Below are 144,179 nucleotides of genomic sequence, written 5' to 3'. Positions count from 1 at the left end.
ATTCACGGGTTGCTTAACTGCTTTTGAAATTGACATGAAAGGGTGAGCAAGAATTTTTTTTTTCTCTAAGATTTCTTTAACCATAATTAAAGAGGCATCAATAGTGTGAAACATTAGGCGTTTTCACATCAGCCCGATTTTTCGAAATAGCGCGCTATTTTCTGACTTGGAAAGTTAAAAAATATCTCGAGCTTGGATTTTTTTCGGGCTGATGTGAAAACGCCTATTGTTCAAAAAGCCCGGAGCCGACAAAAGATTGTGATTCAGCGTGATTCCTGGTTGGCATTCTGAATGATAAGCAGGATGGAGCAGTGTACTCAGGACATCCGAACGGCAAAGAGTCGCTGCAATCAGATATTGGTACCATCTGAGGTGGCAAAACCTTTTTGGTGTCATTTTGTTTATCGGGCATAGATATGCTTATCAAGCTATGATAGCATTTCCAAATGAGTAGCTTAGTCATAGTAAATGAATTTTTAACCAATTTGGTCTCGTTGTTATATCCCTATACTTCTGAATCGAAACTAACCGCCATACAAAGAAGAGCACTGTCTTCTGTATGTTCCATAGAGCTGTAAAATGCAGCTCTATGGTATGTTCACAGGTGTTCTGTTGTAAACGCGGTGCGCTTAGTCTTTATTCAAGGCAGCGAAGGGAATATCCAAAGGTTACGATGTCCACAGCGCTTAGTCTTTATTCTAGACGGCGAAGGGAATATCCAAAGCGTATGATACAGTGTATATCCTTTTATCTAAAAGCAACAACAACAACAAAAGCAATTCTTAGTGAATTTTACCGTATTTTTCAATCATTTATCATTTTCCGGTGAAAACGCTACGGTGAAAACGCTGATACCACGCCAATGTCGCTTTATTTCCCTCCAACAATATAAGATAATGCAAAAACAATGTACCGGTACACTACGATACATTATAATGAATGATATTGTAAATGAACAGAGTGATTTTTGTTTAAAACTGATGTATTTGTTGATAGGGTAGTATAAAACAGTATAGATAATCCCTTTTATGAGGAACTTTAGATATGATAACGGTACATTGGTCTAGATAAAGAACTAAGCGCACCGCGTGACAGCTGTGGACGTCATAACCCTTTGGATATTCCCTTCGCTGCCTTGAATAAAGACTAAGCGCACCGCGTTTACAACAGAACACCTGTGGACATACAGAAGGCAGTGCTCTTCTTTGTATAGCGGTTTAGTTTCGATTCAGAAGTATAGGGATATAAATACGAGACCAAATTGGTTAAAAATTCATTTATTATGACTAAGCTACTCATTTGGAAATGCTATCATAGCTTGATAAGCATATCTATGCCCGACAAACAAAATGTTGCGCAATGTGATGTAGAATGTACACCTCTGTACCTTACACTTCGTTATATCAAAGCTAGATCACCGAATGTTGCTTTACATACTATAGTCTATATCAAAATGCCTTGCATTGCCAATAATAAGACTTGACCTGGGCTATTTCCCAACTTTTCCATTTATAAAACACACACACACACAAGCACGAACAATTAGGGGATGCTCTAAAGTGCAGATTTTGGACATCCTTCCCCCGCTTGGCCACTTCGACGCCCCCTCGGTGGTCATTCCTCCCCCAATCATGAACATAGACCGACATCCTTGACTACAAGTGGCGCACCGGCCCCCCTTAATTTCCAAAGCGAAAAAACATAGCTACAAACGGCAGTTTTTGGACTGTAAAACGTCAAAATTTTCACGCTCGCTCGATCCGTTCGCTCGTATGTAATCGCTATGCCATTCTTCTGATGTTGCTGCCAGTATTAAATTGCCAGCAGTTGCGCCCGGTGCGACCCCCCCTCCTTACACCAAAGCGAAAAGGAATAGCTACAAACGGCAGTTTTTAGACGGTAAAATGTCAAAATTTTCAAGCTCGCTCGCATTTTAATCAATTCAATTCAATTCAATTCAATTTTTCGAAAAGAACATAAACATTTCACTTTCTTTGGTAACATAGAATAAGGTTGCACAACCAAAACAAAGTAAATTGAGAAAACATAATTGTGGAACTCTGGGGTAACAAAAACGTTGTAAGGGAAATAGATTGACTGAAGTGATACAGACGATGATAATCGTTATGCCATTCTCCTGCTCGCTCGCATTTAATTTTCATGCCATTCTCCTCATGTTACTACCAGTAATTGCCAGCAGTTGCGCCCGGTGCGCCACCCCTCCTTTATTTCCAAAGTAAAGAAATATAGCTACAAACGGAAGTGTTTTTTTTTACTGTAAAATGTCAAGATTTTCAAGGTCGCTCGCTCCGCTCGCTCCCATTTAATCGTAATTATCCCATTCTCCTGATGCGTTGCCAGTAATTGCCAGCAGCTGCTCCCGGTGCGCCCTGCTTAATTTCCAAAGCGAAAAAATATAGCTACAAACGGTAATTTGTTGTAAAATGTTCAAGCTCGTTCGCATTTAATCGCTTTGCCATTCTCCTGATGTTACTGCCAGTAATTGCCGGCAGTTGCGCCCGGTGCGCCACCCCCCCCCCCCATTTAATCTCCAAAGCAAAAAGATAGAGCTAAAAACGGCAGTTTTTGGACTGTAAAATGTCAAAATTTTCAAGCTCGCTCGCTCCGCTCGCTCGCATTTAATCGTTATGCCATTATCCTCATGTTGCTGCCAGTAATTGCCAGCAGTTGCGCCCGGTGCGCCCCCTTCATTTCCAAAGCGAAAAAATATAGCTACAAAGCGCAGTTTGGGATTGTAAAATATCAAAATTTTTCAAACTCGCTCGCTCCGCTCGCTCGCATTTAATCGTTATGCCATTATCCTCATGTTGCTGCCAGTAATTGCCAGCAGTTGCGCCCGGTGCGCCCCCTTCATTTCCAAAAAAAAAATATAGCTACAAACCGCAGTTTGGGATTGTAAAATATCAAAATTTTCAAGCTCGCTCGCTCCGCTCGCTCGCATTTAATCGTTATGCCATTATCCTCATGTTGCTGCCAGTAATTGCCAGCAGTTGCGCCCGGTGCGCCCCCTTCATTTCCAAAGCGAAAATATATAGCTACAAACCGCAGTTTGGGATTGTAAAATATCAAAATTTTCAAGCTCGCTCGCTCCGCTCGCTCGCATTTAATAATGTTATGCAATTCTCTTTTTTTTCTTTTTACAAAAAGTCCCTCCGTGGGAGGGGTATCCCCCTCCTACACCTTCTCCCGCTCGGTTGCTTCGCTCCCTCGCCGAGGATCTCACACCGTCACATAATGTACCCCCGTAATAGTCCTTCATAGTATTTCTATTTTCACTATGCTCTGTAAAGGCCACTTTTACACTCTTGTTTTTACACAAAATTCCTACAGTGGGAGGGGTATCCCCCTCCCACACCCTCCGCACTGAAGGAGCGGAATGGATCCTCGCCGAGGATCTCACACCGTCACATAATGTACTTCCGTATAGTCCTTCATAGCGAAAGATTCGGTATACAATCACATGTAATATGTACAATATATGTGTAAATGTACATGATGACACAGGAGCCAATAAATCAAATCAAAAAAAAAAATCTCACAGTTTACATTTACTGTGAAAACGCACCCCCCTTGAAAAAAAAGCTGGTGACGCCCCTGTAAACCCCATCTGTCCCAGATCCTACCATCAATTTACACTGAGCTCAAAATGAACCCACATCTTTGGCTGAATATACATGGGCTCATGTGTGTGTTCCACACTGTCAAACATTCATGCACGTCTTTTATGCATGCTTGGTCAAAGATGTACTAATACAGTTGAAAATCAATACAACAAGGTATCAAGGTAGCTTATGTACATGTAACTTATCTGCATTTGTATACTTGTGCTGTGATCTACTCATACAAACATGCCTTTATTAAGTTTATGGTAACCAAACGTTACACCGAAAAATAGTTCCAACATGCAGAACTGTTGATTTTGCTCAAAAGTGTATGCAAAAATTAATGCCCTTGAAATGTGTACAATTATGCTACAATATCACAATGTCAATTGCGAAACAACATATTAACAAAAATGGATTGGCCATTGTGTTCATTATATAGCTTTGTACAACTGATTAGTAATCTTATCTGCAGTTTGGTCCACAGCAGTATGTCTACTGATCCTTTATGCTAGTGTGAAACAGACGCAGCTTGTTGGAAAATATGGTTTATTACGTATCTCGTAACTACCTGAAGGAACCACCCCTGGGCCCATGAATGCAATACATCATCATAATTTTAACCAGTACTTATTTAAGAACTTTGTTTTACCACCGAGAAACATGAAATGTCTCGCAATATACCTTCGCAGTTTTGAGTAGAACGATGTTCATTATTAAAAAGTACAACAGTGAAAGGATAATGATGTGTCTCATTATCCGTGCTAATACTGCAGAATAAATGAGTTTCGTCAGGGGCAAAATATCCAGAGGACTCTTCAATATCTGTGAAAAGCACAATGTGCTATCATTGTAATTATTACACTTGGATGCATTTGATGTAGCCGAGATTATTACTGCCCATGCACTTGCTAAAGCTCTGAAACACTGCTTGCTTGGTGTTTCCCTTGCTTTTTAAGGATGATGACCTCAGCCTGATGAAACGTGTTTAAAAAAATCAGTGCCTTGTTCTGTTTGCACTTTTCCTCATTGTTGACAGCGAGCTGCTCATCCTTTGCAGTGTATACCATCTCCTGACATCAAGTTTGGCCTGTCTGCCCTCAGCTGCCATTCCCCTTCATTCACAGAAGTTATACCTATACCTGATATAAGAAATATTGAAGAAATAAATGTGTGCATGTATGTGTGTATTACTCTGTCTGTCTTTTTTTTTTTTTGCTACCGCTTAGGAAAATTTGTTGTTGTTGTTGTTTTTCTGCATTTTTTTCTCTACGAGGGGACTGCATTCTACAAGCTCTGCTTTTTAGCATTCCCCTCCATTTCCAGCAATATCGTTTATGCATTTACCACAGTGACGTTACAGTTATTTGTATCTCTGTTGATAATTTACCTATATTTTTCTTACAATGTTATTCTGTTCATCGCATTGTGGTACTGATTTCATGACGTCTGTGTATATTTCTTTGTATTTCTTATTTGTTTGTCGGAAGTGAAATAAATCAACTTGAACTTGAACTTGAATAAGAAATAGAAAATAAAAATGGCAACATTGCACTCAAAAAGACATTTTGTGGAGATCTAGAAGGTGTTTTGTATAAAGGAATGGTGCCAACATCTTCATTTAAAAATGAGAGAAATTTCACATAACAATCAGTAAGATACTGATGAGTATTACATGCAACTTCATGCGCCAAAATTACACAATGTACCTGAATCATGAAGGCCTGTACTTCAGGTTATCTGACATGAAATAAAATATATTAAATCGTGCTTATTTTATGTGCGCAGTAATGGTAAGGCACATCGTGTACATACATGTACATACTTGTACCTACCCATAGGCCTATCCTATACATACACATATATACCCATATTCATAAAACATATATGGATATATAAATAAATCGATATATGTATGCACACATACATGCATCATGTATCACGTACATGATCATATACATTTGATTATAATACCATAAAGAAATCAGAATGTTATCCTGGGGAATACTACTTAAGGAGGTGAAATTTTAGAGCCTTCTTAAATGAATACATAGTGGTCATGTTTTTAATTTCGGTGGGAAGGGAATTCCAAATGTCAAGGCCGGAGTGTCTGATAGAATGATGCGCGAGTGCGGTTTTGAGATTAAATAAATGCAGATTTGTGGATTGTCTGGTAGGATAAGAGTGAATCTCTGAATTTGACCGAAATATTCTGTTCAATATTGGAGGCAGTTAGAGGTTTGACTTGAGGCAAAACATAAATGTTTGGGATTCTTTCACAGAAGGGACTTCCACTTTTTGTATCCAAGTGATGAGGTGCAAAGTGTTGTGCCTCTACTAGAAGGGACAGGGACGGAACGCAAGTCTTTAGACTGCAAGCCATACGCTACCGACTGAACCATATTGCACCTCGTCACCTTTCATGGTCAATTATATAACTTTCCAGCTGGCAAGCGATATGATTCTCCTTCTGCTGAAATTGATGTATGCCTGCTCTTCCTTGACAAGACAGCGTCTGCTTCTTCAGTGAAGGCAGCAATGGTCGAAGCTTCCAGGGAATCGAGTTCCTCAATCCAGGTCAGACCAGTATTTTAGGGGCAGTTAACTAAATTCGATCATTAAAGTCCTTTAAAGGGGATGGCTATTAACCGATCAGTGGGAATCAGTGGGAATGCAGACACGGCTGAGGAATGATTGTTCTAATCCTTGTGGGATTCGTTTAAGAGTACATCATATATCTACTGTTGTGTGAAAATTATTTGCTTCAGAACGGTCTCATATTCAAGTAATGTGCAGATTAATGCCCCGTCACTGACCAGGCACGCTAACCTGGAAACATTAAACTGCACATTGCTTGAATATGAGACCATTCTGAAGCAAATAATTTTCACATAACAATCACTATATAATGTACTCTTAAATGAATCCCACAATGATTGGAACAATCATCCTCCAGCATTCCCACTGATTCCCACTGATCAGTTACTAGCTTTCCCCTTTAATGGCAGTATCTTATCAGAGTAGGTGAAGACAATTCAGCTGAAGGTTTTTTTCTTATCTTTTTTTACTCTCTTTTTATCAAACGAAACCGTTTCTTTACTGAAAGCACAAAATGACTAGGGAAACTGACATCTATTGATGTTGTATGGGATACTGATCCTGAAGAAAATAATCTTAACATTTTTGCGCAGCAACACTGTGCAGTCGTCTGACAAGAGATGGTGATGGCACCACTCCAATTTCAAATCATGATTGGAAGAGCGTAGTGGTTTCCTGAAAATTAAGATTGAAAAATAAAGAACTGCCCTCATTTATCAGCGCATAGATATCCAAGAATAAATGGGACGGACAACTCATCCTGAGCTCCTGATTCGAGACGGAAATGTCCAACAGAAATTGTGATCTCACAACCCTTCAGCTTTCCAACAACTTAGATGTGATCTACGCAAAGATATCCTTACAAAGGATGACATGTTTTCTGAAAGCATTTTCTGAAAACAGTACACAATCGCACGGATGAGCATGACATCACATTTTCGGCAAGGACTGATGAGTAACAAGGTTTATGGAGCAGCCAGCGTCAACGAGGGTAGGCATCATCTCGTCATAACGTGGGAGCAGATCATCAGAAACCACCCTATCTGCTCAAGCGGCGCTGTATCAACACAGAGACCCCAACTCTCCCGCTTTCGACCGGAGATCTCCTGCCGGAAGCCCATTTTTGCAAAAATCCCCTCCTCTCCCGCTTGAGATTTAATTTCTCCCGCCCCGGCTCTGTGTCTCCCGCTTGAAATGATTTCTTACTTATTGTCAACGTATGTTGAAAAATAAACCTTAGATAGCACGGAGAGAGAATCTATTTTAGAACCTTAGAACTTCGCGCTTCGCGCACATCAAGTTAGAGTCTCCCGTTCGCTAGGGGTTTCAGGCGGGAGAATCTCCAGATCAGAAGGGGCTTGTTGTTGGAGTCTCTGTCAACATTTCGAAGATGAGTGCTGCTGCAAGTGAGTTTCTACTGGAATCATGACAGCATGGGTCATGATGTGATCCCTGACTTCAGGGAGTGGAGTTGGAGGAAAGATGGCACAGGTACATGGCAATTACTAGTACTATCAGCGACTCTCCGCAATGTTTCACTACCAAATTTCGTTCTTCTGCACCACAGCTGTTTCAAGGCATGCATTGGGAGGTGGAAAACATGTAAATGGAAAAAAATAATGAAATTAATGAATGAATAAATCTTCTTGCTTATGAGGCATCAGCAGCTAAATAATGCCCTAAATTGTTGTAGCCAAGTTACAGTCTCTGGAGTAGGGTGTGTTAGGTCCATGTTGTCAGGAGGGCTGAGATCAGGGCACTCACTCAAGATGTGTTGAGCAGTCTGTTCTGGTGCACCACACTGGCAAGCTGCTGACGGACGTAGTCCCCAACGATGCATGGCTGCATTGAAACGCCCAACTCCCGTTCGAATCCGATTTAGAGACACCCACTCACTCCTTGAGAGGTTTGCTCCTGGGGGACAGATGTATTGGGCGTGACAACGAGTTGGGCAGGTCGTTGGGTGTCTTCCCAGCTTGTTCTCCATGTCTGGCAGATGTTAAAGTCTGATCCTCTCAGCGTTGCTACATGGCGGGAGAAAGGGCAGCGAGACTTCAGTCGCTGATGCCGCTGACCCACAGTTACAGAGCCCTCAACTACGTCATGGAGGAGGTCGTCCGGGTTACTGAAGGCCTTGGTGACCAACCTATGTGTGTGATGTTCTCGGCGCATGGGGCGGGAGCGATGCCTGAGAGAAGAGGTAGAATTCTGTTGGTGTAGGCCGGAGACATCCTGTAATTAATCACATGGTGTCATTTAGAACTGAGTCAAATTTCTTGGTGTGAGAGCTCCTACACCACGCAGGGGAGGCGTATTCCGCGGCACTGTATACCAGTGCTAGCGCACTAGTGCGGAGAGTGGTTGCCGCGCACCCCATTTTGAGCCTGCAACTTGGCGAAGGAGGTTGTTCCTTGAAGACACTTTTGCACTTATGGCCCTGAGTTGTTCCTTGTAGGTCAGCTGCCTATCCAACCTCACTCCAAGGTAGGTTGGTGTGGCATTGTATGGAAGAGGTGTTCCATCAAGAATGACACTGAGCTGCCGATTAGCCTCCTTGGTGTTCAGGTGGAAGGCTGTTACCGTTGTCTTGGACATGCTAATCTTGAGTCTCCAGATCCTGAAATACTTCGTGATTTGCGACATATCTGCAGTGAGTGTATTCTCTACATTTGACCAGGCTCTGTCAGAGTGAAGAAGGGCAAGGTCATCTGCATAGCCATATTGTCGTGAGGTTGTGAGGGGGGGGGGGGGGTGTCACTGATGTATATGTTGAAGAGCAAGGGGGATAGTACAGAGCCTTGAGGAACTCCATTCCGCAGTTGGCGTGGTCTGCTGGACAGTCCATCACTCGTCTTCAGAACGAACCTCCTATTGGCTAGAATGTTGCAGAGGAACCTCATCATGTGGCCAGGTCTGCTGGACTGTCTATCACTAGTCTTCAGAACGAACCTCCTGTTGGCTAGAATGTTGCAGAGGAACCTCACCATGTGGCGATCAGGGATTGTCTTTAATTCAGAGTCAGACCCTGGTGCCACACAGTGTCATAGGCTGCAGTGAGGTCGACAAAGATGGCGCCGGCTTTGTGATTCTTCTCAAAGCTGTCTTCGATGTCATTGGTCAGCTTGACAATTTGGTGGACTGTACTCCGACCATGGCGGAAGCCCGCTTGTTCATCTGGTAATTGTGGGTCAACCACAGGTTCTATCCTCGCCAGAAGGAGACGTTCCAGAAGCTTGTAAGGGACACAGAGAAGGGAGATTGGTCTGTAGCTCTTGGGGTCATCAACTGGTTTGTTTGGTTTTGGGAGAGCAATGACAGTGGCTTTTCTCCATATCTTAGGGATGACTTGGTTGGTGAAACAGCAGGAATAGAAATCTGTAAACCACTTCTGACATTTTCCGGACCTTGGGCCTTTCCACTCCTAAGTAGGGCTAAAGCATTAGCTAACTCCTCCTGAGAGAAGGGGCCGACAACCATCCATCCACTCCCGGGGCCTGCCATAGGTTGGAAGTCTCCTGTTTCACAGATCGAGTGTGGGTCATGTCACAGTCCTTGAACCGCCCATTGCTAACAAGTTGTTCCGCGATGGAATAGGCTGACTCGGGACATGTTCTAGATTTGGTACTGTTTCCAGTGAGGCGTTTGAGAGTCTTCCAAGCAACTCTGCTAGAGTGAGTGAGAGTGAAGTCTATCCCTTGCACAGTTTCTTCCAAACGTTTACGACGCTTCCTGTCTAGACAATCAGTCAGTTCTGAGGCTTTGGTGGAAGCCATGTCTCCAGGTTCAGATCGCAAGAATTGGTTGTAGATAGCATCACATTCTTCGTCCCAGGTGGGGATGTAGTGTCGGCGAAAGCCGCGCGGGATGGAATTCGTTGCTGCCTTGATGAGCATATTGCAGAAGTCTGAGTAAAATTCCAACGCTTAACAGGGTCGGTTGTGACTGGTCGGACTGGGTTTACCGGTATGAGTAGTGATGGCCTGTGTTGTGACTTGGGAAAGGGGTCTAAGATAATCCGGTGAGGTGATGGGCCTTGAAAGTTGACAAAGGCTAAGTCAGGATTTGACGTTGTATTACATCTGTAAGAGTGGAAGCTGTCTGGCTGTTTTGGGTCAAATAGTAATTGGACACCAGCTGTTGAGGACCAATCTTCTAGTGCAAAACCATCTGGATTAGAGGATGAGTAGCCCCATGAAGTAATGTGACAGTTGAAATCTCCAGCGTAGATGCAAGGAGCACTGAAGATAGGAAGGGTATTTGGCTGGAGTGGAAATGAGGGTGGCTTGTAGATATTTATAATGGTAACCTCTTCAACTAACGTTGCCGTCCACTTCACTGGTGAGTCTGATGGACATGAAACCAATGCTTTCCAACTGTGAGTACTCTTGACAAAAGTTGCAATCCCATGAATTTCGCTTACTGTATGTGCGGCCAGTGTGAAGCCAGGGATCTTGAGATAAGAGCTGTCCTTAGCATGAGTTTCCTGTATAAGAACTACTGTGGCTTTATGTGTCTGAAGTAACTGTTCAATAACATTGATCTTGGCTTTGGTTAGGCCTTCTACGTTTAGTTGCAGCACGGAGACGCCTTCCTGTATGACATCAAAAGATGCTTGCTCTGATAACTTTGTGTCCGCTTCAGGCTGTGAACATGTAGGATTCATCTTGTTTAGAGCTTTACTGTTGCTGCTGCTGTCTCAGATTGTTGTCATTCGCCTGATAAATCAGTCACCTGATCGATCAGTTGCCCCGGGCCACCACAAGGAGGTTGACAACACGGACCCACAAACACTATTCGGTGCTACTCGATATTCGTGTGTATCGACTCGAAGGCTATTTATAGCTCAGAGTTCAAAAGGAGAAAAAAGTGGACGTGTCCTTTAGCTCTTGTGACGTCACAATAATGAATTGCGTCAAATCTGGCTGATTACCGGTGCTTTGTGTGCGTTCCTAAAAGTCCGACTTATTGGCCCGAATTCACGAAGGTGGTACAAATGAAACCATGGTTTAAACCATGGACAAAAACCATGGAGCGCCAAGTGTCGCACGAAATATTTCGTTACAAAATTGGTCATTTTGTTGACAAAATGACCGTTTCGTTAACGAAATTATCATTTCGTGGACGAAATGTTCATTTAGTTACAAAATGTCATTTCGTTACAAAATAATCATTTCATCGACGAAATGACTGATTTCGTAACGAAATATTCCATGCGACACTTGGCGCTCCATGGTTTTTGTCTATGGTTTAAACCATGGTTTCATTTGTACCACCTTCGTGAATTCGGGCCATTAGGAGTTAGCTGCGATGACTGTAGGGGATGACGTCTCAATGAGGTTTGTTGACTGTGCGCACTTGTTGCATGTTTATAGCGTATTCGCCTCAACCAACAATATGGAGTTGCCCTCTCCAAAGGTCAAAGTACTGTTCCTTAGTTTAAAGTTTGAAGTTTGAAGTTTGAAGTTTGATTTATTACTCAACGACCCTCATGGGGTATGGGAGTACAATGTCAATTGAAAATACACAAAATAGAAAAATTTCAAATAAGAATTAACATAATATACATGTATAATACAAATATATACAAGATATCAACATACTTTTCAAATAAAATTTGCATAAAAGTATGTTATAAATAATATACTATACAAATGTAAATCTGTCACATGAATTACTAACAATGCAGGCACTGCCTGATCCAAATAATCACGCAAAGGGTATATAAAATAAACTAAATCAAACGAAATAATAAAGTACAGTAACTAAATAAAAAAGGACATTATTACCTTACAAAACCTCGAAATGTTTGACAAAGTCTTTTTCTTAGTGGAATTGAACAATTGATTATATTTAAATGTGTCAGGATACTTCCTATAATACTTTTCGAGAAATATTTTACGTTCTGTCTTTAAGAAGGGACATACACACAAATAATGGAATTCATCACCAATAGTTTTAGAACAACAAGTACACAAACGTTCAATTCTTGGAATGTCTTTGTAACGCCCAGACACTATTGGAGGCTTATGATTAAGGCAACGAAAACGTGTTAAAGATTTCCTATTATTTTCATTAAGACGAATAAGATACTTTTCAAAGCATAATTGCTGCCTTAAAATTCTATAAACAGTGCCTTGATTGTTTAACTCAATATCACTGTGCCACTCCTGTTGACTCATATCTTTAATTTTTGTATCTATTATTCTTTTGAATGAAGATAAAGATAGATTACTTGCTTGACTCTTCCACACGTCAGAAAGGCCTAAACTATCAAGAATATTCTTTACTTTGAGAATCCAACCCATCTGATTTTTCCCCTTCAAAGAGGAGAAAAATTCAAAGCTATAAATGATGCTTGATAATTTAGCTGATTTCCCATATACGAGACGATACCAGAACATTAGCATTCGACTAGTGATATTTTTTTTTCTAATTTGTAGTGCCCAAGTTCACCGTATGTCATACAATTGGGAGTTCTCTTGTTCAGACCAAGCAATTCTTTACAGAACTTCAAATAAAACGTTTCAATTTGAATTACATTTTCAAAACCCAAAACCTCACATCCATGTAACAGAATTGGCAATATCAATTGATTAAATAGCTCAACTTGAATATCAACAGGTAGACAAAGAGATGCGATTTTGCTCTTCATGGAGTACATATCTCTTTGTGCTTGAGTTACTTGTTTATTATAGCTTTTTTAAAGCTATTGTTATAGTTGAAATTTGTTCCTAAATACACATACTCATCACTTACACTTAGAGGTTCATTGGCAAAATAAAACTTCGGAATATTTCTGACTTTTCCTCTAGAAAAAATAACCTTCGTCTTCGTGGTATTAACAGTAAGATGCCACAATTGGCAGTAATCAGAAAGAGCGTTAAGAGCATTTTGTAAGTCATTCGCACTTTCAGCAAGTACAACAGTATCGTCAGCGTACAAAAGAGTGAATGAATTTATATTAACATCCATTTCTTTCTCATAAAAGCAATCGTGAATTGATGTAGATAGAGAGCTCAGACCATTGTATCTCTCTTGTAAAAAAGATTCAAAATCATTCAGATACAGTGCAAATAAGATTGGACACAAATTTTCACCTTACCTTACTCTTACGTTACTCTGAAAAAAGTCTGATTTTTGTTTAAACAATTTAGTTTATTTCCACAAGTTCAGGTGGAAATAAACTAAACTGTTAAATAAAAAAAAAAACTTACCACCATATGAAATGCAAGATTTATTTGCACTGTATCTGAATCGCTTGAAATTTTGCACTGTATCTGAATCGCTTGAATTTTTTTTTTTTGCATATACTCAAATGATGCCTCGCTCGGATGACCTCATCAGTTTGATCAACTTGCTATCTTTCTTAGCATTTATACCATAAGTTAATCATAAACATTATATACTATACTTTGTACATCCCGTAAACATTGTAATATTCTCGATATCTTGAATTCTGCATGTTACGTCACTTCTGACTTTGATATGCTGTACTAAAACCCTATGTTATATTTTTGGAGCCCACATCCTACAAGCTTTGCTTTTTAATGGGTTCCTCATATTACACGTTAATTATATGTCCTTACACATTTGTGCATTATTGGTTCAAACTGACCATTGTGTGAAAAATCATTTCTGCTTCAAATCAAATGGAATATAAAACTTGTACGAAATGTGGAATATGGAACATGAATAAAAAAAAAATTAGCGTTGTCGTATATTTTGACTACACGCAATAATTTTCCATCAATCCCGTCCTTCAATAATTTAATCCAAAGCGAACTTCGATCAACTAAATCAAAAGCTTTTTTTATAATCCACAAAAGCACAATACAATTTTTTTCTTTTTTTCTAAATGCCAATCAACAATTGCGTGCAATGAAAAAATATGATCCATCGTAGAATAACCTGACCGGAAACCGGCTTGAACTTTACCAAGTAGATCATAAGAGTCAATGAACAAAGTAATGCGTTCATTTAGAATAGCAGTGAATAGCTTACCAACACAACTTAAGAAGGTGATACCCATGTAGTTGTCAGCAGCATCAGGTGAGCCTTTACCTTTAAACAAAGTTTAATCAAGCCTACCACCCAGCTCGAGGGTGTAATACCTGTATCAAGCACTACATTAAACAGTTTGGTAACAAGTTTCAAAAGAGATTTAGAACTATTCTTTAACAATTCGTTTAGAATCATATCATCCCCAGGAGCCTTGTCATTTTTAAGACGTTTAAGCTGCTGTATCACTTCAGACTCATCAATTCTTCGATTTAATTCATAATTCATACCAATGCCATAATCAAGTTCGACGACATCAGTATTTGAAGCTTGATTTTTAAGCTTTTAAAGTGTTCAAAGAAATCTTCTATTGAAATGTTCGAAGGCGCTGTAGTTCCTTTTTTGTTTCTACTTATAATATTCCAGTAATCTTTGGGATTTTTACTTTTCAAACTCCTTATGTAACTTATAGTATGTAAGTCAGTAAAGTATTTTCTTCTCTTTGATCGTACAAAGTTTTTATAACTCTTGCCAATCTGTACCCTGTTAATGGTGTCACTGTGGCACCTGTGAAATATAGTATATTATGCTTGTTCCCTACGTACATGGCGTCACCAGGACCGTCATGTTCTCTGAACGGCATATTTAGCTGTGGAGGCACGAGGACATTAGAATCGAACTTTCGAAAATAGCAAATTGATGCCAACCTGATGTACTAAAAACTCTCTTAAACACGACAGATTTTTTCTTTTTTCATCCAGATTAGGAGTGATCTTCATAATTATTATTCCATTGAATTTAAATCTGAATTATGAATATCTATTGTGATTGAGGATCCCTGAACTGCAACAGAAAAATAAAAAACACTTCTCTTTTTAGTGGCAACGTCATAAGGACGCTGGTAATATAGAGAGTAGCCCCCCCCCCCTTATTGCTAAACTATTAATATACTAGGTGGCAATAGGATTCTATTTCTCATATATGTATGTTTTTATTGCATTCCTTGCAGATGAAGATGAAAGTAATAATCCAATAATCAAATCTTGAAAACTCTTTGAAAGGGCATTATACCCATAATTCTAACTAGGCTCTTTTGGCTGTCATTAAAGCAAATACAAATATATTGAATTCCGCAAATCGATGACAAGTCGCTGAGGACATTTCCTCTTAGCGCCTGTAATGTGAAAATACTTAATGGAATGATTGTGACATGAACTATGATATTCCATAGCTTTGAACGCAACCTCACTTAAAAGCTCGTGTAGCCATATTATAACAGGCCATAATTGAAATGATGCAGAAAAAAATTACCGTAAGTAATCATTAAAATGAAATTGAAGGGTTACCAAGTCTTCAAATTTTATTGTGAAATAAGGATCTCTTAAACCTAATTACTTTTAGAAAGGGGTTCTTATTCATGAGTGTATACCTATAGTGTTTGAAATCTTAACACGAAAGCACATATATTGATGTTACTCGTGAGACAGCCTACCTCTCCCTCTCCCACAGCCCTCAACAACTGCAATTCTATTAGCAGGGCTGGCATTCCTTCTACATTGACTATAGGCAAGCCATTTTCTAAATTACCTATTGTGAATATAATGGTTTGACCCCAAATGACCTTTAGGGAGACCTTATAGGGAAAGTGACATCAGACCATAAAAACAACTTCAGAATCGAATTCCTTGACCCATAAAACCTTTATGGGCTCTTGGTCAATGTCCACCGACGAAAACTCATAGACATCGCGACCACCAGGAGCATTCAAGGCATCACCTTTCCGACAGCCATGTCGCCACGCCCTGCTATCGCTCGTCTGCTAACACAATCGCGATTCACCGCCTTTATTAGCGAACTATCCCTGCCTCACTCGAACGACATTCACAGACTCGTCGCCCACGCATTCGACCACCCACCATATCGTTAATTGCCGACCACGCCGTCTGTCCCCCGACAAATTCCTGCTACGCCTACATCGATGATCTCCTAGTCGCGAGCGTGGACCATGACGAACATGAGCGACATCTTCGGCAGCTGTTCCACCGCCTAGCCCACCAAGCTGTTGTAATCAACCCCAGGAAATGCGAATTCGGCTACGAAGCGCTCGAATTCCTGGGTCACCACGTCGATTACCAAAGCGTCCACCTGCTCGACAGTAAAGTCGCCGTCATTCGCGAATTTCCAGTCCCGACATCAGTGAGGAAACTTCGCGAATCCCTCGGATTGGTCAACTTTTATCGCCCATTCATTTGTAGGTATTATGGTACGGGCCTACAATCATGTAATACCTAACAACTCACCGAATGGCGAACAGGACAACAGGGCTGAAGGTACCACCAGCAGGAATGGTAGGCGACCATATGACAGTAGTGTGGAAAGCACCAGGGCACCAGTAGAGGTGAACAGTGTCCTTGTAATGGGTATTGCGCTTCCTGAACTAATATGAAATAATATGGACTAACTCCGAATACACTTAGGGTGTCCGAAGACGACAGTGTCCCATAGAAATATGTACAAAAGATCCAGCGGCAGCGTGGAGTATCCTCCGAGTGCCGCGGCTAGCACAAGCGAGGGTAGAGTCGATCCACTGCTGGAGCGCTGGATAGAAGAACTGCGCGGTCCCTGGCTGTGGTAGAGTCTGCACACCACGGACAGCTCGCAAGCAGGACCGAAGCAGCGATGTGATGGGACGCAGATCGCGTTGAATGCAGCGATGTAACGAGGCGCCGATCGCGTTGAATGTAGCGATGTAAAGATCCCCAGGTTGGAGTGTAGCCTGAAGAAAGGGCGAGCCGCGATGTGAGAAGCAGCGAATGCCGCGAAGTACGAAATCCGGGAAAGTGTATCCGTATCGAGTATAATCCGTATGAAATGACAGTCCACGGCGCGAGGTATCGTCAGCGCGAGAAGACGTGGGAAGTACATACGGACGTAGTATGCGGACGTGAGTGACTCCAACGATTAGGACGTGCTCTCGGGATGAAAGCTAATCGTGAAGTCAGGAAGCGTGGAAAATGAAACAGCGTGGTCAGAGAAAAGTCGTCACGGACAGGAGCTTTGAGAGTGGTAATCGGCTGGTGAGACTGCACAGCTCGCCACTAATTGGTAGCTTGTTTCCGTGACAGCAAAACAAAGGGTGTGTTTATGAGAATCCGACTACTGTTGGAATGTGAAATACGCGTACCTCGGCACGATGACAAAGGCGGAGAATGTAGCGCGCACCTGTCTCGTGCCGGCGTACAAAGAAAGTTCACGTGGTTGTTGACAGAATGCTGGGTTGTCAGACAGTATGATTGACAGCAGGCAGACAATTAAATACAGAGATATTGGAAACCGCTACACATTCCTCGCTGCGCACAAATCGTGCACCCCTTGACCTCGCTCCTCTCAACGAAAAACAAACGCTCATTTGAACTCGACCAACATGCGCTTAGAGCCTTCGAGGAGGTTAAATCCGCTCTCGCCAATGTCACCATGCTCGCTCATCCTCAAATCGATGCGCCACTGAACATCATGGTAGACGCCTCCGATGTTGCCGTCGGTGGTATTTTGCAACAGCAAATCGATGACCACTGGCAACCAGTCGCCTTCTTCTCGCAAAAACTGAAACCAGCTGAGACACGATGCAGCACCTTTGGTAGAGAGTTTCTCGCTATCTACCTCGCCATCCGTCACTTTCGCCACGCCCTCGAGGGACGTTCCTTTCATGTGCTGACCGACCACAAGCCTCTCCCGCACGCCCTACGCGCCATGTCCAATCGATACTCTCCACGCGAAATACGCCACCTCGATTTCATTTCACAGTTTACCTCTGACATCCGGCACGTAAAGGGCGAGGCGAATACCGTGGCTGATGCGCTGTTCCGAATCGGCATCAACGCACTCAACTCTTCCCGCGGATCCCTCCCTGTCGATTTTGCGGCAGTCGCTAGGCAACAGCGCGACTGTGAGGAGCTGGCTGCCATATTGTCGAGAGATCCCGGGAGTACATCGCTGAAGCTGGAATCAGTCGAAATCGCCGATTCAAACGAAACGATATGCGACACATCGTCCGGACGCCCCCGCCCCTTCATCCCTAGCGAGTACAGGCGAGCGGTATTCAACGCCGTGCCACGACCTCGCCCACCCCGGGACACGAGCTACACAGCGCTTGATCGTGTGCGTTTTGTGTGGCCCAGTATGAACAAGGATGTGCGTATATGGGCCCAATCATGCATCGCATGCCAGCGTTCAAAAGTTCACCGTCATACCGTGAGCCCCATCGGCACCTTCGCCGCACCGGACGCTCGATTCAGTCACATACACATCGACATCGTCGGTCCGCTGCCTCCATCCGAGGGGTATTCATACCTCTTAACGTGCGTCGATCGCTTCACACGGTGGCCCATGGCGGTCCCCATGACGAACATGACCGTAGACACGGTCGCGAAAACTTTCGTCACGCACTGGGTTTCGAACTTTGGCACCCCGTCAACAATCACAACTGATCGCGGTCGGCAATTCGAATCCGGACTATTCGCGCGTCGCTCACGCATCTTCTCGGGACTAAACACATACGCACGACAGCCTATCATCCCAGTGCAAATAACGGCCTCGTTGAGCGCTTTCATCGCCAGCTTAAAGCCTCACTCATTGCCCGCGCGTGATCATACCAGATGGACCGAGACCTTGCCAATGGTTCTGCTTTCCATTCGCACGACTATGAAAGCCGACATGAATCTTTCTCCCGCTCAACTGGTCTATGGCACCACGCTCCCCTTGCCAGGACAATTCGTCGACCCGACGCCGCCGGCAGCCGACGACGATCCCGCTAATTACGCCCATCGACTACAACGAGCGATGTAATCCATTCGGCTTACGACCCCGCGACCACGGCAATCTTCGTCGCACCTCCCGCAGGACTTAGCGACATGCACGCACACCTTCGTTCGCCACGACGCGGTTCGCCGACCTCTGCAGCCACCATACGACGGTCCCTTCCCCGTAATCAGCAGAACTAATAAATACTCGCGCACCTCGAAGTCGAAACTGCCTTCCCCGGTCTCGCGCAAACGACATCGAGCCCGACCCATCCCCGCAGGCCTTACTTCCATCTGCCGGCCCTCCCCCGCCGGACCGTTCCCGAGAGCCCCATACCCGCACTCGCTCGGATAGGAACGTTCGTTGGCCGACGCGCGACTAGCCGACTTTGTCACAATATAATTAGTCACGGACACTCTGTTAATTGTAGCCCCAAAGCGTTTCACGTTGAACTTCTATGTTGAACAATGGATATTGAATATTGAACAATGAACATTGCCTTTATTATGGAACATTGAACATTTTCCTGTTTATGCGTTATCCTCCTTGCTTTATTTCTTTCGCCACTTCGCATTATTGTTGGTTTACATTTCATTATCGTCCATTGTGATTATCGCCCATATAATTCTGATTCTCTTCGCTTTTTCTTCCTCACTCTTTTGCGTTTTCTTTCTCCATACACTTTTTACGATTTTCCATCTAAAACTTCACTCCTTCCTGCAATTCAATCATTCTGCCGTAAGCTATAATATGTCATCTCATTTTTGTTTCCATGATTGCCGCCGATTGATAGGCGGCAATTTTCATGTATATAATTATGTATCATATATGTCTATGTTAATAGATTTTGTCACCAACGCGTTATTGGCAGTGTCTATTACGTGAGATATCAAATTATTCGTGTAGCTATAGACTCTAAATATTTGTCATCAACGTTCGTGCACTTACTGCGTTCCTCAATTTCCATCGCCATTCGTTTTCGTTACTTTCGCACTCAGATCGTCCTTAATTGTGTGCAGGTGCATTAAAAAAAGGGCAAAGTTTCGTCAATCTGTAATCTATTTCGCCATTGATGAATTTCATTTCGTACATCCCTAACGTACATGTATTACATGATACAGGGATAAAGTTCAATCGATTTCGCCTTGTTTTATGCTTTACATAGTTTCATGTACTGTGTATGACTCAGTTCTCAAATATTTGATACAAATTTGTACTGAAGGTAGTGTTATGTTCTCGCTCACTTGTATTGCATGGAATTGTTTTCTTTTCTTCTCGTTCGCCTCATCCTACTTTGTTTCTGACGCTCACTAGGGGGGGGGGGGAGCTACTGTAGCAGCTCAACTTTCTCTGCTTCTCTCTCCTCTACAATCTCTCTCTCTCCGCTCCGATCTCTTTGCCTTTCCCCTCTCTCTGTGGGTCATCTCCGCTGCCTTGTGCTCCTAAACATAAACAGCTGACCATAACTTCATAGACTCGCCCGCGATAATTCACTCACCGAAGACCATTAATAGCACTCCTCTCCTCCACCGTTCCCCTCGAACATCATTATGCGGCATAAACATGAGGGTCAGACATGAAAACATGAGGCATGGTCAGCTGTGGTCATAACGACCTTTTCGGGTCTGACCGAGCTGTTTACATAATTATATGCTCTCTTTTTTCCCTCTTCGACTCACTTCTCATTTCGTCATTCCAGCTTCCAACTGCTCATTTTTCTGTCTCTCTCGACAACCAATGCGTCCAACTTTTCAGCTAAATGTGCTGAGAGAAATTTAATAAAGAAACGGATACTTTTGCTTACATCACGGTGTCGTCGGCTGAGATCATTACGTGTTCGGCTCCTTCCCGTAAATAAGTGCAGAGTGTGAATCACTAAACATCTACAAACACATTCTCACACATGCATGTACCGTTGAAATACATGTAGGTCCTACGTGATCTTTACATTTCCCGGCAGCGTTTTTACAATTCCCGGCAAAATTGAACGTTTTTACATTTCCCGGCGAGACGTTTTTACAAATCCCGTTGATGTAATATTCGAGATTTTTACATTTCCCGGCGGGACGTTTTTACAATTCCCGGCATTTTTACAAATCCCGGCGAGACGTTTTTACGAATCCCGGCGTTTTTACAAATCCCAGCTCCACAGCCCTCCGTTTGGGGGTTGATCCGTAGCCATCAAAGAGATTACAATCTCTTTGTAGTAGAGCAGATAAGCCGAAGAATTGTGCAAAATTTGACTAAAGCATGAAACTTTCACCATTGTTAGTACATGCTATAAGATTAATTTTAAAATCGGGAGGTAAGTCTGAATTGACCTCTGATGACCTCTAGAGGTCAATAACCTCAAAATCTAAGAAAATTGATATTTTACGTCATTGGTTATGTTGTAATAGTGGACCGGATTCAATGATGAACAGAGGACATAGTTGTTTAACGATAAAATGAACAACTTTAATCCACTATCACAAACTAGCGTCATGTAATGACTGCTGCTCTGACCGTATCACTCAAATATAGAATACATGGAATATGCGTACACTTGTGATAAATGTAGTGCGCTCATATAACACAACAGGTTAATGATAAACACAGTAATGATGTACTAAAACTTAATTTTTGTCACAGTGAAATTGTCTTTACGTTCAACAGAGCCCTGACAGGTTTCTACCTTTGGCCTCTGATGACCTCCAGAGGTCAATGACCTCAAAATGTCAGAAAATTGATATTTTGCGTCATTGGTTAATGATAAACACAATAATGATGTACTAAAACTTAATTTTTGTCACAGTGAAATTGTCTTTGTTCCACAGAGCCCTGACAGGTTTCTACCTTTGACCTCTGATGACCTCCAGAAGTCAATGACCTCAAAATGTCAGAAAATAGATATTTTAATGCGTCACTCATAACTGAAACACGATAAGTATGTACTAAAAACTAATTTTTGTAAGAGGAATTGCCTCAATGTTCCACTGAGCCTTTCGAGTCAGATTTCTACCTTTGACCTCTGATGACCTCAGATGACCTATGATGAGGTCAATGACCTAAAAATGTCAGAACATCGATATTTGGTGCAATTGGTTGATGATAAACATGATTTAGATGTTATATTTATTTGTATTACAATTAAATTGTTTTCCTATTCCACAGAGCAAGAGAAATTACTCACGTGTCTCTACCTTTGACCTCTGAGGAAGGTGACAGGTCAATGACCTCAAACTATCAGAATATTGATATTCTACGCATAGTCAATGGTCAACTTACACCCGATGTACAATCATTTATGCTATAATATACGAATAATTTATGAGTTGTGAGTGCATTAGGGCACGAATATCGCACGAAGCGCGAGATAAGCCGCTGGTCTATTCAACAAGGCGCGTAGCTCCGCGTTGAATAGACCAGTGGCGAATCTCGCGCCGAGTGCGATATTACGTGCCCCAATGCACGAACAAAATCATAAATTATTCGTTTTATACAACACCTTGTCCACAATCACAGTACTAAATAAGTGACCGCCAACTCAGGAAGGCCCAAAAATAAATGTAACAATTAGGCCGAGAATTGTAAACCACCCAGTGTACTGCTTTCAAACACTCGTCATGATTCGACCACACAGTCACAGGAATCACAAACTCTGCATGGTCTATTATTGTACCCATTCTACACTAACGTTAGATCGAGTTAGGCCTGACTGGTAGGCCGATCTGAGATGTCAGTAGATCTACTAGTAGCGTTAGGTCTAGACTTTGTCTATTTTCGAAAATGATTTTGTATAAAAACACAGAAAAATAATCAAAGTACGGTTTCTCAACTTGAAATGAAGTCTTGATTTTGGGATCACTGTGGTCCATGTAGCAGATGGAGTCAAAAGTAAAAACACAGCCGTAGGTAAGGCCGCAATACATGCAACTAGCTGCGCGTATTACACACGTTAACGTTGCAGTACTCCGCCGCGCCTGGTCTGTGAGACTTACCGGCAGCGCAGCACGTAGTTTGCTGGCGCTTTGCTAGTGTGAGCGGCCGTGCATTAGTAGCCCCCCGCGAAGCCTTGCTATAGTACCTTCGAGCCGTGCAATAGGCCCTTGCCATGGGCCTATTGCACGGCTGTCACTCTCAATGAGTTTGATAGGTATTTTCTATTGAATGCCATGTGACATGTTCTTGGCCAATCACAATTCGACATCATTCTAAGGTGTTGTATAATAGAAGAATCTTGTCATTCCATGTATGTATAGCCTGTGCATTATATCCAACTTTGACCTCTCAGGACAATGAGAGGTCACCGAGCTTTTAGAATATCAGAATATGTGTAGGCTTACCTGTATTGATGTTCGGCTTCATTGGTTTAATCGTAAATGCTTAATCATGCACAAATCACGCATTGACGTTTTGATCAAACTATGTATGCAATTCCACAGAGCATTGGTTTATAGTAACAGGTCTCTGAAATGTCAGAGGTCGATTACTTCAGAAATAAAGCTTAAGTTTCTTGAGTGATGGCAGTGACCTCAAGTATAACTGTTATGTTTGGGTTAGTTATGGAGACTAGCAAATATAGGTAAATATGACCATTATCTCGACACTCGAGGAAAACAAGGCCCACGAGACTGATATACAGAGTGTTTAATCTATTCAGTGTAAGTCTCATAGATCTTTTCCCCCATTTGTCGGACTCATTATGGGACTGGTTTGCCTAAGTGTCAAGCTCATGGGCAATATTTGCATAGTTTCCAGCTGGTGGGTGTAATGTACGGTTGTGTACACTTGACAAACTCAGACCGTATTCAGGAATTATAGAACTCAACTTTATTGTCAGGCATCTTAGAGTGAGGCTGGCGGTTGCACTTTCGCCATGATAACAACAACTTATTGCCGTAGGTGGCGGCATACATGTGTATACATATAACTGCGGGATATTACATCCCTCCCTTTCTTTAGATTTGTTTTGTTCACAAAACACAATCAATTTGCTATGACTGTATGATTTGCTATTTCTTGAGTATTTCAATAAAACCAGAAAACATTTACAAACGTTTTTAAGTTGTTTCATTCGCATACATGTCTGCTTCTAACCATATTGTAACTGCTAAATAATAATGGGTAACTGAGTATACTTCAGAACTGAATTAGTCAAATGGTGGTTTGTGTTACAAACTGACAATATCACAAAACAGACTTAAATTGTCCTATATAACATTATGTGGAGTATAAAACCACTTGGTAAAACCATATTTACATGAAATGGAACTTTCACAATGCAAAACTTAAAACAGAACTTTCACGATTACATGACATGGGACTTTCATAATATGAACTGTCTCAATATACTTCACAGACCTACGTACATGTGTAAACCATCAAAACATCCTCTGTACATTGTATAATGTTTTATAAAAAAAAAAAACCACACAGCTTGAGTGAGTAATTTATTGGACCGAAAACACAGTAACATTCATTTCACATATTTTAAACAACAATCATGTATAAAGACAAAATTGTCTGGTTTCATATTCCTCAAACACTTCCAGTTTAACATATTGTATACTGCTACAGTAAAGCTACTGTATGAACATTTATCTCTTCATTTTCACTTTTTGTAACTTCTCATTTTCCAAAGTTTCCTACCTAATTACAACAAAATTTCTTGTATGTGTGATACAAATAAAACCTTTGAGTACTTCTCCTGTTTTCTTTAATGTGAGAGTTTAAAAAAATGTTACACAGTATACATTATCAACATGTATACATGTATGTGTTTAAAACCCCAATACATGATTATTATAATCAAACAATTATCTTCTGAACAATAAAACGTATAAACTTCTTATCTTCTGTCATCAGTACACCTCTTCACAATTTTGAGGAGTCATTGTAGTTTATACATAAGCCTGTTTGAATTTTGCTTTGAAATCACTTTACATAATCCTTCAAGTAAGAAGGTGGATTTCTGGTGCGGCGTGTAACCGCAGGTTCCACATGCTCTTCATGCTGGTTAGAGATGTTAGAGTTTTGAGCGAGCTGTGACTGAGAGGGTGATCGCTTAAAGAAGGATACATTGCGTGTGATCCTCCTGGATGTGGACTGACATTCGGCTGTAACCATATTTCCCTTTCTCGCGATAATCACCAATGGCGTAGGATCATATGGAGAGTCGAATTTGTCGCGTTGTGCATTTTTGTGCACAATGACGGTATCACCAACTTTGAAGTCACATTTTGCTGTGCGGAGTCGCTTGTCGGCATCGGATTTCTGCTTTGCTTTCGCGTCACGATCATTTACTCTCGCTTTTGTATGGCTAGCCGCGTTTTCGTCGTTCGAGTTGTCGCGAGTACCTGCGTCTACGTCAGGGAGGCGCGTTACTGGTTCGCGATTGAACATCAAACAAAATGGGCTAACACCTGTTGAGGAATGTGGCGTGGCGCGATACTGGCGGAGGTACGTGTAGAGTTCCTGCTTCCAGTTTTTCCTTTGAAGATGAGCAGCACGAATAGCTGTGATGAGTGGCTTGTTGAATGCTTCCGCTTGGGCATTCGCTCGAGGCCAGTGTGGAGTAATGCGGCGGTGCTTGAATCCACAGTGAGACGCGTATTCTGCGAATGAACTAGAGTTGAATGGGCTTCCATTGTCGCTCTTGATGACTTTTGGAAATCCAAACACAGACAAGACTTTGTCAAGAACTGGTATCACAGCTCTTGCGGACACTGAACTCACAATTTTCACAACTGGGTATACTCATCGATCAATACCATCAGATATTCCCCTGTGGGAAATGGCCCGCAGAAGTCGATACTCAGATTCTGCCATGGCCCACTTGGCATTTCTGACATTTTCAGCGGTTCCAATGGTGTGCGATTTTCACAGGTTGTTTGACATGTTGGACACTCGCTAACAAGAGCTTCTACTTTTCTATCCATTGACGCAAACCACACCTTTGAGCGGAGCAATGCTTTTGTACGCGTCATTCCTGGATGACTCTTATGTGCGATATCTATGACACGCGAATGGAGGGATTCTGGTATGACGATACGCTTATCCCTCAGGACAACACCATCGCTAGTGACTGCGATCTCTTTTCGGACATTCCACATTGCGCGATCAGTGCTTTTGATTTTTTCCCACGTTCCATCGCGATACGCTTTGATAGTGGCTTGGAGTGCAGGATCACGAGCTGTTTCCTTGCGAATATCATCGAGACTGACAGCTTTAGGTGTTGCGTGATGGGCCACAAAGTTGACGTAAGCTTCGACGTCAGGCAGTGATGCAGAAGGGTTGTCGTTACATGGATGCCGCGAAATGTAGTCCGCTGGGTTTTCCTTTCCAGGGGCGTGAATAACATCCATGTCGTAGTGCTGGAGTTTCAACATCCAGTCGGCAATGCATGCTGATGGTACAATCTTTGGCTTCCCAAAGATAGGGATCAGTGGTTTGTGATCCGTAACCACTGTGAAGTTGCGACCAAAAAGGTACGTATGAAAGCGGTGAACACCCCATTGCTATGGCCAGGGCTTCTCTTTCGATTTGGCCTGTACCGCTGTTCTGTAGGGGTGAGGGAACGGCTGGCATAGATGATTGTTTGTCCCTCTTGTGTCTAGCATAGCACCTAGTCCCACTGGACTGGCATCGACATGTATGGTCGTGTGCTTCGCTGTGTCAAAATATGCTGAGACTGTGCTCTTCGATATGGGAACCTTTCAATGCGTTCCAGGCTGCTTCATGCTCCTGGTTCCATTCAAATTTTGCTCCCTTTGTCATGAGGCTACGTAGCGGTGCAGTGATCGTCGAGAGATTTGGAATGAAACGCGAGCTGTAGCTTGCCATGCCCAGAAGACTTCTCACTTCCTGAGCATTCGTCTAGGACGTGCAGCTTTGTGGATAGCATCGACTTTGTCGGGATCAGGCGATACCCCTTCCGCTGAAAAGACAAGGCCAAAGAAGGAGATCGTGGACTTGCAGAATTGGCATTTCTGCTTGTTCAATGTAAGTTCCTCGTTCCTGTAGTACGCTTGAAGAGCGCGTTCAGCCTCTCGTCATGTGACGCTTGATCAGGTGCATGGACAAGGATGTCATCCGAGACATTGAGGACTCCTGGCATGCCCTCTATTGTCTGACGAATTGTATTTTGGAACACTTCACTCGCTGATGAGATACCAAAATTCAGTCTTTTGTATCGTTTCAGGCCGACATGTGTTGCAAACGTGGTGATGTATCTGCTCTCAGTTTCAAGTTCCAGCTGATGATAACCCACATTTTAAATCAAGCTTTGAGAATACTTGCGATCCATTGAGCTCAGCAATGATTTCATCCATTGTGGGTGTAGGATGACGTTCCTGATGATGTGGCTTTGTTAGCCGCTCTCATGTCCACACAAATGCGAACATTGTCAGGATCATTTGGTTTGGGGACTGCTACAATAGGTGATACCCATGGGGTAGGACCCACAGCATCCTCTATGATGTCAGCTTCTTGAAGCTCTGCAAGCTGCTTTTCGATTTGTTTTCGCAAATGAAACGGTGTGTTGCAATAACGCTGTGCAACTGGAGGAACCGATGTGTCAATGTGAAGTTTCACCTTCTTGTCTTTCAACTTCCCCACACCTGACCACAGGTTTGGGTACTCAGCTTCGTAGTCATTGGTGACAGCATTGGCAGTGTCATGATGAAGTGTGATCAGGTTCAGCTCCTGTGCAGTGCCGAGTCCTAGAAGACATCCTGCTGAGTCTTGAACCACACATATGTCTGCTACGGTGGTTTTCCTGTGCGTTTCAATGAGACCAGTAAAAGTGCCAAGCACTTTCAGTGGTTTGCTTGCACCATATGGAAATAGTTTGATGGAAGTCTTCCTGAGTTTCATGTTCAGTTTCTTGAACGTGTTCTCGTCGATAATGTTTCGCGAACACCCAGTGTCGATGATCATGGAACATGGTATGCCATTTATATCCACGTGTGTCAATGGCTTGTTCATGGATACAGAGAACACATAGTCCTGCACGAAATCAACAGAACTCCGTGGGTTAGAGCTGTCAGCATTGTGAGGTTCAGCATTGTCATCACCGTCTATATACTGAACTGGTTTTCCACTACGGCACACTGAAGCAAAATGGTTGAGTTTATTGCATGCGTTACAGCGTTTTCCCTTGGCAGGACATTCTCCTGAATGAGGATAAGCATATCCACAGTGTCCACACTGTTCTGATTTTTTCTTTCTCGTTGCCTTGTCACCCTGCTTCTGCTTCTGGCGTGCTGGTGTCTTACCACTACCAGACTGGGTACCTGTGTGATTTGAGCGCTTCTTTTTGTGTTGTGTAGAAACACGATGAACCTGTGATGACGTATCACGTTCGACGCCATCTGCACGCTCCTGTGACAGTTCAATGGATCGAGCAAGGTCAAGAAGTTCTTTTAGAGAAATCTGCTTCTCTAGAGCTCGTCTTCGCAGCTGTCCAGATCGGCAACCAGTGATGATCTGCGTCAGCAGTTCACGCTCGACGTCAGCAAACTGACATTTCTCTGTCTCTTTCCGAAGTCGTGTGCAGAACTGTGCTACATTTTCATCCGGCTGTCGGGCAAGGCGGCGAAACAAAATCGTCTCGTAGACAATGTTCTTTTGTGGTACGAAATGGGCTTTCAGAGCGTCCCGTGCCTTTTCGTAATCATTTTCAGTTCCAGTGTCGGGCAGTGTGTCGAGCACATTCTGCAGAAGTTCATTTCCGTAGTGCAGGAGTAAAGCTCTCTTCCGTTTCGGTGTGGTGATATTAAACCCAACCATAGCCCCCTCGAATCTTTTGATGTATTGCTCCCATCTCGACTCAGGGACGCACTGTCACCGTGTGGATCAAACGGCGGAAGAACTGGCATAGACATATTGACGATACGTAAATGGCAATGTGTGGGGCTAATCTTGGTACTCACTCACAACCGTGGGCAGACATGACGCTGGTAGAAGTCAGATATCTCACATACTGCAATATGGATGAAGTTAAAACTTGAACTGAGGCTCCACTACTCGTCGCCATTGTAATGTACGGTTGTGTACACTTGACAAACTCAGACCGTATTCAAGAATTATAGAACTCAACTTTATTGTCAGGCATCTTAGAGTGAGGCTGGCGGTTGCACTTTCGCCATGATAACAACAACTTATTGCCGTAGGTGGCGGCATACATGTGTATACATATAACTGCGGGATACTACAGTGGGCCAGTATTGGTTAGTATAAAGCTGATGGGTTGTTACAGTATGACTGCGATGAATGACTCATGGTCCTGGAGTATACAGTCCACAGCTGCGACATCATGGATCATCGTGAAAACTTCGACACACTGTGAGGCCCCAACATGCATTCCACATGAAGCAATCCTGTGTATTGCAACTAGCTATTGCCATCCGAGACCTACCCAGGGAATAGATAAGCATTCATGGCAAACCATGGAGAAAGCGGATTGTGCAAAATATTTTGGAGTCTACTCCAATAGGAGGCTCAGCTGAAATCACATCGCCACAGCAGCTTAAAAAAGTTATACTTCTTCAACCAAAGACTCTCTCCAGACGAAGATATGAGTATCATAAAGTTCAGGCGTTTTGCTACTCCATGCCGCTCAGGACTGTCCTGGAATATGCATGCATCATCTGGGATCCATTCACCCAGGTGAAACATCATGAAGTTTGGAATGATCCAGAGAAGATATGCACTCTTTAGCTGCAATGACCATCATATGCAAAACAAGCAGTGTTACAGCCACACTTGAAAAAGAAAAAGAAAACAAAACAATACAAAACTATAATGGCAATCCCTGTAAGAAAGTACAGCACAGGCAAATTCAGCGATGATGTTCTGCATCAAGAACCCCACAACATCCACTCCGCAGGAAGTTGTGGCTCCATTGCTGCATTCATCAAAAAGGGCCAATGACCAAATATGTCAGGCATCATTTGCAAGAACACAAAGTAGGCCTACTCCAAAAAAAGGTGGCGGCTACTCTAGGCCACTGTCTCTTGTATCTCTTTGAAACACTTCAGGAGAGAGATGCTCAATATTCAGCTCTGTTATTAAAGATACATAAATCTCTCTTTTTGTTTTTGCGTTTGTTGTTTTTTGCTTCATATAGCTCTTTGGATACCTTTTTTAACCAATTAAGGAAAGGCTCCATGGCAGAATATTACAAGATTACACAGTATAATGAAGAAGAAGAAGAAGAAGAAGAAGAAGAAGAAGAAGAAGGAGAATAGGAAACGAGATCTGCTGTCAGTGATGCAGAGCCAATACAAATCAGTTCCATGGCAGATCTTAGTCGGCACTGCAAAGGTTTGGATGTCTCTCTCTCTGTTGACAAACGATATTCTAAAGCTCCAAGTAAGTCCATGGGGTGGTTTACATTGTCTGGGCATAGAGGGTTGGATTGGGTATATGAGGATATGATGCTTTGTTATAACAATTAGGTCTGAGATATCCGTTTGTTATGTTTGTTTAAAACACATTGTTTTGACTATCCGGCATGGATCTCCAACGAAAAGGAATGATAATGTGTTAGACCCAGCCGCCACCGTGTTTTTTCAATAGATTTTGATATTACAGTGTAGTTGAGAAAAAAGTAACCGCTCATTGTCCTAGATGGAAGTCAAAATTGAACTGTGTGTGGAATACTCTGCATACAATTTTGGACACACACACACACACACACACGATGCATTTTTTATACAATTATTATTTCATAAGCAGCTGGCCATTACAAACCAATGAGACCAGACATCAATATTCTTACACTTTGATGCATATCTTTCAATATCCTCCAGAGGTCAGAGGATCATCGCCAATGTTCATGTGAAATGAGTACACGCCTTTTGAATTGCTCACTTTTATTGCTATAGAAATACACAATATGTGCATCATGTCAATCATTAAATATTGTATCAGTTTTATTTTCAGTCTTGGATTATTTCTTCTATGTGCAAATAAAATCGTGGCAAAGTAAACAACTTTCACATCAAAATATAAACGAGAATACTAAAAAAGAAATAGATGTAATAACGTGCAAGGCAAATACCAGGCCTACATCATCTTAAGGTGTACAGGTGATGGAAATCACCTTATTGATAAACAGTTTACTTGACTGGGATAGCGACCACTGAACAATGTAAATATTGTTTCTTAAAACTCTCTTTTCTTTTCAACAAGTGGAATAAAACACATGCACATACCGGGGCATCAGTTTGGAGGAGGGGTGGGGTGGTGGCAGGGATAGTTGACCCCCACCCCATTAAATTCCGAAATGTGGACTATGTTTTGTTGTTAGTTTTTGTTGTTGTTTTTTGCTTTTTAGACAGAAAACTGCCAAAATTTTTCATTTTAAGTGTGCATCGGATTGTTGAAATTTAATTCTGAAATGCAAAATCTCCGTTCTGTGAGAGGGGATATCTCTTTTCAATAGACTCCTTCCCCCTGCTTGGTTCCTTCCAGAGATATAACATACTTTGGGGAATTATAATTTCCCTGATTCTATGAAAAACGTTCTTAAGAGATATTTTTATTTGAATTCCAAAGATGAAAAGGCTTTCCTATGTATGCACGAGTGTTCATTTTGGAGGGCAAGAGGCATTTGCCCCGCCTCCCGAGAAAATAAGGGAGGGGGAATGGTGGGGACATACAACTTTGCCTCCAAGTATTTCCTGAGATAGAGATTTTTTTCCCTCACTTTTTTGACAGAAAATGAATTGTCACTGAACATTTCAGCTATAGTATGCACCAGATTAAAAGGCAGAATCTCCTTTGCATACCCCCTCCCCCACACTATCTTTCGTTATGTCCCCTTCCATATACGCTCAGAGCTTTTGTCCCATTTTTGTTCGATATCATCAAAAAGTATGTACTAGATCTTTAATTTCAGTTCCGACATATTAAAGAAAATCCCTCTTGTTAGAGGGGGTAGTGTATCTTTCAATTAACAATCCCTCCTCGGTTTCTACCCTTAGATTTGGTACACTCCTTTTACTGATAATTTCCCAAATATTCCATCATAAATGTGTATACAAGATTTTTTTTTAAACATTTCTATTCTTACTGCAAAGGCTCCCTCGCATGGGAATGGTTGGGGGACAGCCCCTTTCACACCCTCCTCTCGATCGCTGTATCAACCTCTCCTCCATGCATTGATTATGGCTACACATTTGGGTATAGACTTTTTTTTTTTTTCAAAATGGTAGTTCAACCAAGAGTGGCACGAGATCATTGAATTGCAAACAAAAAAAATGCAAAAACTCCATAATTTTGGAGTGGGATATCTCCACCCACATCCTTCTGTCAATTGGTCTCCTTCCATAGATGGCTGACTTACTACACCTTTCTGATACAAATTTTGAGATATTCCTTCAAAAGTGCATGTGTGCCGGATCGTTGAATCTCATTTCTCAAAAGACAAGAGCTCTCTCGAATGGGAGTGGAATATCCTACTCTCGCCAACGCTGCCCTTGCTAGGTTTCCATCCATATAGACTTGGTACACTTTGGCGATCCATAATTTTCCAAATATTCCCTAAAACGTATGCATCAGATTCTAAAAAAAAAAAATCAAAAACTTCGTCTTTGGGAGGGGGGTAGGTGAGATGCGCCCACACCCCATCAACTTCCGTATAAGTGATGACGCACACATGCTAAACAAGAGCTACACTGAATCACTGATTTCAGGTCTAAGCCTGCAAAAATCCAATCCCCCACCCACACCCTCCCCCTCCCCCTCCACTTCATTCCTTTGCACCATGAACTTATGCTTTTACATATTTTCCAAGTCCCCCCCCCCACGTGAAAACAGATCGATACCCCTTGCTCTGTGCACATATCCGACTGAGATAATTACCTGAAAAGTTCTGCAGAATGAGTAGCCAGTTTTTTGGTAACAGAAATGCATGGTTTGTAAGCCCTACATTATAAACAATTATTAACTATTAATTATCGCAATATCAATATTAACATCCTCACATTTCATTAGAGGTATTTGACCTTGTGTGATTTTCATAGGTAAAAGGTAATGGCTCGTTAATAACAGGGAGGTGAGCTCTCACCTCCCTGTTAATAATAGTCAGGGTGCCAAAGCCACTTTTTGGGCCTAACCTTGTTTTACCGTCCACCCAATGTTTTTTGATGGTTTCGCCCTATTTCGAGGGTGCTGAATCCGAATCTGGATGATGCAACTCTTGCATCCTTGAGGGTTTTAAGATATTCAAGATGGCCGCCAAAATGGCCGCCCAAACCGGAAATTCCCATGTATTTCCTTCTAAATGGTGAGAAATTGAGAACAATTGATGGTTTTGCCCTATTTCGAGGACGCTGAATCCAAATCTAGATGATGCAAGTCTTGCATCCTTGAGGATTTTGAGATATTCAAGATGGCCGCCAAAATGGCCGCCCAAACCGGAAATTCCTATATATTCCCTTTTAAATGGTGAGAAATTGAAAACAATTGATGGTTTTACCCTATTTCGATGGTGCTGAATCCGAATCTGGATGATGCAACTCTTGCATCCTTGAGGGTTTTGAGATATTCAAGATGGCAGCCAAAGTGGCCGCCGAAATGACCGCCAATTAAAACCAGAAATTCCGATGTATTTCCTTCTAAATGGTGAGAAATTGAAAACAGTTGATGGTTTTACCCTGTTTGGAGGGTGCTGAATCCGAATCTTGATGATGCAACTCCTTCATCCTTGAGGATTTTGAGATATTCAAGATGGCCACCAAAATGGCCGCCAAAACCGGAAATTCTCACGTATTTCATTCTAAATGGTGAGAAATTGAAAACAATTGATGGTTTTACTCTATTTTGAGGGTGCTGAATCCAAATCTGGATGATGCAACTCTTGCATCGTTGAGGATTTTGAGATATTCAAGATGGCCGCCAAAATGGCCTCCCAAACCGGAAATTCCTATGTATTTCCTTTTAAATGGTGAGAAATTGAAAGCAATTGATGATTTTACCCTATTTCGATGGTTTTGAATCCGAATCTGGATGATGCAAATCTTGCAACCTTGAGGGTTTTGAGATATTCAAGATGGCCGCCAAAGTGGCCGCCGAAATGACCGCCGATTAAAACCAGAAATTCCGATGTATTTCCTTTTAAATGGTAAGAAATTGAAAACAATTGATGGTTTTACCCTGTTTGGAGGGTGCTGAATCCGAATCTTGATGATGCAACTCCTTCATCCTTGAGGATTTTGAGATATTCAAGATGGCCACCGAAATGGCCGCCCAAACCGGAAATTCCTATGTATTTCCTTTTAAATGGTGAGAAATTGAAAATAATTGATGGTTTTACTCTATTTTGAGGGTGCTTAATCCAAATCTGGATGATGCAACTCTTGCATCGTTGAGGATTTTGAGATATTCAAGATGGCCGCCAAAATGGCCGCCCAAACCGGAAATTCCTATGTATTTCCTTTTAAATGGTGAGAAATTGAAAGCAATTGATGATTTTACCCTATTTCGATGGTGTTGAATCCGAATCTGGATGATGCAAATCTTGCAGCCTTCAGGGTTTTGAGATATTCAAGATGGCCGCCAAAGTGGCCGCCGAAATGACCGCCGATTAAAACCAGAAATTCCGATGTATTTCCTTTTAAATGGTAAGAAATTGAAAACAATTGATGGTTTTACCCTGTTTGGAGGGTGCTGAATCCGAATCTTGATGATGCATCTCCTGCATCCTTGAGGATTTGGAGATATTTAAAATGGCCGCCAAAATGGCCGCCAAAACCGGAAATTCTCACGTATTTCATTCTCAATGGTTTAAAATTGAGAACAATTGATGGTTCTATCCTATTCCGATTTCAAAATGGCCGCCAAAACCGGAAGTTTCCACGTATTCCAATTCTAATGTTTCGCAATTGAGAACAATTTTATTTATGATTCTACCCTATTTCGATCACTGTGCTGAATGCGAATCTGGACGATACCACCCTTGCATCATTGAGAGTTTGGAGATATTCAAGATAGCCGCCAAAATGCTCGCCAGAATGGTGAGAAATTGATAACAATTGATGGTTTTACCCTATTTCAGGTTTTCGTCAATGGCAAAATCTAAACCCAACCATACTCTGCTGATAAACGAACGCATATTGTACATCCCAGTTTGAACTTGCTGTACTGTGAAACCAGCTTTACCGGATATCTTGGAGTTTGTAAGATACAGCTGTGCCAGGAATGAATCCTGCAAGACTACAGATGCGGTTGAATGTTTGAAAGATTACACTGTTTCATCTACATATCATGGATACGTTTTGAACACTAACAATCAGTGGACAAGACATACCCATCTCGATCAAATAGTGATAGTGATGTAGAGAAGTATACCGAGATTCCCAACATTACCTGTTTTAATCCATGAACAGTTTTAATCGTTTCATCCATGAACACTCACATTGGTTAATTGGCTTATATTGGTGGTCTTGATGACATTGTTGAAGACAAGAGTTGGACATTTTTATAGTTCTGCTTCAAAATTTTCTTCAATATGATGTAATATCATATATAATAAATGTGGCGACAAACCTCGTATCTACAAAATGTCACATGTTCAGGAGAGAAAAACAAAAACAAAAACAAAAAGCAAACAAACATGGCAGCCAAAGCACTATAACAAATGAAAGAACTTTTCCTTTGACATGCCATGGTAGCTTCATTTTTGGGGTAAGACAGCTAACGTTTGGACAGGACATCATTAACTGATTATCTGACTGTTTATTCAAAAAAGTCATTTTCACTAAAATTTCAGATACAGGGTCTTGTCGACCAAGCGACGATATCATATATACACACGAGGGGATGGAAAAATCACAGGTAACTCGCAGTTAAAACAAACGACAACATGTAAGGTAATAGTTGATAGTCCAGTACTTACGAATATCATAATCACGCAGAGTGCTTTTGAAATTACCCTTATATTGATATCTACTATAGTGGTCATGGATGCAACCATTTCTAGTGACGTAATCAGAATATGCCACAAGTTTTATAAGAGTACGCGGCGAGACTCATAAAAATACAAAAAAAATTTCGACACCAAATACCAGCAGGCCATAATTAGGTGATCCGAGCATCCTCTCGGATCACCTTCTGTTTCTGTACGGATTCTTTCTTCTTCTTTTTCTTATTTCTCCCCAAAAGTTGTGTATCGATTAGCTCAGAAAGTCGTCCTCCTATCAATTTCAAACTTATACCATATATGTATCGTCTCCCAAAGACGGCAATCGAACTAAAATCAAAGTGATCAGTCGACCGTGACGTCACTATGACGTCATTATATGAAAACACATTCTCAATCATATCTCATTAATGGAATGGAATTTTTCAATGAAATTTACTTCACATATATTTCAGGTCAAGCGCATTCTACTCATATTCTCAAAATTCATCTATACCTTAAGACGTGCGCGTACGCGCGCGTTGAAATATTTGTATACTCAAATCGAGCTCAAATTTCTTTTGCACACGTTTCAGACCATTTGGAGCATTTTTTGAAAAATTGAAAAAATTGGACGGACGCGTACGCGCGCGCACATATTCGCACACACAGCTCATATGCAATGGAAATTTCCCGTATTTTACTCTTATCGGATGCCTAAAATGTCAAGGAATATTTCTACCAAGTTTCAAGTCAACCCGACTCAATATGACGTCATACGGGCCCGTCAAAGTTGAAATTCCGCGCGCGCGTCAATGGCGATAGACAGTGCAACGATGCCAAAAAACCGCCAATTTTAAATCCGATTTTACTCGTCAGGATGGACGGTAACCCCCCATTTTCTTTACATATTATGAAAGCTGATGGGTTGGACATGTTATTTCATGGGTTGGCGATGCTGACAAAATGATTAAAAGATATCAAATTTCTTAATAAAATAAAAAAAGTAAATTTTCAAAATGACGTCATCAAATTTCAAGTTCACTCGAGTGTATCTCACTTATCCTTTGTCAATTTACAACCAGATTTCAGTATGTTGTAGCTTATGAAATGATCTTTCATTAATGTTCGTAAAGCATTTTGATTGGATGACGGTATCACCTCGTAAAAATGGATTGAAAGTAATTTTGTCAAATTTGACCAGTTTACGTGTTATCTCTATGGGAGAGCAGTTTTTCTGGCAGTGAAAATTGACATGACTCTCTTTTTCGAGCACTAGCTCACTTATGCTTCAGTGAATTTCTCCCAGATTGAAGTATGTTGTAGCTGAGACTTTGGGCTATCGTTAGTGTGCCCTCCATTTTTTCATACGACGTCGGCATCACGTCGAAAAACTTGGTTGAAAATGGCACGAGGCTTCGATGCAGGGTCATTTTGCTTAATACACAGGGCCTATGGAGAATGAAATAGGTCATTGCATAGCGCATCCGACTCGTAATCCTAAGGTCCCTGGTTCGAGGCTCACCCCTGCCAATATTTTTTTAAATTTTTTAAACACTTTTTTTCTTCTTTTTCTTTAGTTAATCTTAACCTCCCTTTCCTTACTTTATCTTTTTCTGATTTTTTAATGCTTCTCCTTCAAATTTCTATAAAATAACATAATTTTTTTCTTTATTTTTCTTTCTTTCTACTACTTTCTGTGCAATAGATGAACAACAACAATGGCTACCAATCCCATATTTTGCACATGTTTAGTACATGTCACGTACATTATTTCATAAAATAACAACTACTTGATCGGACACCATCTTGGGTATGTAAATTAGGGTCAAAGGTCATAAATGTTTCATCCTGTATCTTGGTGAATACATGTCCTATCTTTCCCATATTTTGCACACGCAAAGACCATGTTAAAAGAATCATTTCATGAGATAATTACTTTTTGCTGAGACGCCATCTTGGGTGTGCAAAGTGCGGTCAAAGGTCAAATATACTTCATTCTGTATTTCCGTTAGTGTATACGGAATTCGGTACCAAAGATGGCAGGTCTCACTCCCTTTTCTAAATGAGAATCCAAACATCACACGGCCAATGTCCCGTCAACACAGATGAAACCTCTATGGTCATGAATATTTGGATCAGGACTCAAATCATTGATTTTCGAAGAGATCGGATCACCTAATTTGTCAGTGTTGACAAATTCCGGTTCTAGTTTGATATTACTCTTATAGCCAAAAAGGATTAACTTCACATCAGTCTGCAGAGCTCTTATTGGCTACCACAGACATTACTTTATAACAACTGTGCATAAAAAATTCAGTCTTATCTTTGTGTTTGTACGTTTCAATATGATGTCAATATCATTTTGCTTTCCATTGCGTGTTAAAGTTCCGTTTGAGACATATCGGAATATCTCAGTATATTACAATACCATTGTGACAGTCATTTTGGATGCCATTAATTGTTGGCTGATTTGACAAATTTGCTCAACCGAGTTGAATTCAAGAATACGGATTATTGCTTTTAATCCCTCGTTTCACGTTATAGCACAATATTTTACAATTTATAAGAAAATATCAAGGAATTTTCGTTTATACAGGACATTTGTAAATATCTCAAAGCCTTTAGCATCCTCGAAATGGGGTGAGACCATCAATTTATTTTCAAATTTTCACCATTTAGAAAAAAAAATATTAACATTGGAATTTCAATTTCTGCCAATCATTTTGGCGGTCATCGTGGACATCTGATAACCCTATAAGGAATGCAAAAATGGCAACAACAAAATGTCGAGGGTGCTGAATGGGGTCTCAAAAATTTCAATATTGACAGTTATTTTGGCGGTCATCTTGGAATTCTCAAAAACCCCAAAACACAGGAGTTGCATCAACCAGGTTCGGATTCAGCACCCTCAAAATAGGGTAAAACCACCAATTGTTTTCAATTTTACACCATTTAGAACGGATTAGGGGGCCTACATGGGAATTTCCGTTTTTGACGGCCATTTGGGGCCATTTTGGCGGCCATCTTTATCATCTCAAAACCATCAAGGATGCAAGAGCTGTATCCTGCAGCTTCAAATTCAGCAAACTCAAAATAGGGTAAAACCATCAATTTGTTTTCAATTTTACACCATTTAGAAGGAAAAAGGGGGTCTACATCTGAGTTTCCATTTTGGGCGGTCATTTTGGTTTCCATCTTTATTATCTCAATTAGAAACCCTTAAGGATATAAGAGTTTTATCAAGATTCTGATCCAGCACCCTCGAACTAGGGTAGAACCATCAACAGTTTTTCAATCTCTCACCATTTAGAAGGAAATACAGGGGAATTTTCGGTTTTGGCGGCCATTTTGGCGGCCATTTTGAATATCTCAAAATCCTCAAGGATGCAAGAGTCGCATCAACCAGATTCGGATTCAGCACCCTTGAAATAGCTTAGAACTACCAATTGTTTTGAACTTCTTACCATTAAGAAGGAAATACATAGGAATTTCCGGGTTTTGGCGGCCATTTTGGCGGCCATCTTGAATATCTCAATATCCTCAAGGATGCAAGAGTCGCATCAGCCAGATTCGGATTCAGCACCCTCGATATAGGGTAAAACCATCAATTGTTTTCAATTTCCTCACCATTTAGAAGAAAATACATGGGAATTTCCGGTTTGGGCGGCCATTTTGGTGGCCATCTTGAATATCTCAAAACCCTCAAGGATGCAAAAGTTGCATCATGCAGATTCGGATTCAGCGTCCCCGATATAGGGTAAAACCGTCAAAAAAAGATTGGGTGGACGGTAAAACAAGGTTCAGCCTTTGGCACCCAGACTATAAGCAGGACCTACGAGTGCTCTCCTGAACATCATCATGTTTACCATTGATGATGCCAAACTATTCTGATACTTTGAGGTCATTGACCTCTCGAGATCATCAGAGGTCAAAGGCAGAAACTCGTCTGGGTGCCTTGGAATATGAAGACAATGTCATTGTACACAGATATGCTTGTTTTGTATATCTTTACCATGTTTGACCTTTCACCAATGATGTCATAGTTCAATATTCTGATATTCTGAGGTTATTGACCTCTCAAGGTCATCAGAGGTCAAAGGTAGAAACCTGTACCTGCTCTTTAGAATATGAAGACAATTTCATTGGACAGATATGCTTGTTTTGTACATCTTAACAATGGTTACCATTAACCAATGATATCACAGATCAATATAATATCTTGAGGTCATTGACCTCCAAAGGTTATCAGAGGTCAAAGGTTAAAACCTGTCAATGCTCTGTGGAATGGTTTCCCTGAAGTATGTTTAGTGAATCATAACCACATATATCATTCACAAATGTCTAAAAACATCGATATTTTGATATTAAAGTTCATTGACCTCTGGAGGTCATCAGAGGTCAAAGGTAAAAACCTGTCAGTGCTCTGTTGAATCTGGAAATGAGTTCTCTGTGGTATAAATGCATGTTTAGTGCAACATAACCACAAATATCATTCATAAATCTAAAAACATCGATTTTCTGATATCTAAAGTACATTGACCTCTGGAGGTCATCAGAGTTCAAATCAGACTTACCTCCCGATCTTTATTCTTAGTGTACTAACACTGGTGAAAGTCTCATGCTTTAGTCAAATTTTGCACAATTCACGTGATTTTGAGGGCTTAACCGCTCTACTATTGGTAGCCATACAGACACCGTGCGTACGATCCGTCCGCGGCCGGCCGCGCCTCCGGGCTGCGATTTTTTTTTTCCGTAACCCTAACGCGTCGAAAGTGCCAATTGTGTCACTTGAGCAAAGACTATCAGTGTACAAGTTGGTTTTTGTACGCATGTGCGTGGACTTCGCATGACTTGGGCAGTTAGGCGTTGAGTTTGTACTGTATATACACAGTACCATTGGCATGGTCGTCTGCTAACTACAGAATCCGATTACAATGTGAGAATGGGACGCCGTCCTTCAAACAGAAACATAACAACGGGTTTATGTGTATATGGGTATGTGTATGCGTGTGTTTGTGTGTGTGTGTGTGTGCGTGTGTGTGTGTGTGTGTGTGTGTGTGTGGTTTACACTTCACATGTCATCGGCATCGCGTTCGCCTTTGCCTTAGCTTATAGGTGGTATTTCTGTGGTTTTGTTCGCCGTCTGCTGACACTTTTCCTGTGTCTCGCAAGACTTTCGTTTCTAGGATGCATGCAAACTCGACGTCGTCATCAATATCTTGCAAAAAGTAAATTGGAAATCTAATTGAAGCTTGGAATAAATTATAATCAGAGTATTATATATTTAGGCTAACAGCTGCAGCGATTGCTATTGTTATTAACATTGATCATGTTTATTAAGCCCCACAAAATCAGATTCGAAGTGGGCATTGGGTCTTGGGTAACATGGATGAACTACTGGGTTAACTTGGGTTTATCCTCCAACTTCACGATGATTCAGAAAGGCGTAGTATAGGCTCCTTAGTTCAGGTTCATGTATATCAAGATATATGATTACATTCTCAAGGAATAACATCCAAGATGAAGATGGGGGAGGGAAGAGAAACTGTGGGGGGGGGGGGGAGAGCTATAGTAATCATCGATTTTGATCGATAATCTCTCTATAAATAGTTTAATTTAAGCAGCTTTTGAGGGCATTTTGGATCGGCCAAAAATCAAAAGATGTGCTATTTCCAACAAATTCTATTCATTTTCCCAGTCCATACATGTACAAAATTGCTCTAATATCACGGTTTGAATTGCTCTATCAATATTTTTTTTTTAATTTTCACTTTATCATTGCCAACCCTATAGTACTTTTCATCACGTACCATCGTAATCTCTACCACCACGACCATCATTGAAGGAAACCAAAACCCAAAAAGAAATGTGGATTGAGTGAAAGCAGCAACATTGGTAGAAAACATCAGTGAAAGTTTAAGGAAAATTGGGCAATCGATGCAAAAGTTATGAATTTTTAACGTTTTGATGTTGGAACCACTGGCTGCATGACATCATGTGTGGGCAACAACATAAAGAAAATATAAAGAAAACAAACATGTTTTCACTTTTCTTGAGTAATGGAAGAGCATTTGATTAACCACTTTCAGAAAGTAGGGGGAATGATTACTACCCTTAACATAAATTATGTCAGTATCAATTAAGTTGAGGGAATGTGTAATTTTACTGATTTTTTTTTTTTGTGGAATTCTTTTCATATTTTCTTTACATTGTTGTCCACTAAAGACTTCATGGTCTCTATAGTAGTCTCTTTATCAAGTGATTACAACACCAAAATATAAAAACGAATAACTTTTGATTGTCCGATTTTTCCTCAAACTTTCACTGATGTGTACTGCTAATGTTGCTGCGTTCACTCAAATCATATTGTTCTTTGGGTTTTGGTTTCCTTTCCCAGGTAAAAAAAAACCAGTAGAAACCAGTAGAAACCAGTAAGCATTTTTCACTGGTCGTTACTGGTTTTAACTGGTCTTAACTGGTCTTAACAGGTTTCAACTGGTTCCAGTTGAAACCAGCAAGGTAACTCCAACTTTCCAGTAACAAAATGAGCAATTCTAATTGAAACCAGTTGAAGACGTACTGGTACCAGCTGATACCAGTTTAAACATACTGGTACGAGTTTATACCAGTTGAAGTTGCACTGCTTACCAGTTGAAACCAGTAAAAGTCTACTGATGGCCAGTTGTAATAACAGTTCAAGTATCACTGTACCAGTTGGTAACAGTTTCTGTCGGTTGAAGTCTTACTGGTACTAGTTGATACCAGTTCAAGTGTCATTTTGTACCATTTGATACCAATTGAAGGCTACTGGTCTATAAGTTGATACGAGTTGAAGTTCCCAGTTGATACCAGTTCAAGTCTCAATGTGTACAACGGTGCCACTTGATATATCAACCAATCATTACTACCATCATTGCTTTTATTAGATTACCATGCACGACCATAAACATCATTACTATCATTTCACAACTGGATATCATCTTATCATCATCACCACGATTATCACTTGTATTACCATCGTATACATATCACCACAAGCAATAAATCTTACACCACTATCAATACTTTTTTGTTCATGTCATCAATCCATCAACAACAACTTCACGAAATCTCTTTCAAAGTTTTCAGCATCATCATCATTATTCTCAGTCTGAATAAGCATTGCGATTGGCAATATATTCCTACTCGATCCCTCCATCCAATGCCCACATGGCCTAGCACCCTTAATTGAATTGATGAAGAGAAACGATTGAATATTAAAACACTGATTTTTGTTTGTTTGTTTGTTTGTTTGTTTGTTTGTTTTTTGTTTGTTTGTAAGAACACTAGCCGCATTCACACGTACAAAATAGCTGGTTACCGAGCGCGCTCCAAAAGTCGAGTTCTTGTTATACTCGCAACTTTTTATAAACTTCATGATCGATATATTATAGAAACAAACACCTGGCTTTAACTGGTATCAGATTCCCAGGTGGGTTCATGACTTTAAATGTGTATAAACCATTTGTTGTCGACCGACACCCAAAAAAGGGAAGCCATGAGTGATTTGTTGTTTCGAAGTCGTGCAGTATCGTACACATAAAAAGTGATGAGATATTAGAGCTGTGATAGAAGTTTACCAGTATGAAGTTTATCAATATCAGCATAACCATTTATGTCTACCATGTGAGAGAGAGAGAGAAATAATCCAACCCACCACCTCCGATTCTCAATTAAAACACATTTGTAGAAGAGATTTGAAACGATCGTTTTGTAATGTGTTATTTGGCACAAAATAATTGCACTTATTTTTAATAATGGTAATCGATAACCAAATGAAAATCAATTTGCCAGATATTAGCCAGATTTAAGATCTTTTCATTAAGTTGGAGCAACGAGTATCAGTTCAGAGTCACAGAGGCTACTTTCGAGTTTTTATAAAATGCATTCATAGGAAACTGATAACTACAAGTTTAATTGAACGATGATAGCACCCATTATTATGGTTACAGATCGTTATTGAGAAGGTTCGTTATTCAGAAGGTGAGTATTCCGAAGGTTCGTTGTTCCGAAGATTCGTTATTCCGAAGGTTCGTTATTCCGAAGATTCGTTATTCCGAAGGTTCGTTAATCCGAAAATAAAACAAAGCTCGTTATTCCGAAGGTTCGTTACAGACCCTTTTTCATTGTCGGATCAACGAACCTTTGGAATAACGAACCCTATTTTATTTCCGGATTAGCGAACCTCCGGAATAACGAACCCTATTTCAGTTTCGAATAAACGAGCCTTCGGAAAGCGAACCCTATATTTTTTCGGATGAACGAACCTTCAGAATAACGAACCTGCGGAATAGCGCCACAAATGTTCGGATTAACCTAGGCCTACCGTTTTTGATTTTAGAATTTTAGGAACCTTCGGAATAACGAATATCCGAAACACACAAATTCCCTATACCTATTATAGAGGTTTGTTAACCCGAAAATCAAGAGAGGTTCGTTAATCCGGACATTTGTGACGTTATTCCGAAGGTTGGTTAGTCCGAAAATAAAATAGGGTTTGCTATTCCAAAGGCTCGTTTATTCGAAAATGAAATAGGGTTCGTTATTCCGAAGGTTCGTTAATCCAAAAATCAAACCCATTATTCCGAAGGTTCGTTAATCCAAAAATCAAACAGGGTTCTGGAACGGGTCACAAGACTGTTTGAACGTTCTTAAAACGTTTTTAAACGTTCTAGAGGGCTTTCAAAAGTTGTCTAAATGTCTATAACGTCCAAACGTTTTTCTGTCGTCCTTAAAAATCATGTACAGAAAGGTTTTTAATTGTTATTTTAACGTTTATGAAACGTTTTTATAACGTCCAATTGAAACGTTTTAAATACGTCGAAAAACCTTCCAGAAAAATGACGTTCTGAAAACGTTTTGACAAAACGTCCAAATAACGAACTTGGAACGTTTCAAGAACGTTTAGAAAACGTCCAAATGTTAGCTAGGAACCAGATTTGTATCATGGTTGTATCTTAAGGTGCTCACATGCACTTTATTAGACCTTAACCGGCCAAGATCTAAACATGACGTCAAAATCACGTCCATTTTCCTTGTTTAGTTTTCGTGAAAAAGGCGTCTTTCAGACATTTTTCTTGTTTTCTTTACCAATATACATCAAAAAGGCATGAATTGACGTGAGACGACGTGCTCATGACGTTATTCTGACGTACATCTTGTCTTTAGAATTGTATTTTACACGTCATTAAGACGACTCTAATGACCACCAATGACATCTTTGGGACAACTTCCATTTGAGCAAAAATACGACATATTGACGTCAGTTTGAAAAATACGACATATTCACGTCAGTTTGACACGTTTATATGATGCAAGTATCTGCCTGTTATTTTCGTTTATAAGACATTAAATTAGTAATTTCACACGTCTTTACGACATCTTTGTATAACCAACAAGGCGTCAGAAAGACGTCACAAATATGACGTCTTTTAGATGTCTTCAAACACCAATACGACTTTTTGGCGTCAGGTTGAGACGTCTAAATAGCGTCTGTTTTCTTTGCTTATTTACGTCAAACAAACGACAATCATTACGCCTTTCTGAAGTCTAGATAATGAATTCTCTCTATGTGTTCCATTTGAGCAAAAAACAATCTTATTTTTGACAGTTGACTGACGTGAAACTGTCGTCGTTCTGACAACAGTATGTCGCAAACTGATATAACTCTATAAATCTATAATTCGTAGGCCTTAATTATATGAAGTCACAAAGACGTCGCAAAACTGACGTAAATCTAACGTCACGTCATTAATATGACGTGGTAAATAGGTTGCAAAGCAATGTATTTTTTTTCACTAATACGTCGTAAATACGAAGTGGATAATACGTCACAAAACTGACTTGAATTTTACGTCTTTACCCAGCTAACACAAAGACGTTTTCTAAACGTTCTTGAAACATTCCAAGTTCGTTATTTGGACGTTTTATCAAAACTTTTTCAGAACGTCTTCTTGTGGAAGGTTTTCGACGTATTTAAAACGTTTCAATTGGACGTTATAAATACTTCTTTTAAACGTTAAAATAACACTAAAAAACCTTTCTAAATTTTTAAGGACCGACAGAAAAACGTTTGGACGTTATGGACATCCAGAAAACTTTTATAAACCCTCTACAACGTTTAAAAACGTTTTAACAACGTTCACAAAGTCTTATGACCCGTTCCAGAACCCTGTTTGATTTTTGGATTAACGAACCCTCGGAATAACGAACCCTAGTTCATTTTCGAATAAACGAGCCTTCGGAATAGCGAACCCTATTTCATTGTCAGACTAACGAACCTTGGGAATAACGAACTTTCGGAATAACGTCACAAATGTCCGGATTAACGAACCTTTCTTGATTTTCGGGTTAACAAACCTCTAGGTATAGGGGATCTGTGTGTTTCGGATATTCGTTATTCCGAAGGTTCGTTAATCCGAAAATCAAGAAGGGTACTTTAGTCCGAATATTTGTGGCGTTATTCCGCAGGTTAGTTATTCCGAAGGTTCGTTTATCCGAAAAAACTAGGGTTCGCTTTCCGATAAGGCTCGTTTATTCGAAAATGAAATACGGTTCGTTATTCGGAAGGTTCGCTAATCCGAAAATAAAATAGGGTTCGTTATTCCAAAGGTTCGTTGATCCGACAATGAAATAGGGTCCGTAACGAACCTTCGGAATAACGAGCTTTGTTTCATTTTCGGATTAACGAACCTTTGGAAAGCGAAACTTCGGAATAACGAACCTTCGGAATAACGAATCTTCGGAATAACGAACTTTCGGAATAAAGAATCTTCTGAATAACGAACCTTCTAAATAACGAACTGTAACCATAATAATGGGTGCTATCATTGTTCAAACTTGTAGTTATCGGTGTGGAGCCCCACAGAATTGCCCCCCCCCTATTTTTTTGTTGTTACTATTGTTTGTCCCCCTGTGTCCTAATGGCAATTGACCATGAAGGTAAAAAGCTATTTGTCCCTCAAAGTGAGATGCTGCCCCTCCCCATTTGGAGAGTGGCCCAGCCCCTTTCTTGGAAGAGAGATAAGAAAAGCCCAACCAGCTTGGATGTTGGCTTGGTTCTTCACTCTGTTGTACCACGCATCCAAGCTTGACACAGTGTCTTATCTTCTCTTGTCTATTCAGGTAAGAAATACCTTCTTCATACTTTTAATAGTTATTCTCTCAGAATGATTATTGAACCAAACATGTTTCGAGAAATATAATGAGAACTATAACTGTATGAGATGCTTTTGTGAACAGAAATGCAATGATTTTATGTTCTGTAAGAAACTTGAGTGAATGAAGGCTCCATGTCACTCTCCATCTAAGTTTTCTACATGCTGGTGAAACAAGAACGTTCCATCTTAACCAGGATCATTTATCATAAATTCACCTGGCAAGAAAACTATGATAAGACTGAATGTGTTATAATATATACCTTTGCTATCTATTTATTAATTGTGTATGTGTGACATGATAGATAATTGTATGATGTCAGACACAACATCATGTGAGTTGATGAATGAGTCGAGAATGTGTAAGGCAATGTACTATGTATATGGTGCGTGATCAAAAATAGTTTGACACACGTTGGGTCAGAAGCAGTGCTGTTACGCATGCAGCACTATAGAATTGTATATACCTTCCTTGAGTAGGAACACACCCAGCACAGTGTAGTACATAGAGTATTGAAGGAGTGTAATGAAAAGAGTGCCAGCGCACCCCATGATTCACACTAGAACAAAGAACTGGCCAGAAAGCTTCAGGGGTGAGAAACAATGCTGGTAAGAAACTTTATGAGAACTTCTCCGAGTAAGAGAGTAGTCTCACAATCTAGACCCACTTGGAGTATTTCTATATGTGCAAAAGGTATGGTGATATAACATTGATGTGACTTACAGTTTTGAGGATGCATTTGGGGTTACCGTATGTTACCTTTTCATCTTTAAATTATTAGAAATGTAAATATAGTGTGTCATAGGGTGAACTCAATGCTTGGTGAATTTTCCGCAAAAAGGGTCTGAACATAGACTAGTGTAACTGCCTGCTTTAATTCTCTCTCCCCTCTTTTGCTTTCTCTCTCTCTCTCTCTCTCTCTCTCTCTCTCTCTCCCTAACTCTGTCCCTCTACTCTATTCATTGAGAAAACGGTGCTGAACAGTCAGCCAGTCTCTTTGTTTTAGTTTGAGCTTTATGAGGAGATTTCCTCACTCTTCTCCTCACCTGAAAGAGAAGAGACTGCTTGATGTAGAGTATTACCAAGCCTTGAATAAAAGAAGCTGTTAGAGATGCTGTGTACAGTGCTGGGGCAGGAAGTTTGGGCAGTCTATGATTTGTTTAGTTCTAGGATTAAGCCCCCTACCAGAGTGTGGGAACGCTGTAGTGCTGTAGTTGGTTACATTGTGTATGTCTAGTTTATTGTCACCCTGTAGTGCTTGTATATATAAATGCTAGTGAATAGTGTATGTCTGGCCTCAGAAGGGCAAGGTTGATATAGATTTCATTTAAAGTTATGAGAGTTAAGAGTAATGGCAAGGTATATACCTTCGACCATGTTATGTGAAGTTATCAGTGTTTCAAGAAAAATATTATGAAGAAATGCATTTGCAGAGCAAATGATTATTTGTTGATCAAGTGAAGACTGAGGGTGGAATATTATTATTTCAAGGGTCTTGTGCGCACTAATGACCTGCAGTCTTAGAGATTAAAGATAGTGAATCATTGAGTAGAAATTATAGGGATGATTATGCTAACATCCTTGTAGTTATATTCATTGGATTGCTATAAGTAAAAAGAGAGTTAAAGATTGAAAGGAGAATATGTTTTAGTATATTATTTCATGACATCAGTTATGGTAAAATAGTATATGTTATAGACATCAGGTTTACTCATGTAAGATAACAAGGTTATTTTGAAGGCATGAATATAATGGTTGATTAGTTAAGATGTTATAGTTTTTACATTCGTATTTAGTGAATCTAATATTAATGGGGTTATGTTTGTTTTTAAAGGCAAAAGGATTACAACGGTAATCTGAGAGTTTTGGTTGAATTAGTTTCAAGAATTATGAAAAGCTCATTCCAAGGAATGATAGACTGACATATCGAAGGATTTTTAGATATGTTAATAGTGTTTTAAAGTATGAAGTGTTTCGGGTTATAAGGAGTGGTTATTGTTGCTGTTGTCGTTATTATGGTATAATCGATACAATTCGTATCATGAAGCGTTACAAGTTATGATGAGACGTTCATCAGTACATGTAGTTTCCTATGAATGTATTTCATAAAAACTCGAAAGTAGCCCCTGTGACTCTGAACTGATGCTCGTTGCGCCAACTTAATGAAAAGATCTTAAATTTGGCTAATATCTGCATGACAAATTGATTTTCATTTGGATATCGATTACCATTATTAAAAATAAGGGAAATTATTTTGTGCCAAATAACACATTATAAAACGATCGTTTCAAATCTCTTCTACAAATGTGTTTTACTTGAGAATCGGGGCTGGTGGATTGGATTTTTTTTTCTCTCTCTCTCACATAGTAGACATATGGTTATATATTGATAAACTTTATACTGGTAAACTTCTATCACAGCTCTAATATCTCATCACTTTTTATATGTACGATACTGCACGACTTCGAGACAACAAATCACGCATGGCTTCCCTTTTTGGGTGTCAGTCGACAACAAATGGTTTATACACATTCAAAGTCATGAACCCATCTGGGAATCTGATACCAGTTAAAGCCAGGTATTTGTTTCTATAATATATCGATCATGAAGTTTATAAAAAGTTGCGAGTATAACAAGAACTCGACTTTTGGAGCGCGCTCGGTAACCACTTTGTACGTGTGAATGCGGCTAGTGTTCTTACAAACAAACAAAAAAAACAAACAAACAAACAAACAAACAAACAAAAATCAGTGTTTTAATATTCAATCGTTTCTCTTCATCAATTCAATTAAGGGTGCTAGGCCATGTGGGCATTGGAGGGAGGGATCGAGTAGGAATATATTGCCAGTCGCAATGCTTATTTAGACTGAGGATAATGATGATGATGATGAAAACTTTGAAAGAGATTTCGTGAAGTTGTTGTTGATGGATTGATGACATGAAAAAAAAAGTATTGATAGTGGTGTAAGATTTATTGCTTGTGGTGATATGTATACGATGGTAATACGAGTGATAATCGTGGTGATGATGATAAGATGATATCCAGTTGTGAAATGATAGTAATGATGTTTATGGTCGTGCATGGTAATCTAATGAAAGCAATGATGGTATAAGTGATGATGGTTGATATTAAAGGAAACCAAAACCCAAAGAACAATATGGATTGAGTGACAGCAGCAATATTAGCATTACACATCGGTGAAAGTTTGAGGAAAAATCGGACAATCAATGCAAAGGTTATTCGATTTTATATTTTTGGTGTTGTAATCACTGAAAAACAGAGATTACTAGAGACCATGACGTCTTCAGTGGACAACAATGTAAAGAAAATATAAAGAGAATTCCACAAAAAAATCAATAAAATTACACATTCCCGCAACTTAATTGATACTGACATAATTTATGCTAAGGGTAGTAATCATTCCCCCTACTTTCTGAAAGTGGTTAATCAAATGCTCTTCCATTACTCAAGAAAAGTGAAAAAATGTTTGTTTTCTTTTATTTTCTTTATGTTGTTGCCCGCACATGATGTCATGCAACCAGTGGTTCCAACATCAAAACGTTAAAAATTCATAACTTTTGCGTTGATTGCCCGATTTTCCTTAAACTTTCAGTGATGTGTTCTACTAATGTTGCTGCTTTCACTCAATCCATATTTCTTTGTGGATTTTGGTTTCCTTCAATGATGGTCGTGGTGGTAGAGGCGACGATGGTACGTGACGAGAACTTCGGACTATAGGGTTGGCAATGATAAAGTGAACATCAAAAAATTGTTGATAGAGCAATTCAAACCGTAATACTAGAGCAATTTTGTACATGTATGGACTGGGAAAATGATTTGATTTTGTCGGACATAGCACATCTTTTGATTTTTGAATGCCGATCCAAAATGCCTTTTTAAAGCTGATTGAATTAAACTATTTATAGAGAGATTTTATCGATCAAAATCGATGATTACTAGCTCTACCCCAGTTTCTCTTCCCTCCCCCATCTTCATCTTGGATGTTATTCCTTGAGAATGTAATCATATATCTTGATATGTATGTATACATGAACCTGAACTAAGGAGCCTATACTAGGCCTACGCCTTTCTGAATCATCGTGAAGTTGGAGGATAAACCCAAGTTAAAGGGTGTGTACAGTTCTGGTCGAGGTGAGGATTTAGCTTTTAACATTTTGTGAGATATTCAGAACCCACTCTATGAAATGCCAAAGAGCATGCAATTCTAAAGGGTATCAAAAGTTTATTTGATGAAAATCGGTTTTGAAATGGCTGAGATATCCAAAAACAAGGTGAAACAAAGAGATCCTAATAAAGTTGTGGCATGTCGCCTTTTATTATTTTCACTTTTTGGGATATTTCAGCCATTTCAAAACCAATTTTCATCAAATAAACGTTGAATCCTTCTTAAAATAACATGGTCTTTCATATTTCATAAGAGGTTTCTTATTATCTCACTTAGAAATGTTCAAAACATGAATCCCTTACCTCAACCAGTACTGTACAGTCCCTTTAACCCAGTAGTTCATCCATGTTACCCAAGACCCAATGCCCATTTCGAATCTGATTTTGTGGGGGTTAATAAACATGATCAATGTTGATAACAATAGCAATCGCTGCAACTGTAGACCTAAATATATAATACTTTGATTATAATTTATTCCAAGCTTCTATTAGATTTCCAATTTACTTTTTGCAAGATATTGATGACGACGTCGAGTTTGCATGCATCCTAGTAGGGCTCACACCTGTACAAATAAAATGGAATGTCCCAGACCCCTTCACAAATTCGTACCAAAGATACCAAAATAAATGAAGAAAAAAATTAATTTAGAATCAATGATGTAGTTTGGCAAAAACTGAATAGCTGTAAATATTGAGTATGAATTCTTCTACAAACTGCATTTTGGTTGGAAGATGAAAGCTTTTCTGATTGAATTTGAGGGGACTTTATTTCATTGGCTGCATGTAAAGAAAAGAGGTGATTTTTTGAGTGAAGAGAACTCGTAGTTTGGCTTTGCGGACCCTTGGACAGAATTTGAGCCGAAGAACCCACCTGGGAAATTTGATGGATGAAAGGGTATATCTCACTTATCCAGGTTAGTGAAGATGAAACATCTCATTTCTCCCAGCTATTTACGGAATTTTTTGAAATTTGAATTTTAACACACGTTTCTAAGGGGAATTATTTACCCGTGTGAGCCCAGTAACGCAAGTCTTGCGAGACATAGGAAAAGTGTCACCAGACGGCGAACAAAACCACACCTATAAGGCAAAGGCGAACGCGATGCCGATGACATGTGAAGTGGAAACACACACACACACACACACACACATACACACACACACACACACGCTTACACACACGCATACACATACCCATACACACAAACCCGTTATGTTTCTGTTTGAAGGACGGCGTCTCATTCTCACATTTATGTAATCTGATTCTGTGGTTAGCAGACGACCATGCCAATGGTACTGTGTATAACAGTACAAACTCAACGCCTAACTGCCCAAGTCATGCAGAGTCCACGCACATGCGTACAAAAACCGTTGTTGTTGTTGTTGTTGTTGTTTTTGTATTTGAGGCGCGTCATTCAAATATGAATATTTACGCCTTTATCTTTATAATATAATTATTTTACATATAATAAATCAATAAAAATTATAACTTTTTACTATCATTTTTATGCGCGCTATGTGTCTGCTGTTATACGGTTGGGACAAATAAGTTCTGGTGCATGCTGATCGATGGCAAACTCTGATCAGCCCGGCTCGTTACATTGAGCAGGCTTCTCGGTCGCGCACACAGACCTAGATCCCTCATTTGCCGCACTCAGGACCCTCTGCCCAACGCATATATGGTGCACAAGCAGACTCCCGAATACGATATATAAACATCAAAATTATAATATTATTTCATATATACTTTCCATGAAATAAACATATAATTTACAATAATTCATTTTTTTTTCATTATGTAATAAGCAAACATCCGGTTGTGCAGTGTGCAAATCTAAATTAAATAAAACTCAAAAGATAATTATCTGTATAACTCTAGAAGACTTATATAAGTCTTTTAGAAAACCTTCTTGTTCTCTTCACATATGAGATTAATGCCCTCAAATGATCAACATTTTTTGTGGATAATACTTTTCTGATATCCCGTTGATCTTTGCCTCCAATGTCTGCGATCAACATGGCTCTCTCTATCAAATATTTCGGACAATCATATAAAAAATGGCTTAAATTTTCCTTTTCGGGGCAATAGGGGCAGTTGCCTGTTTCATGCAAATTTACTTTCCACTTATCATAATTCAGTCCAATATTACCCATACGGACTTGATGAATAAGTATTTGTTCTTTCCTGTTTTTTAATCTGCATTCATATTTTCCACTTACATACTTCTGTACTTCTTTTAAAGGGGACTGTGTTTCTTCCCATCTTTTTTGCCACTTCTTGTTAAAATAACTACTCAAAACACATTTAACTTCCATCTTGTTGAGTCCATTATTGATTCCGATATGTTTCTCTTGTAGGGCTGTTTTTGCCGCTTTATCTACTGTCTCATTGCCCGTGATGCCACAGTGGCCGGGCACCCATTCAAAGTGTACTATCATACCCCTGAACAGCAGGTGCATCGAAAGAACGTGTATTTCTTTCACAAAAGCATCTTCGAATTTACATGTTTCAAGGGCCCGGAGAGCACTTAAACTGTCAGTAAAAATTACTACTCCTGTATACACATTACTAAGTTGTCTCAACCAGGTTAATGCCATAAAAATTGCAGCAAGTTCCGACCTATATGATGACGTGAAATCCTGCAGTCTTTTCGATTCACTGTATTTGTAATAGGGTGCGAAAAAAGCAGCTCCCACTATGCCTGTTTGACTTCTGGATCCGTCCGTGTATACATGCAAGTAGTGACTCCACTTCTTTTGTGTAATTTCTAAACTCATTTGATTTTGAAACAATGGATTATCTGACTTCGATATTAATCCACTTAACTCAGTTGAGACATTCACTTTTGGGATTTGCCAAAGTGGGATAGTTAAAGGAGTTACCTGCTCAACAGGCATATCGAGGTAGACTTCCTCTTTCATCTGCTTTATCCTGTTTCCAAAGGAGTTACTTGAACAAGTTTTGTTATCATAAAATCTATATTGCCAACAGTCCCCTACATCTTCGAGCAAGGGGTGGTCGGGAGTTGTTTCAATTCTCTTAATATACCTTGCACTCAGCAATTTTCTCCGCATATCTAAGGGCATCTCTCCTGACTCTGTTTGGAGAGTTCTCAGGGAGGTTCCGACTTTGCTACCCAAACATATTGTCAGAGCCTGATATTGAACTGAATTGAGTATATTTTTGACAAAATCAGATGCCGAGTCATATGCTTCACATGCATAATCCAATAAAGAAAGAATAAGGGATTTATATACTGTTATCAAATCCTTTATTCCACCACTCCATTTTACATATGCCAAACATTTAAGTATATTTATTTTCTTTTTACTTCTACATGCTACGTCTTGTATATGAGATTTCCACGTTAACCTCTTGTCTAAAATAACTCCGAGATATCGGTGTTCTTTTCTCTGAATAAGTGGTTGTTTGTCTAGATAGAGTAAAATGGGCTCTTCTTTTTTGGATCTTGAAAACAGTATTGGCACTGTTTTGGGGGATGAGATGAGCATGCCCCATCTTTTGAACCACTCGTTAAGTATATTCAAGTATCCTTGTAAGCATAACACAACCTCGGTGATGTCGTTACCTGATTGCCATATTACGCAATCGTCGGCGTATAATAGGACTTTGGGGTTAGGCCCAACTGGAATATCCCTGAGCATCAGGTTGAACAGAATGGGGCTCAAAGGGCTTCCTTGGGGTAATCCGTTAACCATCTCCATTGTTTCAGATAGTGCATTGCCCACACGCACCTGAAAGGTGCGCTTTGACAGCATGTTTGCTATAAAATGTAGCAAATTCCCTCGAATGTTTGCCTTCCACAGTTTGACCAGGACGGCTTCGGGCCACAGTCTATAATATGCTTTAACTAGATCAATAAATACTGCGACTGTTTTAATACTCACTTTCAAATTTTTCTGTATTTCATTTTCCAGGTGAATTATATTATCCACACAGCTTCTGCCTTTACGGAATCCACTCTGTATCGGAGATAATAAATCATTCTTTTCCACCAAGAAGTTTATCCTCTCTTTAACCATAATTTCCATAATTTTCATAAAACAGGGTAATAATGTAATTGGTCGGTAAGAACTCAATTCTGTGGGGGGTTTATTTGCTTTCAGGATTGGGATCAAAATTGAGTGTTTGCATGCTTGTGGTATAAGACCAGTTTCCCAAATTCGATTGTAAATTAACAGTAAAAGTTCTTTAGAATGTATGGGCATGTTGCAATAAACCTCATATCCTATTCCATCCAATCCAGGCGTTGTGCCTTTTCTTGAACTAAGTGCTCTCTCTAATTCCCGGAACTGAAAAGGTTCATTATAAACTAATTCACGACTGCTGTCAGAATCTGTCCTCACCGATCCCCAAACTTCACATATATCCTTATAATTCTCATCATTTTCCTCTTTCCCGCCTACACTACCGAAATATTTTCCTAAAACATGTGCTTTGCATTTATCGTTGATGATAATGTCCTCTTCGGAGTGTAAAGCAGGCATGTTTTTTTGTTTCACAGGTATTCCGTTTAACCTCTTTATTGTTTGCCATACCTTTGAAACTGAGGAGAAGCGGTTTAGTTTCGCACTGAAGGACTGCCAGTAGTCGTGTTTGGCTTTACGGATGGTCCTCTGGGCTTCTGCTTTCCTTTGGGCTTCTGCTTTCCCAACTTGTACACTGATAGTCTTTGCTCAAGTGACACAATTGGCACTTTCGACGCGTTAGGGTTACGGAAAAAAAAATCGCCTCCGGGCTTCGGGTACGGTACATCAATGTACTTGCACTCACGCTACGTACGAGTACATTGTACTATAGTACATGTATAACGCCTCCATATATGTGGCGCATGGCGAAGAGAAAATGCCAGTGGTCAGTATTATGAATATCATCTGTACTTGTGAGACAATTTTATGACGCTCCGTAGCCTAATGAAGTGATGTGATACATTTCGAAATGACTCTTCTAGCATTAATCAGTCGCTTTGTGCGTGGAACATTGCTCAAATACGAAACGCTTGCATTGGTCTTCGCGCTGTTGTTTCTCTACGGCTACGTCTTCCACAGGGACCACATACTTCGTTCTGTGTTCAGACGGACTCTCATGCACACGGACACCGGGCCTGGGCCGCCTGTGTTTACGCGGTTACCTGGAGGAAGCAAGGGCGGTTCATCAAATGCAAGATCAACGGGAAATGGCAATTTGAGATATTTTAGGGAACCATGGGAAGATAATGACGAAGTTGAACACTGGGAATTAAGGAAAGATAATGTAGCAGTGTATGCCATACAAGGCAGGAGGCCTGGAATGGAAGACCGTTTTGACTACGCCACTGGAGAAAGGGATGGATTAACTGAAAAATTTTATGGGATATATGATGGCCATGGTGGAGAGGTAATTAAAGGGAACGTAAACCCAAATAGCAATGTGGATTGAGTGAAAGCAGCAATATTAGTAGAACAAACCAGTGAAAGTTTGAGGAAAATTGGACAATTGATGCAAAAGTTATTTTTAACATTTTTAACATTTTGGTGTTGGAACAGCTGGATATGGAGACTATGTAATGTTAGAGAGGTTATGACTTAGGAGAGGACAAGACGACAAAGAAAATAATTACAAAGAAAATTCATCAAATTTCAATTTTTTAGCATTATGAAAGAGCACTTGACTAACCACTTTCAGAGAGCAATGGGGATAATTCCTACCCTTTAAGGGTAGCAATTATCCCCATTGCTATAGTTTTAAATGTCAGTATCAAGTTGATGGAATTTGTAATTTTTCATGAAAAAAGAATTTTTGTTGAATTTTCTTTTATACCGTTATTACCGGTATTTTCATTATATTGCTGTCCACTCATACGTCCTCACCTCTAGTAGTCTCCTCATCCAGTGGTTCCAACACCAAATACAAACTTTAAAAATTCATAATTTTTGCATCAATTGTCCAATTTTCCTCAAACTTTCACTGATATGTTCTACTAATGTTGCTGCTTTCACTCAATCCACATTGCTCTTTGGGTTTATGTTCCCTTTAACCTGTGTGTGTGTGTGTGTATGTTTGTGTGTGTTTAAACAGTTCCAGGCAAGATGATGCATGGTGCATGATATATTGAGAAAAAATTGATTTCAAGACAAAATGGGGTAAAATCGTGAAATGGGTTCCACCGCAGTGCGCGTGAAATAGGTCCCCCCGCATTACGCGTGCAATTTGTGCATAATAAGAGCAAGCAAGGTTGCATTAGGTTTAAAGGACAAGTTCACCTTCATAAACATAAGGATTGAGAGAATGCAGCAATATTATTAGTAGAACACATCAGTGAAAATGAGGAAAATTGGACAATCGATGCAAAAGTTATGAATTTTTGAAATTTTTGTGTTGGAACTGCTGGGCGAGGAGACTACTACACAACTTGTGATGTCATATGAGTACAACAGAATAAAGAAAATGTAAAGAAAATTTGTCATATTTTCACTTTTTTCACACAACAAAAGAGCATTTGACTTGCCTCTTACTAAAGGCAGGGGGAATAATAATACCCATAACATATGTCGGTAATGAGTCAAGGGAATGTGTACTTTTTTCAAAAGGTGAGATTTTGTGAAATTCTCTTTATATTTTCCTAATAATATTGTTGTACACCTGTGACATCGTACATTGCAGTAGTCTTCTCATCCAGCGGTTACAACACAAAAACTTCAAAAATTCATAACTTTTGAACGGATTGTCCAATTCTCCTCAAACTTTCAATGATGTGTTATACTAATATTGCTACATTTTCTCAATCCTTATGTTTATGAAGGTGAACTTATCCTTAGGGAAGCAGTCCTGAGATTTTCACTGTACTGATAATTAAGAAGAGTAAAAAATATAACCTTTCACCAATTTATACGCGTGGACATCAAAAATTGTCTCCGTACGCGATTTTAAAAAAATAATTCCTGCAAGCGATTGTGTAAGAGCCTGCCAAAAGGTGCAACGTCATTGATGCCCTACTCTCAAGTTGACAGCCGTGCCTCAGAAAACCAATTTAAGTGTTCAAAATGATCATACAGTTGAACCTCTCGTATCCGGACAAGTCGGGACCGGGGCTCATCCGGATAAGGGATTTGGCCGGATACGGGAGACTCAATGCTTTATACATGTACATATACATACACATGTACTGATGTAGCCCATTGTAGTACCACATGTAGTAATGTGTATACTGCAACCTTTTCATTGTTACACTCAGTAACAGACCCCAAAATAGGGGTTCGTGTTTGCAAGAATGAAATCATTTTCTTTTATAAATTCTTGGGATGATTTACCTAAATAATTATGAAGAAACGTATCAAGTATATGTAATTCATGTGTGTTTGTGTAGGAGTTCTCAAGGAGTTGGGAATCCCCCTTTCCTCCCGTTATTATTTAAAAAAAAAAATTACGGCGAGATTTCGTCCGTATAATAGAGAGATCCGGATAAAGGGAGGCCGGATAAGAGAGGTTCAACTGTATCTGATTTTTTCATAAAATGTGACAATATGTTGTTTTATTATTTCAAACAAAATATTTCAAGCTTATATACAATTAATATGAAAATAAATAGTAAACATGTGTTTATAAATAAAAACTTGGGATGACGAGCTGAACATCGCTGGAAAGAGTTGTGCATCGATGACGTATGACTCTCTGCCAAGACTTGCTCATTTGCAGAGTCACACTTTTTTAACCGAAATGTACGAGCTTATTTGGTGATTTGAAAGTTTGTTTTTGATGAAAGTAGTTCATTGGAGGTACCAACAACAACATATTTTTTTTTTAATTTCGTGAGGACTGCATCCCTTTAACTAGAAAAGCACTCTGAGAGCGCAGACCTCTTGGATCTGCCAAGCAGCTAAGACCCATAACGTTACTTTCCACCAATGATCTTGCTCTTACATAGAGATCAGTGATTTCCACCCATACGTGCGTAATCTGTGTGCATGCTGAAAAATCACCCAATTTCCCAATATACGTTGAAGAAGCCTTTGTTACTTCATAAACCCTCAGCTGGGCGGTGTGCCTTGCCCGAGCAGAAACTAGTAGTCCGGGAGCCAGCGGGGGTCAGCCTAGCTGAAAAGGTTACCAATTTTTATGTATTTATATAGCAATTTAGTACATCTATGCCCCTAAGTATGGAAATGCACGTCTGGCTGGTCATCAGTGGTGGGTGTGGCCAGGAGGGCCAAAAAAAGGACCCCTCAAAATTAGGCTAGCCTAGCTGGAAAAGTAACCCCATGAAAACAACTGGAACTTGTTTGTTACACTATGACCATTGCCAGACGTTTTAAGTGGTGGGGGGTAGCTGCCAGACGCTCTTAAAGGCCCAACTCCAGCTAGGCTAGCCTAGCTGAAAAGGTAACCTCATGAAACCCACTGGAACTTGTTCGTTACACTTACAGGATAAATGAATGACCATTGCCAGACGTTTTAAGTGGTGGGGGGTAGCCGCCAGACGCCCTCAAAGACCCAACTTTTTCCAGCTAGGCTAGCCTAGCTGAAAAAGTAACCTAATGAAACCTACTGGAACTTGTTCGTTACACTTACAGGATAAATGCATGACCATTGCCAGACGTTTTAAGTGGTGGGGGGTAGCCGCCAGATGCCCGTAAAGACCCAACTTTTTCCAGCTAGGCTAGCCTAGCTGAAAATATAACCTAACGAAACCCACTGGAACTTGTTATTTACACTTACAGGATAATATGCATGGCCGCGTTGCCAGACGTTTTAAGAAGTGGGGGGGGGGGGGGAGCCGCCAGATGCCCTCAAAGACCCAATTTTACCAGCTAGACTATAGCCCTGGCTGGAAGAGTAACCTCCTGAAACCCACTGGAACTTGTTCTATGTTTGTATCTCACCTGATAAACACTGTCGACATAGTATTCTGGTGTTCTTTCAATAACTTTCCACACTTTTGAGCTATGTGACCACCAAATTCACTCCTCAGATCATCTAATGATTGCTGTCAAGTGTTGATATTGGTGAAGTCCGACTACGTCAACAGTCAAAAAGTCAATGAACTAGGCCTATGCCATTTGAAAATCTCTGTAATCACAAAGTCGATACTTGGACGAGACATATCACTTCGCTTTTGCCTTGTTAGATGGTGAATATTTGTAAGCTTCCATTTCTAATTCATACAGCACCAGCATATCTGAGAATAGCGGTAAAGAAGATTAGAGTCTTCGGCAACAAGTGCAAAATTAAATTCTGTGCCTTATTTGCTAAACAAACGTGGTATAGTGATAGGAGGACAACGACCTGTTAGGCAATATGGCGGACCAATAGCTCTATATTATTAGTGTTATAGAATAAATGACAATGATGTAGTTCTGAAGCATACTTTTCATTAGATGCTTTTGCAATGAATCAATGTATACTTTTAATCGAACTATTATATCCACGACTTGCTCATGAATTACGGCAGAACGATTCGGTGAGGAAAGTTTTCTGTCATGTCATTACGGAAGAAGTGAACGTGTCAATATTTTGCTATTTGTTCCATAATTATTTCTGAAGTGGTTAAATGTATTTTCCTAAAACATTTTTTCTTTTTAGTTTTATAATATTATAATACCTACGTTGCATCCAAATGCCTATTCGTTGAAAAAATGCGGGCCATGTATTCAAAGGTCAAAGATCATCTAGGTTAATAGAAGTAGGGCATACATTGTACAACATTTCACTAAGTTGTTAGGTTTTTTTTTTTTTTTTGGGGGGGGGGGGCATGATTCAAAGTGTCCTAAAACCTTGTATAATACATGTATTTAGTTTTGTAGTCACGACTCTTGCTATGTATGATGAGAAACTCTTCCCGCTCATACAAATGCAGCCGTTTCAGGGAAATACATATGATAATGATTGGTAAGGCTGAAGTGGTTCATAACATTCCATTGATACTATGTATAGAACAGAAAGTGAATTTGACAATGGTATATGATATCCGCAATTTACTCTTTGACAGGTTCTATCATCCGATTAATAATGTATAAATTGAATATACAGTAGTCCCCTATTCAGTAACTAAAGTTAGATAAGCTGCATTCATTTTGCACGCGACCATGGCGTTATACCGTATAGCCAAAGATGATTGAATTCTGTAAATCTCTGTGTGCCTGCACAGGATTGGAAAACGAAACAACTTTCTGTGTATAGAACAACGAAACAGAAACTGGTGCATACATTATTCTCAGTCACTTTGTTATGCATAATGATGGTTTGCTCAGTGCAGTTCCGGAATCTCAGCTCGAGGGACTCGAATTGATCCCAAATCAGTCGGCATGCGTGTATCACCCAATACAATATCTGAACACAATTATAACTGCAGTCCTCCATAGTCTCTATTGGTTGCCGATAAGGGCTGGTATCAAGTTTGATTTTCATATTATGTACAGTACCTTGTATTTAAATGTTTTCATCGAAATGCCCGTATACGGTATGCGTATCTCAGTTAACTCTTTAAACCATAGTTGTAATCTACGTGCCAAGAATTTCATGTTTTCAATAAGCGTGAACTCCAAGACATGTCTTGATAAGGACTTTAAGACAATTGGCATCGTCATTATAAAACGAATTCCCCTTTTACAAGACACGTTTTAGATTTTAGATAGAAATATGGATTCGTTTGAATGCATACAAACAGCTTCTTAATCCTCTTACATTTTGTTTTTAAGATATGATGTATACTTTAGAAGTGTAAGAAGCATGCTCTTGTTTTAGAGGCTTTGAGTACTGGTAAGAAGCATATGTTATTCTTATAGATTATGTGAATAAGTACGCATTCAAGAAAGGAGCAAATGTGGAGATCATGACCTGTGATACATGTTACGGGAAGTGTATATTTTTATGTGTACTCGTTTTTTTTTTCAACTACAAGGAATTACCTATGAGCTAATTGGATAAAGAAGCTGAGCATTCCTTTTTTTCATCAGTTAATGTCAGTGCTGGTGTATTATTCTTGAAAAGTTGGCATAGCTAAATGTCCTCCAAACCAAGTACTTACTGTATAAAATTATATTCCTGTGAGTTACATTTCTTATGAGCATGACAGATCTGTAGACACGTGTCATAGTGGTTACAAACACTAAGTGTCCTTTGCTTTCATCGTTATCAAGAAGAGATTTTGAACAATTTCAGATGTTCTGTTTTTTTCAATTTCGTTACGAGAAGGCAATAATGATTTCATGTAAAACATGTAAAGGAAAGTTGATAGTTTGGTTATTTTATCATTACTCATCTTCGTCTTCTCAACAAGAAGATGATACACATGAGCTCATTTGCTAAAGAAGTTGAAGGATGTTTAATTGCTGGTAGCCACGTAAGGGCTTTTGTCATAACATTTTGTATCTTAATCCCTCGAAACTAAGTACATGCAGTATTAGTTTATAGATAACATAATATTTTTGTTGTTGCTGTGAGCTTATTCATATGAATTTTAGACATGTTTGTCATATGTTTCTGTCATATGCTTTACTGAAGAACAGCAAATGTTGAGTTTATTGGCAAGAGAGGTTGATCATTACTTTAAATTTAAGTTCATTGAAGTGCCGGGGCATAAACTTGTCTTGAAATATTAGCATCCAAAACCCTCCAAACCAAAAACGTGCAATACTATGACAGGAATTCCTTGTTGTTGTTAGTTATGTTTCTTAAAAACACACATTTTTTCTGCTTTTTGCAATGTACTATGTTCAAAAACACTCTTGAACAATTTTCAGATTTCGTTTCTTAAGAGAAGAAAACGGTGAGGTCATGTGAAGCATGTTCCTATAAGTTTCATTTTGTTTATAATTTTTCTTTACCCATCTCCTCAACCGTAAGGTGATACGGTACCTAAAAAGTCATAGGCCAAAGGTGTTGAGCTTTACTTCCCCTTTTTAAAGTAAATTTAAGAGCTGGGGCATTATTTTTAAAAAGTTGGCATTTTAAGCTTTGTACACCGAGGATGAGTCTTACTGAATGGATTTCTTGTTGCAGTAGAATTGTATTTTTTATGAGCTTGATGGAGTATTAGACAATTGTATAAAGTGTTTGCAAAAACTGTTAATGTATTCCCTTTTGCTAATGTCCAAAGAGTTCATTTGCCAAGTTTTGATGGTCTTTTGTTTTACACATCAGAGGTTTGTTTTATCATGGTCATAGAGGAAAGAAACTTAATTATTTAAAAAAAGCCTTCTATTATAAGAAGAGATACTGTAGGACACAATTTCATCAAAAGTTGTGATTTTCAACATTTCCAAAATGCAATTGATGAATATTTCTCCCCAGGGCACAGAAAGAAAGTAGTTTTTGGTCTTGTTTTTTTTTTCTTTTCACGTCAGTATGTTATAATACCCGCGGGTTTACGCCCATCCCACCAATTTCCATCCGGATACTGTACCCGGCCCTGTTTTTTTGTTTTTTGTTTTTGTTTATTTTTGTTTTACACTGCAAAGAAAATGAGAACACTGATGTTTGAGAAAAATCCCGACATGTTTGATTGGGCAATTCTTTTTTGATGTCTATTATTCTTTCCAAATAAGTTTTTTGGTTATCACTGAGGACAAATACAGATACCCTATTTCTTCTACCAAAACCACAACACTGTATATTCTCATATTTCTACAGTATTTCGTCTCAACACTTGCCCTACAATGTAGATTGAAATTCCAAAGCATGTTTCCCTGTGCGCTCAAGAAACTCTCCCATTAAAGGAGACCTCCGTGTGATTCTCAGATTTTTACATTTGTACAACTATGAATTAGTTATACCGAGGACAGAGTTTCAGAATTTGTGATAATTGGGATGAAGAATAAGAATATTTTCAAAAAATAGAACAAATTGCAATGAACAAGGATGATGACATGGGAGAGCACCATAAGAATGCATGAGTTGGGGCTCAAGGAAGCAGAACAAAAGAATAAGGCATGCATAGATTATGGACAGGTGAACTCGCAAGCAAGCGGTATTGTTATGGAATTACACTGCTATCATTTCTGAAATATGTGAACCTTATAGCTGGTAAAATTGGGTCTTTGTGAGTGTCTGGGGGCTATGCCCCACCACTTAAAGCATCTGACAACGGTCATGCATTTATTCTGTGAGTGTAAGAACAAGTTCCAGTGGGTTTCATGGGGTTACTTTCCTAATTTTCAGCTAGGCTAGCCTAGCTGGTAAGAGGTTGGTCTTTGCGGCGTCTGGCGGCTATTGTCTGGCAACAATCATTCAATTATCCTTTGAGTGTATCAAAAGAACAAGTTCCAGTGGGTTTCAGGAGGTTATTTTTCCAGCTATATATAGGCTAGTCTATAGCTGGTAAAATTGGGTCTATGAGGGCGTCTGGCGGCTACCCCCCCCCCCCCCACCACCACCATTTAAAACGTCTGGCAACGGTCATGCATATATCCTGTAAGTGTAAAGAACAAGTTCCAGTGGGTTTCACAAGGTTACTTGTTCAGCTATAGGCAAGCCTAGCTGGAAAAAGTTTGGTCTTTAAGGGCGTCTGGCGGCTACCCCCCACCACTTAAAACGTCTGGCAATGGTCATTCATTTATCCTGTAAGTGTAACGAACAAGTTCCAGTGGGTTACATTAGGTTACTTTTTCAGCTAGGCTAGCCTAGCTGGAAAAATTTGGGTCTTTAAGGGCGTCTGACGGTTACCCCCCACCACTTAAAACGTCTGGCAATGGTCATTCATTTATCCTGTAAGTGTAACGAACAAGTTCCAGTGGGTTTCATGAGGTTACCTTTTCAGCTAGGCTAGCCTAGCTGGAAAAATTTGGGTCTTTAAGGGCGTCTGGCGGCTACCCCCCACCACTTAAAACGTCTGGCAATGGTCATTCATTTATCCTGTAAGTGTAACGAACAAGTTCCAGTGGTTTTCATGAGGTTACTTTTTCAGCTAGGCTAGCCTAGCTGGAGTTGGGCCTTTAAGAGCGTCTGGCGGCTACCCCCCACCACTTAAAACGTCTGGCAATGGTCATTCATTTATCCTGTAAGCAGGGCTCGACACTAACGGTGGCCCGGTGGCCCGGGGCCACCAAAAATGAAAGTCGGGCCACCAAATTTTTAAAAAGGGCAAATTTGGTGGCCCGCCTCGGGCCACCAAAATTTCTTGAAAAGTATGTCAATAAATTCGTAACTTTTTGCGCCGGAAATTAGCAGTTAAATTTGTTCAAAGGATGGATGAAAAGGACTGAATGAATGCCTGAGAGTGAGTGTTGCAAGTTTGTTGAAGTTTATTTATGAGTAGATATGTCCAACTTCTAATTCTTACTATCATAAATCTTAAATATTTGACTCATAAAAAAGGACTTTTAATGTTTTTTATTGGGTTTTTTTTGGACACCAAATTTTTCTCTCGGGCCACCAAAAATTTGAAATTTAGGATTTTGGTGGCCCCATCGGGCCACCAAACAAAAAAGTTAGTGTCGAACCATGCTGTAAGTGTAACGAACAAGTTCCAGTTGTTTTCATGGGGTTACTTTTCCAGCTATTACTTGTAGGCTAGCCTAATTTTGAGGGGTCCTTTTTTTTGCCCTCCTGGCCACACCCACCACCGATGACCAGCCAGACGTGCATTTCCATACTCAGCGGCATATGTACTAAATTGCTATACACATAAAAATTGGTAACCTTTTCAGCTAGGCTGACCCCCGCTGGCTCCCGGACTATAGAGCGCGCACTTTAGTGTGCACATGAAAACCTAAAAAATGTGCAGCTTGAACTCCCAAGTTTATTGACCCTACCTACCAAAATATCGAAAATCCTTCAAAAAAATCCATAAAAATTTCCTGATCAATAAAATTTAATCATCTGTTCCTTGTGTCATGCTCAACCTTTTCTGCAAGTTTCATCCCAATCAGTTCCCAATTTTTTGCGTTATTTTGCACACAAACAAACCAATGGTGATGAAAACATAACCTCTTTCCTTGGTGGAGGTAATTAGGGATAGAGTTAAAGTTAGTGTGGTAAACTTTTATCATAGATCTGTTCTATTTATCGTTTAATTAATCGAGGGACATTAAAAGACAGAAAAAGAACAAAGGGATAAAAGGGAAAGAAGGAAGGAAGAAATAATATGCTACGCCACGGAAATCAACCACTACATTGCAGTCATGTGTAAACGTCGTTTTGTGGGGGCGCATTCATGAATATTATACTGTGGAAGAAAGCACCACCACTGTGCGTTTGTGCCGTTGAACGCCACACAGTGGGGCTGAATTCACGATTGGGGAAAGCCACCATAGCAATAGTACAGACAGGCAGTGATTGGTCCTATTTCACGAGTATGCCCAATGCAAAGTGGGGAAACCTGATGGATAAGAAATGTTTTTGTTTGTAGAATTCTAATTGTATTAAAACAAAATATTACAGAGTCCAGAAAAGACCATGTCAATCATGGCACGACAGTCTTACTACTTTTCCCATTAATGATCAAGTCCACAGGACCTGCATTATAGTTTGATTCCAAAGCTTAATTTTTATACTACGAAGGTTTGTTAATTCTTATAATTAGGCTCGTTATTTTGCAGGCTTGCTAATCCAAATATTTGCTATACCTGGGATTTGCTATTCCAGAAGTTCATTAATCTGAAAATTAAATAAGGTTTGTTATATTCCCACAAGTTCATGATTTTGGAAGTGAGATAATGTTTAGTGTTCTGAGGGTTTGTTTTTCTGAAAATGAAATAAGGTTCGTCATCCTGAAGTTTTGTTAATGTAGTAGTCTGGTTTACACAGTCCGGAAAGAAGAAGAGAACAATGAAGACTCGATTGAGGGGATGAGTTCTTTTATTGTGGTGGCAGCCTTGGTGCTCTCATGTAGAAAGATAAAGCCACACACACACACACACACACACACACACACACACAACATTGCATAAGTAGAATTAGAAAACATACATGTAATTAGTACAAGTTGTACATGGTCATGATTTGACTCACTGCATTTGAAATAACATCAATGGAAACATGGAAGCATGTCACCAGTGAGAATAACATGACTTACTTCTTACTTGCAATTAAAATATGACTTCATTCATATGTTCAACCATCAATTCATTAACTCCAACTTCATGAACCTCAAAACAATGTAATGCAATGTAAAAAAAAAAATAATAGTAATTTCCGACCATAGCAAATTGATATTCCATTATATATCTTATTACCATACAAACCAATATTGATCTGCTTGTAACTTCATCCCTCATTTTCACATTTTAATACTGGTACATGTGTATACATAATGCAGGCCTACATGTATTAAATACAAAACTAACTTCAGTGTGTAACCTCGCATCATGTGAATACCAAACAGCTCATACTAATTGATTAACCACAAAATCCAATATTTTATCTTACAGAAATACATGTACATACGTACACATGTTCACTGATGGCACTATCACTTTAAATTCGTATCCGGGCACTTACCCCCTGGGCAACTACCCTCCGGATAACTACCACCCGGATAATTACCCCCCAGGTCTATTCCCCCTTAGGGCAACTACCCCCCGGACAACTACCCTCCCAGGGCAATCACCCTCCAGGGCCATTACCCCCTAGGAAAACTACCACCCGGTCATCTACCCTCCTAGGGCAACTACCCCCAAGGGCAATTACCCCTAGGACATCTACCCCCCGGATAACTACCCCCTGGGTAACTACCCCCTGGATGACTACCCCCCGGATAACTACCCCCCAGATAACTACCACCCGGATAACTACCCCCTGGATAACTACCCCCCGGATAACTACCCCCTGGATAACTACCCCCCGGAGAACTACCCCCTGGGTAACTACCCCCCGGAGAACTACCCCCCGGATAACTACCCCCCGGATAACTACCCCCCGGATAACTACCCCCCGGATAACTACCCCCCGGATAACTACCCCCAGGATAACTACCACCCGGATAATTACTCCCCGGATAACTACCCCCAGGATAACTACCACCCGGATTACTACCCCCCCCATTAACAATACCCCGAACCCCCCCCCCCCGCCCCCTCCTGATACTTACCTACTGGACAACCCTCCCTCCCCGCCCCCCGAAAGTTACCACCCGTCTTATATTTTCCATAAGTTCATAACACCATATCAGAAGATGCACCTTTCTCTTACACTGTCATCACTCTTTTGGCTTGTCATTTATTTTCTACCGTTATAACACATGATAGACGATAAACATAAGAAAAGGAGAGTTGATTTCACAGCAATTCATATTCCCTTAACATTAGCGAGGGACTCTTTGATATAAAGCCATAATTTCTGATAGGATCCGGGCACGGTTTTATGAAAGTTATCAGTCCTGACAAGCTGTCAGTTCCACACAATTACCAATCGTTGTAGGTCGATCAAAGCAGGTCCATTGTAACAAGTCAGTGACTCGAGCTTATCAATCAAGCAGAACCCATGGTTTTATTGAAATTATTAGATACTAACAAGATGTCATAACTGGCAACTTTTATCAAAAGGTGCCCTAATCTGTCATGAGAGTAAAATTACAGCTTGTTTTACATACAAGAATTGTGCTAGTTTTCAAATTAAATGTTCTCGACACTTTAAGAGGAAATCCAGTTCAAATATAAGTTAGTCTCATTAGAAAGAGTAAAATATTACGAGTTTAACGGTATTTTTTTTTTTTTTTTTTACAAAACACCCCTAGTTGTTAACGAAGTCTTTTGTCCTGCACCCTCTTTTTGAATAGATCTAGGGAGAGTTGTAGTTGACAGAATCTTTTTTACATTATAGGGCTGCTCTGTTTTATCCCGGCCATTTCAAGAGTATTTTTTTTTTCTCAAAAAATTGAATCCTTCTTGGAATAACATGCTCTTTAATATTTCGTAAGGGGTTTCTAATCATCTCACCCAAAAGATGTTTAAAACCTGAAGTTAGGTCTCGACCAAAACCAGACGATATGAAAAAATGTTGGGTTTTTTTCAATTCAAATAGCTAATGTGTTCGAAAATAACAATGAGAGACGTAATTTTCTGGGGGAGAGTTATTGTAAGAGGGGTGATTGTTTGGAGCCTAATTTTAATAAGGAGTAATTGTCAAGGGAGGTAATGTTCTGCAGTGATCATACCAAGGAGGTGACAATCTCTTCCCACATCCTTGATATACTAGTTGTTAATATGCCCAATAATGCAGTAGGGCAATTCTGAAATGAGCGTTAACGGTATAACAGTAAAATAGTTACAAAATTGATGAAACAATGCAAAGAAAGCAAATTAAGACAGAGACGAAGTACACAAATAAAGATACAGTGCACTCCCGTTACAACGAACACGGTTATAACGAAATTTCGTTATAACAAAGCAAAACTTCTGGTCCCAAAATTATCGCCATTAAAGTCTATGGTACAAAATTTGCTTATAACGAAGACGGTTATAACAAAATTTTCGTTATCACGAAGTCTTTTCTGAGCGCCACTGACAAAGAAAAACAAAAGAAATGCGCTCCGTTATAACGAAATGCGGATCGCATTCGAAAATGCGTAGCGGAACAAGCATTATTAAAGCGTCTCTGCATGAGCGAACGCATCATTAAATGTTCACTCCGTGTATCACGCACAGTTTCCGAGGGGAACTTGCGTTGTTGTAATAAAATAATTTGAATTCAGATAAGGTTTGTTTCATTGTTCCGAAGTCCTTTAATACAAAACACACAGATTCTGATACAACTAAATGTCTGTTAGTTCGGAAATGAAAGAGGGTTTGTTATTAAGCACATTTTGGCGTTATTCCAAAGGTTCGTTAATTCGATAATAAAATATGGTCCTTATTCTTATTCTTATACGGTTCGTTAGTCCGAAAATGATAGGAATTCAAAACGTTCGTTAATCGGAACATTACAGAAAGTATCGTTAATCCATGGTGGAAAAAGGAGAGTACACTAACAAAACTTAAGAATTGCAATCTTTATAATCGTCTTAAGATAAATAAATCTTCGAAATAACTAACCTTTCTCATCTTTTTTTTCATTAACAAAATTTCTTCGGAATGACGAACCTTATTTCATTTTCGGATGAAAAAGCCTTCGGAACAATGGACTTTCTGACTAGTGAACCTTTTTCTTTTTTTTTTTGATTTATAAACCTTCAGAATGACGAACCTCATTTCATTTTCAGATCAACGAACCTTCGGAAAATGAACAATATATTATTTTGATCTAGATTATGAACTTTCGGAATGATGATTCTGCGGAAATGCGAACCTTCACATAAACAAACCATCGGAATCCCGGGAATGGCGAAACTTCGGATTAAGGAGTCTTCGGAGTAACGTACTTTAGTAAGAAAAGAACCTTTGGAATAGCTAACTGTAACCAAATCCTACACCGTCATTTTCTACACATGTGTGACAACACAAACAACTTTATGCTCTTTTTAAAATGTAATATTTAAACGAAATTAAAAAGGTATTCTCCCATTTCACATAGCTTTCCAGCGTATGATGAGGATTCAACAAACAAAATTTTTTTATGCGTGGTTTCATTCTTTTCGTTATACATTGCATATTATATTTGTTCGGTTACAACGAAATTTCGTTAAAACGAAAAAAAAAAAAAAACTGCCGGTCCTGAGCATTTCGTTTTAACGGGAGTGCACTGCACATGAACACACACGAGATAAATCCCTTGTAATGAGAGAAAGAGGAAAGGTGAGTTATGAATGACAGGAATAGACTACCTTCACAGTGGACAGAGAAAAGCGAGAGGGAAGAGGAAGATGATGGGTCAAAACCAGGGCACGTGAGGCATGAGATATAAGCTCCTCAAAATAAAGAAGTGTTACATGGAGTTGTGGTAAACGATAGACAATTGTGGTTAAAAAATATTGCAAAAAGTTTAACTCATTCTGAAGTGTAACATTTCTTCAAAATGTCTTTAGTTCAATGGTAAAGGCATTCAAACTTAAAACTTCTTTTATACTATACTATCAAGAGAAATCCGAAATTTCGGAACAGTAAAAGAAAATACAGATTTAGCGAAAAAAATTTGGTTAAAGGCATTGACATTTACTGGATTACCGGGTAGGATATGAAGGGACAGCTTCGTTTTTTATCAGTATGGCATCTCCGTGATTCCTGGCAAATAATACAAAGAACTTCGTTTCCTGTAGTAATGATATTCTTTTTATTAAAGGTAAGATGGGGGGGGGGGGGCAATGACCCGGGAGGTAGTTACCCAGGGGGTAATTGGCGTGGTGCACTGTCCTGGGGTAATTTTCGTCTTGATAGTTATAGGGGAGGGGGAGTTGTAGGCTTGCTTATCCGGGGTAATCATCCTCGGGAAGTTATCGGAGGGTGTAGTTATCGGGTGGAAGTTATCTGGGGTCTAGTTATCGGAGGAGGGGGTAATTAACCTGGGGATAATTATCCTGGTGGTAATCATCGGGGGGGGGGGGGGTAGTTATCCGGAGGGTAATTATCCGGGGGGGGGGGGGGGGGGTGATTATCCGCGGGGTAATTATCCGGGGGGTAATTATTCGAGGGGTAATTATCCGGGGGGTAGTTATCCGGGGGGTAGTTATCCGGGGGGTAGTTATCCTGGGGGTAGTTACCCAGGGGGTAGTTCTCCGGGGGGTAGTTACCCAGGGGGTAGTTTTCCGGGGGGTAGTTATCCAGGGGGTAGTTCTCCGGGGGGTAGTTATCCAGGGGGTAGTTCTCCGGGGGGTAGTTATCCAGGGGGTAGTTATCCGGGTGGTAGTTATCCAGGGGGTAGTTATCCGAGGGGGTAGTTATCCAGGGGTAGTTATCCGAGGGGTAGTTATCCAGGGGGTAGTTTTCCTAAGGGGGAATTGCCCTGGGGGGTGATTGCCCTTGGAGGGTAGTTGTCTGGGGGGGTAGTTGTCCTAGGGGGTAATTACCCTGGAGGGTAATTGCCCTTGGAGGGTAGTTGTCCGGGGGGGTAGTTGCCCTAGGGGGGAATTGTCCTGGGGGGTAATTATCCGGGTGGTAGTTATCCGGAGGGTGGTTTTCCAGGGGGTACTGTTCCTAGAACCCTTTAAATTAGCTAAGCACATACCAAATCTCTTGATGAGGATGGATGATATACACTATATATAGTGAAAATAATTCGGCCATCCTGACTCTTAACTCACCCAACTGAGGTTTTGTTCTCACTAGCTTGGGCTCCAACTACAAGACCAATAGACTCACCAGCTGAATTCTATTGTGTGTGCACAATAAACCCTACTGAATTGTATTAAACAACTCTAGATCATGAACAACAATAACAGTGATTAAAACCAACAACCATTGTAACATCAGTATTACCCAAGTCCCTATCCATAATGTCATGATTCAGGCATCAAAATGATCTGAATTACTTAATCCTCAATGTACAATTATTGTATGTACATGTATGTGAATACAACCATAATGCTCGCAATTGTAACTGCATACAATGTGATAAACTCAAGACAGATGTTGACTTCCGCTAATATGCTACAAATCACAAAGAGCAATAGCATACCGTACATCATATATCTTTATTTTAAAAAAAAAATGTGGGGTATCTCTTAATCATGCTGTTCTATAAAATGTCTGATCCTTTTTCCATGTGTTTACCATATATACAATTGTATAATACACTCATGCTTAACTCAAAATGCTTTTATGTTTCAATGATCTCTATAAGGTGTTTTTTATAGGTAGGCCTATTTATATTCCACAAAATGAATTTAGTCAATCATGTACAGAACACCTCTTCAACACTGACGAACTTCAATACATGTAATCATATACCAAATATTACAACTGATGTTACTTATTGATCAAACCATAAAAACCATAACTGTATTTAATTGTTTAACAAATACACAAAATTCTGATAAAGAAATATATATACCTTCACTCTTTCAGAAAGTTCTGTAACCCTATCACCCTCTAGTGACACCAGACTTTTGTTCTCCCACAAGACAGAACCCTAATATGATTAATGATGATATGACCTAAGTTTGTACATGTATGCTTTTGTAATCACATTCCTAGTAGACCCAAGCACACAGCAATACAGCTTATTACATGTGATACAATACAAGTACTATAACACCATAGCCATTAACTGCAAATAGAATAACCCTCATCTATAAACTGTTACATGTTTACTGCAACTAAGTCTGAAAGAATAGACTAACCCAAACTAAGTACAGGGTACAGTATCGTACTTCCAAAATGTATTTACAACTGTAGAGTGAATAATATACCTGTACAGTACACTGTGATGACCCACTGCCCGCCGGGCCCGGAGTTCTTCATGTACCTCAACTCTTCCTACATTTTTTTTTCTTGTCAGCTGAAGTCCCCCATTCCAGCAGCCCTGAGACGTATATCAAATCAGTGCAACTGTCACACTATTTGCTATGTATGCTGAAAACATACTGTGATGTGACTCATGACCTTTAGAAGGACCCCATATACAGTGCAGGGCTGGTCCAAACCCGGCCTCAATTGCGGTACTCGGCCCTGCAATTCTGTGCATTTACAGTGGCGGACTCGGCCTAGGCTAAATTCAAACCTAATATTTTGTCATAGTGGCGGTCTGCGTGTAAACAAACAATCATTTATGGGCATGCTGGAGTCACAGTGTAGTGGCTGCTGGCACAGGCTATTTGCATGATGCAATGAACAACGAAGGCAGGGCTTCGCAGTCTTTATACACAGCGAACTTTCAAATAAAAAAAAAAAATGGATGAGGAAGATTAAATTTGAAGAATTCAATTTTGACAGGAAGATGAGGAGACAGCGATTCGAGAAGAATCGCTGCAGAAGGAATAACCTGCTGCTCAAGTTTGCAATCACACTCACTTGCACCGTAGACCAAGGTGTTTGATACAATGTACCACTCGGGTCATTTCTGGCAGCAAGTAGTGAATGAAGAATTTACTGCTCAAGACTTCAGAGAGAATTTCGGGGTCAGTAAATCCACCTTTGAATTCTGGTGCGGAAAATTGGAGCCTGTCATTAGGAAACCACATTTCAGGAAGACTTGTGTTGGTGAGGAAGCATTTGGCCATCACATTATGGAGGCTCTCTACAAACTGTGATTACTGTACATACCAGACAATTTATAATAAAAACCTGGTTTAATTTTCGGATTAATGAACATCCAGAATGATGCCATAAATGCTTGTAGTAACAAACTTCGTTTGATTACAAACAGATTAACATATAATAACAAAAGTTCTCCTCTGAAATGGTGTTTGACACAAGGAGCAAACGCAAAGCGATTTCTATTGAAAAACACACTGAAATGTGAAGCGTTCAGCTATGTACGCTGCTGTAGAGGCTCTGTAAATTTGAAATTAAAATTTTGGCATTTAATAGTACAACAAAATTTATATTTTAGCTGTGTTCATTGTAACGGGCGTGCACCTTACTTAGTACAGCAACTGCTGCTTGATTTTGAACGTCTGGGAGACCAGTTTTTATAGCTTACCTGAGCTGGAGGCTCAAGTGAGCTATTGCGATTGCTCTTCGTGCGACATCCATCGTCCATTGTCCGTCATCCGTCATCCATATACTTTTTACATTTTCATCTTCTTCTTGAGAATCCCATGACCGATTTTCACCAAACTTGGCAGGTAGCATCCCTTGGGGGATAGACCTCATTTTCTTCAGATGGGCACCATGCTCTCCTGGGGGGCTCCCCAGATGGGTCCACCCATCCCCACCCCCAATTAAGGAATCTAAAAAAAAAAAAAAAAAAAAAAAAAAACCTTATCTATATCCAGAAGTGATAGAGCTAAGTTAATATTGTGAGTTAGTACATTGGTGACTGTACACATGGTATGTACATTGTAGTTTCAAGTTTTTTCATGACGGAATCAGGGGTTCCCCCCATGGGACCCAGTGGAGAGGGGTGAGGAGGGGTCCTAATGGGGCCTAAATTGTACATTACAGTATATTCATCTTCTTGAAAACCCTATGATGAATTTTCACCAAACTTGGCAGGTAGCATCCCTAGGGGGATCGACCTCAACTTCTTCAGATGAGCACCATGCCCTCCTGGGGACCCCCAGATGGGCCCAATGCCCTCCCCCCCCCCCCCCATCCCCAATTAAGGAATCTTAAAAAAAAAAAAAAATCCTTCTCTGGGCAAGCCCAAGATAAGGTCCCCTCAGAAGGCAAAATTTCATCTTTGTTGAATATTGACATGTTTGGCATCATTTTGAAACTTATGAGTTGAAGTTTCAATTTCCAGGGAGGAAAATGTGATATTATGTAAATTTATGCAAATTTCAAGGGCTTCATTTGCATAAATGTGAAATACAGTGTTACATATGGGACATTCATTAAAATTCATATTTATTTAAAGGAAAGCAAATTATATTTGATTAATATGTGGACATTAGAAGTTCATCAAATAGTTTAACTTGGTATGAAAAATCAAAGGATTATGCAAATGATTATGCAAATTAGCTCGTGTCCTATCATGAGATGTCCCATATGTAACAAATTGAGGTCTTTTTTTAGGTTTTTCCTGAAATCTTTAAGGTTATTTGAATGACCTTTTGGGAAGTTCTAATTTATTGTTTAAAGAAGCTAAATAACACAGAAAGAAGAAAAACTAGTAAAAGAAATATTTTTCATTAGGCAATTAAATAATGTTATGTATCAATGGGACAAATGCGTTACATATGGGACATCCTCATACATATTGCATGTGAATGCATGTAGCTAGCAGGGAAGGTCTCTCAGTACACAAATCGTCAATCATCCTGCAGAAAGCATCAAAACTTTGCAGCTACTTTTGAGTTATAGACACTTGAAACAATACATGTACTTGACTGAACAATTTTCAGAAAGGGGGAGGGGGAGATGCCAAAATACACGATGAAAATCAGCATTAAAGGGATAGTATAGTTTTCATAGAATAGAAATGGGGATTCAGTTTTCAACATTTTACAAGATGATTGGAAACTACTTATATGAATGACTAAAGAACATACAATTCTAAGACTAGAGAAATTCAATGTTTATTTGATGAAGATCCAATTTTAAATGGCTGAGATATAAAAACAAAACAAAAAACAAATACAAAGCAAAACGAAGTGGTCCTAATGAAAAATGTGACCCACCTTTTGACACCACGTTTCTGGATATCTCAGTTATTCAGTTTTTAGTAGTAGCCACGACAAAAATCATGGGTATACATACATGCACTGAGGTGTGACTCGAATCAACAACCCGATTGCTAGACAGACATCATTTATCTACTCGATAAATGGGGTTCCATGCAGCAGGTACTGCATATTTATTAAAATTTATATTTCTTGTGTCAAGTTGTTTTTATTGAAACTGAGTGGCAAACTGCCCTTCATCAATGGAAGTATACACTTTACTATTCAATTTTTAAGTAGTAACTACGTTGTATCCTAATAAAAATACAGGGCATGCATACTCAGGTTGGTCATAAAAACATAAAATTTGATTAAATATGATTATGATGGTAAATATTTGGGGAATATTGATTCTCTTGACAATCAGGATCAGTATTTGAGTAATTTCAACTGATTCTATTTCAATAGTTATGCAAAATACCCATAAACATGGTTCTCCACACACTAAACGAATGGGAGACAAAGGGCATGTATACTCAGGATGGTCATAAGAATTGATGGTAAATATTTGGGGAATATTGATTCTCTTGACAATCTGGATCAGTATTTGAGTAGTTTCAACTGATTTTACTTCAATAATTATGCAAAATACCCATGAACATGGTTCTCCACACAATAAACGAATGGGGGACAAAGTGTCCCATACGTAACTGTCCCATAAGTAACACGTCATGTCTGTCTTTTATCAGAACCTGTAATTAGTGCTTTTTGCCTCATGACTTGAAACTTACCTCTGATAATCTTGAGTGTTGTGACTATCATCACAGTGAGTTACAAGTTTTAGAATGAAATACTTTTAGAGTGTTTTGAGGTTGAAAAAATTTTTCCAAAAAACAATTTTTCTGATCCCATACGTAATGGCACATATTTTCTCTTCTAGAATGTAATTGTCAGGGTCATTTTTCTCCATTTTTTACGTGATCATACTTCTTCTAGATATCAATCACCATTGATGATAAAGTTCAATATGATCAAAGGCTATTAACACTATTTTTCAGGTCATAAAAGTCTCTGAATGTCCCATACGTAACACGCGCATTATCTTGGACTTGCCCCTCTATGTAAACCAGAAGTGATAGTGCTAAGTTAGTATTGTGAGTTAGTACATTTATGACTTTAGTTTCAAGTTTTTTTCATGGTGGAATCAGGAGTGCCCCCCATGGGGTCCAAATTGTACATTTTCATCTTCTTGAAAACTCTATGATAAATTTTCACCAAAATTGGCAGGTTGCATCCCTAAGGGGATAGAATCTCAATTCCTTCAATTGGGCACCACACCCCACCTGGGGGCCCCCAGGTTTCTACTAGTGAGCATAAATATGTGTTTTTGCTCCTACAGTCTGTTTTTACACAGTGTGTCCATCTCTTGGGTGGTCTTCCTTGTGGTCTCTTACCAGAGATTCTTCCCTCCATTGCTAATTTAGGAAGGCGTGTTACCAGCATATGTATTACGTAGATGCAGTGGCGGATCCAGAGGGGGGCGCAACCGGCGCACACCCCCCCCCATTATTTTTTGTGAAAAACAAAAGAAATAAAAAGAAGAAAATGAAATGAAACCCGGAAGTGCCACCAGAAATATTAGTCACGCCCCCCTTTACAGAATTCCTGGATCTGCTGCTGAGATGTCTAAGATATTGTAATCTTCTTTGAGAGATTCTATTTGATACCGTTCCTGTTGCATTTAATTGGTTCCTTATCGTGGTGTTCCTTATTCTATCCATTCGTGTTACGCCACATATTTCCCGCAGGCATGTCATCCCAAAAGCCATCAGTCGGTTTTCATCTTCTTTCCTTAGTGTCCATGTCGCTGCTCCATATAATAATATAGAGAGAATTAGTACCCTGTATAATTCAGTCTTTGTTGATGACTTAATATTTGTTGAGCTCAATATGGTGTGAAGTTTCTGGACTGCCCACATGGCTTTGCCAATCCAGTTTTTGATTTCCGGAGTGTTGGATCCATCTTGACTGATAATTCTACCTAGGTAGGTGAAATTTCAGGGGTGTATCCAGGATTTTTTCTGGGGGGGTCGTAATCAAAGTTTTTGGACCTTTACCTTTGCGAGGGAGCGGAGCGACCGAGCGGGGGGAGGGTGTGGGAGGGGGGTGTCCCCCCTCCCACAGTAGGGAGTTTTTGAATTTTATATCTTAAAATGGGGCCATTTGGTGCATACAAAAGTGACTTTTTCAGCATACTTAAAAAAAAAAAACACCCATTCATCATGTTAAAATTGGTGATAAAACCTGTGTTGGTCACTTGTAAGTTCGTTAATCGGTAAGTTGAAAACTGCATAAGTGCATTTAAAAAAAGTTGCTAACTAGCTAACCTTACACCTTCCTAATACATAGACCCCAGGGTAAAAAGCCCTCGAAAAACAGAAATTGTCTTTTACAAAAAGTGGACCTTTTGAAAATTTGGGGGGGGGGGGGGGTCGTACGACCCTCCCGACCCCCCCTTGCATACACCCATGAATTTTCAACTTGTGTCAACTCTTTACCTTCTATACTGATATATATTTGTTTGGGCTCTTTGCTGATATACTGCACCTCTGTCTTCCTGATATTTATCTTCAGACCTAAGGAGGAGCTGCTGAGGTATACCTTGTCAGCAAGAGTTTGGAGATCTCCTTCACTTTTTGCTATCAAAGCAATGTCATCTGCATAGCATAGGTTGTTGATGACTTGTCCTTAGATATTATGAAGTATGATGGGGCAATTGCTTGTTTAGATTTTGGGTGCAATTGGCCAGAGGCCAAGGGTCAAGGTCTAATCATGAAATTGCATCCGTTACACGATAACTCAAGGCTGGATGAAGCAACTTTCACAAAACTTGATCCAAGGATGACACATGATGGGATGAATAAGTAAGCAGTTTTTGAGTGAATTGGCAAGAGGTCAAAGGTCAAAAGGTCAAGGGCAAATGCTAATAATTTTGCTATTTCCCCCATATTTATACAATGCCTGAAGGTATTATCTTGAAACTTAGTGAAGACATGTACTACTGAATAAAGATTCTCCAGAGAGAGTTTCATGTCATGAGGTAAAGGTCAAAGGTCAGGCGCAAATGTTAAAATTAGCTTTTTTTCCATATCTCGCAAATGGTTCAAGGTATCTTCATGGAACTTGGTACATTTGTATGTACTGACTTGCAAGGATTCATTAGGAAATTTAGGATCATGTGTCAAGGTCGGGGGGTCAAAGTTCAAGGTCAACCCCCTCCAACCCGCATTCACATTAGTCCCCGCAACGAGGGGACAGCTTCAAGATATCTTATCTTTTTTATGACTAACCGTCCACACTGCTATCTCATCTGTCTCCGCGCTGTGGGGGCAATTGGGGCTTGGGGCGAGCTCTGCCACTTGAAACCAGGCATACCGCATGCGCACATTTGATGACCACAACTGGACGCTATCAATTGCGCTCTCCCCTCCTCTCACTCTCCCCTCCAAATCTTGTCCCCGTACCCAACTTGCTTCGAGGGGACGAGGGGACAAGTCCAAGCGAGCATTCACATTATGGTTTTGAGGAGAAAGTCCCGCAGCATGGGACTTTCCCTGCATCGCGGGGACCAGTGTGAGCACGGGGAAAATTTCACTATTTCCTTCATATATATTCAATGATTGCAGGATTTTTCTTGAAACTAAATATGTATTACTATTAGATAAGGAGATTCTCTGGGAAATTTCCTTCCAGAATGTCAAAGGTTAAGGGTTGAAGTCCATGCAAAGATGCAATATTTTTTCTATTTTATACTGAAATTAGTGTATGTTTCCTAACCTTGAAAATTACTCAGTGCATAAACTTATAAAAGGGTCGGACAAAAGTCACTTACTCGTAGTAAAAATCATCAAATCCCCAGATACACTGTACATGTACAATTTGTACCTGCACTCTGAGACAATAGCAAACCTAGTTCAAGGAGAGTGAACATTCAACACATTTGTGACAAACCTGTCATTTTAATATTTTGCAAAGTGAAACTGTCATCACACATTGTGAAGACATTGTACTTAAAAGGGGAACCGTGCACAATGGCGGAGGCATACCAGTCACCATAGCGACATTTCTAGTTTGTTTTTTGTTTGTTTGTTTGTTTGTTTTTGTTTTTGTTTTTGTTTTTGTTTTTTTTTTTTTTTTTTTTTTTGGGGGGAGGTTTGGTCTAGTCAGTGCAGTACAGTACTGTATGCCATCTCCAGACAGTGTATGGCATTGTACACATGTTCATACTGGTTCCATGACATTTGCTCCTGCGACAATTACTCCTATGATATATCTACATGCTAAGCCAAACGTAAATTCAACCCATAAACGTAACCCTAACCCTAATCCTAATTCTCACATCAAACTAAACCTAAAACCCTATCACAACCCTAACCCTAACCCTAAGTCCTTAGAGAAAATAAGACCGGAGCAATTGTCGCAGGAGCAAATGTCGTGTCACCGTTCATACTAGAATTCAATTTGAATAGCTTTATGTACCATTCATTGTGAATACCTGCTTGTGTACTTAGTTTAGGAACTAAAAATTCCCCTGACCAGGTAGTCATGTCAATTTTTTTTTTAAAAATCTACTACTTCTCTCATTTTTCTTCTTTTTATCTCTCTCTCTCTCTTTTTTGGGGGTGGGGGGGGGGGGGGGTCATAGAGTACAGTGTACAATTACAAAAGGGTATTTCTATGTGTAGCACACATACTACATTTGTACATCATACTGTATAGGCCCTACCTGTAAAATCCATTGTGCAAATCAGCCCTGAGATGTACAATTTCCAATTACACATTACATGTTATATTCCATTTTGTCTCGATCATTTCACATCAACTTCATAACATGGGCGTAAATCGTGGGGGGGATGGGGGGGATATATCCCCCCCTGAAATGGAGGAGGGGGGGATGGCCTGTACAATCATCCCCCCTGAAATTTGAGGAAAAAATGGAGGAAGCAGAAATGTGCTTTTATCAATTTTGACATATTTTTATTGCATGACGTTCGTACGCCCGCCTTCAGAGAGGTAACAGAGCTGAACAGTATTCCATCTTGTAGGATAATGTATACATAATTTTCTCAAGCGCTCGCTCGCTTCGCTCGCTCGCGAAGAAAGTAATATCGACATAAGGTATGGTCCAGACGTTGACAACGTCAAATGGCATAGGCTTACATGTAAACATGCTATGACGCGAGCAACTCGGGACCATCTGCAAATTATGTATGAAAACAAACAAACAATAACAAAAACCATACCGCCATAATTGAACCCCCCTCCATTTTCCTGAATCATTCCTGAAACGATGATGACTCTGATACATCTATGGGCATACCCAGGGATGATGAGGGGCGTCGAATCTATCTTGGGGGGGGGGGGGCAAAGAGGCATTTGCCCCACCCCTGCGGAAGTGTTGGGGCAGACAAATCATTTGTCCCCCAAGCAATTCCCGAGATGAGGACAAATCTCGAACTTTCTTTGTAGAAAATTGTCCAAATACCGCCAGAACTATGCACCAGATCGTTGAATTGCAATCATAAGCATGCAAAAGCTCCGCTACTGGATCCCTTTCGATAGACTTTGAACACTTTTGAGATTGACGTATTTCCTAGTATTTTATCAAAGAGCGTGCAGCAGACCTTTCACTTACAAAAGCTCCCTCATTGTATGCAGAGGCGTCGATGGGGGGGGGGGATGGTACCCCATAAAAGTATTGGGGACAAACATATTATCATATTGCTCCTCCCGAGATGTGGAAATGTTCTTACTTTTTTGATAGAAAACTGTCTAAATATTTCATCCAAAGATGGCTGAATTTTAATTCTGCAAAATAATACAAAATCTCCCTCGTGTAAGAGGGGGTTAGGCCTACCCCATGCCTCCTATACCCTCCCCGTTCAGTTCTTTCTACTTAATACACTTTAGATTAACATATTTTAAAATGTTTCATCTAAGTGTGCACCATTTCTGTTACTTCAGTTTTAAAAAATGCAAAAGTTCCGTGGGTGGAGATATCTAGATACCTTCAATTAACAGAGGGTCCCCCCCCCCAAAAAAAATCCTGATGTTGCTGCCAGTAAATGCCAGCAGTTGCGCCCGTTGCGCCCCCCCCTTAATTTCCAAGCGAAAAAAATAGCTACAAACGGCAGTTTTGGGACTGTAAAATGTCAAAATTTCCAAGCTCGCTCGCTTCGCTCGCTCGCATTTAATCGTTATGCCTGATTCTGATATTGCTACCAGTAACTGACAGCAGTTTCGCCCGTTGCGCCCCCCTTAATTTCAAAGACGAAAAAAAATGTAGCTACAAACGGCAGTTTTTGTACTGTAAAATGTCAAAATTTTCAAGCTCGCTCGCTTCGCTCGCTCGCATTTAATCGCAATGCTATTCTCCCGATGTTGCTGCCAGTAATTGCCCACAGTTGCACCCAGTGCGCCCCCTTAATTTCCAAAGCGAAAATGTAGGCCTACCATTAGCTATCAAACGGTAGTTTTGGGACTTTAAAATGTCAAAAATTTGAAGCTCGCTGGCTTTGCTCGCTCGCATTAATCGTTATGCCATTCTCCTGATGTTGCTGCCAGTAACTGGCAGCAGTTGCGCCTGTCGCGCCCCCCTTAATTTCCAAAGCGAAAAAATAAAGCTACAAACGGTAGTTTTGCGACTGTAAAATGTCCAAATTTTCAAGCCCGCTCGCTTCGCTCGCTCGCATTTAATCGTTATGCTATTCTCCTGATGTTGATGCCAGCAATCGTCAGCAGTTGGGCCCGGTGCGCCCCCCCCCCCACTTAATTTCCAAAGCGAATAAGTATAGCTACAGACGGCAGTTTTGTGGTTTTAGAATGTCAAAATTTTCAAGCTCGTTCGCTTCGCTCGCTCGCATTTAATCATTATGCTATTCTCCTGATGTTGCTGCCAGTAACTGGCAGCAGTTACGCTCGTTGCGCCCCCCTTAATTTCCAAAGCAAAAAAATATAGCTACAAACTGCAGTTTTGGGACTGTAAAAATGTCAAAATTTCAAGCTCGCTCGCTCCGCTCGCTCGCATTTAATCGTTATGCCATTCTCCTGATGTTGTTGCCAGTAATTGCCAGCAGTTGCGCCCGGTGCGCCCCCTCCCCTCCTTCTTAATATCCAAAGCGAAAAAAATATAATTACAAACGGCAGTATTTGGACTGTAAAATGTCAAAATTTTCAAGCTCGCTCGCTTCGCTCGCTCGCATTTAATCGTTATGCTAATCTCCTGATGTCGTGCCGATAATTCCTAGCAGTTGAGCCCGGTGCACAACCCCCTTAATTTTGAAAGCGAAAAAATATCGCTACAAACGGCAGTTTTTGTACTGTAAAATGTCAAAATTTTCAACGCTCGCTCGCATTTAATTTTTATGCAGTTCTCCTGATGTTGCTCCAAGTAATTTGTTGTTTCACACCGTCATTCTGAAAAACTTACAATGTTGCTCAATGACTGCGCTGTGGAATGTTTGACATATCGTTATGTATTGTAGTCCCCATTAAGTTTGAAGACTGACAGTGCACGCACACACGCGCACACACACATACACACGCAAGCACGCATAAGCATACACACCCTCAAAATTACTTTTCCACGAGGTGCCCCCCCCAATGTCTTGACCCACGGTACGCCACTGTGTGTCTGTGTGTGTGTGTGTGTTTGTGTGTGTGTGTGTCTGTGTGTGTGTGTGTGTTTGTGTGTGTGTGTGTCTGTGTGTGTCTGTGTGTGTGTGTGTGTGTGTTGAGGGGGGGGGGGGAGCACCAGGCTTCTCCACCCCATCCCTCCCAAGGCTGCGCCGGTCCAGTTATGGGCTTGTAATCGTGGTAATGGTGACTATCGCCGATCATCCCCCCCACTCCTCAGTACGGATTTACGCCGTTGCTTCATAACAGTGCTTGAATTTATAGACCATCAATGTGTTGATAGTCAGCTGTAATGGATCAGTAAGACCTCCATTCCCCATGACTGGAAAAGAAGAGGAACAAAAGGAAGAGAATAATAATAATAATAATCAGTTCTTAGAAACGCATAATACCGTAAGATACCGGTAGTTTCTATGCGTGTACAAAATTAATGAAAACAAAATCTACAGTTGTAAAAAACTTGTATCACATATTTCTAAAGAAGAAGAAGAGGAAGAAGATGCACACTTCAAGTACCGGTATTCTACTACATACTTGATATATCCCATTCTTATTTTTAATACAAAATTAAGGTGATACATTGTACTTGCAGTGTGTGCACTGACTGCAACTATTTAATAATCTTGCTGACAAAAAAAGTATTTAAAAAGATTAACAATCCAAAATACTAAATCACTCAGCATCATACACTGTACATCATCAAGCAAAAAGCATTAGGGCCTACACAGCACTGTACCACATTGGGTGTACGGATGTACATTGTACTGGTATTCAATATTTACAATGGCCTGTAATGTAAAGAATAAAATGTGGTCAAATTGGAATGTCACATATGTTTCGGTTTATAAAATGGATCTTTCATATCACTCTGCCAAATTGTAGACAATGCTCTTTTTGGCTTCTGCTGGCCTCTTGACAGACAGGACTCTAAAAGCATTTCTAAATTCTAATTTTCTATCTACAAATGTAGTTCCTGTGGGGCCATCTAATTGTTTAAATGTGTGCCATTTATCATTGCAGGCTGATTCACAGTGTGGATGTACGCCTTGAAAAACAACCGCCTAGAGATCACGAATATGGCAGTGAATGTTTCAGTAATTATGATTTTACATGTTTGTCTAGAAAAAAAGAAAGAAAATGTTTTAAAGGAATGCTGGAAATTGTGAAGAGAACTGTGCATCTTCATGCAGTAATCATACCCCCGCCACACTTAGTGTGAAGGGGGTATATAATAGGAATCACTGTGATCTTGGTCGGGCGGTCGGGCGGTCAGTCGGTCAGTCTGTTGCAAAATCTTGCGTCACGAATTCCTCCCACAGTTTTGAAGCAATTTAAATGAAACTTAGGGTAAACGATGATATTGAGGTATAGATGTGCAAGACATGTTTTTGTGTTTGTCGGACAATGCGTTGCCATGGTAACCATAATTTTACCAAAACCTTGTGGATTGAATAACTTCCATAGTATTTAAGCAATCAATTTCAAAATTGGTATCTATGATGATCTATAGGTGTAGTTATCCAAGACACTCTTTGTGTTTGTACTTGACAAAGCATTGCCATGGTAACCGCATGTTTTCTTCGAAATCTTGTGGAGTGAACAACTTCCACAGTTTTGAAGCGATTGAAATCAAATTTGGTAGGCATTATGGCCTTGAGGCATAGATGTGGAACACATAATTTTTGTGTTTGTCGGACAAAGTGTTGCCATGGTAACCATAATTTTACCAAAACCTTGAGGATTGAATAACTTATACATCATTCACGCAATTAAAGGGATGGTACAGTATTGGTGGAGATGAGAATTGGGCTTTGAACTTTTTGCGAGATACTAAGAAAACACTTCAAATGAAATAGTACAGAGCATACCATTTTAAGAGGAATTCAAAGTTTATTTGATGAAAATCAGGTTAGGAATGACTGAAACATCCCAAAACAAAGTACAGTTGAACCTCTCTTATCCGGCCTCCCTTTATCCGGATCTCTCTATTATACGGATGCAATCTCGCCGTGACTTTAAAAAAAAATAATTACGGGAGGAAAGGGGGATTCCAAACTCCTTGAGAACTCTTACACAAACACACATGAATAACATATTACTTCCAACATGATTAACATACATTACATTAAATTTCCTTCCAAATTGCTTACCTTCAGACATTTTAACATCCCCAAACATTCCCAAATCATCGCAAGAACATGGACAGATTATGGGCTCGAGTCCTCTCATGTCGCATTGCCACATATAGGTCCATACACAGCCGTAGATATGACTAGATAGACATGCATTGTTTCGAGTCATTGGCTGAGCAACGAATGATATTGAACACTCAAAAATTGTTCATACACAGTACACACACAAAGAGAGAGAGGGAGACCATCTAACAATGGCGACCTACAGTCGACTTTGCCGAGCCGTGATGATCGAATTTTGAAGCGTAGTTTCATCGACCCGTACTGTTTATTTTCAAGATCTACTTGATACATTTCTTAATAATTATTTAGGTAAATCATCCCAAGAATTTATAAATGAAAATGATTTCATTCTTGCAAACACGAACCTCTATTTTGGGGTCTGTTACCGAGTGTAACAATGAAAAGGTTGCAGTATACACATTACTACATGTGGTACTACAATGGGCTACATCAGTACATGTGTATATATATGTACAGTTGAACCTCTATTATCCGGCCTCCCTTTATCCGGATCTCTCTATTATACGGACGCAATCTCGCCGTGATTTTTTTTAATATATATAATTACGGGAGGAAAGGGGGATTCCCAACTCCTTGAGAACTCCTACACAAATACACATGAATTACATATTACTTCCAACATGATTAACATACATTACATCAAATTTCCTTCCAAATTGCTTACCCTCAGACATTTTAACATCCCCAAACATCCCCAAATGTAACAATGAAAAGGTTGCAGTATACACATTACTACATGTGGTACTACAATGGGCTACATCAGTACTTGTGTATGTATATGTACATGTATAAAGCATTGAGTCTCCCGTATCCGGCCAAATCCCTTATCCGGATGAGCCCCGGTCCCGACTTGTCCGGATACGAGAGGTTCAACTGTACATGTATAAAGCATTGAGTCTCCCGTATCCGTCCAAATCCCTTATCCGGATGAGCCCCGGTCCCGACTTGTCCGGATATGAGAGGTTCAACTGTACAACAAAGCGATCGCAAGAAAAGGTGGGGTCCACACTTTACTAGAATCGCTCTGTTTTGGATATCTCAGCCATTTCAAAACCAATTTTCATCACATAAATGTGGAATTCCTCATGGAATTAAAATTCGTCGGTTGAGAATGATAAGGGCGTTAAGTGACCACAAAACCCATAGTGTTCGAGAAGACTTAAAGCCCTTCTCATTCTCAACAGATGAAATGCTCTTTCATATTTCATAAGAGGTTTCTCATTATCTCGCCAAAAAATGTTAGAAACCCGAAATTAGGTCTCAACCACAACTATACGATCCCTTTAAGGTCAAATTTAGTATGTATGATGATTGGGAGGTGTAGTTAAAATGCAAGACACCAATGTGTTAATATAAGAAAAATGTGTTGCCACGGTAACCACTCATTTTTATATCAAATTGAACCATTTAATCTATGAAGGTGAAATTTGGTGTGTATGATGCTCTTTAAGTGTAGTTTTGCAAAGTGTCCTGTGTATTTGTATCGGACAATGCATTGCCATGGTAACTTTATTTTTTTTTAAATCCTGTGGAGTGAACTTCTTCCACAGTTTTCAAGCAATTGAAACCAAATTTGGTAGGCATCATGGCCCTGAGGTATAGATGTGGAACACATAATTTTTGTGTTTGTCACACAAACTGTTGCCATGGTACCACAATTTTACCAAAACCTTGAGGATTGAATAACTTTTCCATCATTCAAGCAATTAAAGTCAAATTTAGTATGTATCATGATCTAGAAGTGTAGTTTTGGAAGACACCAATGTGATAGTTTAAGGAAAATGTGTTGCCATGGTAACCACTCATTTTTGTATCAAAATAAATCATTCAAGCTATGAAGGTCAAATTTGGTGTGTATGATGGTCTCTAAGTGTAGTGATGCTGGGGGAAAGCATATTTCCATTTGCTGTCCAGAGGTTTTATACTCAGTGTCAACTCTGTAATTGTACAGTAAACTAAAATTATTCTGTTTCCAATTCAACAAGTGCACAAACTTGGTATTAACGTCATTGCCCTCATGACATCACATACTATAAAACAACACTAGGGGCGGGGGTATTAATCACCTTCAGTGATAATTCTAGTTGAAATCTGTTTTGAATTGTGTTGTACAGATCATGCACATTTTGAAGTACCTACAAAGAATCTTTTTCTCTCCAGTTTGTGTTTCTCTGTAGAAGTGTTTATGCCTTGTGCGCCATGCCAAGTCAGTACCTGTAGTAGGGGTTAATGTAAAATACAATATTGTATCATGTACAGTTATGATTATATTCAGAACATTGCTGCAGTATGAAAGCATTGACATTGGCTGTTAAAAATGAATAGGATGCCCATTTCAATGAAACTTGCAGGAAAAGTAATGTTTGATATAATGACATGAGGGACAGATGATTAAATTTTGGTAATGATCTAGGATTTTCAATGGATTTTTGAAGGATTTTTGATATTTTGGCATATAAGGTCAATGAATTTGGGAGTTCAAGCTGCACATACTGGCAGTTTACATACATGTACAGTGTGCATGCACTATAAAACGCAAGCTTTGCTTTGTCAAGACACTGTGCAGCTGGAAGCTGATGACATACAATGTGTACTACTGTAGGTGTTACAACAGACATTTCCCATTTTGATCCTCAATGAGCCTACAATGTAAAATGCTAAATTTCACTTCCTCCATATCTCAGAAGTGGCTCAAGGTATCATCATGAAACTTAGTACCGTATAGAACTTATACCTTCATGTACATGTAGTGCACATGCATGTACTGCCTGACAGTGATTCCCTGGGTAATTTTAGGGTCATGGGGTCAAAAGGTCCAGGTCAAAGGCCAGATCAAAATGTTTAATTTTACACTTTTTTCCACACATTTGAGATTAGTCATTGCATAAACTTTATTTAAAAAGTTCAAAGGTCAGGGAGAAATCCTCAATTCCCAAATGCCTGCCCTCTTAAGCAAGGAAAGTGAACAATCAACACATTTGTGACAAACATGTCATTTCAATTTTTTGCCAGTTATGTGAAACTGTCATCACACATTGTCAAGACGTATATAATGTACTGTAGACTTCTTGGGAGAACTGCAAATTGTACAATGTAATCATTATGATGGAGGCATACCAGTCACCATAACGACATTTGTGGTTTATACATGAAACACACAATAGCATTAACCCATTGAGGATGAGCTGATTTTGCTGTAACAGGCATTTTCCACAGACTCCTGCCCGAGTATACCTGTACTCAGGACTTAAGTCTTCAATGGGTTAAAGAGAGCCTGAGACTTGTGCATAAGTGCACAAGCAGGTACAGTGTACACAAGGTGCACAAACATACTTTGTAGGCCTGAATTCACAAAGATGGTTTAAACTTAGACCATGGTCTAAAATAAGCATGAAATAGGCGTACACCTTTGATACATGATGTATGTGGGTATCAGTGCGCGTTTGCTATAACTTGTCATACAACATGTATGCTAGCATACGCAGTCTGTAAATCGCATTAATTATGCAGAAGAAATTTGCATAAACTATGGTTGAAACCATGGTTTCAATTGTACCACCTTCGTGAATTGAGGCTGTAGTGTACAATTGTTGTACATGTCTCAGAGTGCTAAAAAAAACCATTTTTTTTTTACTAGCAGCACTCACCCAGTTGGTCAAGCAGATTTTCACATTGTTGTGGAACACTTGCTCGTGCATGAATTTCACTTGCCTGAAAAGAAAGTCCAAATATATACATGTAAGAAGATGATGTACCCAGAAAATCACTTGCTTGTTCAGGGTTTTATGAAGTATAATCATTTGAATCATATCTACAAAAACAGTACCTTGGTTTGCTCATAAAAAATACATCGGATTAACAAACTTGGCTCAATCATGACTTGGCATTGCATTGCATTTGGACTTTGCATTTGGATCAAATAAACGTTGAATTCCTCATGGAATTAAAATTGGTCGGTTGAGAGTGATAAGGGCGTTAAGTGACCACAAAACCCATAGTGTTCGAGAAGACTTAAAGCCCTTCTCATTCTCAACAGATGAAATGCTCTTTCATATTTCATAAGAGGTTTCTCATTATCTCACCAAAAAATGTTAGAAACCTGAAATTAGGTCTCAACCACAACTATACGATCCCTTTAAGGTCAAATTTAGTATGTATGATGATTGGGAGGTGTAGTTAAAATGCAAGATACCAATGTGTTAATATAAGAAAAATGTGTTGCCACGGTAACCACTCATTTTTATATCAAATTGAACCATTTAATCTATGAAGGTGAAATTTAGTGTGTATGATGCTCTTTAAGTGTAGTTTTGCAAAGTGTCCTTTGTATTTGTATCGGACAATGCATTGCCATGGTAACTTTATTTTTTTTTTAATCCTGTGGAGTGAACTTCTTCCACAGTTTTCAAGCAATTGAAACCAAATTTGGTAGGCATCATGGCCCTGAGGTATAGATGTGGAACACATAATTTTTGTGTTTGTCACACAAACTGTTGCCATAGTACCACAATTTTACCAAAACCTTGAGGATTGAATAACTTTTCCATCATTCAAGCAAATAAAGTCAAATTTAGTATGTATCATGATCTAGAAGTGTAGTTTTGGAAGACACCAATGTGATAGTTTAAGGAAAATGTGTTGCCATGGTAACCACTCATTTTTGTATCAAAATAAATCACTCAAGCTATGAAGGTCAAATTTGGTGTGTATGATGGTCTTTAAGTGTAGTGATGCTGGGGGAAAGCATATTTCCATTTGCTGTCCAGAGGTTTTATACTCAGTGTCAACTCTGTAATTGTACAGTAAACTAAAATTATTCTGTTTCCAATTCGACAAGTGCACAAACTTGGTATTAACGTCATTGCCCTCATGACATCACATACTATAAAACAACACTAGGGGCGGGGGTATTAATCACCTTCAGTGATAATTCTAGTTGAAATCTGTTTTGAATTGTGTTGTACAGATCATGCACATTTTGAAGTACCTACAAAGAATCTTTTTCTCTCCAGTTTGTGTTTCTCTGTAGAAGTGTTTATGCCTTGTGCGCCATGCCAAGTCAGTACCTGTAGTAGGGGTTAATGTAAAATACAATATTGTATCATGTACAGTTATGATTATATTCAGAACATTGCTGTAGTATGAAAGCATTGACATTGGCTGTTAAAAATGAATAGGATGCCCATTTCAATGAAACTTGCAGGAAAAGTAATGTTTGATATAATGACATGAGGGACAGATGATTAAATTTTGGTAATGATCTAGGATTTTCAGTGGATTTTTGAAGGATTTTTGATATTTTGGCATATAAGGTCAATGAATTTGGGAGTTCAAGCTGCACATACTGGCAGTTTACATACATGTACAGTGTGCATGCACTATAAAACGCAAGCTTTGCTTTGTCAAGACACTGTGCAGCTGGAAGCTGATGACATACAATGTGTACTACTGTAGGTGTTACAACAGACATTTCCCATTTTGATCCTCAATGAGCCTACAATGTAAAATGCTAAATTTCACTTCCTCCATATCTCAGAAGTGGCTCAAGGTATCATCATGAAACTTAGTACCGTATAGAACTTATACCTTCATGTACATGTAGTGCACATGCATGTACTGCCTGACAGTGATTCCCTGGGTAATTTTAGGGTCATGGGGTCAAAGGTCCAGGTCAAAGGCCAGATCAAAATGTTTAATTTTACACTTTTTTCCACACATTTGAGATTAGTCATTGCATAAACTTTATTTAAAAAGTTCAAAGGTCAGGGAGAAATCCTCAATTCCCAAATGCCTGCCCTCTTAAGCAAGGAAAGTGAACAATCAACACATTTGTGACAAACATGTCATTTCAATTTTATGCCAGTTCTGTGAAACTGTCATCACACATTGTCAAGACGTATAACCATGTACTGTAGACTTCTTGGGAGAACTGCAAATTGTACAATGTAATCATTATGATGGAGGCATACCAGTCACCATAACGACATTTGTGGTTTATACATGAAACACACAATAGCATTAACCCATTGAGGATGAGCTGATTTTGCTGTAACAGGCATTTTCCATAGACTCCTGCCCGAATATACCTGTACTCAGGACTTTAGTCTTCAATGGGTTAAAGAGAGCCTGAGACTTGTGCATAAGTGCACAAGCAGGTACAGTGTACACAAGGTGCACAAACATACATTGTAGGCCTGAATTCACAAAGATGGTTTAAACTTGGACCATGGTCTAAAATAAGCATGAAATAGGCGTACACCTTTGATACATGATGTACGGTATGTGGGTATCAGTGCGCGTTTGCTATAACTTGTCATACAACATGTATGCTAGCAGACGCAGTCTGTAAATCGTATTAATTATGCAGAAGAAATTTGCATAAACTATGGTTGAAACCATGGTTTCAATTGTACCACCTTCGTGAATTGAGGCTGTAGTGTACAATTGTTGTACATGTCTCAGAGTGCTAAAAAAAACCATTTTTTTTTTACTAGCAGCACTCACCCAGTTGGTCAAGCAGATTTTCACATTGTTGTGGAACACTTGCTCGTGCATGAATTTCACTTGCCTGAAAAGAAAGTCCAAATATATACATGTAATCACTTGCTTGTTCAGGGTTTTATGAAGTATAATCACTTGAATCATATCTACAAAAACAGTACCTGGGTACCTTGGTTTGCTCATAAAAAATACATCGGATTAACAAACTTGGCTCAATCAGGACTTGGCATTGCATTGCATTTGGACTTCTTCCCATCTAGCAATTGGAAAGTTGCTGAAATGCATCACTACTAGTACACAATACACAGTCAGTATGGTGGACTTCAAGGGTTTGAGGGTGGAAAAAAAAAGTGACTTCAAATATCTTTTGCTTGGCCATTTAGCACAAGCATTTCTTTCTCACTGTTCCTAAATACTTGCCAAACTTGGATTTTTGTCCCGGGCAAGCATTCATTACAAATACCTGGTAGCAGGCATGTCTGTAGTAAACTATTGCAAACTCAATTTGTTGAAATGCTGTACAATTGGGTATGATGCAGGATTCCTCCGCCATGAAGGGTTGATGATATGTTCTGACACACAGTGGGATGCACATCACTAGTTACCAGGTACTGTAACACCAGAATTTTTGTACATTCATGAAACTTGCATTGATTTCACGAGGATCCAAGATTCACAAAAGTTAATGATGTACAAGTACAAAAGCTTTGTGTTTGTTGAGGGCAACTTTTGTGAACAAATCATGCATAAAATCTGAATACGTATACTGGTACACAGAACTGGTCTATTACACATTGTGCCAACAATGTGTCTACACAATGTCAATGCATCCAATTCCAGTACACATGTAGCTCTGTACACCATCAATGTCAGCAATTAAGAAAATTTAATCCATCAAGTATCCACCAAGCTTTGTGTTTGTTGAGGGCAACTTTTGTGGACAAAGCATGCATAAAATCTGAATACTTATACAGAACTGGTCTATTACATTGTGCCAACATTGTGTCTATGCAATGCATCGAATTCCAGTACACATAATGTACAAATCTGTACATTGTATATGGCTGTACACCATCAATGTCAGCAATTGTGAAAATTTCTTCAGAAAAAAAAAGGGTTGCTGTCTCTGAATGGTAGGGATACAGTGTACCTCTGAAGCACAGGGCTGTGTAGTGATCCTCAAATTTTCTAACAGCAAGGAGAGGTCTACCATGAACATACAAACTGTAAGTCCAACACTTTTTGACCTGCATTTCAACAGTTTGCAGCAGAGTTCACCGAGAAGCTGCTTTCACAGGCTGTTCTGGCCAGACTTGCTACGGCGAAGAGGCGAGACCTCCCAGTCAATCACTCCCGCATCCTCATTGAAGAGATTCTGGCTGTTGATGAGAAATTCCTCACTGTGGCAAAGTCCAATCTGGACATGGCAGGTAAGAGCAGTTACGTTATGATATTGATTGTAGTTATAATGGTAAATATGATTACGATCATGATGAAGTACATGTATTTGAGGGTAGCAATTACTGCAGTGATGATAATGTCACAGGGCCGGTGGAGCGTTTTCAGAAGTGTTGGGGCCCACTTCAAGGTTTCATGAGCTAACAAGCAAAAAAAAAAAAGTCCTCAGCTCGTCTCTTCCCTTCCATTTCCGGGTTTCTTCAGCTAACAAGCAAATAAAAAAAAAGGTCTTCAAGTGAAAAAACATACCACCTTACACTTCAAAATCTCTGTCTATTTCTATTTAGTGCCACTTGCTTACTTCCGGACTTTCGGATTAAAAAAAGTGTGGGGGCCCAAAGTGATGACACCTTATACAAAAATGTATTCCTTTGTATGGTGCACAAAAAGCACCGAGCCCCCATGGCCCCCACGGTTCCGCCAGCCATGGTCATAACGATAATTATGGTATTCATTCAGTAATTAATGATAGGATACTGATGTAATCATGATGATAGTGACTGTAGTGTAATGATAATGATGAGATTGTGATAATGATGTGTATGACATATAACTATGGTGATGACAGTGATATCCAACAACAACTGAATGAGTATAGTGTTGATACCAACAGCTGATTATGGTATTTTTGGCTGGTTGGTAACAGATTTCAATACAATTATGGGCATTATGGTGATTCTTTGAGAGATGCCTGCATTTACGCTATGTACGTGTACATGTACTGTAGGTCCAGGATCACAAGGGCAGATCTTGTCTTTCCTTTAATGACCGACAGTCCACACTACTGTCTCATCTGTCGCCAAGCTGGGGCAATTCAGGGCTAGCTGTTTTTGATACCAGCATGCACGCAAGTGCAGAATCATCAGCTGGGTGCTATCAATAGACTGTTTCTGTACTACAGTTGAACCTCTCGTATCCGGACAAGTCGGGACCGGGGCTCATCCGGATAAGGGATTTGGCTGGATACGGGAGACTCAATGCTTTATACATGTACTATATACATACACATAGTACTGATGTAGCCCATTGTAGTACCACATGTAGTAATGTGTATACTGCAACCTTTTCATTGTTACACTCAGTAACAGACCCCAAAATAGAGGTTCGTGTTTGCAAGAATGAAATCATTTTCTTTTATAAATTCTTGGGATGATTTACCTAAATAATTATTAAGAAATGTATCAAGTAGATCTCGAAAATAAACAGTGCGAGTCGACGAAACTACGCTTCAAAATTCGATCATCACGGTTCGGCAAAGTCGACTGTAGGTCGCCATTGTTAGATGGTCTCCCTCTCTCTCTTTGTGTGTGTACTGTGTGTGAACAATTTTTGAATGTTCAATATCATTCGTTGCTCAGCCAATGACTCGAAACAATGCATGTCTATCTAGTCATATCGACGGCTGTGTATGGACCTATATGTGGCAATGCGACATGAGAGGACTCGAGCCCATAATCTGTCCATGTTCTTGCGATGATTTGGGAATGTTTGGGGATGTTAAAATGTCTGAAGGTAAGCAATTTGGAAGAAAATTTGATGTAATGTATGTTAATCAGTGGCGGATCCAGAGGGGGGCGCAACCGGCGCACGCCCCCCTTTATTTTTTTGTTAAAAACAAAAGAAATAAAAAAAATGAAATGAAATCCGGAAGTGGCACCAGAAATATTAGTCACCCCCCCTTTACAGAATTCCTGGATCCTTCCCTGTTAATCATGTTGGAAGTAATATGTAATTCATGTGTGTTTGTGTAGGAGTTCTTGAGGAGTTGGGAATCCCCCTTTCCTCCCGTAATTATTTTAAAAAAAAAATCACGGCGAGATTGCGTCCGTATAATAGAGAGATCCGGATAAAGGGAGGCCGTATAAGAGAGGTTCAACTGTATATATAGATATGTTTTGTTTGTTTCCTACAGCCTAGTAACGAAGCATTTCATTCACCTGCTCACTCCCATTATATTCCATCTTCATTTATAAGCAGGAATTCACTTACAAATTGTACTTTCTGCTGGGCAGGACAAGCATCCATCAAGCTTTATGTCTGTTGAGTGCAACTTTTGTTAACAAAGCATGCATAAAAACTGAATAGTATACACAGAACTTTATTACATTGTGCCGAGGTCAATCTCCCCTTCAAATTTGTCCCCTGACCCACAGTTTGACATTTAACAAGCTTCGCAGGGACACTGGGAGAAGTCAGTCCCTATGAGTGTCCACACTATCTTATCATTTTGGAAGGGAAAGTCCTGCAGTGTGGGACTTTTCTTGCAATGTGGGACCTAAACACAAATTACATTTGAAACATACATCATGAATTGTTGATTTTCAAAATTTTCTTATTCAAGTCCAGGCTTGATAAAACTTCTACCATTCTACTGGCTTATCTTTTCATGTTAAGTTTTTAGAATAGATAAATTTGAGGAAGATATGAAATTCGCAGTAATGCACTATTGAAAGTTTTAATAGATGTACCCTTGGTGCATGTAGAGTGTTACAAGGTGACTTTTCCCATTAAATTGTACGAGTGGCATATTTAGAGGGTTCCAGGATTCTGAAAAATTGAGAGCATTGTACCAGTTTGGGGACATCTGTACTGATACGAAAAACACAGCCAGCGGAAGTTGTAGTTGGCAAACACATCTTAGAATGGTTTAAACCTCAGTTAACTCTGATGTGCAAACCTTGGGAGTGCTCTTTAGTGGGTTGTTGGACAATGTATTTTACACAATGGGTTCAACTGTGCCAGTTTGGAAATAAGGCAAGCAGACCATTGTGCTGTTTGACGAGCACTGCACATGAAGGCTTAATTAGAGGGACCATATTGTACAAGTATGTAGAACACAGCAATGTTGAATTATTATTGGCAGCCCTCGATTGTATGGTGATGTGTTCCCTCTTTGTGTAGTAATCCTGCAGTATTATTCATACCACACATTTTAACTTGAAATCAAACTTGTGCTTAACATCCTTGCCATGGCCTGTATCAGAGCATGTTCTTAATCTATTGATCACTGTCCTATTTAGCACCCAATTAGAGCATAATATTGTGCTCACCCGTTAATTGGGAACTGCTTTAGCGGGAACCCCGCTTATGTGCAACAAAACTTGATGTAACAAATTTTTCATGTGTTATTTCCACCACTAAATCAGAACCATGAACCGCTTTATTGGTAAGAATCTCACTGAAATACTTCCATTGTTCATCATTATAAGCAAATCCTTAGAAATAATCGCAGGGATTTCATTTCTTGTCAACCAGAAGGATTATTTTCTAACCAGTTCCCAATAGATTATGCCAACTGCACTCTAAACATTTAAGGTAGTGAGATGTAGCGCAGAGGCGGTCATCTTACCGAGCGTCGTCAGCTCCAAATTAGTGTAAAACATTATATATTCGCGGCATGAATATTTCGCGAATTGGAGCCGATGGCCTTTCTCGCAGCATGAAATTTTAGCGACTTGCCACTGGCATCCAATGCATATTGTGTAGGCAAAAATTTTCGTGTGCATTTTAATTTCGCGAATGTTGCCGCTTGCGAAATTCGCGAAATTAAAATGCACGCAAACATTTCTCGTTTTACAGTATGCACTGACACAGTACACCCCTTCAGTGCAATACGGAGAGTCACCTTCCTCCCTGTTTGTACGTACGTGTACGTAGTATGCATACAGTGTGTATGTTTGTGTGTGACAGCATAACACGGGGCATGAATATGAGAAAAGTGTGTTTGTACGATCAGAGACGATTGTCGCAATTGGTGTCATTGTAATGTGTATGCATAACATGTTAAAACAGCATGTGTGGATGTTAGCATATAGCTGCCTCTTTCTATGCGTCAATAGGGAAGGCATCGTGACTTTATGTGTAATTTGAACCAAAAAAAAAGATTGTTTTGTGGATCAAATGAATGAAGCTTTATTCTGATGATGTATTTGTCAAAATTATGAGACTGCTGTGTCTTATCGCCATTTTGTGTCTACGTACGTTTCATAGCATATCAAATATCTGTACTTGTTGCTGTGGTTATTGGCGGGTTCAATAACTGTGCATACTGGGCTTCATGTTCTGTGGTTTGCACATGCCAATATCAGCCACCGTTTTAAAGGGGCATTCCAGTCAGTTTTCATAATTTCACATCTTGTAGTACGAGGTACTGCACATCAATCAACAACTCCATGGATGGATTTGTGAAATCTAGTGTGGTCCTTGAGCAGAGAAACCAATACTTAGAAGAACCTTTACTGGTTACAAGTTACACTGAACATTTATGATGATGTTAGAGAGGCTCACATACAAAACTGTATTTCAGAAATGCAGCAGTGTAATTCTCTGCATGTTACATGCATGTGAAATTGTTGTGTTGATTAAATATTCATACAACTTTTAGCATTAGAGCTACTCCAAGTACAGTCTTTTAGTTCTATACTGTCTTAAATGACTTGTTTTGAAGGACAAGTTCATCTTGATATATGGATTGAATGAATGCAGTAATATCAGTAGAACTCATCAGTGAAAGTTTGAGGAACATCAGACAATCTGTTTAATTGTCATGAATTTTTTAATCTTTTGCACAGTCACAGCTGGATGAGAACAATATTAGGAAAATACAAAGAGAATTCAACAAAATCATTTTTTGAAAAAAAAAAGTACACATTCCCTCAACTTCCCGATGGAATCCCATTTTGTTTGCTCAATTTTCCACTAATTCCCTGTAACCCTTGTTTCAAAAAGGAAAAAAATATATTGTTTAAAACAAGAAATATTGTACTCTTAGATATTGAGTTCACTTTCAAAATTATCCAAAGTAGAACCAGGGGTTGGGCAGGGATCAAAAGGGGGCAGTCTTTATATTTAAACACCCTGTCACCCCTTTCCAGGCAAGCTACGCGGGCCTCACGCCTGTTGTACGGGCACTGCAAAGTACCTGCGTTGCAACTGTGTGTTACCTGCGTGGGAGTTGCCTGTGACTTGCAGTACATAATAAGTAGCTACAGGCCTCCTACTGGTATTCTCCACGGACCTCTGCTGGCAATCCCTGCGACTCAACCAGAGCAGGTTGAGTATAATCAAGGGCATGTCATCACCTTTTCAGGCAAGCCTTGCTTGTGACATGCGGGGGACAATTTTTGCTACCCAGAGGTCCCTGTAGATGGCCCGCATGTGGCAGTACCTGGCACATACCGGGTAGTCGCCCGTAGTTGCCCGGAGGTGCTCACGCAGGTCCAATTTACCCGCAACCAAGTTTCAAGCATGCTCAAAACTTGTTCCGGGTGAGGTGCGGGAATTGCCAGCAGAGGTCAACACAGAAGATCAGTAGGAGGCCCATAGCTGCTGCAAGTCACAGGTTGAAATACTTACATTGTAGTTTGGCCATGGATCTGTGCCTATGCGCCGGACACGCATTTAATTTGCTGCCATTCTATGAGCATAATATGGCTGTTTTACTGACAAGGAATAGTGTTGATACGACAACATCTGTGTAGCTGGTCAGTTCTGCGGGCATGGAGCGAGCTATACGAGCAAATTGCGTGCATGCTGAGGGTCCATTACTGCCTTTCTGCTGGTTAGTTGAGAGTCAGCTGGGGCCAAGATGATCAGCATTCTGTTGGACCTACATTGTATCTTGCTGTGCCAATTAACCCATTGAGGATGGACAGATTTTGCTATAACATGCATTTCTCAAAGACTCCTGCCTGATTATTCTCGGGACTCATTTTCAATGGGTTAATAGTCCTTCAGGGGTTTCCTTTACCGAGTTGTCAGCCCTCAGATCACAGAGAATGCATGCAAGTAGAACATAAGTAGCACCTGTCCAGCAGGTAATATGCATGCGAAACTCACCAAAATCCTTGTCCGCCCGCGGAAAATTGGGGTGCACGTCACGAGACCGACACCCACGAGTCATACAGCTCACAAGTCATACAGCCCATGAGTTCGACACTAAGCCAACAAGGCCCATGAGACCGACACATTACGCGCCGAGTTGTATCTGTCGAACTCGTGGGCTGTCTTTACCTACTTGTAGTGTTGAACTCATAGGCTTTATTTGTCTAGTGTCGAACTCATGGGCTTTATTTGCCTAGTGTCAAACTCATGGGCTGTATGACTCGTGAGCTGTATGACTCATGGACCTGTTTTCAATGTCAAACTCATGGGCTGTACGACTCGTGGGTGTCGGTCTAATGGGATGATCCCGGAAATTGTCCTGCATGCTGGAAAATCCCTACATGCAACAAGCCTGCACAGCTTGCCCAGAAAGGTGTGACTCGGGCTAAACTTGGTTGCAGGTTAATAGGACTTCAGTGCGCACCTCCAGGCAACTACGTGAAAGATACATGCTCTGTACTGTCATGTGCGGGCCATCTGCAGGGACCTTCAGGTAGCAAAAATTGTTCCCCGCAAGTCACACACAAGGCTTGCACGGAAAGGTGCGACAGGGCCTTAAAGGGATGGTGTAGTATTGGTTGAGATGAGGATTAAGCTTTTAACCTTTTGATTGTTATGTTCGCGCTTCCTGTTTCATACGTGCGGTTTCTACTCCGAAGAGTGCACGTCGAAAACGTTCAGTAGCAGTATGTATTTGTTTAACGCAATTTTAACCTTTTGTGAAATACTAAGAAACCACTCATGAAATGTCAAAGAGCATACAATTCTAAGAAGAAATGAAAGTTTATTAGATTAAAATATGTTTGGAAATAGCTGAGATATCAAAAGACAAAGTAAAACAAACAGTCCTAATAAAAAGTGGGTCCTACCTTTTATTAGGACTGCCTTGTTTTGGATATCTTGGTCATTTCAAAACCAATTTTTTTGTAAATAACTTTGAATTCCTCCTAGAATTGCATGTATCATATATTTATGCATTTTCATAATTCATTAGAAGTTTCTTATTATCTCACCAAAAAAAAAAAATGGAAACCTGAAGCCCTGATCTTCACCAAAATTACGTATACCATCCCTTTACCGGGTAAGTCCTTTTTTCTTAACTGCATAGTCACATTTCCTAAATTTATAAAGTGTACTTGGCAGACCATTTTTACCAGTATGATGGAATGCAAATGGACACCATGCCCCCATGGAAGCCCTCAAAGCTGCCCCCGCCAATCAAGTTTCTAATGCTCTCCAGATGACATATCAATATTGTAAAACCCGAAATTTGCGCATCAGGATTGTAGACACGTACTACATAAAGGTGAGAGTTTACTTCAGTCAGTCACAGTTGGAACGCACAGGTTCGTTCATTTATTGAAGACATCAATACCAGCTGGACTCGTGTACTTGTGACAAACACGAACTTGTGTTGAACCAAACTTGTGGAACACACGAACTTGTGTACTTGTGTGCTTGCATACATGGTGTCGAACCCGAACTTGTGGTACACACTAACTTGTGTGCTTGCATACTGCTGTCGAACCCGAACTTGTGGTTCGCTATAAAAAGAGAAAAGAAATAATAAATGCGTAGTTATCACTACCTTGAACAGCTTGTCAAGTTTAATTATTTCTGTGTCTTCCAAATATACTTAATACTTGTAATAATCGAGACACCTTTCGATTTGTGCAACTAACATAAACAACAGTAACAACTTTACACTGTTAACCCAAATGCATGCAACCATATGCAGCAAACACATGCAGTGCACTAAATATGCAAGTGTTCGGTCATAAACATTAACACATCAATGTCTTGTAGAGACATATTCTGACTCAATATCTTGATGTATGGTCCTGCATTTCTCAGTGTACAAATACACTGCACCATAAAATAATAATATTGTTCTCAATAACCTGACTCTATCACACTTTGTTTACTTTGATCATTCAAACAAATTATACATTATGAAGTGACCTTTATCTCTATCACTCACATGTAATTCAGTTCAAATGATGCAATTGCATCCCTACAACACTATCATAAAATGCAGCCTGCCTTTCTGACGATAAATAAATCCAAAGTCATCTTTCCCTTTAAACCCTTGAATGTCTTTCCTTTTGAAGAAAGAAAGAAGGAATTAACCCTTCACAAACATTGAATAAGTTAGCTCTCTAACTGCAGTTATGTATGGGATTGTATTGACCGTATGGTATACGTACATGTACGTGTGTAAATCTAACAGTATACAGCTCTGTGAAAGTGACAAAAGTTGAATCCCTTAATTCTGATTCTCATTCCTATATAACCATGACACAATATTCTTCTGAATATGGAGTCTTACATTATTCCTAAATAAAACATACACAGTATTGTAAGCTTCAATCATACACTCACACTTCCAACATTTCTCTTCCCTGCCTGCTAATAGACAGGGCAGAGCCAGGCAAAAACTGCCTTTTTTTCCAGTCAAGGTTTTCTCACTTGATTCTGGTACTTTAGACCATACTTAACAAAATAAGCTTCTGCGCCATCTTGAAATCTGTCCCGAATCCAAGATGGCCGCCAAAAATCCAAAATGGCCGCCAGAGGACCTAAAAAGTGCCTTCTGTGGTTAAGATTTGTCTGGGGATGGGTTTTTTAAACTCTATTTGATGATAAATGGTAAGAGAAATAAGATTCAGTGGATTAAAATTAAAATCAGTTTCTTTTTTATTGCAAAAATCCAACATGGCCGCCAGACGCAGCTCCCGAAATTAATAAATGTCATAATAACCGGAGGGCCAAACCCTAAAAACTCGCTTACTTAACGAGTGAGTTCCACTCTCTCTACAAACTAAGTAGACCATGCTTATTTTCAAATTTCTATTGTAACAAATAACATACCACTGGTCTACCTCAAAACATTTGTTGCGAAAGCCTCCAAATCCAAAATGGCGTCCAAGATGGCCGCCATATTTACTGAATTTGCTATTTGAAAGACAGAATTTGATAGAAACATCAGATTTCAATGAATGTGATGTCATATGAAAGAGAATAACATTTCCTACAAGTTGATACCATTTTTGTGGGAGATTGTGATAACTGGATTGAGATTTTAAGGAAAAATACTCATTTTTTGATATTTTTTGATATTTTTCTGAAAAAAAGGAAAATCATGAAAATGCTTGATTCAGCATAAATCAGAAAAAAGACTGAAGGATTATCTTGAAACATTTTTAAAGAATTTTGTTTAACATATAATTGATATTTGGAGAAAATTAGGGGTCAGTACCATATGCGGTTCAGGAGTTATAATGTCTCAAACTTGAAAACTCACTATGTAAAAATTTCCACATTAGCTGTGACAAGACATTGTTGGTCGTAAAGAGAGTCTGCATGCGCCAAGACTACTACACGCACCACTGGCACTGAAGCTTGTAGCAGTGCCAGTGGTGCGTGTAGTAGTCTTGGTGCGCGTAGACTTTTTTGACAAACAAGAGTTTGTGCCTGCAAACTAACTTTTCATACCAAGTGGTAGCTCAGGTGACGCCGATCGCTATCATTTCAAAGTAGATTGTTCTGGAGCAGATGGGATGAAGCAAAAAGTGTCTTTCAAATAGAGGTAGAAGCTTGAAACAACCATGGTATAGAAAGTTTAAAACAAATTTGGATCAATCACTCAAAAACTTCAAGATTGCAGGCCATCAAAGCTGACATAGTTTATTGCGCCAAATTAAATATATTATTTTAATTTTGGTACAATTTTGTCTGTTGTGCTATCTATTTATAGTTTTTATATATTTTGAACATTGTAGTGCTATTTCAAACCGTCATGGGTTTTTATGGAGATATTTTTAAAACCAGTGATATTCTACTCCGAAAAAGAAAAAAAAAATCGAGTGGAAGTTTCATTTTTGAAGGAGTTAATAACGGAAATCAGTAAATTTAAAGTAAAATTGGAGTGAATTTTGAGTGAAAATTTCCATTTTCACTCATTTTAGAGTGACCTTAGGGATCACTCATCACTCTTTGAGTGATCCCTGAGATCACTCTAAAAGGAATGAAAATGAACATTTCCACTCTCGAGTGATCCTGATATCTAAAATGTGAAAGCATCTACCAATGGCATTAGCTTAATTCAATTTTGACACTATAACCCACATGAAATCAGCCTAAAACGATGTGAGAAAAATCTATTCACAGTGAATACACTTTCAGCATGCTTATTTGTAAATTCAATTCAATTCAATTCAATTCAATGTTTTATTTAATTTTCGACAAGAACATATAAACATCACTTCTTCTTTTTTGGTAACAGAAAATCAGGTGCTCAAAACTATGTAGGATGAAAAGAATACAATAATTGTAGCACCTTACAATCACTACAGATTATCATAAAACTCGAGTGATTTGAAGTAAGTAAACATTGTGGATAATTCGAAAATGGAGGGACCCACTAAAAAGACAAGTCTTGTAGAATGTGGGCCCCTCAGAAATGTGAACATACAGCATGAATAATCATTTTGGACAGTGTTATTTGAACAATATACTGAAAAGTAATTTCGCACAACACATTTAAAAGCAACTTTGAGAAATTGCCGCCATGTCGGATTTTTCGGGGGGGGGGGGGGGGGTGCTCGGATCAGAAGGGCTTTCAAGGACATGTACGGATCAGATATTATTACACATATGCCATCATCATTCACGTTTCTACAACAGCAGAGTAACATACAAGTACAAAAGCATATCTTTGATACAGAAGCATTTCTTTTTTAAATCAAAGGTCGGGCCTTACCCAAACACTGAAATGAGCTCCACCCCCGCCCCCCAAAAATAAATAAATAAACCCTCAATGTGGTTTAAACAAGGACAATATATATGATAGACAGCAATACAAGAAATTCTAAAAAATATATCAAATTATTAATCAAAATTTGACTCTGATGCAACACACTAAAGGTATCGTTTACCATTGGAAGAGATATCACATTCGATTTATATGTGCAGGTTAGTTGTATCACAAAACATTCTACCATGTAATAATATATATATATATATATATATATACATATATAATGAAGCCTAAAACATACCGATATATCACTATTTCTTTTCAAGAAACCATAACATTGATAACTGTTGACAGCTTAGTATAAAAAACTAGAAATGTCGCTACGGCGACTGGTATGCCTCCGCCATAATGCATGGTTCCCCTAATAGGTCTACAGTACAATGTCTTGACAATGTGTGATGACAGTTTCACACAATTGGCAAAATATTAAAATGACAGGTTTGCCACAAATCAATGTCTTGACAATGTGTGATGACAGTTTCACACAATTGGCAAAATATTAAAATGACAGGTTTGCCACAATTGTGCTGAATGTTCACTTTCCTAGAACTAGGTTCAATCGGAGGAATGATTAAAACGTCAGAGTGCAGGTATTTGGGGAACTGATGATTTTTACTTGGTTTTTGACCCTTTTATAAGTTTATGCATTGAGTAATTTTCAAGGTATTGAGAAAAAGTATCATTTCAGTATCAAATGGTAAAATAGCATTATCTAAACCTGGCCTTTGACCTTTGACCTCACAGTTCCAAAGAGAATCACTGTCAGGTAGAACATGCATAAATAAGTAAGTTTCATGATGATACCTTGAGTTACTTTCGAGATATGGAGGAAAAAGTGCAATTAAGCACTTTCACTTGACCTTTGACCTTTTGGCAAAAACCTCCCACAGAATATATATTTGGTAATACATGCATACATCAAGTTAAAAAAACAAACCTTCAGGCATTGCATAAATATAAGTAGTGATATTTTTGAGGAGTTGACCTTGACCTTTGACCCCCCTGACATATTGACCCATGACCCCCAACTTTCCTAGATAATCACTGCCCATCGCTACAAGCATATATATACTAAGTTCCGTGAAGATACCCTTAACCATTTGTGAGATATGGAGAAAAACATGAAATTTCAAATTTTTTTCACAAAATAACCTGTGACCTTTGACCTTTGACCCCATGACCCTAAAATCCAAACAAAGTATTATCCCCCAGGATATACCATCATACCAATTTTGATGTAAAACCACCACACGGTTCTTGAGATATCGACAAAAACAAAACGGGACGGACGTCCATATACGTACGGACGGACGGACGACCCGAAAACATAATGCCTCCGGCCACTTCGTTGGCGGAGGCATAAAAACATATCAGAACAATCTACTTTGAAATAATGCCGATCAGCGTCACCTGAGCTACCATATGGTATGAAAAGTTAGTTTGCAGGCACAAACTCTTGTTTGTCAAAAAACGTTTGCGCGCACCAAGACTACTACACGCACCACTGGCACTGCTGCAAGCGTCAGTGCCAGTGGTGCGTGTAGTAGTCTTGGCGCAGGCAGACTCTCTTTACGACCAACAAGGTCTTGTCACAGCTAAAGTGGAAATATTTACACAGTGAGTTTCCAAGTTTGAGACATTATAACTCCTGAACCGCAAATGGTACTGACCCCTAATTTTCTCCAAATATCAATTATATGTTAAGCAAAATTCTTAAAAACGTTTCAAGATAATCCTTCAGTCTTTTTCTGATTTATGCTGAATCAAGCATTTTCATGATTTTCCTTTTTTCAGAAAAATATAAAAAAAAGAGGATTTTTCCTTTATATCTCAATTCAGTTATCACAATTTCCCACAAAAATGGTATCAACTTGTAGGAAATTTTATTTTCTTTCATATGACATCACATTTGTTGAAATCTGATGTTTCTATCAAATTCTATCTTTCAAATAGCAAATTCAGTAAATATGGCGGCCATCTTGGACGCCATTTTGGATTTGGAGGCTTTCGCAACAAATTTTTTGAGGTAGACCAGTGGAATGTTGTTTCTTACAATAAAAATTTGAAAATAAGCATGGTCTACTTAGTTTGTAGAGAGAGTGGAACTCACTCGTTAAGTAAGCAAGTTTTTAGGGTTTGGCCCTCCGGTTATTATGACATTTATTAATTTCGAGAGCTGCGTCTGGCGGCCATGTTGGATTTTCGCAATACAAAAGAAACTGATTTTAGTTTTAATTCACTGAATGTTATTCCTCTTACCATTTATCATCAAATAGAGTAAAAAAAACCCATCCCCAGACAAATCTTAACCACAGAAGGCACTTTTTAGGTCCTCTGGCGGCCATTTTGGATATTTGGCCGCCATCTTGGATTTGGGACAGATTTCAAGATGGCGCAGAAGCTTATTTTGTTAAGTATGGTCTAAAGTACCAGAATCAAGTGAGAAAACCTTGACTGGAAAAAAAGGCAGTTTTTGCCTGGCTCTGCCCTGTCTATAAGCAGGAATCGTGTACGATAATCAATACCTACAGCGTACCGTACTGTTCTACGTGTAATCACTTTCTATACGAACACCGTATCGAATCGTTATGTCAACCTAAATTCTGAACTCAATTACAAGCTAACGACATAATACATATCACTACATAAATGATTAAACAAAGCTACAGCAATCAAACATTCGTCTGTTTTCCATCATAATTTCTCTTACCAAACTGTTTAGGTTCCTAAAGTAAATCAATCACAGATCCAAACTCATTCTTTTTTGATCGTGTCTTGCATCTTGGCCCATGTCTTTTGCGTGGCTATCATGTAGTACGCATGAAGCATACTATAGTACGTAAAGCAAAATCAGTGCGCAAGCAACCGAAGGAATGCGCACTTGACGGTGTATCCAAGGTAACGATCTGCACCTTAAAGGGGCGTAACAGCCTAAATTGTTCCAATCAAATATTTCTTGAATGATTCAATACTGCCGCTACAAGGATATTTTCGCAAATTGGAGCCAACGGCCTTCTTCTTTTTGCAAGTTGCCTCTAACATTCAGTGCATAAAGTGTACACGAGAACTTTCCTGTGCATTTTGATTTTGCTAATCTTGGCTCACAAAATTCGGGAAAATTAAAATACATGCAAACATTCCTTGTTTTACAGTAGTCTGCAAGAATGCGTGGCAAGTTAACTTGCAAATACTAGTTACTGCAGATGGCAATTACCCATGACAAAAATCTAGATCTGCATGGAAATGGTAAAGATTTGTAGAGATGGTTAAAACCTAACAAAGCTGCTAGCAGTTGCATTCCACTGTGGCTCTATATCTACACAGAGCTTGAATGTGAAGAAATTTTTTTCGATAGCATGGCAACCAATATGTTTTGTGCCCTCTATGTATATGTTAAAGGGTGTGTACAGTTCTGGTCGAGGTGTAGATTTAGCTTTTAAGGTTTTGCGAGATATTCAGAAACCACTCTATGAGATGTCAAAGAGCATGCAGTTCTAAGGGGTACCAGGTATCAAAAGTTTATTCGATGAAAATCGGTTTTGAAATGGCTGGGATATCCAAAAACAAGGTGAAACAAAGAGATCCTAATAAAGTTGTAGCATGTCGCCTTTTTAGCTCACCTGAGCCGAAGGCTCAAGTGAGCTATTGCGATCGCTCTTCGTCCGGCGTCCGTCGTGGGTCGTGCGTCGTGCGTCGTGCGTCGTCCGTCGTCCGTCGTGCGTAAACTTGTTACATTTTCATCTTCTTCTTGAGAACCCCATGACCGATTTTCACCAAACTTGGCAGGTAGCATCCCTAGGGGGATAGGATCTCAATTTGTTCAAATGGGCACCATGGCCCACCTGGGGGGCCCAGGGGGCCCAAACACCCTAAAATTAAGGAATCTTAAAAAATCTTCTTCTCTAGAACCAGAAGTGATAGAGCTTAGTTAATACTATGAGCTAGTACATTGATGACTGTAGTTTCAGGTTTGTTCATGGGAGAATCAGGGGTGCCCCCCTTGGGACCCAGGGGAGGGGAGTGGGGAGGGGTCCTAATGGGGCCTAAATTGTACATTTTCATCTTCACTTTGATATCCCCTTGTCTGATTTTCACCAAACTTGGTAGGTAGCATCCCTAGGGGGATAGGATCTCAATTTGTTCAAATGAGCACCACGGCCCACTTTAGGGGCCCCCAGGGGGGCCCAAACCCCCTAAAACTAAGGAATATTTAAGAATCTTCTAGAACCAGAAGTGATAGGGCTTAGATAATACCATCCCTTACGAAAAAGTCCTGTGGTACTCCTGTGGTAATTACCACAGGACGGTACCACAGGACAGTACCACAGGACAGTACCACAGGAAAGTACCACAGGACAGTACCACAGGAATTGTCCTGTGGTATTTTGGGACATACCACAGGACAGTACCACAGGAATTCCTGTGGTATTTTGGGACGTACCACAGGGCAGTACCACAGGAAAGTACCACAGAACCGGTACCACAGAACAGTACCACAGGACAGTACCACAGGAATTCCTGTGGTATTTTGGGACGTACCACAGGGCAGTACCACAGGACTAGTACCACAGAACAGTACCACAGGAACTGTCCTGTGGTATTTTGGGACAGTACCACAGGACAGTACCACAGGTCGATCATTACCACACAGCATTACCACAGGGCAGTACCACACAGCATTTCCATGGTACCACAGGAGAGTACCACACAGGATAGATCGAAAAAAAAAAATCTGGGAGAATTTTAGCCACATATCAAGGAATATTCCTGATAGGTGAGTGATGGATTTCAGGACAAACATGGCCCTACTTAATAACCTGTCCTACTCCGAACATGTAACCTCAAACGAGAGTCTAATGGCCAAGTGCCAATCTAGTCCTATAATAGATCTATATAGTCATATTCTATTCCTAGGTAGCCATCGACCGTATCAGTACATATATATATGGCCGTCTATCCGTAAAGCATTAAGGCATGGTTACAATCGATTATACTTTATTATCAAGATATGAAATTACACTTTCTTAACAATATCTATGATATTGGGAATAACATAACATAATTAGACAATCTTTCATAAAGTTCAAAGTAAGTTCCATCATTAATACTTTGACTTTTTAAGTCATATATGTATTTTCTAAAATCTAGAGTGCTTTTTATGAATATTCATGAGCTATGTAAAAATTTGTACCACAGGAGTACCACAGGAGTACCACAGAAGTCCTTATGAAATTTCTCATGCTTTACATCAGCACTTTCACTAAATAGGTAATACTGTAGGAGTATAGGACAGGATAAGTAATGGGAAATCAATTGTTATAATTCATAGCATAACTCATCTATCAATTAATTGAGGAATATTAATATGTGCTTTTTTGTTTGTATTTCTGTTATAAATTTCAGTTGATTCTGCCTTACAATTTTCCTGCGTGGTACTCCTGTGTGGTACTGCTGTTTGATATTCTCCTGATGTGATAGTCCTCTGGTATATAATTTTAAGAAAAAAAAAAATATCCTGTAGCATTTTTCTGTGGTACTTACGAATTTAATTTGCTGTGTGGTACTTCTGTGTGGAATAGCACCATATTATGATTTTCCTGTGGGATTTTGGACAGTTCCTGTGGTACTCTCCTGTGGTATACATCGAAAATTACCACAGGAATTCCTCTCGTACTGTCCTGTGGTATGTCCCAAAATTCCACAGGACAATTCGTGTGGTACTGTCTTGTGGTACGTCCCAAAATACCACAGGACAAGTCATGTGGTACTGTCCTGTGGTACTATCCTGTGGTACTTTCCTGTGGTACTGTCCTGTGGTACTGTCCTGTGGTACTGCCCTGTGGTACTGCCCTGTGGTACTGTCCTGTGGTACGTCCCAAAATACCACAGGACAAGTCGTGTGGTACTGTCCTGTGGTACGTCCCAAAATACCACAGGACAATTCCTGTGGTACTGTCCTGTGGTATGTCCCAAAATACCACAGGACAAGTCGTGTGGTACTGTCCTGTGGTACTGTCCTGTAGTACTGCATGTCCTGTGGTACTGCCCTGTGGTACGTCCCAAAATACCACAGGACAGGTCGTGTGGTACTGTCCTGTGGTACTATCCTGTGGTACTTTCCTGTGGTACTGTCCTGTGCTACTGCCCTGTGGTATTGTCCTGTGGTACTGCCCTGTGGTACTGTCCTGTGGTACGTCCCAAAATACCACAGGACAAGTCGTGAGGTACTGTCCTGTGGTAATATCCTGTGGTACTGCCCTGTGGTACTGCCCTGTGGTATTGTCCTGTGGTACTGCCCTGTGGTACTGTCCTGTGGTACGTCCCAAAATACCACAGGACAAGTCGTGAGGTACTGTCCTGTGGTAATATCCTGTGGTACTGTCCTGTGGTACTGTCCTGTGGTACGTCCCAAAATACCACAGGACAATTCCTGTGGTACTGTCCTGTGGTATGTCCCAAAATACCACAGGACAAGTCGTGTGGTGCTGTCCTGTGGTACTTCCCTGTGGTACTGCCCTGTGGTACTGTCCTGTGGTACGTCCCAAAATACCACAGGACAAGTCGTGTGGTACTGTCCTGTGGTACTATCCTGTGGTACTTTCCTGTGGTACTTTCCTGTGGTACTGTCCTGTGGTACTGCCCTGTGGTACGTCCCAAAATACCGCAGGACAAGTCGTGTGGTACTGTCCTGTGGTACTATCCTGTGGTACCTTCCTGTGGTACTGTCCAGTGGTACTGCTCTGTGGTACTGTCCTGTGGTACTGCCCTGCGGTACTGTCCTGTGGTACATCCCAAAGTACCACAGGACAAGTCGTGAGGTACTGTCCTGTGGTACTATCCTGTGGTACTATCCTGTGGTACGTCACAAAATATCACAGGACAATTCCTGTGGTACTGTCCTGTGGTACTATACTGTGGTACTGTCCTGTTGAACTGCCCTGTGTTACTGTCCTGTGGTACGTCCTAAAATACCACAGAACAAGTCGTGTGGTACTGTCCTGTGGTACTATCCTGTGGTACTTTCCTGTGGTACTTTCCTGTGGTACTTTCCTGTTGTACTCTCCTGTGGTACGTCCCAAAATACCACAGGACAATTCATGTGGTACTGTCCTGTGGTACTGTCGTGTGGTATACGTCCCAAAATACCACTGGACAATTTGTGTGTATACTGTCTTGTGGTACTGTCCTGTGGTACTTTCCTGTGGTAATGTCCTGTGGTACTGCCCTGTGGTACATCCCAGAGTACCACACGAGCCTGTGACACAGTACCACACAGTTCCTGTGTTAACATATATTTGTGTGGTACATTGTGTGGTACCAACCAGTACCACAGGGAGTACCACATGAGCCTGTAAAACAGTACCACACAGTTTCTGTGGTAACATTTATTTATGTGGTACATTGTGTGGTACTGACAAGTACTACAGGGAGTACCCTACAAGCCTGTGGTACAGTACCACACAGTTCCTGTGGTAACATTACAAGTGTGTGGTACATTGTGTGGTACCGACAAGTACCACAGGGAGTACCACAGGACTTTTTTGTTAGGGATGAGTTAGTACATTGATGACTGTAGTTTCAAGTTTGTTCATGGGATTGGTGGAATCAGGGATACCCCCCCTCCCCCCTTGGGACCCAGGAGAGGGGATGGAGAGAAGTCCTACAGTTGTAATGGGGCCTGAATTGTACATGTTCATCTTCTTCTTGAAAACCTCATGATGCATTTTGACCAAACTTAGCTGGTAGCATCCCTAGGGGAATAGAATCTCAATTCCTTCAAAAGGGCACCATGTCCCTCTTGGGGAGCCCCTAGGCCCCCCCACATTAAGGAATATTTAAAATCTTCTACTCTAGAACCAGAAATGATAAAGCATAGTTAATACCATGAGTTTGTACATTGATGACTTTAGTGTCCAAGTTTGTTCATTCGTTCCAGGGCTGCCTGCCCCCCCCCCCCCCACACCCAGGGGGGGGGGGGGGGGGATCCATATGCAGACCTAATTAGTTTCCAATATTCTCAGGTACATGTAAGAGTGTGCAAGAATGCATGGAAGGTGAAATTGCGATACTCAGGTGAGCGCGTGACCCCCGGGTCTCTTGTATTATTAGCACTTTTTTTTTGATATCTCAGCCACCTGAAAACCATTTTTCATCATAATAAACGTTGAATTCTTCTTAAAATTACATGCACTTTCATATTTCATAAGAGGCTTTCCATTATCTCACGTAGGAATGTTCAAAACATGAATCCCTACCTCAACCAGTACTGCACAGTCCCTTTAACGCCATTAGATTATTTTCATATTCTTTTCTTGTCTTATCAGGATCAACAGTGCTGGTGGCCCTTGTTACAGATTCAGATGTGATTGTCGCCAATGTTGGGGACTCCCGGGGTGTCATGTGTGACCACAAGGGGAAAACAGTGCCACTGTCCTATGACCACAAACCACAGCACCAGCAGGAAAGAAAGCGCATCAAGAAAGCTGGAGGCTTTATCACCTTTAATGGTGTATGGCGTGTTGCTGGCATCCTTGCAACATCACGTGCCATAGGAGATTACCCCCTAAAGGATCTCAAGTTTGTGGTTGCTGACCCAGACATTCTGACATTTGACATTGAGGAACATGACCCACAGTTTCTCATTCTTGCCACCGATGGATTGTGGGATACGTTTACCAATGAAGAAGCCGTCCAGTATGTCAAAGAGCGTTTAGGGGAGCCTCACTTTGGTGCAAAGAGCCTTGTACTACAAGCCTTTTATCGTGGATCCATGGATAACATCAGTGTCATGGTCATAAACTTCAGAGGACAACATTTAAACGGGAATGCAACAAATGTGCAATAGTGTCCATGCTTTGAGTTTTTAGGGGATGTCACAGTTATATCTTGCATTGATTTTCTATCAGTTCTACAGAGTGCGAATTTCACTTTCATACATTTTGTTTTAATCAGTTCAGTTTTACATAGGTGTGCATGCCAACATTGTTATTTGACTGCTTTTCAGTGTTTTGAATGGTAAACTTTTGAAATGTATCATGTTCATTCCTTTTCAGTCCAAAGTCATGTCTATTCCTTGTAATCATCATATCACAAAGTGTGTGATTTTTTTTTTAAATATATTTATGAAAGACTGAATATTACTAATGAAAACAATACACAATGTATCCTGATTGCACTGAACTCATATCGGACCCTTCAAGTTTTATCCTAAAGTAGCAGTTTTAGTATCATAACTGAAGTGCCATTTCATACAAAGGTTTATAGATTTAAGAGTGAAATCAAAGTGACAAAATATATTTCTTCCAAGTCAGGTTGAGGATGGGCTGATTTTGCTACAACACCCATTGCCCATAGACACTTGCCTAAGTATACTCGGGACTGGTCCTCAACGGGTTAATGAGATAGCTCCAACTGTATGAAAATTTAGTGATAAAGTTGCAAAATGTTTTCTTGCAAAAGTGATACATGTAGAGACCACATGTGCAAATTGGATGAGGTGACAATGTCATTGATTTCAAGTTATGTGTAGATGCTAGTGCTGGTGTTAGTGCTATCTCAGCATGTAGCACTAGCAGTAATGTGGAACTGGAAATCAGTTGGTGTTTGGTTGACCTCAAAATTGTGACATACTGGTAACTAGTGTTGGCCTCATGTTGAATGTTGTCTGCTGACTTACTGTAGCTTCACTATTTTTTGTTTACATGCTTTTTTCCCATTGGCTAGCACCAGCTCTAAGAAATATCAAATTTGTCATATCAAGTTCACCTTTGGTGTAAGCGCTGTGAATTACAAGACCCATATTCACACCCATGGATTCATGATCCCCCCCCCCCCCCCACTCATATCAAGTACAATGTACTTGTATATTATAATATCTAAACTAATTGTGTACAAGCAAAGATCCTGCACAACGTAAGATGATAAAATCTCCCGATTTTACACGGCCGCTGGTGAAACAGAAGTGGCTGCCGCCCGCTAGCATTGAGCAAGTGAAAGAAACAATCTAGACTCTAGATATTCACTGAAGGAAGTTGATCAAACAATCAATTATGTACCTTTAATACACTTTGAAAATAAAACATTAAACTCTTTTGTGAATTGCTTGTATCGTTTGACTTACTAATGCCAAAAAGCTGTAAAATTAATGGAAACAGAAATTGTGCTCATTCTTAGATATTAGTGAACATTTTCTCTGAAATATACACTCAAGTGACTATGATACATGAAACTTTTGCGTGAAGGAGTAATGGAAGCAGTTACAACTGTTACATTTAACAATTATTGCTATAAAAAGTGAAAGGTCTGGGTAAAACCTAGTTTAGACTTGACTAGTCCTAGGCAAGCCTCACCTACAGTATGTCCTACTTTTCCACATTAAATTTATAGGCCTACCTGCCTATTTGTTACATTGTTTATTCCACACAACACTAAGAAAAGGGGATTAGATAAATATTAGATGGCCAGACAGCATAATCATGTAGGGCTATTGCTGTCTGAGAATCTAACTTGTTTCAGTGGTAATATGTAGTCGAGATATAAGAACAAATTCTTAACATGCCAGGCCTAACGTTAGATCAGTAGGCCTGTACCAGGATGTTGAAATTCCAAACAGGTCCTAATTCTTAGAAATATGTTCTTCTTTCACAATCACGTAAATTATTTTTTACCTTTTTAGTGAGTACTTTCGCCTCCTACTGGTGGCTTCTTCCGACTGCTTCGTACAGTAGATGGCAGTATGATGCTGGATGTGAGAGAATGGGATCATATGCATACATGTGAGAGAATACAATGTATATTGGCCCAAGTCTCTGTTCATTGTGTTAGCTGTTTACCTGTTGTGAATTGCCTCCCTTACCCATCTTGATGGGCGATCTTCTCTGGCAAGAATACGGCTCTCATTCCATTGGATGGAATGGTTATTGATGGCAATGTATATGATCCCATTCTCTCACATCTAGTGTCCTACTGTCATCTACGACACAGTCTGAAAGAAAAACATACTTTATTTCTATGAAATCACCAATCAGATGGACCTCATCCACGGTCCAAATTCTGTCTGCAAGATTCTTCAGCTTATTGAAGGAGGCAAACTTAATAATGATAAGAAGAAGAGAATTCAGAATGTTCAACTTTGTTACTCAAAATTCATGATACATGTATACATGAAAATCTTCTCACTCTCTTTTCACACATTTAAGTCTTAAATGTGTATGAAAGTCAAACTTGGGTAGTTTTAGTGGAATTCAATGCATAGACCCTAAGTTCTGACGGCAAACACGGTAAAGTCTAAAATATCAAAGTGATCGGAAATACAACCCCCTTTCTAGTTGACACATTATTGCCCAGTTGTTGGGTGTCCGGACAGGTTAAGCGTATATTTCAAAGAGTTAGATTAGACATTGTTTTAAAAAAATTGGAAAAAAAAAATGTTAACTGATGCAAAATCTCTTCATTTGTTTGCACAAATGTTAGACAGAGTCACGGGAGAACATTACATATTGATGACAATTAGCACTAATGAATGCGTAGTTTTTGTTAAATGTAAAGACAAAAAAGGCGGCTTCATTTTCTGCTTTTCCGGGCACTCTAACGCCATCCTTATGTTTGATAGATCTAAAGAGAATCTACATCTATCATGAATGATGACACACATATCTTACCTTCCTGGATCTTTTCGAAAAAAAAAATAATGCTTAACCTGATGATGGTTTGGTGTAGCTATTGGTGCAGTTTAATGCACTGCATCAATTCTTAGATTTACTCATGATTCTTTACAGAAAATTCCTTCTTTCTTGTCTTAGCCTGTCTTGGTCTCAAACAAACATATCAGGAAAGTACAGCTCACGTGGAAACTTTACCTGCTCTATGCTAGTTGGCACACTCTTTGGTAGCATTTCACTTTTCGACCGAGAGTTGGCCATCTTACATAGTGTAGGATCTTCGATACAAGTTCAATGTACTTGTACATTAGCATGATGATACAATAGTCATTCGAATTCATGAAATTCTTGCGTCAAGGTATTTTCATTGCAACTGATTGACAAATTGCCCTCCATCGACGTAGATAAGCACTGAATTGATCAGTGTTTTAGTAGTAGCCATGATAAAAAAATCATTATGCAGTACCCGCTGCATGCTTTAAGGATTAGAACCAACACTTGCTGTCGGGCGAAAGCTCGTTGGTCTAGTGGAGATGACGCCTGTTCGATGATCAGGAGGTCGTAGGTTCAAATCCTGCTTGAGTATGTACACCCATGATTTTTTATCATGGCTACTACTAAAACACTGATCAATTCAGTGCTTATTTACGTCGATGGAGGGCAATTTGTCAATCAGTTGCAATGAAAATACCTCGACGCAAGAATTTCATGAATTTGAATAATTACGCAGTACCTGCTGCATGCTACAAGGATTAGAACCAACACTTGCTGTCAGGCGAAAGCTCGGTGGTCTAGTGGAGATGACGCCTGTTCAGTGATCAGGAGGTCGTAGGTTCGAATCCTGCTCGAGTATGTACGCCCATGATTTTTTTATCATGGCTACTACTAAAACACTGACCAATTCAGTGCTTATTTACGTCGATGGAGGGCAATTTTTCAATCAGTTGGAATACAATAGTCATTTGTGGAAAGTATGTGAACACTATAGAAATGGCCACATAAATCTATGCCAAATGGCATTGCATTTGGAGGTCTTAACACATGAAATATTAGTTCTGAGTACATACATAACTGTACTGTAGAAATGAGCAGGCATGTCTATGGGAAACGTGACTCTGTGCTATAGCAAAATCAGATTGTATTGAATGGGTTAAGAAATTTTGTAACTTTTCAGTCCTTCTTCCACATAATTTGTCTAAAAGCATTAATGCCTGTCTACAAATACACTCAGCAAAAAAAGAAAGTAAACACTTTTTCGAGGTCATCATCATATTTTTCATAGAAGATTTTTATGAAAATCAATGTATTATATACCATAGGTAAATTTGATTTAATTGGCCATTAAGCTAATAGGTTAATAAAAAAGAAAACTTTACGCATGAGAGAGCACATTCATTTTCGTCCTCCAAGGCACAAAAGAAAAAGTTGCAAAAATTGAGATGTTCTCTTTCATTTGCAAATGCCTGTCATGATAACATTGACAACAAAAGACCAGTTTAACACAATGCGAGAAGTGAATGAAATAGGAAAAATAAGTTTTTGTTCTCTTTATCTCTTTATAACCTCTAAGAAAAACAAAGTGGGAAACTAAAGGGAAAAATAAAAATTTTCTGTCAAGTCAAACTTCAAATGACAAAGGGAATGTTAAGCATAAAAATAATTCAATGAGCAGAATTTCTTTATTTATTTCTTTTAATCTAGTGATTTAAAATCCATGGGAAAATTTCAAGAACCAAACATTATTTACAATTTCCTAATTTGAAAAAAGCTCAAATTTCTACAATTTTTAGCTCACCTGAGCCGAAGGCTCAAGTGAGCTATTGCGATCGCTCTTCGTCCAGCGTCCGGCGTCCGTCGTGCGTATACTTTTACATTTTCATCTTCTTCTTGAGAACCCCTTGACCGATTTTCACCAAACTTGGCAGGTAGCATCCCTAGGGGGATAGGATCTCAATTTGTTCAAGTGGGCACCATTCCCTACCTGGGGGGCCCCCAGAGGGGACCAAACTCCCCAAAATTAAGGAATCTTAAAAAATCTTCTTCTCTAGAACCAGAAGTGATAGAGCTAAGTTAATACTATGAATTAGTACATTGATGACTGTAGTTTCAAGTTTGTTCATGGCGTAATCAGGGGTGCCCCCCCCCCCCCCTTGGGACCCAGGGGAGGGGGTGGGGAGGGATAATGGGGCCCAAATTGTACATTATCATCTTTTTCTTGAAAATGCCATTATGAATTTCCACCAAAGTTGGCAGGTAGCATCCCTAGGGGGAAAGAATCTCATTCCCATCAAATGGGCACCATGCCCCACCTGGGGTGCCCCAAGGGGGCCTAAATTTGGACCAAAATTGTAAATTTTCAGCTTTTTCTTGAAAACCCTATCACTAATTTTCACCAAACTGGGCAGGTAGCATCCCTAGGAGGATAGAATCTCAATTCCATCAATTGGGCACCATGCCCCACCTGGGGGGCCCCCAGGGGTCTCTCCCCCCCCTTTAAGGAATCTTTACAGATTTCTCTAGAACTGAAGTGATTGAGCTAAGTTAATACAATGAGTCAGTATATTGATGACTGTTGTTTCAATTTTGTTCATGGGAGAATCAGGGGTGCCCTCCCTACCCCACCCCCTTGGGACCCAAGGAAGCGGGATGGGATGGGGGGTCCAAATGCGGGCCTAAATTTTCATCTTTTTGCTGAAAACAACATAATGGATTTTCACCAAACTTGTCAAGTAGCATTCCCATAGGATAAGATCTCAAAGTGTTTGAATGGGCACCATGCTTTCCTTGGGGGCCCAAGGGGGTCCAAACCTCCTAAATTAATGAATATTAAATAATATTTTTCTCTAGTTCTAATCAAAAGTAATAGGGCTGTAAGTCTTTCTTCCCAAGCTGCATAATCCAACATTCTATAAAGTACAGTGTACTTGGCAGGTATTTTTACCAGTGTGATGGAATATGTAAATGGACACCATGCCCCCATTCTCAAAGCTACCCCCACCATAAGTTTCCAATATTCTCAGGTAAGATTCTGCAAGAATGCATGGAAGGTGAACTTGCGATACTCAGGTGAGCGTGTGACCCACTGGTCTCTTGTTGTTAATTATTACTTGACATAAGATGCTTTATTTTCCTCCATTATCTTTAGCCTTCATTGGTCTTTTGGGCTTTAAAGATATCATAGAGATCAAAGGTTTATGTTTGCAACTTAATTCATGTTTCTTTTTGTGCAAAATTTGTTGTTTGTTCTTGTTCTGTGGAGGAGCACTTATCAATGAATGACAACTTGTTCAGTCTGCAGTTTTTACTTTTGTGCTCTGGAAGAGAAAAACAGTGGTGTTCACTCATGCATAAGTTTCTCTTTTTGTTGACCTTCCTGGTTGATAGCCAATTAAATTACCTTCAATATGGTATATAAACATTAGCTTTCAGCCAAATATTCTATGAGAACATAAACTTGAAAAAGCGTTTACTTTCTTTTTTTGCTGAGTGTATATTCATTTGACTTGAACCAGGCATAATCACTTTTCATTGTGCAATATACCAACATAATAATGCAATATTCCAACATGATAATGCAAAACTTCACAGCGGGAACCTGTGCTCATGATTGCTATCACTTGCATTATTAAATCTGACTGTCTGTTTTGGAGCATGATTAATGCAGTTGTGTGGGAGAACACAAGCACTAGCACTGTACTTCACACAGTGCTTAACAAGTCAATTGATCAACTCTAAATTTTCTTGGCTGCCATGAAATCAAACAAAAGAGAAATATCATTTGTGTCAGAGTTCTAGCTCTGTTGCAATAATCTAGAAGTGATGGTCTTTTTTAGTAGGAAGGATTGCAGTGGTACAACGTAGATAAACCCAAAACATGATTTTATAGATAATTTTCCACCATCGCCTACCCATAGTGTGTAAGAGTAGCTTAAGAGGGTATGCCAGAATCACTCTGAGGATGGGTGGTCGGGCAGTCAGGTGGCTGGGCAAGTGGTCAGTTATTTGGTAGGGTCAGATGATAGGTCAGTCCATTGTACAATATTGGGTACATTCAAATTACTGCCTCAGTATTTGAGCAATTATCCTAAAATTTGGCGTTTAAATTGGAACCATATACCACCACATAGGTAAACATGAAAGACAATTTTTTGGTCAGTATGAAAAAAAAAATCATACAAGATACTGTGTACATACATGTTTGTTATGTACATACTCTGATATGTTATTTTCATCTCTTTTCTTTTCTAATCAGTTCGCAATATCTAAAATTAGTCTGTGAATCTGCCATAACCAGCACTTGAATGATATTCCACACATTGTGCTCTTGAAAGCATTTTGTGAGCTGTTCTCAAGTCTAGATGAAATTTGCTATCATAGTTAACATTGGAAATTGCATGCTTTCAACAGAGCATATTTTGTGACAGAAGATAGGTTGAAATCTGAGGGACTTTGACTTCTTATAGTTTCATGTTTCTCAGTTGCTTTTGATGTTGATGCACAGTGGGGCCTCTTCCCAAGAACCTCTCTTGCATTTAAGTGACAGGTCCTGCTCAACATTGGAAGTTTCAGTGATGTGATACTACAGATTGAAGCAAATCATCTGTTAGTATTCAAAGATTGTTGCCAAGGTAGTTGGAGCTTTGGGTCCTTACATGTATGTTGAGTCTTGGTTTTATGCTGTCATGCATGCACTATTAAAGTCATATGTGAGCTAGAGCAAAGACTTTTGTGATTGATGATTCTTTGTGATCTGCAGCTCCTTCTAATGTATGATTTTGCCACTCTAGTATACTGCTCATTGTCTGGAGGTCATTAGAAGTAATTTTGTTGTTTGTTCGTGTGAGAGTTGTCTTGTGTAATTTCAGATGGTGTAGTGTTTCAAGCACTGTTTTAACATGTTTGCTAAGACAATCATTCTATTTTGATTGGGAATTTCTCTCTTTTCATATATGCTGCTGCAATTGTAGCTGCTCTTTAGCTGCTAGACTGCCACTTCCTGTTTTGCAAAGAAAAAAGGGAGAATAAAAGAGATTGATATGTAGATGTTCAGCAAAATCATTTTGTCTTGGTAATTTGATAACATTCATCTCTTAGTAGTTTTACATACTACATCCATTGTAGATATTAACTATTAGCTATTTCGAAATTAGCATCATCATAATGTTTAAGTGACAATTTGTAGTAAAGTGTAATTGATGGTTGCTACTTCAATGTATATCAAGTGTTATGTGGTATAATGTGAGATACAATAACATATATTTCTGTGCCATGTGCTATGAGTCTGATATTCTATCAACCTCACCTCTTGCCTGAATCTTTCATAGTTTCTCAAATGATAGATTCTGAAGCTCTTAAAGGGAACCAATACTTTCAGGTTAAGTTTCAAATGCTTGACATATTTGATTTATTTATTGCAAATTTGAGCTAGACCAGACGAGGAATTAGGAAGCTACAGCTGTTTAAATAGAACCATAAAGGGCGACAAATTAACTGAGGATGGAACTTATGGACAACTTTCCATTCATTTTCTACACAAAGTTTCACTATTTTGAAGTTTTCTCTTGATTCACATACTGCATAAATATGGTTCAACTTCCAAATATGTGCTTGCAAAATTTATTTCTTCCTGCCATATTTAGAATTCAGACAAGGGAGTTCCGCTCATTCTTGAGAAAAATTGAAAAATGTGAAATCTTATGACTTGAACCTTTGGAGACATGTCCATAATTATGCCACAAGCTTTCTGCTGCCCTCTACTGACTGTTGAACTTTGCAAAGCTGGGATTTCCTTGCTCCTTGCCCAATTTGCCTCAAACTTGCAGTGACTAATTCAAACATACCAAGCATTTGTAAAAGAATAACTTCACATGAAGGTTTTGGTTCCCTTTGATGTTTTGTATACAGTATATACTTTTTTTGGTTTCCTTATTGCCTTATTTGCAAATGATGAGTGATAATATTACTAAAGCTTTGACAGTGGTTTTGTAGTAATGTTCTATACAACAGAAGATAGAATTAACTGCCCATGCCAAAAGTGTTACAGATGATTAAATCAGGACAGCTGTGTGATATTCTTTTGTATATTCCTAGCATTATGTAATTTTTGTAATTTTACTTTCACCTTGTTTTACTATTATTTGAATATCATTTTCAAGTCCACTACCTGTGTTTGTGCCTGCTAAATTTATGTCCTTGTGAAATACTAAGTATTATCTACAGTCCAATGCTTTTTAGATAGAAGTATCAACAGAAAGATATTTTGTTCACTTCTATTTTTTGTACTAGAATTTTGTTTTAACAAGGAGACCATTATTCTTTTTGCAAACAGCCGCTGTGCCTGATACTGAAAAACCCAAATTTGTAATGGTTCGAGGTACACTTCATTGTGAAAAGCATCACATTGACTTTTACAGGTAGTAGACATGGTACAGGTTTGAAAATGGAAGTACCCGTCACACATCAGTGTATCCTTACAATTTTCTGTGTCACTTTTCTCTTTTGAGACACAAAACACACCAATTACACAACTGTATGAAAAAGGGAGACAGCATCACAGTGGTGATTTCGGTTTGAACTGACAGAGAATTATACAATTTCAGCAGATGTAATTGCAATCTGCTTCTATAGTAAAGAAAAAAAAGTAATGACATTTAGGCTTATTATATACATGTACTTAACTATTATTTTTCACTTCACTTTGATGTATTGTGCTTTGCTGAATTGGAGAGAGAAATGCACATGTATAGGTACTACTTTGAATGTGACAGTTTTCTCTGGAGGAATTTTAAAAATTCTCATCACTTTTGAAGTCACAAACAACTTCTCTTGTTCAGAAACTTTTCCAACTCATGCTAAACTTACAATGCGCTCGCATTACATTGTCATGGACTCTTTGTAACTCATAATAACTTGCCTCCTTCAAGTTCATCCGAGTGCTATACAAGTTTCTAAGAGTGGAGTATGAGCACTAGACTATGTTGCGAGTCAGGCTGGGTTACCCATGGAATTAGCGCAAGTTTACAGTGAGAACTCACACCAAGTTTGCATGAGCCTGTCCTGAGATACAGCACACGTTTTGCATTGACCCTATTCAGAGTTCAGTTCAAGTGTACCCTGTTGTGTCAGCTGGCACCATGAAATGTAGTGATTTTCGTTATCTTACTCGCATTAAATTTCATGGGCAACTCAGCATGACTCGTAACACAGTGTTAGATCTTATACTCAACTCTTGGAAAATTGTGTAGCCTCAAATTTACTTGAAGGAGGCGAGTTATTACAAGTCATATAAAGTTTATCTCGAGCTGTTTTACAAGTTAAGCATGAGTTGCAGCGAGTTGCAACAAGTTGGTAAAATTTTTGAACATGTATAAAGAGAAGTTAGTGGGATTGTAAGGTATAAAAATGTTTTCAAAATTTAAAACAAATCACAATGAATGAGGATGATAGCATAACAGCTTCACAATAAGAGTGCATGAGTGGGGACTCTAGGAAGTATAAAAAAAAAGTGTGCATAAATTCTACACAGGTGACCGTGTTAAGGAAGTAGTATTGAAATGGATTGCATTGCAACATTTTTGTCTCGCCCACCGGAGGTGAAGGCGAGACTAAGGGATCCAAATGGCGTCCGTCCGTCGTCCGTCCGTCGTTCGTCACAAATGTTAAAGTTTACCTGCAAGACTCTCTTATGATGCATAACTTGGCAACTGTTACAGCAATGGCAGCCACACTTGGGTGATAGAAGCACTAGGGGTATCTTCATGTTATGGTGTTGTCAGAGGTCATGTGATGATGTCAAAAGTCATTTGAAATCATATATTAAAGAGTATGTGCAAGACTCTCTTTTCTATGTTAAAGTTTACCTGCAAGACTCTCTTTTGACAAATAACTTCACATAAGTTGCTTGGATTACAACCTTACTTGGGTCATAGATGCACTGGGGGTACGTTCATGTTATGGTGCCGGAGGTCACAGGATAAGGTAAAAGGTCATTTGAGGTCATACGTTAAAGTTTACTTGCAAGACTCTCTTATCACATGTAACTCGACACATGTTGCTACAATGGCAATCAAACTTGGGTGATGGATGCACTAGGGGTACCTTCATGTTATAGTGCCGTAAGAGGTCACATGATAAGGTCAAAGGTCATTTGAGGTCATACGTTAAAGTTCACTTGCAAGACTCATCACACGTAACTCAGCACATGTTGCTACAATGGCAATCAAACTTGGGTGATGGTAGATGTCTCTTGGGAAATTGAAGGTAACCACAAGGTCAAAGGTTACAGACAGGGGTCAACAAACTTTTAGGGCCCAATGTTAAATTTTTAGGGTGCATTTCGTTTATGGCTCATAACTTTTGATCCCTTTGTCCGTTTGTGACCAAACTTGGATGGAAGGTGTCCCTTGGGGAGGTGAAGGTTGTCACAAGGTCAAAGGTCACAGACAGGGGTCAACAAACTATTAGGGCCCAATGTTATGTTTTTAGGGTGCGTTTTGATTGTGGCTCATAACTTTTGATCCCTATGTCCGTTTGTGACCAAACTTGGACGGTAGCTGTCCCTTGGGGAGTTAAAGGTCATCACAAGGTCAAAGGTCACAGAAAGGGGTCAACAAATTTTTAGGGCCCAATGTTAAGTTTTTATGGCGTGTTTCGATTATGCTCATTACTTTTGATCCCTTTGTCTGTTTGTGACCAAACTTGGATGGTAAATGTCCCTTAGGGTGTTGAAGGTCACCACAAGGTCAAAGGTCATAAGCAGGTCAATTAACTTCTGGGAGTTATGAAAAATATTAATTCCTTGTACGCGAATGGGCGAGACACAATTTGGCGATTGCCTTGTTTAAATATATGAACGTTCTACTTACATGTATGCATTGTTATGGTAAAGCTGCTACCTTGTTCAATGTAATTTGTTTTTAGTTTTTCAGATTATTGGTTTCTCTGCTCATGAACTGCAATCACTTCCACAAATCTAAACATGGAGTTGTTGATTATGTACTACATGATGTGACATTGTGAAAATCACCTGGACTTTCCCTTTAACTGCAACTGTGAAAAGTTTTCTGGTATGTAAAAGCTGATATGTCCACATAATGCAGAGAAATGCATATTTGATTTATTTAATATTTTAATTTATTTAATATCAAATGTTTAGGATGGAAGAACATTTTCTTTCTACATGTTATTTTACCTCATAATTTGTACACTGAACTGCTACTTTACTTGTAAGTTAAGAGCGATGATTTGGCTCTTGTTATAGTTTTCATCAATGTTAATGTTTCTTTGTGATCATGTGGAGAGAGAAGTCATGCAGAGTCTGGAGTAATCTGTATCAGTTTTAATTTTTGTGCATATTTGATGTGAGAATGACATATACATGTCATTTTTTTTTTCAAACTCAGTAATATTTCGGTGAATTGGTGTTAAGCATGAGTAATGATATGTAGGTGTAGTACAATCTGTTTATTGCCAATAGTTGGGAGGGATTGACTGTTTATGCATAGCGGTTCTCTTAAAAGGTGTCCAAATTTTAATTCTCCAAGTGCATGATCATTTGCACATCCTCTGTTTCAGTAATGCAGTGGGATTCTGTTGAATAGTAGTTTAATAGTTTAGCTAATGTGGGTACTTTATATGGATGAAAATTATATCAGATCAGGAAGTGCATTGACCACCGCAAGTGTAATAAGTCACCAGATTATGTGAATGAAAGGATGATTTGTGTAGTAAAGGTACAGATATCCATGTGCATGAATGATTTTTGATTGTTACCAAACAGTATTAGGATTGTGATTGGATTGGATGGCTGATATCCATTCTCTTACCAGAAATAAGATCATGAATTCAATTATTGGATATGACTGTTTATCTTCACTTTTGCAATATTGATCATGTGTGAATTTGTAGGGACATGTAATGTACGTACATACATGTACATGACTGATACACATATGTAAATATTGACTAATGAAAATTATGCTTATGTTGCATGTAGTTTACGATACAACTGCATTACCACCTCATTTTTTAGATAATTTTACAAAAATCAGTTGAAGGTTATATTTAACAGTCTTGCTCCAGTACCCTTTTGTGATGGTCCACTCATCAAGCACTTGTAAAATAGGTGTATAACAGAACTGCCATCTACATGTAGTAGGCCTACATGTGTCTTGTTTTGCCAAATAAAAAAGATATCAAAAACAATGTTTTCTTTTTTTATGCCTCCATCATGAAGTGTCGCCGGAGGCAGTATGTTTTTGGGTTGTCCGTCCTTCCGTCCATCCGTCCTTCTGTTCATAATCCATTTTGTGGACAGCATAACCAAAAAGAACGTTTGAGGTATCCTAATGAAACTTGGCATCTATATGTATCAGTGGGCGAAGTTGTGCCTATCAACTTTTGGGTGCACATGCTCAAGGTCAATGGTCAAAAGGTCATGGTCAAATGCTCAAAATTTCACTGTTTCCCCCATATCTATGCAATGCCTGAAGGTATTTTCTTGAAACTTAAAGTATACGTGTATTTCTAAATAATGATGCTCCAGAGAGAGTTTCAGGTCATGAGGTCAAAGGTCAAGTGAAAATGTTAAAAAGTCACTCTTTTTTCCTTATCTCGCAAAGGGTTCAAGGTATCTTCATGGGACTGAGTACTATACGAGCTGAAATTTTTGCAGTGGTTTTATTTTCGTGAATTTCGTGAATTGCCTTTGAACCGCGAAAATAACAATGCATGAATAAGTAAGTTCAGTTAGACCCTCGCAACCGCGAACTTAATAATACATGAAAATGTCAAGTAGCAATTCACGAAAATATTTACGCGAAAATTTCAGCTCGTACAGTACTTTATATGCATGTACTGACTAGCAGTGAGTATGTAGGGAATTTGGGGTCATGAGTCAAAGGTCAGGAGGTCAAAGGTCAAGGTCAACTCATGATTTCACTATCTCTCTCAATATGCAATGCTTGCAGGATTTTTCTTGAAAGTGAATATATACATTATGTACCCAATAGAAATTCACTTCGAAGTTTCTTGCCAAAAGGTCAAAGGTCAAGTAAATGTGCTAAGTTCCTCTTCTTCCTCCATATCTTGAAAGTGACTCAAGGTACTGTCATGAAACTTAGTACATGTCTAGATGCATGTTCTACCTGACAGTGATTCTCTTGGAAATTTTAGGGTCATAGGGTCAAAGGCCAGGTTAAAATGCTAAAACTGTACTATTTGATACTAAAATTACACTCTTTCTCCATACTTTGAAAATTACTCTATGCATAAACTCATCAAAGGGACAAAATTCGAGTAAAAATCCTCAAATCCCCAAATACCTGCACCCTTAAGCAATATAGCCATTCATCCAATTAAGCCTTGTTCAAGGAAATTGAATATTCAGCCCTAGTGACAGGGTATCAGAAAAATAAGGAACTGCATATTTATGCCTCCCCAGTGAAGTGTTGCCACAGGCACCATGTTTTGGGTTGCCCATCCTCCCGTTCATCTGTCCATGATCAGTTTTGTGGACAGCGTAACTTAGGAACTGTTTATGAAACTTGGCATTTGCATGTATGAGTAGATGAAGCTGTGCCTATCAATTTTTGGTGCACATGCTTTAGGTGAAAGGCCAAGGTCAAATTCTTTAAAATTTTTATTTCCCAATATCTCTGTAATAGTTGGCAATATTGTTTTGAAACTTTGTGCGTGCATTAACAGATAAAGAATCTCCCCCCCCCCCCACATCTAAAAAAATAACTCCTGGTATCGTTATGAAAACTTAGTACTTATCGTCTTATGCATATACTGCCTAACAATGGTTCTCTAGAAAATTTGTAGGTCGTGGGTCAAAGATCAGGTTATTATATTCTGCTATTAAATGCTCAAATTACACATTTAACTTTATCCATTTTAAAGATTACTCTAATGTATACAGGAAATAACACTGGGCATATACATGTACATGCTTTACTGCACAGTCATTCTGTTGGGAAAGATTGGGTCCATGGGGTCAAAGGTCAAGTTAAAGTGATAAACTGTCATAATTTTTCCCAGATTTTGAAAAAAAAATCAGAAGTATTGTCACAAAAATTAGATATTACCAGTTAGTGATTATTTGAGGAAAGCTGTGGGCCATGGGGTTAAAGGGCAAAGGGAAAGAAAAATGCCTGAATTCCCAAATACTTGCTCTCTGAAACTATTATTTAGCCATCCAGATAAAACAAAGTTTTAGGGAAGAAAACACCCAACACATTTGAGGTGCCAAATTGTCAAACACTTTATATTAATTGTTAATAATCATGTGAAACTGTCCTCTCACATTGTCAAGTTATGCAATAGACCTTTTGGGAAAACCATGTGATACAATGGAAGTGTAGGATATGCTAGAGTGACAATTCTAGTTCATTGGATAAAAGCTATTATTTACTGAGCTGTTTGAAATGAAAATAGCAATATTAATGTCCGTTTGTCTGTGGAGGTCACCAACTCTGGCCAAAAGTAGTTAATATCTATATTTAATCCTGTTAACAGGTAGGAAATTATCTCTCCAACACTATATCTTATCCATACAGTTGCCTGCAAATGAATTCATACCTTAATATTTAATTGAAAATTCTATAGCAGTGGACAGCTAGAGTCGTTAAGAAATTGTGTATCTGCACCGATGTGACAAATACCAGGAGATGAAGATGTATGATTTCATGGTGACTTTTAATCACAGTGGTGAGGCTCCATTTGTTGGTATAACGTATTTATTCATTTGCTTATTGCATTTATGGTGCATATTATTGATCAGACTGTAAAGTTGATTATATGTACGCTAAGCTCTTGAGGAATGGACATCGTAGTGTAACTCTACCAATGACATAATTATAGTGAAGTGACAAGTCCCCGTATACACTATATGTTATGTGTAATGCAGAGTTTTGTGGACTGATATTCAGTAGTCATGAGAGTGTAGGGTATTTAAGCTTCATTTAACTCAATTCTACTTTCACAAATCTTTCCTACATATTATGTATACATACTGTTTGTGATGTCCTTATCAAGTTTGATATACGTATATGATTAAATGGAATTTGAAATGATTTGAGCCCCAAATCCTTTCAGTGTAATGCTATTTCATGATATCATCTCTCTGAATCTTGCCAATCATTGCATTTATTGAGCACAGTGAAGGCCGTCTGACGGTATCGTGAATTAAAGCAATCGAACTCATTATGTATCAAATCAGTCAGACATAGATTAATTATCAATGTGAATTGCAGATGAAATCATGTCTACCATAGCCCTTGGTTACTTGCTTTCCCTTCATTTCCATGTACAGGGAAGGTGATGGTACTGCTGAATTGAATGATTTGAAGCTTTACAAAATAGTGAAAGAGCAGTATGATTATGTTCAAAGATTCCTTGTATTTGCAAATTCTGTCATATTTAATTCAGGTTCGTTAGTCCGAAACATGCAAATTCGTCATACCCACATCTTTCTTTATCCTAAGTTTGAAAAAAAAAAGACAAAAAGATTTTGTTAATCTGAATATTTATGGCATAAGTCCAACAGTTTCTTTTTCTGAAAGTTTGTTAATCTGAAAATTAAATAATTTTTTTTTTCTGAAAATGAAATAAGGTTTGTTATTCTATTTTTTAAAGTCTGAAATGAAAAAGGGTTCATTGTTACGAAGGTTCATTAATCCCAAAATGAAACAAAGTTTGTTAATCCAAAAATGAAAAGAAATGCATATACACTGTATACTAATGACCCTTTGGTATTACTGACCTTCATCCATTTTCGGATAAAATATGTCCATTTTATTGTTGAGATGTCTTAAAGGTGATGGCTAGTAATCGATCAGTGGGAATGCTGAGGGATGATTGTTCCAGTCCTTGTGGGATTCATATAAGAGCACATTATATATCTACTGGTGTGTGTTAAATTATTTGCTTCAGAACGGTCTCATATTCAAGTAATGTGCAGATTAATGTCCTGTCACTGACCAGGCACGCTAACCTGGGAACATTAAACTGCACATTACTTGAATATGAGTACCATTCTGAAGCAAATAATTTTCACATAACAATAGATATATAATGTACTCTTAAATGAATCCCACAAGGATTGGAACAATCATCCTCCAGCATTCCCACTGATTCCCAGTGATTAGTTACTAGCCATCCCCTTTAAAGACAACATCTTAGACCCCATATGCCCAATATATACCAGTATACAGTTGCATTTTTTTTTCATCTGTAGATAACAGTTTATGAACAGTTGTCAGATGGATGAAATCTAGCTGTATGGTGACATTCATGACTTTTGAAGTGTGAAATATTTAGCAGCATGTGTACGATTTCACATTGTTACAATGAAGAATTCTTGAAATTTGACGTTTGTACATCTCCATTTAGTTTGTTGATGTCAAAAGTGTATTTTTTTGACATGCTTTCCTTATTTTCAATGGTAATCTATGTGTGTCAGTTATATTGTGTCCATGGTTCAGTGAGTTTAATTTTCATCTAAAGAACAAGAGACAGTATGTGTTAATGCTAATGATTGTCAGAAATAAAATGCCACAAGTTTCTTCATGCCATGTAAATGTGTCACTATATATGTCTTTCTCTTCCACAGTTAGCATTTTTTCTTAAAGTTTGCATGGAAAGTTAATTCTTGAAAACAAAAATGATAATCCACCGGTTCTAGGAACAGTACCCCCTGGAAAACCACCCTCCGGATAACTACCACCCGGATAATTACCCCCCAGGACAATTCCCCCCTAGGGCAACTACCCCCCGGACAACTACCCTCCAAGGGCAATTACCCTCCAGGGTAATTACCCCCTAGGACAACTACCCCCCGGACAACTACCCTCCAAGGGCAATCACCCCCCAGGGCAATTCCCCCTTAGGAAAACTACCCCCTGGACAACTACCCCTCGGATAACTACCCCTGGATAACTACCCCCTCGGATAACTACCCCCTGGATAACTACCACCCGGATAACTACCCCCTGGATAACTACCCCCCGGAGAACTACCCCCTGGATAACTACCCCCCGGAGAACTACCCCCTGGGTAACTACCCCCCGGAGAACTACCCCCTGGGTAACTACCCCCAGGATAACTACCCCCGGATAACTACCCCCTGGATAACTACCCCCCGGATAATTACCCCTCGGATAATTACCCCCCGGATAATTACCCCCCGGATAATCACCCCCCCCCCCCCCCCGGATAATTACCCTCCGGATAACTACCCCCCCCCCCCCCCCGATAATTACCACCAGGATAATTATCCCCAGGTTAATTACCCCCTCCTCCGATAACTAGACCCCAGATAACTTCCACCCGATAACTACACCCTCCGATAACTTCCCGAGGATGATTACCCCGGATAAGCAAGCCTACAACTCCCCCTCCCCTATAACTATCAAGACGAAAATTACCCCAGGACAGTGCACCACGCCAATTACCCCCTGGGTAACTACCTCCCGAGTCATTGCCCCCCCCCCCATCTTACCTTTAATAAAAAGAATGTCATTACTACAGGAAACGAAGTTCTTTGTATTATTTGCCAGGAATCACAGAGATGCCATACTGATACATCATTTTATGGAAACAACATCTTAAAGATTTACGATTTGTATCGTTTGCACTTAGGACAATTTATGTAAGAGCTTAATTTCTCCCTCTGTATTTTGACTCTATGTTCATAAAAAACGAAGCTGTCCCTTCATATCCTACCCGGTAATCCGGTAAATGTCAATGCCTTTAACCAAACTATTTTCGCTAAATCTGTATTTTCTTTTACTGTTCCGAAATTTCGGATTTCTCTTGATAGTATAGTATAAAAGAAGTTTTAAGTTTGAATGCCTTTACCATTGAACTAAAGACATTTTGAAGAAATGTTACACTTCAGAATGAGTTGAACTTTTTGCAATATTTTTTTAACCACAATTGTCTATCGTTTACCACAACTCCATGTAACACTTCTTTATTTTGAGGAGCTTATATCTCATGCCTCACGTGCCCTGGTTTTGACCCATCATCTTCCTCTTCCCTCTCGCTTTTCTCTGTCCACTGTGAAGGTAGTCTATTCCTGTCATTCATAACTCACCTTTCCTCTTTCTCTCATTACAAGGGATTTATCTCGTGTGTGTTCATGTGCAGTGCACTCCCGTTAAAACGAAATGCTCAGGACCGGCAGTTTTTTTTTTTTCGTTTTAACGAAATTTCGTTGTAACCGAACAAATATAATATGCAATGTATAACGAAAAGAAGGAAACCACGCATAAAAAAAATTTGTTTGTTGAATCCTCATCATACGCTGGAAAGCTATGTGAAATGGGAGAATACCTTTTTAATTTCGTTTAAATATTACATTTTAAAAAGAGCATAAAGTTGTTTGTGTTGTCACACATGTGTAGAAAATGACGGTGTAGGATTTGGTTACAGTCCGCTATTCCAAAGGTTCTTTTCTTACTAAAGTACGTTACTCCGAAGACTCCTTATTCCGAAGTTTCGCCATTCCCGGGATTCCGATGGTTTGTTTATGTGAAGGTTCGCATTTCCGCAGAATCATTATTCCGAAAGTTCATAATCTAGATCAAAATAATATATTGTTCATTTTCCGAAGGTTCGTTGATCTGAAAATGAAATGAGGTTCGTCATTCTGAAGGTAAATAAAAAAAAAAAGAAAAAGGTTCACTAGTCAGAAAGTCCGTTGTTCCGAAGGCTTTTTCATCCGAAAATGAAATAAGGTTCGTTATTCCGAAGAAATTTTGTTAATGAAAAAAAAAAATGAGAAAGGTTAGTTATTTCGAAGATTTATTTATCTTAAGACGATTATAAAGATTGCAATTCATAAGTTGTGTTATAGTGTACTCTCCTTTTTCCACCATGGATTAACGATACTTTTTGTAATGTTCCGATTAACGAACGTTTTGAATTCCTATCATTTTCGGACTAACGAACCGTATAAGAATAAGAATAAGGACCATATTTTATTATCGAATCAACGAACCTTTGGAATAACGCCAGCTTAATAACAAACCCTCTTTCATTTCCGAACTAACGGACATTTAGTTGTATCAGAATCTGTGTGTTTTGTATTAAAGGACTTCGGAACAATGAAACAAACCTTATCTGAATTCAAATTATTTTATTACAACAACGCAAGTTCCCCTCGGAAACTGTGCGTGAAACACGGAGTGAACATTTAATGATGCGTTCGCTCATGCAGAGACGCTTTAATAATGCTTGTTCCGCTACGCATTTTCGAATGCGATCCGCATTTCGTTATAACGGAGCGCATTTCTTTTGTTTTTCTTTGTCAGTGGCGCTCAGAAAAGACTTCGTGATAACGAAAATTTTGTTATAACCGTCTTCGTTATAAGCGAATTTTGTACCATAGACTTTAATGGCGATAATTTTGGGACCAGAAGTTTTGCTTCGTTATAACGAAATTTCGTTATAACCGTGTTCGTTGTAACGGGAGTGCACTGTATCTTTATTTGTGTACTTCGTCTCTGTCTTAATTTGCTTTCTTTGCATTGTTTCATCAATTTTGTAACTATTTTACTGTTATACCGTTAACGCTCATTTCAGAATTGCCCTACTGCATTATTGGGCATATTAACAACTAGTATATCAAGGATGTGGGAAGAGATTGTCACATCCTTGGTATGATCACTGCAGAACATTACCTCCCTTGACAATTACTCCTTATTAAAATTAGGCTCCAAACAATCACCCCTCTTACAATAACTCTCCCCCAGAAAATTACGTCTCTCATTGTTATTTTCGAACACATTAGCTATTTGAATTGAAAAAAAACCCAACATTTTTTCATATCGTCTGGTTTTGGTCGAGACCTAACTTCAGGTTTTAAACATCTTTTGGGTGAGATAATTAGAAACCCCTTACGAAATATTAAAGAGCATGTTATTCCAAGAAGGATTCAATTTTTTGAGAAAAAAAAATACTCTTGAAATGCCCGGGATAAAACAGAGCAGCCCTATAATGTAAAAAGGATTCTGTCAACTACAACTCTCCCTAGATCTATTCAAAAAGAGGGTGCAGGACAAAAGACTTCGTTAACAACTAGGGGTGTTTTGTAAAAAAAAAAAAAAATACCGTTAAACTCGTAATATTTTACTCTTTCTAATGAGACTAACTTATATTTGAACTGGATTTCCTCTTAAAGTGTCGAGAACATTTAATTTGAAAACTAGCACAATTCTACTTGTATGTAAAACAAGCTGTAATTTTACTCTCATGACAGATTAGGGCACCTTTTGATAAAAGTTGCTAGTTATGACATCTTGTTAGTATCTAATAATTTCAATAAAACCATGGGTTCTGCTTGATTGATAAGCTCGAGTCACTGACTTGTTACCATGGACCTGCTTTGATCGACCTACAACGATTGGTAATTGTGTGGAACTGACAGCTTGTCAGGACTGATAACTTTCATAAAACCGTGCCCGGATCCTATCAGAAATTATGGCTTTATATCGAAGAGTCCCTCGCTAATGTTAAGGGAATATGAATTGCAGTGAAATCAACTCTCCTTTTCTTATGTTTATCGTCTATCATGTGTTATAACGGTAGAAAATAAATGACAAGCCAAAAGAGTGATGACAGTGTAAGAGAAAGGTGCATCTTCTGATATGGTGTTATGAACTTATGGAAAATATACGACGGGTGGTAACTTTCGGGGGGCGGGGAGGGAGGGTTGTCCAGTAGGTAAGTATCAGGAGGGGGCGGGGGGGGGGGGGGGAGGGGGTTCGGGGTATTGTTAATGGGGGGGGGGGGGGGTAGTAATCCGGGTGGTAGTTATCCTGGGGGTAGTTATCCGGGGAGTAATTATCCGGGTGGTAGTTATCCTGGGGGTAGTTATCCGGGGGGTAGTTATCCGGGGGGTAGTTATCCGGGGGGTAGTTATCCGGGGGGTAGTTCTCCGGGGGGTAGTTATCCGGCGGGTAGTTATCCGGGGGGTAGTTATCCAGGGGGTAGTTATCCGGGTGGTAGTTATCTGGGGGGTAGTTATCCGGGGGGTAGTCATCCAGGGGGTAGTTACCCAGGGGGTAGTTATCCGGGGGGTAGATGTCCTAGGGGTAATTGCCCTTGGGGGTAGTTGCCCTAGGAGGGTAGATGACCGGGTGGTAGTTTTCCTAGGGGGTAATGGCCCTGGAGGGTGATTGCCCTAGGAGGGTAGTTGTCCGGGGGGTAGTTGCCCTAAGGGGGAATAGACCTGGGGGTAATTATCCGGGTGGTAGTTATCCGGAGGGTAGTTGCCCAGGGGGTAAGTGCCCGGATACGAATCCACCGAGCTCCCCCCTTTTTTCTTTCCAGAAAATTAACAAAGAGAGGTTGACAATTTGTTGAGTACATGCATTTTTATTCCTCTGCCACGAAGTGTCGCAGGAGGTGTTATGTTTTGGGTAGTCCGTCCTTCCGTCTGTCCTGCCATCCATCCATCTTTCCGTCCGTTTGTTGTCGAGCCCACCGGAGGTGAGGGGAGACTAAGGGATCGCCTGCGGCGTCTGTCCGTCCGTCGTCCGTCGTCTGTCCATAACGCTATGAAAACTTGAAGAACTCTGTACTCTGGGCTTCAATTTGAATCAAACTTGGAGGGAAGAGTGGTCATACAACGTTTTACCTTTTACTAAGTATGAAGGTCACCTCAAGGTTAAAGGTCACAGCAGGGGTCAATGAACTTTTAGGGCCCAATGTTAAGTTTTTAGGGCGTGTTTCAATCATGGGCCATAACTTTTGATCTGTAAGTGTATTTCTGACCAAACTTGAATGGTAGATGTACCTTGGGGAGTTGATGGCCACAACAAAGTCAAAGGTCACAGGCAGGGGCAATGAACTTTTAGGGCCCAATGTTAAGTTTTTAGGGTGCGTTTCGATTATGGGTCACAACTTTTGATCCATAAGTCCATTTGTGACTAAACTTGGATGGTAGATGTCCCTTGGGAATTTGATGGTCACAAGGTCAAAGGTCACAGGCAGGGGTCAATGAACTTTTAGGGGCCAATGTTAAGTTTTTAGGGTGCGTTTCAATTATGGGTCATAACTTTTGATCCATAGGTCCGTTTGTGACTAAACTTAGGTGGCAGATGTCCCTTGGGGAGTGGATGGTCGCCACAAGGTCAAAGGTCACAGGCAGGGGTCAATGAACTTTTAGGGCCCAATGTTAAGTTTTTAGGGTGCGTTTCGATTATGGACTATAATTTTTGATCCGTAAGTCTATTTGTGACCAAACTTCGATGGTAGATGAACCTTTGGGGGTTGATGGTCACCACAAGGTCAAAGGTCACAGACAGGGTCAATATTAACTTTTTAGGGCGCATTTTGATTATGGGTCATAGCGTTTGGTCCGTAAGTCTATTTGTGACCAAATTTGGATGGTAGATGTACCTTGGGGAGTTGATGGTTACCACAGGGTCAAAGGTCACAGGCAGAGGTCAATGAACTTTTAGGTTCCAATATACTGTGCATTTAATTATGACTCCTAACTTTTGATCCATAGGTCCATTTGTGAACAAAATACCCAAAAAAAAGGTGTACGTTTGTGGGCGAGACACATTACGGCACTTGTTATTCCATCCATCCATCCGTAATCAATTTGTGGACAGCATAAACTAAAAACCGTTTGAGATATCCTAATGAAACCAGTCATGTATATGTTGAGCTATTAATGTTTGGGTGCACATGCTAAAGGTCAAAGGTCAAGGTCAAATGCTCAAAATTTCAGTACACCTGTACTTCCCCTATATCTATGCAATGCCTAAGGATATTCTCTTGAAACGTAGTGTGTATGTGTACTACCAAATAAAGATTCTTTAGACAGAGTTTTGGGTCATGAGGTCAAAGGTCAAGTGAAAATGTTAAAATTTTAATTTTTTCTCCATATCTCATAAATGGTTTAGGGTATCGTCATGGAACTTAGTACATTTGCATGTACTGACTGGCAGTGATTAAGCCTATCGAGGGAATTTTGTGGTTATAGGGTCAAAAATCAGGGGTCAAAGATTAAAGATACTCCTCTAGATTTCACTTTTTCCCTCAATATTTGATATTAATCTTATTGGACGATTAAAGTAAAAAAAAAGGAGAATCTTATGCTAAAAGTGCTAAGAAATTAAGAACTTGTTAAATAAATGGCCTTTCAGAGTTTAAAATGAAACATGTCTATTTTTTCATAAAATGAAGGGAAGTATCTGTACAGTTCATGTCGGCCCATACTGGGTTACATCATAAATTCTTCAGAAATGGTCCCCGTGCACCCCCCCCCCCAAAAAAAATCTACGATATGTTCCAAGATCGTCAGAACATGTATTTTGCGAATCTGGTTGTCGCCAGCGGAAAAAAGGGTTGCGCGTGCGTCTAATTTGCATACTTCTAAGATGGCCGCCGCCCGTTGCTAGGAAACGGATTATTTTTGAATAATTGAATAACTTTAGTTAAGAATATCAAATTACCATAAAAATGGTATCATAATAAAGAGAATTAGATTTCCTACAAGTTAATACCCCGTTTTATGTAATAAAATAATTGTCATGAAATACTAAGCAAGGATTTTTGTTTTTTTACATTTTTCCCAAGAAATACGGATTTCAGTAATATATTTTCCATACATTTAATTTCTGTTTACAAATAACATTGGAATTTTCGTTAAGTTAAACCCCAAAAATAAGTACACGACAATAATAAGTACATCGCACTCGGCGCGAGATTCGCCACTGGTCTATTCGACGCGGCGCTACGCGCCTTGTTGAATAGACCAGTGGCTTATCTCGCGCCTCGTGCGATATTCGTGCCCTATGCACTCACAACTCATAAATTATTCGTATAATATATACACACACACATATATATCACGTTTATATTTATGCAGGTTTGTATACGTGTGTGTTGTGTGTGTTTGTGTTCAAGGATGTATGTGTATGACTAATGTGTTAAACATTTGATATTCAGAGTGTAAATGTTTAACCACAACGAATACAATAATTTCATGTTTTCAACAGAAATTAGACATCTATTATAATTTAGATAAATTTGCTAAAATGATTTGAAGTGTATCTGCTATAAGCGCATCTGACATGCAATCCACTTTATAGAGCGCATGTAAGTTCCGCTGGAATAACAACTCATGCATGAATTGAATACACCATCCAATGTTTTCAGATATCATGCCCTACTCGTCGGCTGATCCTTTTTAGATAGAGTAGATATAAATGTGTATGATCGATACCCAAAAGATTATTGACATTGCACGTTAAACACTTTCACTAGGTTCCCATTGTCGCGCGTCTCAATATGCTAATACAGTTGTATATGTATGTATACTATCTACCACAAATCGATTCTTAGTCTACGAGTGATCGTGGTAATCTTATCATGGCTTATCACATCTTGAGGTCTATGGTGGTAATCGTGTTGGTCGTAGAAGAATTATTGGACTGTTCGAAAAATTACTACGATCAACACAATGTCTTTGACTGACATCAAGATTTGATTATCTGGTGATCAGCACGATTAGTCCCCGAGTAAGATCACGATTTCGGGCGAATCGAGAAAGTGGAACCAGCTTGGTGAACTCAACGAGAGTGGTAACGTACCATAAAGGATAATCAACACTAGTTTCAATACCCTACATATCAATATTTACATATTTTCAAAGATTACTTCACCTATATACTAGATTCTTTTTTATGCCTCCGCCACGAAGTGGTGCCGGAGGCATTATGTTTTCGGGTTGTCCGTCCTTCCGTCCGTCCTTCTGTCCGTCCTAATGAATTTTGTGGACAGCGTAACTAAAAAACCTTTTGAGGTATCCTCATGAAACTTGGCATGAATGTGTATTGGGGGTGAGATTGTGCCTATCAACTTTTGGGTGCACATGCTCAAGGTCAAAAGTCAAAAGGTCGAGGTCAAATGCTTAAAATTTCACTATTTCCCCATATCTCTGCAATGCCTGAAGATATTTTCTTGAAACTTAGTGTATACAGGTATTACCCAATTTCCCTCATATTTATGCAATGCCAGCAGGACTTTTTTTAAAAGATCTTTTAAGATCAAGTGAAAGTGCTGAACTTACTTCTTCCTCCATGTCTCGGAAGTGGCTCATGATATCTTGAAACTTAGTACATGTACATATTTATGCATGTTCTGCCTGACAGTGATTCTCTTATGAATTTTATGGTCAAAGGCCAGATGAAAATGGTAACAATTTTCTACTCAATACAGAAATTGCACTTTTTTCCATACCTTGAAAATTACTCAATGCGTAAACTTATGAAAGGGTCAAAGTCAAGTTAAAGTCCTAAAATCTTTAAATACATGCTCTCCTATTCATCCAATTTAATCTTGTTACTTTCGCGTGGCTTTTCTTTCTATAATAACTTATTATGCAATTTGTTATTGCTATCAGCCGGCAGCATAGCTTTCGGCGGCTTGTGATATCATTAAAATTAAAACATTGAGCTCTCCATAGCTGACAATTGTAAAGTAGTAGCCCGCCAAAGTTGGATTACCTTTTTTGATAAGCACTGTATAACCTGAAAAACAGATTTATTGGGTTTTTATCAATTGTACATTACAATAGCCACTCAAATAATGATGTATTGTTTGAGTTAGTCTTCGTACACCACTTAATTACCAATTGCTAATAATAGTCGTAATCTTCGTTGTAATATTAAACTAGAAATGTCGCTATGACGACTGGTATGCCTCCGCAATAATGCATGATTCTCCTAATAGGTCTGTAGTACATGTGGACAATGTTTGATTACATTTTCACAAAATTGGCAAAATATTATAATGGCATGTTTGTCACAAATGTGTTGAATGTTCACCTTCCTTGACCTAGGTTTAATTGGATGAATAGGAGAGCATGTATTTGGGGATTTTAGGACTTTAACTTGACTTTGACCCTTTCATAAATTTACGCATTGAGTAATTTTCAAGGTATGGAGAAAAGGTGCAATTTCTGTATTGAGTAGAAAATTGTTACCATTTTCATCTGGCCTTTGACCCTAAAATTCATAAGAGAATCACTGTCAGGAAGAACATGCATAAATATTTACTAAGTTTCAAGATACCATGAGCCACTTCCGAGACATGGAGGAAGAAGTAAGTTCAGCACTCTCACTTCATCTTTGACCTTTGACCTTTTTGGCAAAAAAAGAATTGCCAGAGAATCTCTATTTTGGGTTATACATGCATACATCAAGTTAAAGAAAAAAGTCCTGCTGGCATTGCATAAATATGAGGGAAATAGTAAAATTTTGAAGTGTTGCCCTTGACCTTTGACCCCATGAACCCCAAATTCCCTAGATAATCACTTCCAGTCAGTACATGCATATATACTATGTTCCATGAAGATACCTTGAACAATATCCAAGATACAGACCAAAAGAGTAGAATTTTAACATTTTCACTTGACCTTTTCACATTTGACCGTAACCTCATGACCCCAAACTTTTACCAGTGAATTTTAATTGGGTAATACCTGTATACACTAAGTTTCAAGAAAATATCTTCAGGCATTGCAGAGATATGGGGGAAATAGTGAAATTTTAGGCATTTGACCTCGACATTTTGACTTTTGACCTTGAGCATGTACACCCAAAAGTTGATAGGCACAATTTCACCCCCAATACACATACATGCCAAGTTTCATTAGGATACCTTAAAAGGTTTTTTAGTTACGCTGTCCACAAAAATTCATTGCGGACGGAAGGACGGACAACCCGAAAACATAATGCCTCCGGCACCACTTCGTGGCGGAGGCATAAAAAAGAATCTAGATTACATAGGTAAAGTAATCTTTGAAAATATGTAAATATTGATATGTACGGTATTGAAACTGTCGTGTTGATTATCCTTTATGGTACGTTACCACTCTCATGGAATTCACCAAGCTGGTTCCACTTTCTCGATTCGCCTGAAATCGTGGTCTTACTCGGGGACTAATCGTGCTGATCATCAGATAATCAAATCTTGATGTCAGTCAAAGACATTGTGTTGATCGTAGTAATTTTTCGAACAGTCCAATAATTCTTCTACGATCAACACGATTACCACCATAGACCTCAAGATGTGATAAGCCATGATAAGATTACCACGATCACTCGTAGACTAGAAGAATCGATTTGTGGTAGATAGTATACATACATGTATTAGCATATCGAGACGCGCGACAATGGGAACCTAGTGAAAGTGTTTAACGTGCAATGTCAATAATCTTTTGGGTATCGATCATGCACATTTATATCTACTCTATCTAAAAAGGATCAGCCGACGAGTAGGGCATGGATATCTGAAAACATTGGATGGTGTATTCAATTCATGCATGAGTTGTTATTTCAGCGGAACTTACATGCGCTCTATAAAGTGGATTGCATGTCAGATGCGCTTATAGCAGATACACTACAAATCATTTTAGCAAATTTATCTAAATTATAATAGATGTCTAATTTCTGTGGAAAACATAAGAATATTGTATTCGTTGTGGTTAAGCATTTACACTCTGAATATATCTAATGTTTAACACATTAGTCATACACATACATCCTTGAACACAAACACACACAACACAAACGTATACAAACCTGCATAAATATAAACGTAATATATATATATATATATATATATGGGTCAGAATTTTGAACGATGTACAATTGAGCCAAAACAAGGCAAAATTTAAAAAGTAGGAAATTCTCCAAATTATTCATCTTACCAGAAAGAGTATAACTCAAGCTTTAATATGAACCCAATTATACTAGGATTTTCCCAGAGGAACAAGTTTTTATTCACCGCTGAAGTTAACCATGTCCAGAGCAGCGAACGTCCGTGAGGAATAGTACTGCACATACACTTGAATACCATTTAACATAGTTTGCAAAGATCTGATTCAGTTCAAAATCCTAACGAAATATCTGAAGGGACATGTGTACGTGCTTGCAGAATATTAAGCTTGTACTCTTAACCTGTGCGTAATGGTAGACAACTGATGATTTAACTAAATTCGTCGTTTCTGTTGAAATATTGCTCTTCCGCTAAACACTTTCTCCACTTTACGCGCATTTTTCAGAAACTCAATATTTTCACCTCTTATTTCACTATCCCATCCTCACTCCCGAATAATAACATACCTTTTTAAGATGTGTCTGATCTAGGCAGTCTCTATAACCCAACAAACATAGCATAGTTTCATCACGGAGGTTCGCATGTAGCTCACGGACGTTCGGAACAAACAAGATGCAGCTCTCTTGAGTTGGAAACGTATTCTACTCACAACAAACAGCAATTTCATGTCGAGAACAAACTCCTCTGCAAAATCATGAATAGATATTACCAATTCACAATTATATAAGCTTGTTTATCTTCTCATACTGAGGAATCTAAGAAAACAATTTTCCATCTCTCGTAAATGAACGTACAAACGTACGTGTAATCTCAGTGACGTAGTCCATCCTTGAGAACGAATATACACATGTATTTATCAAAATTTCGTTATCATGAAGTAAAGATTCAGGTCCTAAATTTGTTATCTAAAGTCTACAATGCAAAATTTGCTTATAACGAACATGGTCACAGCTAAAATTATGACAAAGAATTAACATAGAAAGACATTAGAAATGTGCTCCGTTTAAAATATAGAAATACGAAGTTTAGCATGGGAGGACAAACGAATACGTTGGGAAGAAATCCCTCTATGTTTGCTCCTTGTGTTACACACTGTTACCGAGGAGAATTTGTATTATCATATTAGTCAGAAATGATAATAGGTTCGATACTGCGAAGTTTCGTCATAACAAGACACAATAAGTCCATATAACTTGGATGGATGTTTGTGACTTCGATATCTTACAATACGATTTATGATAGCAAACATTTTGTAGCGCGTCATTTCGGAGGCTATAGTTATTCATACAGTTTGTCAATACGAAAATTGATAGAGTTCGTATAATTATGAAGCTTTTTTATTCGGTAAATGATAGGAATCTCCGAAGGTTAATCGAAAGGTTTATCAATTGGAACATAAAAAAATCATGTTCGCTTATCCAAATGTGGAGCAACAAGTTAACTAAAATCCTCCAAATTTCAAAACCTCATAATAACCGTTTTCACCTAAACGAATATCAGGCCCTCTCCACTCAGTTTAGAAGAACGGACCAAAAAATAATGATCCTTAATATTTATTTTTCGGACTAACAAACTTTCGGAATAAGAAGATTTTTAATAACAAACCTCCTTAATTAACTACAAACTTTTTTTTTTCATTTTCGGAATAACAAACCTTTGGACATCGGAGTAACGAATCTTAGGAAGAGTGAACGTATCAAAGTGCAACCTCAAACCTATTCTTAATCATTACTTTTTTAACATGTGTTTTCAAAGTAAGCACAAAAGCACAAACAAAATGACGATCTCTCTGTCTCTTAAATGTAAAATGAAAAATAAAATCCTGGAAAGAATTACAAATAAACATTGCTTTTCATTGATGAGTATAAAACAACACCATGTGATGATAAGCGGAGGATTTGTTTGTTTTCATCAGACAATAATTGTATACTGCATTGTTTTTGT

At 39.4% G+C, this 144,179-nt stretch overlaps 1 protein-coding gene across 1 annotated transcript; it reads left to right on the top strand.

Moving 5' to 3' along the window:
• Nucleotides 1–56,131: 56,131 nt before the first annotated feature.
• Nucleotides 56,132–116,957, top strand: LOC139732804 (protein phosphatase 1L-like). Its single transcript, XM_071643645.1, has 3 exons — nt 56,132–56,690; nt 94,036–94,204; nt 113,259–116,957. The coding sequence occupies exons 1-3, from the start codon at nt 56,253–56,255 to the stop codon at nt 113,777–113,779; spliced, it is 1,128 nt and encodes a 375-aa protein (XP_071499746.1). The 5' UTR covers nt 56,132–56,252; the 3' UTR covers nt 113,780–116,957.
• Nucleotides 116,958–144,179: the final 27,222 nt, after the last annotated feature.

This window comes from Diadema antillarum, unplaced genomic scaffold, assembly GCF_040938485.1.
Source record: "Diadema antillarum isolate AM-2024a unplaced genomic scaffold, OU_Dant_1.0 seq00000450_RagTag, whole genome shotgun sequence".
Taxonomy (NCBI): Eukaryota; Metazoa; Echinodermata; class Echinoidea; order Diadematoida; family Diadematidae; genus Diadema; species Diadema antillarum.
The sequence above is the reverse complement of the archived record's forward strand: the minus strand, read 5'-3'. Positions and strand labels throughout refer to the sequence as shown.

Bases quoted from the DNA above. Each gene is read 5' to 3' on its own strand.
- LOC139732804 (XM_071643645.1), top strand. From the start codon at position 56,253: ATGACTCTTCTAGCATTAATCAGTCGCTTTGTGCGTGGAACATTGCTC. The intron at 56,691-94,035 runs GTAATTAAAGGG...GCATTTCAACAG, and splicing joins ATGATGGCCATGGTGGAGAG to TTTGCAGCAGAGTTCACCGA. The intron at 94,205-113,258 runs GTAAGAGCAGTT...TTGTCTTATCAG, and splicing joins GTCCAATCTGGACATGGCAG to GATCAACAGTGCTGGTGGCC.